General features: G+C 36.2%; 1 protein-coding gene across 5 annotated transcripts; it reads right to left on the bottom strand.

Annotated features, from left to right (window-relative positions):
- Nucleotides 1–38881: 38881 nt before the first annotated feature.
- On the bottom strand, nucleotides 38882–123409 carry KITLG (KIT ligand). 5 transcript variants are annotated; one of them, XM_003927863.2, is made up of 10 exons: nucleotides 123191–123408; nucleotides 89675–89788; nucleotides 79324–79386; nucleotides 64463–64633; nucleotides 62130–62286; nucleotides 61292–61375; nucleotides 52560–52669; nucleotides 51831–51898; nucleotides 50695–50771; nucleotides 38882–43297 (listed from the first exon to the last, which is right to left on the bottom strand). In XM_003927863.2, exons 1-9 carry the CDS (start codon nucleotides 123203–123205, stop codon nucleotides 50732–50734), a joined length of 822 nt encoding a protein of 273 aa, XP_003927912.1. In that variant the 5' UTR covers nucleotides 123206–123408; the 3' UTR covers nucleotides 38882–43297; nucleotides 50695–50731. The 5 variants fall into 5 exon arrangements, with proteins under 5 accessions (XP_003927912.1, XP_074258548.1, XP_074258550.1 ...); XM_074402447.1 differs by having other exon boundaries at nucleotides 61292–61327; XM_074402449.1 differs by lacking the exon at nucleotides 89675–89788 and having other exon boundaries at nucleotides 123191–123409.
- Between the last annotated feature and the right edge of the window lie 20770 nt (nucleotides 123410–144179).

Genomic DNA, 144179 nt, shown 5'->3' with positions numbered 1-144179 from the left:
ATTCTTTTTATTCTCTGCACAGCTTTCCTCGGAAGTGGTTATTGGAGGTCTTTTATTACTCATTGCTTTTATTTTTCTTTTTAAAATTTTAGATTCAGGGGTATATGTACAGGTTTGTTACATGGGTATATTGTGTTATGCTGAGGTTTGAGATGAGGACCCCATTACCCAGGTAGTAAGCATAGTACCCATTAAGTAGTTTTTCAACCCATATTCCTCTCCCACCCTCCCTGCTCTGATAGCCCCCAGTTTCTGTGGTTTCTATCTTTATGTCCTTGTGTTCTCAATCTTTGGCTCCCACTTATAAGTGAGAACATGTAGTATTTGGTTTCCTGTTTTTACTTTTTACTTGTTTAAGATTTTTTTTGTCATTCTGTGACTTTCTTTTTCTCTTTACCACTTTTCCTGCTGCTGATATGAAATATCCTTGTATCCTCTGTGGCAAGTATAGTGCCAGGCATACACTGAGTGTTCTGTAAATTTTTAAATAAACAAACGTATAAAATAGTAGAAAAATCATGATAACCCTGAGGAAACCTGGCTCTTCATTAAACATGCTTAAAGAGGAACCAGGCTGTGTGTACAAATATAAACATAAACATACATACAAAGGAGGATCTCTGAAGCTTTTTATGTGCTCACTATGCATTCATCTGTTCAAAGCCCTTTACATGTATTGTCTCATTTGATCATAACAGTTATTATTATTTTAACAGTGATTGCACATAGTGCTCAGAATGAGTTAGGTACTATTCAGACCACATTACTATGTATTCACAAGAACTCTGCATGGTAGACACTTTTTTTTATCTTAACAGAGACCGGGAAAATAGCTTTTGCATTTATACAGCTAGTGAGTAGGAGAATAAGGACTTGAACTTATGCATTCTGACTCCAGAGTCTATACTCTAAACCACTCACAACATACTGCTTGTCACCCAAGATCTCACAAGTGGAGTTGGTGTTCCATAAAAGACATACTCTCTATCCTACCCCAAGGATCATTCCCTAAAATATCATCCTTTCCAGCTTGCATGGTAAGTGACTAAAATTTTTATTATTCAGTCATAATCTTTACAGAAGGGACTTAAAGAACTGAAAAATAAAACCTTACAAATGTACTATACAGGATACAAATGATATAAAGCTATAATTAATCATTAGCATTTTAGCTTAAAATTTTTTTATCAGATAAACGTAATTGGTCCTTTACTCTTAAGGAAATTGGACATGAGACAGTAAATCGAGTTGGGAGATGTTGGAGAAGATGGAGTTTCAAAATGCAAAAAATGTAGGAAAGAAAAACCAAGTAAGGTGGTTACACGGTAGAATATTTAAAGAAACAGCAAAAAGGAAAGATTTGAAATTTGGACAAATTTAAAAGCCTTTTAATTTGCTACCATCAAAGTACTCTTTACTGTGTGGTTACTTCTCACCTGATTATGACTAATTTGAATATTCATTTTATTTTAGATATTTCACTTTGAGTCCTATCACTGGGACTAGTGATTTCTTTCTTAACTGAAGCTGAATATCTTAAGAATTATTATTAATAAGCAAAATTTAGACAGATTTCTCTTACCTGAAGGAATAATCTCCAATTTTATAATATAATTCTAGTGGGAAATCTGTGTTTAATATAAAATTTTGCTTTAGCAATTACTTTTATTTACATCTTGTTTCAAAACACAGATGTTGAACTAGGTATTCCTGGGTGATAGTCAACCTCTAATTTTTATTTATTGCTTGCCAGCCTTGTAGTTTTTAAGCTTAAAATAAAGAATACTAGGTTTTAGCAATTTTATAGTCATCCCTCACATATGAGACCTCATGTAACATGTTTTATAATGACATACACCTCTTTTATAATAAAATCCATCTTATGAATCTTTCAAGTATTAAATCCCTTTTGATTTCTCAATAGGATAAGGTTCTACATGTATATTATACATGAGTCATCTATTTCTGTTAGCAGTTTACTGATCTCGTAAATTATGAATCTGGGTAAAGCACTACTGAAAATTTAAGTCTTCTTAATTTGGGTGACATATATATTGAGAATGAAAAATTATTCAGCTACCAGTAGCAAATTCCATGTAATTGGAAGAGTGATTTTATTAAGCATTTCTCTAATCCAGTGGATTTTAAAACAATTCATAGTTATTTAAGAGTTTACTTAGACAGTTACCCTCAGGTGGCAGAACTTTCTTTGGGAGGCTCCCTCAGAAAGTAGTCTTGTGTGCTCTTTTCCTTGAGTAAAAATAAATGGCAAGATTAGGCAATGGATGAATACTTTCTAATTGTTCAGTGTTAGGATGCTAGAACTCACACTAATTTCAGATGAATTTCAATTCCATTTTTCAAGACATTATTATAGAAACAGAGCATTTGGAGAAATGTTAACCGGATATCAAATTATGGATCTTCCCATCTGGAAGTGTCATTTGCTAGAGTTCTCAAGAAAAAAGAACCAACAAGATGGATGAACAGATACATAGATCAATGAGAGGGGATTTATTAGGGGAATTGGTTCATGCAGTTATGGAGCCTAAACTTCCACAATAGGCCCTCTGCAAGTTGGCAATCCAGGGATGCTGGTGGCGTGGCATCCAAGTCTGAATGCACTAGAACCGGCAATGCTATAACTCAGTGTGAGGCCAAAGACTGGAGAACCCGAGAACTCAGGAAGAGAGCGGCGTCACGGGTGTCAAGTCCTGAAATCCAAAGGTCAGAGAGCCTTAGGTTCTGATGATGTCCAAGAGCAGAAGGAGAAGGATGTTCCAGCTCCAGGAGACAAAAAGAGAGAAAAATTACACTTCCTCTACCTTTTTTGTTCTATCAGGTCCCTAACTGATTGGATGGTGCCTCCACACATTGAGGGTGAATCTTCCCTACTCACTCCACAGACTCACACACCTGTCTCCTCTGGAAACACCCTCACAGAGACATCCAGAAATAATGCTTCAACATTTCTCTAGGTATTCCTTAATCTAGTCAAACTGACATTTAAAATTAACTGTCACAGGGAAGTCAGGCCAAGATCCCAAAGCTGAGAACAGTAAGTGTGAAGTACTCCCACAGTTTAGGCAAGATGGGCCATTAATAAAGGAAGAGGCAAAAAAAAAAAAAAAAAAAAAAAAAAAAAGTTCTGCTAGTGTTGGTTCAGATTATATCAAAGAATAGTTCAGTAGGAGGTAAGGGATGGGAGCTTAGCTCTGGCTGTTGTAACACATTACAATAAACTGGGTGACTTAAGGAACATTTATTTTTCATGGTTCTGAAGGCTGGAAGTCTGAGGTCAGGGTGCCACCATAGTTACATTCTTGGTAATCGTCCTCTTCCTAGTTGTATTCTTACATGGCCTTTCCCTGGTGTGTGCATGCAGAAAGAGCTCTTTCTTTCTTCTTTTTATAATGACATTCACCTCATCATGGAGGTTCCACCTACGTGACCTCATCTACACCCTTCAAAGATCTCCACTTTTAAATACCATTATATTTAGATTTTTGGCTTCAACATATAAATTTTGAGGTGACACACACATTCAGTCCATAATACAGAATAATCGTTATTTAAAGAAAGAGTTGCCCATATTCTTGGATATTTGAATTTCACTCATTAAGAGAGTCAAAGTAGGCAGAGTTCAAGAGAGCCACTCAAAGCCTTAGCCCATGAACTCTGAAGTTCAGAAAAAACATAGAGACTAGAGCTTGGCTTGCATCTGGAAATGTTGAACAACTGGCAAGTTTTGCCAAAAGCCAAAGGAAGGGGAAGAATTTGAGTAGGAACAAAGTGAGCTTCCATGTACGATGGAGCATAGGTATGTCTTTTTTATGGCCTAAAGGTGACCCATGGTAGGTAGACTGCCATGAGCCCTCTTGACAGGTTTTACCCAGGAAGACCACCTGGATGGCTGACCCCTAGCTTAATAGGATACATTGCCAGTCTGGGGGCTTGAGAGAAATCATATCTTGATAGCTAAATGAACTATCATGAGTGATACAGTATAGTAACTGAACATCTGAGAAAGAAGGTCTCCAAAGGACCCACGGAAACACCCCATAAAAAAAGCATTTGATCGCCTGGCTCACCCAGAAGGTACCAATATCTGATTACATAAGGAGAAAAAAAGAAATTATGCTTTCACATGTGATGGTGTTTTTAAAAGCTGTGGCAGCTTCTGGAGAGGTTACCCAGGAGTGCAGAAGAATAAACCAACAGAGCACCTTTAATGAGGGATGGTAAGAAACAATAAAGTTGACTTCTGCTTGAGCCCTAGTGAGTGCAGCTCAATGAACTAGTTGAAATCGTACAGATTTAAAGGGAAGAGAGCTGGAACCCTGTGATTATCCAAAAATCAGTCTCAGAAACATTGCAATGTTTCTTTTCACAAAGGCCCTCAAGATAAGATAAAGAAAATTAACTTTAAGAAAGCCCCATTGAGTTTTTAAAGCTCAAGTAACATATTCAGCTAGAACATTAGAGCAGAAAAGGGGGAGATAATTTGTGTTGGATATTAACTACAAAGTAGTAGATATCAAATAATCAATATTTCTTACCCTGAATATTGTCTTGAAATAGTCAAGCATGAAACCAAAACATAGGCAATAGAAGTATTTATTTCCTATTGCTGCTATAGCAAATTTAGTGGCTTAAGTAATACAAACATATTATCTCACAGTTCTTTGGGTCAGAAATCCAATGGGCTCATCTGGTTCCTCTGTTCCAATATCACAGGTCCAAAATCAAGGTGTTCGCAGGGACGTGTTCCTCTCTTGAAGCTTGAGGACAGAATCCCCTCTTGCTTATTGAAAGTGTTAGCAGAATTCAGAGCCTTGCAGTTCTGTGACTGAAGCACCTGTTTTCTTCCTCGCTGTCAGCTGAGGATCAATCCCAGCTTTTGAAGGATGTATTTCTTGGCTTGTGACTCCCCTTATTTCAGCTTCAAAGCCAGAAATGGCAGGGCAAGCCCTTCTCATGCTTCAGATCTCTTCTACATCTTCTATTGTGGCATCTCTTTGGCTGCCTTCAGGAAAGGTCTTCTTTTAGACTCAAGTGGTTTGATTGAGCCCACCTAGGTAATCCAGGATAATCTCTCCATCTCAGCATTCACACCCTTAATCACATCTTCAAAGTTCCTTTTGCTGCCACTTGAGGCAACATACACACCAGTTCTAGGGATTAAGGTATGGACATCTTTAAGGTATGGACATCTTTGGGGAGCCATTTTTCTGCCTACCATGGTATTAATGCCTGACAGCCTCTGTTTTCATGATGAAATAGATTAGGTTCTTAGGTGAGAGTGAGGTAGGCAGTGGTGAAATTGAATTGAAAGAAGGAATAACATTCAGATATAGCTATAGGGATTAGTGAAAATAGAAATAAATTGAGAATTAAAAGCAAAAACAAAAACAAAAGTTTCTGTGTTGAGAATAAGAGATTGAGAGAGTGTTAAGGCACTATCTGGCAAACCAAGTATAAATAAGAGTCATGTAATTATTACGCTTGCTAATTTGAGAAAGCATTGGTAATTTAAGATTTTTTTTGTGTGTGTATATATATAGATATATATATGTGCATGCTCATATATGTATATCTACAAACTATTATACCTATAGCTCTTAGATATATAATTATATATGTGTATATGTACATATAGCTCTTAGATATATATTTATAACTCTTTTTGGAAGTTACATGTGGTTAAATAATTTGCATTTGAAATTCTCTTCTTTCTTAAATAACCATATGCGTTAACTTTCAACTAATAAACAAATATCATTGCTGAAGAAGTAATTTGATACTGTTTTTCATTTGATAACCAGAGTATTGATTTTCAGCAGATGAAAAAACTACTAGGGGTTATGGAGAGTGTAAGGTGGGGTAGAAGTCTCATAACCAAGAGGCTTATGAGACTAGCAATAATATATTTAATATATAGTTTAACTTTACATTTTAGAAAAGAAAAAATGCTTATACATTTTGAAATATAGACTAAGAATTAATTGAGGTAAATAAAAAAAAGTTTTAAAAAATATTGAAAACACTGATTTAGAGAAGAATCACTAAATTTAAGTTTTATTTATTCAGCTTAGAAAACATAGGCCTCTGTGTGAAGTCTGTGTCATAAGGCTAGGATGATACTTTCCTGAAGTTTTCTCTGTGTTTGTGTGTGTGTGTGTGTGTGTGCATGTGTGTTTGTGCATGCTCATGTATGTGTATATGTTTGTTTTTGCTCATCGCTTATTGCTTACTGCCTTTATTTTTATTTTTTTTAATTATCGGGAGCCATAGTCTTTCTTTTGTCACCGGATTGTGGTTGGGTTCAATTAATGATTACCTTTGTCCACCCTAACAGATCTCCCTCAATTCAAGTTGCCATAGTATATATAATGTTGGAAGTTTCTTTGATCTCAGTCACTCCAGACCAGTAGTTATGGTTTGGTTTATAATGGCTGACTATGGAAACAAACTAAAAAGAGCTATTGAGTCAATGCTCAATATGGTACAACACTGAGAACTGAACAGGGACCCCGAACATCAAGTGCATGTCTATGGCAAAGAAAAGTAAAAAAAGGTAAAAGTACCTGAAATAGCAATATCATGGGGTATTGAGAAATAATGGCTTTAACAAACAGTTCCCTCTTATTATTCTTCATTAAATACAAACTTGCTGGGCATGGTAGTACATGCCTGTAGTTTCAGCTATTCAGGAGGCTATGGTAGGAGGATTGTTGGAGCCCAGGAGTTCAAGGCTGCAGTGAGCTATGCCTGGGTAACAGAGCAAGACTCTGTGTCTTTAAAAAATTTTTTTAAGTACTGTAAATATATATATAGACTCCCAAGTCTAAATATGCTGAGGAATCCCTAGCCTCTTTGCACCCCACACAAAGACATTACAATCATGGTAGGGGAACAAAATGTAGACTCCCAAGTGCTCCTCTAAACTCCTTTTACTTCCCAGATCATTACTGGAACAGAAGATTAAAATGATCACCTTTCATTCTTTTACACTTATCTCAATATTTCAAATCGAATTTCTAGGTTTGTTTTTTTTAAAATATTTAACAGAGAAGTAGATTCTCCTTCTTCTTCATCTTCTCCTCTTGTTCTCCTTTCCTGGTAAGTTCAGTCCCAAAGCCATTAGTGGGGTTGATCAAGGCAGCATCTCTGCCAGAGTTGGGGTAGCTGCAATGGCCCAACATTGCAGAAGTGGGTGAGGAGGGGTTCCCCGTGGAGGGACAGCCTGGTGCAAGGTGTGGAGCACTAGCAGGCTGAGGAGGGCATCATCCAGAAGGGCAACCCAGAACAGGGTATCAGAATGTGAGCAATTTAAGGTGGTGCCTATAGAGAGTGTGCCTGGACACAAAGTGCCAGAGTTTGCACAGAAGTGTTATGCTCGATGGGAGTGGTCAGTGCCCAGGTGGAGCAAGGAAGGCATCCTCATGGTAAGGCAACTTAATACAGGTATGACAGAACTCTGGTGGGGTAAAGAGGAGGTCCATACATGCAGGTGAGCTGACATGGGGTATTGAAGTCTGTAGAGAGTATGGAGAGTATCTATGCAGGGGATCAGGGGAGGGTGACCTAAAATGTCAGGACTCAGGCAGAGTGAGGGAGTAGCCTTGCAAGAGAGCAGCCTAGCCCAAGCAAGGTGAGGCGAGCAAGGTGAGAAAGGTTCCCCAGTAAGGAATATCAGAGTCCACATGGGTGAAGGGATGTCTGGTACAGGGAATTAGAGCCAAAAAGCAGTGAAGAGTACATCCATGGGGGAGAGAATGACAGCAGTTGCAGGAGATTAGTTACTAAAATACTGGGCAAATAAGTAAATGCATAAAGATAAAAGGAACTATATCTCTCAACTTTGGAAAAGGAAATTCCAAATATGGAAAAAAATAATAAAATAATTAGAAGGTAAAAAGAGTTTTGCCTTGTTAGATTGGAATTAGCGATATCAGTGTGAACTCATGGTTTTTAATCTACATAAATAATGAAGATATATTTGTAGTATATACTATATAGATAGATAGATGTTAATGTGAGTGTGTGTGTGCATGTGTGTGTTAGGAGGGTCCAGGAGTAGCTCTATGTCAAGGACTCCTAGCACCCAGATCTCGATTTCTAAATACGATTCTCCATTGTGTGGCTGATTCCAAGGCTGGGGTAAGGAATCAGCAAAATTATTCTGGAACATCTTTTTTTTTTTTTTTTCGCCAGAAAGAAAGTGCTTATAGAACCATGTTGGTACATTAAAAGGAAAGAGAATCCAATTTGAAGGGCCTCACACCGGCCAAATGAAAGCCAATTTGAACATAAAATAACAATCATGGATTATAAATCTTGAACAAAACAGGAAATGATGAATATATATTCTTTAATGGAAGACAGGATATATAGAGCTGCAAAGTAACTCTCCATAAAATACTTACTAATGACAAAGGGAAAATTAGTAATTTTCCTAATTTTGGAGAACTCTGGCAGGCACCATCTTAACCAAGTGATTAGAGAACATGATTGTACTTGGGACAAACTGAATTGTGCATTATCTGATAGAATGCAATGAGAGGAACACAACCTTTCTGCAATATACTTGCCAAAGATGCATAAGCTGAATATAATAAGGAAACACTGGAGACCCCAAATTTAGGGTTATTCTACAAAACACTCAACCTGCAATCTTCAAAGGTGTCAAGGTCATTAAAGTCAAAGAAAGGCTGAGGAGCTGTTCTAGATTTAGGAGCCTCAGGAGACACAGCACTGAAATGCAAAGTGTGATTCTGAACTGGATTCCCTCTGAAAGGTCCAAGAGAGAATCTAGTGGTACAAGGATAACGCAGCCCTCATAAAATGAGTTAGGGAGGAGTCCCTCTTTTTAACTGTCTTCTGGCTTTCAGTGTTTCTGCAGAGAAATCAGTTATGAGTCTGATGGGCTTCCTTTTGTGGGTAACCTGACCTTTCTCTCTGTCTGCCCTTAACATTTTTTCCTTCATTTCAACCTTTGTGTCTATGACAATTACGTGTCTTGGGTTGCTCTTCTCAAGGAGTATCTTTGTGGTGTTCTCTGTATCTCCTGAATTCGAATGTTGGCCTGTTTTTGTAGGTTGGGGAAGTTCTCCTGGATAATATCCTGAAGAGTGTTTTCCAACTTGGTTCCATTCTTCCCATCACTTTAAGGTACTCCAATCATATGTAGGTTTTGTCGTTTAACATAGTCCCATATTTCTTGGAGGCTTTGTTTTTCTTTTTTCATTCTTTTCTCTCTAATCTTGTTTTCATGCTTTATTTCATTAAGTTGATCTTCAGTCTCTAATATCCTTTCTTCGCTTGATCTTTTCGACTATTGATACTTGTGTATGCTTCATGAAGTTCTCGTGCTGTGTTTTTCAGCTCCATCAGGTCATTTATAGTCTTCTCTAAACTGGTTATTCTAGTTGGCCATTCCTCTAACCTTTTTTTGAGGTTCTTAGCTTTTTTTGCATTGGGTTAGAACGTGCTTCTTTAGCTCAGAGGAGTTTGTTATTACCCACCTTCTGCATCCTACTTTTGTCAATTCATCAAACTTATTTTCTGTCTAGTTTTGTTTCCTTGCTGGCGAGGAATTGTGATCTTTTGGGGAAGAAGAGGTGTTCTGGTTTTTGGAATTTTCAGTCTGTTTGTGCTGGTTTCTCCTCATCTTTATGGATCTGTTTACCCTTGATCTTTGTTGTTGGGGATGTTTGGATGGAGTTTTTGCATGGTTTTCCTTTTTGTTGATATTGATGCTATTGGTTTCTCTTTGTTAGTTTTCCTTCCAACAGTCTTCTCTGCTGCAGGTCTTCTGTAGTTTGCTGGGGTATCTAGATCCTTTTGTCTGGGTATCACCAGCAGAGGCTGCAGAACAGCAAATGTTGCTGCCTACTACTTCCTCTGGAAGCTTCATCCCAGAGGGCCACCTGCCAGATGCCAGCCAGAGCTCTCTTGTATGAGGTGTCTGTCAATCCCTGCTGGGTGGTTTCTCCTTGTCAGGAGGCACGGGGGTCAGGGACCCACTTGAGGAGGCAGTCTGTCCCTTAGCAGAGTTCTAGTGCTTGCTGGGAGATCTGCTCTCTTCAGAGTTGGCAGGCAGGAATGTTTAAGTCTGCTAAAGCTGCATCCACAGCTGCCTCTTCCCCAACATGCTCTGTCCCAGGAAAATGGGAGTTTTATCTATAAGCCCCTGAGTGGGGGCTGCTGCTTTTCTTTCAGAGATCCCCTTCCCAGAGAGGAGAAATCTAGGAGAGCAATCTGGTTACAGCGGCTTTGAAGTGCTGTGGTGGGCTCTGCTCAGTTCAAACTTCCAGGCAGCTTTGTTTATACTGTGAGGAGAAAACCACCTACTCAAGCGTCAGTTATGGTAGACACCCCCCTTCCGACCAAGTTGGAGTATCCCAGGTCAACTTCAGACAGCTGTGCTGGCAACGAGAATTTCAAGCTAGTGAATCTTAGCTTTCTGGGCTCCATGGGGGCTGAGATCTGCTGAGCAAGCCGCTGGCTCCCTAGCTTCAGCCCCCTTTCCAGGGGAGTGAATGGTTCTTTGTCACTAGTGTTCTAGATGCCATGGGGTATGAAGAAAAAACTCCTGCAGCTGGCTCAGTGTCTGCCCAAATGGCCGTCCAGTTTTGTACTTGAAACCCAGGGCCTTGGTGGTGTAGGCACTTGAGGTAATCTCCTGGTCTGAGGGTTGTGAAGATCATGGGAAAAGCATAGTATCTGGGTCAGATACCACCATTTCTCAGGGCATAGTTCCTCATGACTTCCCTTGGCTAGGGGAGGGAGTTCCCTGACCCTCTGCATTTCATGGGTGAGGTGACACCCCACCCTGCTTCAGCTTGCCCTTTATGGTTTGCACCCACTGTCTAACCACTCCCAATGAGATGATCCAGATACCTCAGTTGGAAATGCAGAAATCACCCACCTTCTACATTGATCTCACTGGGAGCTGCAGACTGCAGCTGTTTTTTTTTTTTTAATTGCATTTTAGGTTTGGGGGTACATGTGAAGAACATGCAAGATTGTCGCAAAAGTACACACATGGTAGTGTGATTTGCTGCTTCCTCCCCATCACCTATATCTGGCATTTCTCCCCATGCTCTCTCTCCCCAACTCCCCACCCTCCTGCAGCTGTTCTTATTCAGCCATCTAGCCAGCCACCAGTGTCCAGTAATCAGATTTGCATCTCATTCTGAATCCAGAATTATGTCATCTCAAGATCCTCAACTTAATAATTACATGTACAAAGATTATATTTCCAAATAAGATCACATTCACTGGTGCCAAGAGTTAGGACTTGGGTATACTTTTTGGGACGTCACTATTCAAACCACTGTGAATCCTAAGTATTCAAGAATTATCAAGGTTTCAGGTTGGCAACTTATTCTCAAATGGTTTAGAGGGAAAAAGTTCTTTGTATTAGACTTGCAATTTTTTTTACAAGTTTAAGACCATTTTAAAATTTGAAAAAATAGAAACAAAACAGAAGAATAGCTGTGTTCAATTAGTATAGTGTTTAATAGCACAGAATAGAATAAGACCACCCAGATTTGAGGTCCACTACCTTTTCATTGTGTGAATTTGGGAAAGTCACTTAACCAATTTAAATCTCACTTCCTTTATCAATAATGTGGGAATACAAAAGTGGTATTTGCTTCAAAGGTTTGTAAGAATTAATCAATGCAATAGTTGTAAAGAGCTTAGCAAGGTACTTAGAATTTAGTAACACTTAATAAACATTAACATAATTATCATTATTAACATCATCAATCCATAAAATGTTCTCAGTTTTGTGTTTTGCAATAACTGAAGGTCAGTGATGAGCCTGATAAAATATTCTTGAACTTAGGCCAGTGAGATTTGTTCCTTCTATGCTAGTCAACTAAAACCATACGTTTTTACTTTCTTCTTATGGTTGCAATGAATTGTTTCATGCTTTAAAACATTGCATTTGAACAACCTGGGCAACACAGTAAGACCCTGTCTCTGCCAAAATAAAAATAAAAAATTTAAGTTAGCCAGGCGTAGTGGCATGTGCCTGTAGTTCCAGCCACTTGGAAGGCTGAGGCGGAAGGATCACTTGAACTCAGGAGTCCAAGGCTTTAGTGAGCTGTGATTATGCCACTGCATTCCAGCTTGGCCAACAGAGAGAGAGCCTGTCTCTGAAAAAAATGCGGCATTTGACCTTTAAATGTATTAATATCACCATTCAAAGATCTGGAGATTCTCAAAAGTCCAGCTTTATTATCATGGTTAAGTAAGTATCTCTAATGTTGGTTGTTATATCACTTAGGAGGGCATTCAGCTACAAGTAATATAAGTAAAACCAAAGTGGCTAAAACAAGTAGAGATTCATTTGTATCACGTATGAAGAAGTCAAGAAGTAGACAGCAAAGGCTGTCGAGGTAGTTCACTGATGTCAGTAAGGACCATTCTTAGCATATTAGACTTTGTCCTTCTCTTTAACTGCCTCATACTTGCAACATAGTTACAGTACATTGAAGTTGTATATCTACTCTTTAGGTATGAAAAGAAGAGCAAGAACAGACTAAAAAGTTATACCATGTCTATCTTTTTATTTTTTTAATCAAGAGAAAAACCTTTCCCAAATGCCTCCACCCACCACACCTTTCTTAACTCACCTTGATCAGAACTGGGTCACATGATACTCCACAGATGAGTGGCTTTGGGGATTGGAAAGGAGAGGGATGGTATTACTATAATCCAGATCAGAACTGGGATAGGGTCTACTCTCCCAGTAGGACTTTTCTTAGCATGTTAGCTAAACCTTTCAGGGTTTCTCTGACCAAGAAAGAAGTGAAGGGGAAACATAAGTGTAGGCAATGGATGGCTCCTGTTGTAACTAGCTATGGGGACTTTGCCAATCTTCAGAGATAAAATTCCTCCTTTCAAAAAGAATGTAATATACTTTACCAAAATAAAAAGTTTAAGAAAAATAAACAAAAGATGTAATATATCACTTTAGCACCAGTTCCTTCTGAAAAAAATCAACTAATATACACAAGTAAAATAAGCAATGAGAAGATATACAGAGTATTTTGGTATATAGTTAGCATATTTTTCATATGTGAATGTAAGACAGAAACATATAGATTCCTCTTTTATTGAAAATAGACTAAAAGCTGTTAAGTTAGTTCCAGTTTGGGGTTATAAACTCTTTACTTTGGAAAGAAGTAAAAACTTTTTCATTGCGGGACAGAGATGAAGTCCAAAATCCAATCAAAGGTCCCTAAGGAGAAGTGGAGATCATGTTTCTATTTTCATGATCAAAAAAAGACCTAAAATTAGTAGAATACGTGTCCAAAAATGATTCATCAACATGATCTTAGAGATAATCTAGTCTTGCTTTCTTTTTGCAGATAGGAAAGTACTGAGGCTCAGATAGTGATTAGGCATGTTGCCAGAGATTACATAATTGTTAGGGGAGATGGAACTTGACCTGAGACCTCCTGACCCCAATCTAGTGTGCTTTTATCTGTAACCTTCTGAGACTAAGACAGTCCAACAACCTGAAAAAAGGAATGTGTAATAAGTTATCTTCATTCCCGGTAAAAAGAGAAGAGACAGGAAGTGAGTAAATTCCCTGGAGAGTTTAAACTCCCAGTTTGACAGAACCAGAGCTCAAGGATTTGAATATCATGAATGGAGAGAGAAAATAGCTGTGAATATTTGGTTTTATTTAACCAGCAAGACTTTTAAAACCCTAAAACACACACACATACACACACACACACACACACACACACACACACACACACACACTCTCTCTCTCTCTCGCCTCACCTCTGACACACACACACACACACACACACACACACACACACACTTTCTCTCTCTTGCCTCACCTCTGCCTCTCTCCTCTTCTTGCTTTCTTTCTTCCCATATACATTTATTGAGCATCTGTTTTCTGTCTGGCACAAAGGGGTATAAAATAAGTCCTAACTTTTGTACAAACTAGGTTTTAAAATCTACTTTCAGATTTTGCATATGATCACAGAGAATAAAAATTATGTTTCACAGTCTACTAGGAATAAACTCTCACAATAAGTTCAACATGGTTAGTTTTTCTCCAAAGTTAGAATGATTTTCTAATTCCTTAAAATGGCACTAAATGAAGCAATTGGCTTTGGAGGGCTGTTTGTGATTGTTGATAAATATCTATCTTTAAAATTCAAATCACATTCATTGTTGTGAGACATACAGTGGAACAGATAGAAATCAAGACATCTCATCTCTTACAAGATTAAGAATCTACTTAATGAATTTTTCTAGATTTAAACAACAGCATCCAGTCTCCCATCTCGATTTCTATCTGGCCTATGCTTGTTGAGTAGAATGGTGAGCAGCACTTCTCACACTCTGATTATCACCAGTTTTTAGAATATACATAAGTTAAAGCATATACATTGCAATATCATATAGACAAGTATATATGACTATGAAGATGTAGGATTACTGCCCAATAGCTTGTGAGTTGCCTAAAAGGAACGTCAATTTCCATCTGGATCAGGAAAGGGCAATAAGCAATTCACAAATAAAGGATTGCTTAGAGGTCTACCATGAAAGATAATCATTTATTAGGAGAAGATAACTAACAAGGAGCATCTCCCTCTGTCAAGTGTTATAAATGTCTTATCTCTTTTAACCCTCAAAGGAACAGAATGAAGTAACTTTGTTAACCTTAATGATCAAAAATAGAAATAATTCAGGAACTTCTTAAGATCATGCAGCTGCTAAGTGGTGGAGCCAAGATTTGAACCCAGGTTTGTATGACTCTGAAATTTATGTTCTTGTGATGACCAAATTCTATTTCCTAATAAGACAGCACAGCTAAAGCTACATAAAATTCCCTTTTTATATATAGCCATAGGATAAATCTCTACCTGGTGTCCGGCCAATAATAACTTAGTGAGAGCCTCCTAAGAAACTGGTATGTTTGAGTTTGACGTCTCCTCTGAACATGTCTTCTTATTCTAGCATTTCTGTTGCAGCATTCAGCATCAAATTTCTGGCTCATCTCTTACGAGGTTAAAAATCTATTCAATGAATTTTTTTTTGTTCAGACCTCACTCTTGCCTTCATATTAATTTTCCTTTCATTCTGTGCTTTGTCTCATTTTTATGTGCAATTATTTTAGTTTAGTTTATTGCATTGTCATGAAGTAATTGCTTTAAATCCTATCTATAATAAGTCATGATACAAAGAATTAAATAAAAATCTAAATATAAAATTATGAATAATTAGAACATGAACTTTAAGAATGAGGCATTAACTTAAAATTAATAAACTCATAAACTATGGAAATGTATGTAGTAACATAATTATACATACTAGCTTTTCATTGTTGCTGATATTAACCAAAGCATTTACCTGTTATGTGTAAGAAAAGGGAGAACTATGAAGAAGGAAGATTTTGCCAATAAAGGAATGGGCATTCTTTTTTTTTTTTTTTTTTTTTTTTTGATAACCAGTCACATGTGCTGTTTGTGAGATATTACATAAGGCCTGTAGTTAAAAAGATGAGTAAGACATATTCCCTGTAATCCCAGATACTTGGGAGGCTGAGGCATGGGAATCACTTGAATATGGGAGGCAGAAGTTGTAGTGATTGCACCACTGTACTCCAGCTTGGGCCACAGAGTGATTTCTATCTGAAAAAAAAGACATATTTTCATATTCTATACATATATTTTTTAATCAACTATACATTTTCACAAGTCAAAAATTTTTTAAAAATTAAAACGATATTTTCTAGCATTAGTTATAGAGAATTGCCGTAAAGTGTGATTTGTGCTAGAAAGGAGCCATAGAAAAGACATGCTGAAGTAAGGCAGTGAAATGTCTGAAAGCTGGCCCTCGTGCAGTGGCTCAGGCCCTTATCCCAGCACTTTGGGAAGCCGAGGCAGGTGGATCTCTTGAGGTCAGGAGTTTGAGACCAGCCTGGTCATACTGAAACCTTGTCTCTACTAAAAATACAAAAATTACCTGGGTATGGTGGTGTGCACCTGTAATCCAGCTACTAAGGAGGCTAAGGCAGGAAAATTTCTTGAACCCGGGAGGTGGAGCTTGCATTGAACCGAGAATGTGTCACTGCACTTCAGCTTGGGTGACAGAGTGAGACCTTGTCTCAGAAAAGAAAAAGAAAAGAAAAAAGAAAAGAAAAATGACTGAAAGCTTAACTTGTAAAGTGAGACAGACCTGGATTTGAAGTAAATTCCTCACTCTATTATTTTCTTAGGGCTGCTGTAACAAATTACCATACTGAGTGGCTTGAAAATATAGAAATTTCTTTTCTCATAGTTCTGGAGGCCAGAAATTTGAAATGAAGTTGTCAGCATGGCTGGTTCCTTCTGGAGATTCTGAGGGAGAATGTGTTTCATGCCTGTCTCCTAATTTCTGACAAATTTAGCAATCCTTGACGTTCCTTGGCTTGTGACTGCTTCACTCCAGTCCCTGCTAGAGAAGAGCATTTCAGGAGAAGGGAGGAACAAGATCAAAACCTCTAAAATGAGAATGTACTTGGAATGTTGTAGAAACGTAAAGGAGCTGGAACTGAGTTACTGTAGGAGGACGTGGATGGGGAAGGGTGGGGTGGGCTGTAGGAAATTATATCAGAAGAGTGTCTTGTCATATATGATCATGTCTTCCAATGTTGTGCTTAGTATGATGGAAAGTGATTGGAGAGTTGACAGCAATGGAGTGATTTCACTGGACGTATATTATCCATACATTGCATTTACATTGTCAAGGAAAAACCTATGACTCTAGTGTAGTTCACTATCTATACCATAATACAAATACTTAAATAAGAAATAAGACAGAAAATATGGCCATAGGTTGAAAGTGTCAGGTTAAAAAAAAAGAATCAAAATGAAATAAACTAGAAGACATTTTTAAAAATATGAAGTTAAAGTAGAAAGGAAATAAGAGTTGGAAATCCACTGGGTTAGATCCAATCAGTTAGATTTTGTCTTAAGTTACCATTTAATAAGCACTCACTGTGTGTTTGACAGTATATTTATATAACAGATATGTTTAGTAAAAGAAGAACTATTGGTCCGATTTTACATCTATAATGAATTCATGTAATGAAGAAGTATCATCAGCATTTTAAAGATGATGAAAAAGGCTCAGAAAAGTAAGGAGTTTGCTTTGGGGTTACACAATTATTAAATAGCAGAGCCAATATTTTCATCAAGATTTGTCTGATTCCAAAGTGCATGCTCATGATTACTATGAGTCACCTTACAAATTTATTGTTGTGAAGCATCTTTTTTTTGTGAAGCATGTGTGTAATGCCCTGAAGCTGCCATTTATCCTCGTCCCACTTATCTTACCTAAGTTTCTTGTCTCCCTCATGCAGCTATAGTGCCCAGCACTTTTGCTGCATCTATCATAAAATTTTAATGCCTTCTTTCCTGGTCATCTCTCAGGACAGGGAGCTCAATATCCCCTCACCATCTTTGAAGCTCTTTGGGTAAAACTTGTGATGAGGAAACTAATGCTGCAGAAGAAGCTTGTCTGTATATGGAAGGCTTAGTTCTCACAATGGTAATGTGGTTCTAATATCATTGGGGAATTATTTTATTTCAGGAAGACAGGCCGATCTGAAGATGGAGGAAAGAGGAGGGGAGGGAAGGGGAGGAAAGGAGAGGGAAGGAGAGGAGAGGCAAGGCAAAGTGAGAACAGACCCAGTTACTACAAAACCCAAGTTCATTTTAGAACAATCCTTTCTCAGTTTTAGTCCACATATACTCTGGCCAGTTTCAATCATTTCCCTCCTAGCTGTTACCTGTCAGTCCAGTCTGTCATCATTGACTCATCTTTCAGATTCTTTTTTCACCACGAATGTTGATGTTCTCTCCCCCTGCCCTTCCTTTTCATAATTTTTCTATAACTCTAATTAATTTCTATGTTGACGACACATTCAATGCTCCAGGTCCATTTCCTTGATCTGCTTTACAGTAATAACCTTCACCTCCAACCCACTCATATAGCTATCTACACATCTAATGTCTTCAACCCAGGGATTTCTCTCTTGAACTGTCCTCTCTTCCCATCTCTTCTACTCCCTCAATTTTAATGTTTGTTTTTGTTCTTATTGTGACATTTTCTATTCTCCAATTTATGTATTCTTAGTTTCAAGTATACTATAGTCTCAGCATCATTTTCTGCTTATCACAGCCCCTTTCAACAAGCAGGTATGACCTTGTGCATTGATGCTATAAGCATGTTCCAAGTGACCACTTGGTTGACAGCATAAATCAATCTGCTTCAACTTCTCCAAATTTCTGAATTTGTTATTCATTTTCACTTTTTTTTTTTCATTTCACTAGTCTCAGGGTTGAGTCACAGCACTAAATTTAGGGTTATAACCTTATTTTTTCTTTCTGGATAATAGACTATGTTTTTCCTTAGTCTGTGCTATCTATAGACATCTGGATAAATATCCTTCCTGTAATTGTTCCATCCTGAATCCTATCCTTGCTACAGCACTTATAGGTTAAAATATTACTAATTGTACCCACCCCCACAGGTAACATCTAGATAGTTACCTATCCAGGCAGAATCCCAGGGCTCATGATATCAAGTATGTACTCACCAACCTCCTTCCTTCTCTTAGTCTTTGACTGCTTAGTGGAAAGTATACTCCATTTAATCCATAAATCTGATTTGCATTATTAAATCCCTACTGATTTGTGTTCTCTAATCCCACTTCAAAATTTCAAAATACTGTGAGAGAAAGTTGAATAATTATGTTGGTTGAGAGCCATTAAAAAATTTACGTTTTCCAAGCTCAATGAGATAAGCAATTCTTTTTATCATTCTCACTCAGTTCTAACATATTCATGCACATGAATGTTCCTTGTAGCACTGTTTACAATAGCGAAGACTTGGAACCAACCCAAATGCCCATCAATGATAGACTGGACAAAGAAAATGTGGCACATATACACCATGGAATACTATGCAGCCATAAAAAATGATGAGTTCGTGTCCTTTTTAGGGACATGGATGAACCTGAAAACCATCATTCTCAGCAAACTGACACAAGAACAGAAAATCAAACACTGCATCTTCTCACTCATAGGTGGGTGTTGAACAATGAGAACACATGGACACAGGGAGGCGAACATCACACACTCGGGTCTGTGGCAGGGGAGCTAGGGGAGGAAAAACAGGGAGTAGGGATTTGGGGAGGGATAACATGGGGAGAAATGCCAGATATAGGTGATGGGGAGGAAGGCAGCAAAGCACATTGCCATGTATGTACCTATGCAAAAATCCTGCATGTTCTTCACATGTACCCCCAAACCTAAAATGCAATAAAATATATTAAAAATAAATAAATAAAAAAAAACAGTGAAAAGAATTAATGGTTCTTCTCAAGCCCTTGATTCTTAAAAAAAAAAAAGAGAGATAATCTACTTTATATATAACCTACAGTTTGTATCTATTGTAAGAATACCATCAGTAGCTATTATTTCCAACATGTTATTCCTTCATCATCTTTCTCTCTTCTGCATTAAGGTTCTTTGGCAGGGGTAACACAAATAAACTTTTCCTCCTTTGAAAAATGGAATTTTTCAGGTTATTGTGAGATCATGGTAGCAACAAGAAGCCTAGAGAGGTGGACTTGGAAATTTGTGAGAATCAAGGAAGCCCCAGAGGGAATTAGAAAATAGTCTCTTTGATGACAAAAATAGCTTAGTATTGCGGGCCTGATTTCTTTAATGAATACAGTTATTTCTGGTCTCTTGTCATTCTGCTCTCTGGAAAGAGAGCATCTAAGTGACGTATGTTGTATACCAGAAGTTGCTTCTCAGCTGAGTGGAAGCAGGGCCTCCAATTATCCATCAAGCTGTAACTGATGAAGAGGCAATACTTCCCCAAAAGGTAATTGAGAAGGAAAAATGAATATTACAAAATCAAAACACAACAAAATTCCACCATACTTCCTGTCTCTGAAGAATAATTGGTTCTACTCTTTCTCAATTTTCACACAGGTTTCTAGGTTCATCTCTCATTAGACTTTTTTATAACCTTCCTTTGCAGTATACTCCTTCTGATAGTGAATCTTCTTTTTATCAAGTTAAAAACCATAATCTCTCTTCAGGCCTCTGAATTAGAAGTCTCAGAGTCATCATTGACTTTCTTATCTATCATCCATAGCTATTTCACTGATTTTAAAGTTTTGTCGATATTATGCAAAAAATGTCTCTTCAATTAAGCTCCTTTCTCTTTGCCTCAGTTCAAGCTGTCCTGGACAATTTCAAGAACATTCTAGATGATTTTCTTTTCCTTGAAACTTTCCTAATCTAGTTTTTGATATTACTCCAGAATTATTTTTCAAATTGTCAAAATACCAAAGAAGCAAACAATAATCTTATCATGTTACTTACTTGCTTGCTTGAAAAGACTGTATATGGGAAGTTGTGCATAGGTTATATGCAAATACTACATTATTTTATATAAAGAATTTTAGCATCTATGGATTTTGGTATTGGTGAGGCTGGGTCCTAGAACCAATCCCCTATGGATCCTGAGGGACTACTGTATATATGCACTATATACTAACACACACACACACACACACACACACACACACACACACTGACTGATATAGTTTATATTCAAGCCCTCATATGATTTACATTCTAGAAGGCAACACCGAAATTAAACATCAACAAAAAATTATAATGTGGGGGATATAAAGTGTTATGGAGATAAAGAAATCTTGGAAAGGGGGATAAGGAATGCTGAGGTGAGGTTGCAATGTAAAATTGGTAGAGAAGTTCTCACTAAGAAGACAGAATTTTGAGCAAACATTTCAAAGGTAGGGAAGCAGGTGGAAATCTAGGCGGAAAATAAGTTAGGAGTGTAGTTAATAGTGTTCAATAATGGTGTGTCATTGAGAAACAAGTACACTAGTGTGAAGGAACAGGGAGATGAGAGAGAAAGAGTGATAGCAGAGGAGAGCAAATTTAAAAAGAGGGGTCATGCCAGGCATGGTGGTGTCAACCAGTGGTCCTAGCTATTTGGGAGGCTGAGATGGGAGGATATCTTGAGACCAGGAGTTCTAAACTGTAGCAAGCCATAATCATGCCACTGCACTCCAGTTTGGAGATATACATATATATGATGCAGTGGCGTGATTATGGCTTGCTATACTTTAGAGATATATATTTCCAAACTGGAGTGCAGTGGTGTGATTAAGACTTGTTGCAGTTTAGAACTCCTGGTTTGATTTTGAGATACATGTATATCTCAAAATCAAATGCACACACACACACACGTGTGTATATATATATATATATATATATATATACGTGTGTGTATATGTATGTATACATATGTGTGTATATATATACATATATATGTGTATGTATGTGTGTGTGTGTGTGTGTGTATATATATATATATATATATATATATATATATATATATATATATAATGTCAATTAAAATAAAGGCCAGATTATCTAGGACTTTGTAAGCCACTGACTCTGAATAAAGAATTTGGTCAGAGAACTGACAAGATCTGACTTCTCTTTTTAAAGGCTCACTCTGGTTGCTGGGCTGAGCATAGACTTTGGGGGAACTCTTATTACACTATACAGTTATTAGTTTTTTATTTATTTCTAGCATCTCTCCATCTTTAAGGACAAATCCTGCAATTTTGTTTATGTTAATGTGCTTGCAGTTGTTTGGGAGACTTACTAAGTAATCATGTATTTGTTGAATTAATTCCATTTCTTTATCAGGCATAAAAGAAATATATGTATTAAATGCAATTAGAAACTATTAAGTTTAATTGCACAGACAACCAAAACTAAATTGATAAAGAAAGTAGACTGTAGAAGGGGAAAAAGAGAAGAAAGTTAAATAAACTCATATATAGTTAAATAAAGAATATAGTTTTAAAATAAAGAATGAAATACAATATTGTTCCTAGAGTTCAAAAATGAATTAGGACCTAAAAGAGTACAGAATTCTAGCATAATAACAGTATAAATTAAGCAAATAAAATGATGCCAGCTTGCCAACTATACTGTAATGCAGTGTGTCTCCACTAAAATTAAATATGCTACAACTCTCTGGAAAATTGGCCATTTTTCAAATGACTGTGTCAAATAGCAGTGTAGACAAATCATCAAATAAGTATCCCACAGTTAAATAAATGAGTATCCTGAATCTAACTCAAATTATGTGTTTGGATTATGTATGTTACTTCCAAATACAAATTTGTGACTTCATTGATTTTTCAGACAATTCATAGTTTTCACTGAACTTACTCTTTTGCACCAATTGTTTGGCGCATCTGAAAAGCTGTATTCATAAGTTTAGCTAGAAAATATTTATAAGCCCTATGGTGCCAGGCATTGGCAAATGTCCTCCCCTGGACATGTACTCAAGGGAACAAGCCACACAACTGCTTCCCTCCCACATAATCCCTATGGTTCACTGAAGTTGGATGACCTTCCTGGGAACTCTTTACTGTGGCCTCTATGGGTGCCAAAAGCCCAAGAAAGCTTGCTGAGTTGTTCTCATTCAAATACTGCACTTGCTGGGTTCTTATTCAGGCCTCTTTAGACACACTTCCTTCTTGCTCAGCAAAACAGCTAATTGGCACAGAAAATATCCTAGCTTTGTCCATTTTCTATAGAATTTGAAAATGCTTCTACCTGACTGCTGACAGAATTATATTTTCAATGGTATGAATACCCCAGACATTTCAATAACAATTTTGGGAACAAAATAATACATATAATACAGTTGGTTGGTCTTAAACAGCCTTATGCCTAAGTATAAGCGATCACAAGCAAAAATCCTCCAAAATTAGGGGCTAAGAACTGAGCGTTTGGGATATAATCATTTACATTTGACAAAGGCTGCACATAGTGCCTTTCTGTTTCTGTGATTTTTACCTTAATTGGTTCATTTTCACTATTATACATTTAATCTGTTTGCCACTAGTAATAAATAAGCAGGGCTGTTGCGATTGGTTTCCGAGAATTATTTTTCCATCAGGTCAAGAAAGCATGTTGCAATGTCAGGATTAAAGAAAATTCTCCTTGTATTTTGTTGGCCAAGAGCCCAAGTCTTATATATGTCTTTGTGGGGGTGCTGTGGGGAGACACTTTAATTCATATTTTTAGGTCTTGTCTCCTTCCCACAGACTTGTGTGGAGGAAAAAGAGAGATATAATTATTTGTGAGAACACTTGGATCAGGTGTCAAAATTATTGAAAACCTTTTAAGCCATGATTAATATTTTGAATGTTTATTTATGCCCACTTCCCAAGAGCTACGTTAAATTATCTGCATATGTATGTAGGTATATAACTTCTTTGAATTCCTGGAGATGTAAAAAGGTTTTCTTGAGTCTTCAGAAGATAGAGGATAATGATGCTCTTTAGCTGTGATATTTTATGCTGGTCAGATATATTGATATATATTGCATTCAGATATATCATTAAAAACAGGAGATTATTAGTAATTTGCTTTTTATTTCTCATTGCATGTTGTTAGATTTTGGGCTATTCACTGACAAGATTGTAATTCATGACATCACTGTCCTTGTGTTTAAAAGATCATGCCAACACAGTGACTAACCAGGTAGATAGTTATGTACAGAAAAAATCCAGTCATTGGTATTCATTTCTGTACTCCATGTATAAGACATTCATTTATGCGGTCTTGTTTTCAATGCTAGAAGTTATTTGATTCAGCGAAATTCTGTGTGTGCACAATATGCCCGGAACTGTGGTATAAATACTTGAAAGAACAACAAAAAAAAGTCTCCTAGAGAACTTTTGTTTAGATCCTGTTTGAATTTTGATTCCTAATTCTTGCCAAGTTGTTTGTTGGAATTAACTTTTAAAGAATAGTTTCCAAGGGTAATAGTTTATTCTCTCCCCAACTCCCCCAATTAGAGACCCATTAATTTGTGAAGCAAAACTAAAAACAATTTTCAAGACCACAGGGAGTCAAATGGATTGGTGCTTGAGAAGGAAAAAAAAAATGCCAGATAAAACACAATTGACAGTTCTAGAAATAAACCCAAAATACACATAGGAATTTAGTGTGTGGAAGATCTGTTATTTCATGTCAGTGGGGAAAGATCAATTAGTTAACAGGCAGTGTTGAGATAGCTGGCTAGTCATTTGGATGAAGAGGAAGCTAGATCTGTATTTTAAAGCCCAAATAAATTCCTGGTAAAGCAATGATTTAAAATAATAATAACAGTAATAATAATAAAAGGAACCATAAAATTAGAAAAAAATTATTAAAAATGAGCAAGGTATTTTTTAAATATTTATCACATAGGAAATATAAAAAAAGAAATGGCACAATTGACTATAAAAATATTTTTAAATTCCATACAGAAAAATTATGCAAAGTACAGCAGAAAAGTTTACATAGCAAAAATTACCAGAAAAAATCAAAAGAAAAAAAGAAAAATTAGAAAAAAATTTGATGAACATATGATAAGCAAAAGCAATAATTTTCTAGATATACGAAAACATTCATAGACCTGTAAAAAAGATAAGAGCTGGAAGAAAAACTGGCAAAAATGTAAAATGAAGAGTTCACAGAAAAAGAGACATAAATACTCAATAATCATTGATTTCACAAATATACACTGAAAATGTACATATTCCAGGATTATTGAAGGTGCTTAGCATATATCAGAGAACAAAACAGATACAATGTATCTGAATGTATGAACATTCTGTTATTGGAGTGATGGTGGAGAAGACAATAAATAATGTACCTAATAAGGAACTAATTACATGATATGTTAGAACCGTGGTTCCTAAACTGTGTGCCAAAGCACCCTGGGATGTTACAGCAAAATTATAGGTTCACTGCAGGTTGTTTGCATTTTTAAAGGAAATGTAGTACTATGGTCTGAATGTTGATGTCATCCCAAAACCTAGGTTGGAGTTTAATCTGCAATGTGATAGCAGTAAGAGGTGCAATCTTTTGGGAAGTGATAAAGTCGTAAGTGCCCTGCCCTTAAGAATGGGATTAGTGTTGTTATAAAAGCAAGTGAGGAGAGTGTCTCTGTCTTCTTCCCTACTTCTGCCATGTGAGGACAGAGTGAGAAGACATCACCTACAAGCAATGGGCCTTTAACAGACACCAATGTGGCCAGAATGTGGATCTTGGACATTTGAGCCTCCAGAACAATGAGCAATAGATTTATTTTGTTTACAAATTACTCAGTCTAAGCTATTTTGTTACAGCAGTAGGGACATACTAAGTCACAAAGCAGTATCTGTCAGACAATACACATATTACTAGCTGCAAAATCTCACATTTTCAACATTAGATTATACTAAATTTCTTTCAGTGACATCATGTCTTTTCAAAACCAGCTTTTTGGTAATTGTGACAACAAGCAAGTAACTGTACAAAAAGCAATGTGCATTGCGAGGTGAGTGTGGTGTTGCCCATTATGATTCCCAGCATTGATAAGCCGTTTAGGGTTCAAAACGCATACACATTCCATTCATAAGTAATTGTTATATTCAAATAACATATAAATATCATTTTCTTTCAATTTATGCATATTATTTTTTCAAATAACAATTTGTTAGTACATAAATACATATTGTTTGAACCTATTTAATAAATAAAATTATTAGATGTTACTTTTGGCCAGAGGTTCTGTGAAAAATTATTGAAGGCATCATGAATTGATGAGCTGGGAACCTCTGTGTCAGAGGGGAATAAATGCTACCAAAATAAGAGTGGAACACATTAAATTGGTCTGTGAATGCTGAGGGTAGGAATAGGGTGGGTTGCTATTTTTAATAGGGTGTATAGGTTGTGTTTCACTGAGAAAGTGACATTAAGCAAAGCCTGGAAGAGATTGGAGAGTAAAACATGTAGATACCTGAAGGGAGAATGTTCCAAGCAGAGGGCACAGCCAGTGCAAGAGCTCCAAAATGAGAGTATGTTTCAAACATCCAATGAGGCCAGTGTTGTTGGAACATAGTTGATATGGTTTGGCTCTGTGTCCCCACCCAAATCTCACCTTGAATTGTAATTCTCATAATCCCCATATGTCAAGGGCAAGGCCAGGTGGTGGTAATTGGATCATGGGGGCAGTTCCCCCATGCTGTTCTCATGCTAGTGAGTTCTCATTAGATCTGTTGATTTTATGAGCATCTGGCATTTCCTCTGCTTGTAATCACTCCATCCTGCTGCCCTACCTATACAGAAGGTGCCTGCTTCTCCTTTGCCTTTGCCATGATTGCAAGTTTTCCTGAGGCCCTCCAAGCAATAAGGAACTGAGCTCATTAAATCACTTTTCTTTATAAATTACCCAGTCTCAGGTATTGCTATACAGCACTGTGAGGATGGACTAATACAGCAATGATTCAAAAGGAAAGTGAGAGGAAGTAAAGCCAAGCGGGGGCCAGGGGGAAGCCACACATAGGCTAGTAAATAACTCTGGGTTTTGCTCTATGAGAAATACAGAATCATGGCATTTCAAAATCAGCTTTTTAATGTACATAAATTCCAAAATAAAGAAATATTTTTTGTTGAAAAACACACTTATATTTGAATTTTCTGATATTTCAATAAACTTTACACCATGCAGAGTTGAAATATGTAAAATTCGAGCTACTATTGTATATGTTTCCAAATTTATATATATTTTAGAATAATTAAATATATCTATTGTCTTAGAAAACAACTTTCTAAGTTAGAAGTGGGCCATTTAATGACATTGTTGCCTAAGATATAAAGTGATCATACAGAATATAACAGGCCATAAACAAATGCTTTACTTGCCACTCCATTTTCCCCTACAGAAAAAACCTTTCTAGTGACTTAGCATAGTAATACCGAATCTTAAATTTAAAAATAAATGTATGTATAGAATAGAGGGAAGTACTTTTATTTTACAGTAATTTTCACCATCAAACATCTAAAGAAGTATACATAGTAAGTGAATTTTTTTAAAACAGTGATCCTTAAGGTTACATTTTCTGAAAGTTTTTAGAGGGATGTTATACTAACATATTTTAAAATATTTTAAATGACAAGTATTTTATATTATATGAATATTCTCAATTACATATATGATTTCCTTTTGCCTGAGATTTAAATCCTATAGTCTTAGTTACTCCACATATATACTATAACTTGAGTTCATTGGAAGTAGGGTACTTATAGACAAATAAGTATTAAAGTTACTGTTTATATCCTGAACAGAGCAATATACCATCAGATATAGTTAAGTCACAGCACAAATATTATTTGTGTAAATATTATTCTGTTGAATAATTTTTAATGTAGCAAACGATACTAGTAATCGAACATTTTTCAGTTAATAGTAGAGGAGCTGGGTGGAGCAGGATGGCCAAATAGAAACCTTCACCTATCATCCCCTCTTCAGGAAAACCAAATTTGACAACTATCTACACAAAAAAGCACCTTCCTAAGAAACAAAACCAGGTGAGCAATCATAGTATCTGGTTTTAACTTCATACCGCCGAAAGACACATTAAAGAGGGTAGGAAATTTAGTCTTGAATTGCCAACACCATCCTTCTCCCATTTTCTGCTAGCAGCCGTATGGCATGGATAATCTAAGTGCTTGCGGGAGGGAAAACGCAGTGCCTATGCGACTGTGCGTTGAATTCAGGGTTACCTTGTTAGAGCAGAAAGCAAAACTAACCTGCTTGAACTCACCAGATGCCTTCCCACAGAAGGATCGTTTAGACCAACTCTAGCTAGAGGGGAATAACCCATCCCAGTGGTCAGAACTTGAGTTCCAGCAAGCCTCCCCATCATGGGCTAAAGTGTTCTGGGGTCCTAAGTAAAATTGAAAAGCAATCTTAGCCACAAGGACTACAATTCTTAGGCAAGTCCTAGTGCTGTGCTGGGCTCCAAGCCAGTGGGCATAGGGGACACATGACCTACTGAGACATCAGTTGGGGTGGCTAAGGGAGTGTTTGCGCCACCCCTCCCTCAACCCCAGGTAGTGCAGCTCACAGCAACAGAAGTAATTCCTTCTGCTGGAGGAGAGGAGAAAGAAAAGTAAAGAGGACTTTGTCTTACATCTTAAATACTAATGTAGTCACAGTAGGATAGGGCACCAGGCAGCATCATCAGGCCCCCATTTCAGACCTTAGGTCTCAGATGACATTTCTAGACCCACCTTAGGCCACATAGGAACCCACTGTCTTGAAGGAAAGAACCCATTTTAGACGGGTTTCATTGCCTACTGACTAAATAGACTTTAGTCCCTGAATAAACAGTGGTGATACCCAGGTAGTCTGCTGTGGGCCTTGGGTAAGACTCTGAGATATGCTGACTTCAGGTGAGATCCAGTATGTTCCCTGGGGTGGTGGCTATGGTTAGGAGACTCCTTCTGCTTGAAAATAGCAGAAGGAAAAGAAAAGGGAACTTTGTATCTTGCACATGAGGTACAAGCTTGGTCACAGTAGGGTAGAACACCAGTTGGCTCTTGGGAATCCAATTTTAATCTTTGGCTTTTGAATGGCATTTCTGGACCCACTCTGGGCCAGAGGGGACCGCGTGACACTGAAAGGTGAGTTTCAGGCCTGGCAGCATTTATCACAAGCTGACTGAAGAGCCCTTGGGACTTAGGTGAACACGGCAGTAGTCTGGCAGTACTTCTCATGGGTCTTTGGTGGTTGTGGCTATGGGAAGAGGGTCCTCTGTCTGTGGAAAAGGGAGGAAAAAGTGAGAAGGACTCTGCCTTGATTTAAGTGCCAGCTTAGCTTCAGTAGTACAGAGCACCAGGTAGATTTCTAAGGTTTTTGACTCGAGTCCCTGTCTCCTGAACAGCATCTCTGGATATACCTGGTGCCTCAGAAAACTCATTGTCCTGAAGGAAAGGACACAAGCCTAGCTGGCCTCATTACCTGCTGATTGTAGAACCCTAGCACCTTGAATAAACATAGGCAGTAGCCAGATAGTGGTTACAGGGGACCTTGGGCAAGACTCAGTGTTGTACTGGATTCAGGTATGACCCAGTACAGTCTCAGTGGTGGTGATCACTGAATTGCCTGTGTAATCCCACCCACAGCTCTGGGTGGCTCAGCACAGAGAGAAATAGACTACATTTGTTTTGGGGAAAGTGAAGAAAGTGAGAGTTTCTGCCTGGCAATTCAGATAATTCCATATTTTATCCAAGACCACAAAGACAATACCTTTACAAAGCTGTAAACATCACAGCATTACTAGGTTTGTGGTAATTAGGGGTGTCCCCTAATGCAGATACACCCTCTATCACAACACCCAAGTTCCTTTGAATACCTGGAAAGCCTTCCCAAGAGAGACAAGTACAAACAAGCCCACACTTTTTTTTTGTAATTCATTATTATTATTATTTTTTTTTTTGAGGAGTCTCATTCTGTTGCCCAGGCTGGAGTGCAGTGGCACGATCTCAGCTCACTGCAAACTCTGCCTCCTGGGTTCAAGCGACTCTCCTTCCTCAGCCTCCCAAGTAGCTGGGACTACACGCACATGCCACCATGCCCAGCTAATTTTTGTATTTTTAGTAGAGATGGAGTTTCACCATGTCGGACTTAATCTGCACTATAGAACAAATATACCTAATAGATATTTACAGAAAATTTTATCCATTGGCTATAGAATACATATTTTTCTTAGCACATGGATCATTCTCAAGAATATATCATATGTTAACTCACAAAGCAAGTCTCAAAATATTTTTTAAAAATTGAAATAATATCAAGCATCTTCTCTGGCCACACTGGAATATAACTACAAATCAATAACAAGAGGAATTTTGGAAACTATACAAGCACATGGAAATTAAACAATGTGCTCCTGAATGATCAATAAAGAAATAAAGAAAGAAATAAAAAAATTCATTGAAATAAATAATAATGGAAACACAACGTACCAAAACCTATGGGATACAGCAAAAGCAGCACTAAGAGGAAATTTTGTAGCTGTAAGTGCTTGTATCAAAAAAGAAGAAAAACTTCAAATAAATAATCTAACAATGTATCTCAAAGAATTGAAAAAGAAGAGCAAATTAAACACAAAATTACTAGAAGAAAAGAAATAATAAAAGAGCAGAAATAAATGAAATTGAAATGACCAAAAAATACAAAAGATTATTGAAATGAATAGTGGGGTTTTTTGAAGAGATAAGCAAAATTGGCAAACCTTTAGCCAGATTAAAAAAAAATGGAGAAGATCCAAATAAATAAAATCATAGATGGAAAAGGAGACATTACAACTAATATCACAGAAATTCAAAGGATCGTTAATGACTACTGTGAACAGCTATATGCCAAAAATTGACAAATCTGGAAGAAAGGGATAAATTTCTAGATACAGCCTACCAGGACTGAGCCATGAAGAAATCCAAAACCTGAATGGACAAATAACATGTAGCAAGATTGAAGCTGTAATAAAAAAAAATTTCCCAGCAAGAGAAGCCTCGGACCTGATTATTTCATTGCTGAATTCTACCAAACATTTAAAGAAGAAGTAATACCAATCCTATTCAAACTATCTTGAAAAATAGAGGAGGAGGGAATAATTCCAAACTCATTCTACAAGCCTGGTATCACCCCTTTACCAAAACTAGACAAGGCACGCACACAAAAAGAAAACTACAGACCAATATCCCTGATGAATAATGATGCAAAAATCCTCAACAAAATCTTGCAAACTGAACTTATCAACACATTAAAAAGATCGTTCATCATGACCAAATGGGATTTACCCCAGTGATGCAAGGATGTTTCAACATACACAAATCAATCAGTGTGATACATTGTATCAACAGAATGAAGGATAAAAGCCATATAATATTTCAATTGATGCAGGAAAATTCATTTTCTAAAATTCAACATCTTTTCATAATAAAACCCTCAAAAAACTGGGTTTAAATGGAACATATTTCAACATAAGAAAAGCCATATATGACAGACTCATAGCTAGTATTATACTAAATGAGGAAAAACTGAAAGCCTTTCTTCTAAGATATAGAACACGACAAGGATGCCCACTGTCACCACTGTTATTCAGCAGTACTAGAATTCCTTGAGCAATCAGACAAAAGATATATATAAAGGGCATCCAAATTGGAAGGGAGTAAGTCAAATTATCCTTGTTTGCTAATGATATGATATTATATTTGGAAAATTCTAAAGACTCCACAAGATAACTATTAGAACTAATAAACAAAGTCAATAACACTGCAGGACACAAAATCAATATAAAAAAGTCAATAGTATTTCTATAGGTCAATAGTGAACAATCTAAAAAAGAAATAAAAACAGTAATCCCATTTACAGTAGCTAAAAATAAAAACCCTAAAGAAGTGAAAGATCTCTACAATGAAAACTATAAAAAACAGTGATGCAAGAACTTTAAGACACACATACAAAATAGAAAGATATTCTGGCCAGGCATGGTGGCTCATGCCTGTAATACCAGCACTTTAGGAGGCCGAGCAGGCAGATCACGAAGTCAGGAGATTAAGACCATCCTGGCCAACATGGTGAAACCCTGTCTCTACCAAAATACAAAAAAAAAAAAAAAAAAAAAAAAAAAATTAGGCATGGAGATGCATGCCTGTAGCCCCAGGTACTTGGGAGGCTGAGGCAGGGGAATTGTTTGAACCCGAGAAGCAAGGGTGGCAGTGAGCCGAGATCGTGCCACTGCACTCCAGCCCAGGCAAGACTCCGTCTCAAAAAAAAAAAAAAAAGTATTTCATGTTATGAATTGGAAGAATCACTATTGTTAAAATGTTCATACTATCTGAATCTACAGATTCAATGCAATCCCTATGAAAATACCAATGATATTCTCCACGGAAATAGAAAAAGAGAATCCTAAAACTTATATGGAACCACAAAAGACCCAGAATAGCCAAACCTGTCCTAAGCAAAAAGGACAAAACTGAAGTAATCACACTACCTGTGTTCAAATTAAACTACAGAGCTATAGTAACCAACAGCATGGTACTGGCATAAAAACAGACACATAGACCAATGGAACAGAATATAGAACCAAGAAACAAATCCATACATCTGTAGTGAACTAATTTTCAACCAAGGAAGAGCATACATTGGGGAAAGGACAGTGTGTCTAATAAATGGTGCTGGGAAAATGACATCTATATGCAGAACAATGAAACTAGACTCCTGTCTCTTATAATATACAAAGATCAAATCAAAATGGACTAAAGACAAATCTAAGACCTCAAACTATGAAACTGCTGAAAGATATTGGAGAAACCTTCCAAGATATTGGAGTGGGTAAATATTTCTTGAGTAATACCCCACAAGCATAGGCAACCAAAGCAAAAATGAACAAGTGGGATCACATCAAGTTATAAAACTTTTGCACAGCAAAGGAAACAATCAACAAAGTGAAGAGACAACCCACAGAATAGGAGAAAATATTTGAAAACTACTTTTCTGGCAAGAGATTGAAAAACAGAATATATAAGGAGCTCAACAACTCAATAGGAAAAAAATCTAATAATTTGATTTAAAATTGGGCAAAAGATCTGAATGGACATTTCTTAAAAGAGGACATACAAATGGCAAACAGGCATATGGAAAGGTGCTCAACATCATCAATCATCAGAGAACCGCAAATCAAAACTATAGTGATAAATCTATCATCTCCCCCCGGTTAAAATGGCTTACATCCAAAAGGCAGGAAATAACAAATGCTGGCAAGGTTGTGCAAAAAGGGAACCCTTGTACACTGTTGGTGGGAATGTAACTTAATAAAATAGTCTAGAAATTCCACTGCTAGGTATGTACCAAAAGAAAGCAAAGCAGTATATCGAAAAGATACCTGCACTCTCATGTTTATTACAGCACTATTTGCAATAGTCAAGATTTTATAATCCATTTTAGTGGATCTGGTTTTTTTGGGGGGACTCAAAACTGGTACATTTAGTGAGTTCCTTAAGATAGGTAATTTAGAAATTATGAATACAGAAGTAGGTAGGAAAATAAATATTTTAAGAAGGAAAGATATCACAAAAACTATGAGTTATAAAAAGTTGACAAATACTATGATAATTTAAAAAATAATATTTTATTAGTTAACTGCCAGACATATCCATTATTTTCTATAACAATTATTTTCTCCTTTGTGGTTGCATACATTTTTATCACTTCTTCACATGGAAATATGTTTTATAGAAATAATTTAGTATTCCTACCACTATCATCCTACCATCATAGCTATGATTGATCAATTTTATTTGTTTACTATTGGTAATGTAGAAAGTTTCTTTCATCTTTACAGCTCATTTTGGCAATATCATGTAAATTTGTAGAACTGTCAAATTTGAGAAAACCTCCATAAGGTTTTTTTCTCATATATGAGCTGTAAGATTTGATGACATTTTACATTTTCTTTTGTTGTGATTAATTTTAAATGTTTAAAAATTCATTAACCAGTTTATGTCTGATTCTCTTGTTGTGAAGATGTATTGTGTTTTAAATTATTTTCATCAATGCTGTATTTTTTCAGCAAAAAATTATTTGCCATTGTGATCCACTTTCTTTATTAATTTGATTGTAAAGCAATCTAAGAGCCTATTTATAACGCCTATTAGAAAGTTATCTTTTTCTGTTAACAAATTACTGCTTTTGATGTGATACTTTTTTGTTACAGTTTGCTTCTCAATGTTATGATAATTTTTTCTCAATTATTTATATTGATTTTTGTTTCATATTTATTTTGTATTTAAATATTGTTAGTTTTTTAATAAAATAAATACAAAGATGACAGAAAGATATCCTTTATATTCATTTTATATGTTTGAATCAGGAGTGCATAATTTCCCCTTTGTTTTTATAAAACATTTTAAAGCATCTTTTAAAATTGGAGTTAAATGTACATAAATTTTACCAACTTTTTACTTCTCATCTGTTGGAGCTTTTTGTTTTAAGTCTTTAAAAATATAATTCTAGCCTAGGTGACACTGAGATCCTGTCTCTAAAAAAATAAGAAATACAGATAAAAACATATTTTAGAAGTATTTAAAATATTGTTAATTATGTTGCAAGATCTTATAATAGGAGAGCATTTCACTACACAAAACTCTTAAAAATCCAAGTTTGCATGTGTTTAAAATACTCCATCAACAAGAAAAACTTGAAAAGAAAACATAATACGTGCAAAATACCAAGGTAATCAACTTCAGGTACTGTGGAGACTGCTTTTTCTCTGTGAGATTAGGGAATGAATCAATCAAGATATACACTCTGTTCTTACATTAAAAAAATACCTGCAGCTGTTCTGTGAAAAACAGGAGAATGAAAAGACAAACCATAGACTAGAATAAAATATGTGTAAAACACATATCTAACAATGAACTTGTATAAAAATATATAAAGAACTCTTAAAACCCAGTAATAAGTAAAAGAACAACCCAATTTAAAAATGGACAAAAGACTTGGACAGAAATCTCATCAAACAAAATATGCAGATGGCAAATAAGCATATGAAAAGATGCTCAACATCATTTGTCATTAGGGACTTGCAAATAGAAACAATAATGATATAACATTATCCTCCTATTAGAATGCTAAAATCCAAAAAACTGACAATAGCAATTGCTAGCCACGATGAAGGACAGCAGGAACTCTCACTTATAGCTGCTGGAAATGCAAAATAGTACGGTCACTTGGCAAGACAGTTTGGCAGTTTCTTATCAATCTAAACATAGTCTTATATAATCTGGCAGTGGTGCTCCTAGGTATTTATCCAAATGAGTTGAAAACATATTCACACAAAGGTTGCACACTAATGTTTACAGTAACTTTATTAATAATCATCAAAAAGTGGAAGCAACCAAGATGTCTTTTCTTTTAGATGAATTGATAAACTGTGATACATCCTTACAATGAAATATTATTCATTGACAAAAAGAAATGAGCTGTCATGGCACAAACTACATAGATGAATCTTAAATGCATGTTGTTAAATGACAGAAGCCAGCCTGAAAAGGCTTAGACTGTAGAATTTTAATTATATGACATTCTGTAAAAGGTAAAAGACAATGAAAACATCAGTGGTTTCTGGAAGTTCAGGGACAGGGAGAATCACTGAATACATGAAGAACAAGGGATTTTTAAAAAGGATGTTTAAATAATTATGTATGAGAATGTAATGGTAGATACATGATATGCATTTGTCAAAATATGTATGTGAGGTCACATGTTTTACACTTCCAGTGTACTCTCAGAAGCCTAAAATATGTGACATATGTATTTTCTAGCTTTATAACTATAGCAGTTTTGTTAAATTCTATTGTGTTTCTTCATTATCAACAACCAAAAATAGGTTTTTCATGGTTTATTTATAATTGTATACTCTACATTACTTTTTTCCTGACAAGAGAAAATTTCTGTTTTGGTCAAGCATTAATGAAATCTGAGTTTCTGCTTAGCATTTTACTCATCAGGGGCCTGCTATGATTGTGAGAATTTTCCACAATGAGCTGCTGGCTCCATTCATTTCAAACCTGTTTCTCCTCCATCACACACATACTTTTGGTGCCAGGTTAGGACATGTTCACATCAGGATACAGCCATTGGCCACACACCTTTGGGGCATGATGCCCTGGTAAGCTGGTGCCATGGTCAGTAGGAGTGTTGCTGAAAGCCATTCCCACACCAGAACAGCTACCGATAAATGGAAGTCACTGCAAATTTTACAAAAACGTATGATGATGTGAATACATTCCTAGACCCCCTCCTGGGACTTACAAATTACCTGGATAGGTGAGAGTTTCTGAAGTGTAAGCTTCAGAAAATCAGCCTCTAGCTTCTAGGAGTCTTTGAAAGTTATCAAAGTTACCTTTTTTTTTTGTTGTTCTTTTCTATATTCAAAGTGCCATAGCAGTCAAGATAATAAGCTAAGAGTGAGACTCAGAACAAGGTGAGTGTTTTGGAAGAGAAAATAGGGTAAGAAATAGTCTGTTTTGAGAATAGAAAAGCAAACTGACAAGGGAAATAGAGTGTCTGCTTAAAGTTCGTGGGAAAAAAAAAAAAAATTACAGAAAGACCAGTAGACCTGAAGGTGCATTGTGCTCTAGCCATGTTAGCCATGCAAGTATAGACAAAGAGTGAGTAGAGAATTGGATTTCAGCCGGGCTGTGGTTTACCAAACAAATGTTAGAAGGTGAGAGGGTCCAAGGGTGAAGAAGGTGTATGCAGGAGGGCAATGATAATGCTGCACCACAGATTTTCATAACTGCTTAGGAAGGAAAGAGAGGGCATCTGAGGTTGACAGTAGTAATAAAATGGTAAAATCAATAGCTTGACAGGCCCAGTGAGTTAAAAGATTGTTAGAATTGGGGTATATGAGGGAGTAAACTGGAAAGATACTAAGTTGTGCTAAGAGATGGAATGAATGCAATTGACATACAAATGGGTTGCAGTTATTGAGAGCAGCAAGGTGTATTAGGAAGACCATGAGACCGACTGGTTACAATATTGTTGAAGGCAAGTTTCCTAAGAGAACAGAAGTTCAATAACCTGAAAGTTCAGGATGTTTAAAGGCCTATTTATGGCTTTATTAAAATCCTCAAGAATTAAAATAATAATATTATACAAATGAGTCCAATAACAGTGATCCATCCAGGTGCTAAACCCATCAAGAAGCCAGGTGGGTCTAAGGATAAGAAAACAACAACCAAGAAGCTTCAGAGAGGAGCAGGGAACTCACCTCCAGACCCAGTAACAGCTGTAGGGGGAGTACAGCCAACAATTGAGAGTGCTGATGAGGCTGATATGCCCTTGAAAGAGACCTTCATTTTAATTCTGAGTTAGATGATTTAAAAAAAGTTCTGATAATGTGTTAGATTTTACTGAGTTCTGAAATTCCAAAGGGCACACATTATATTACAATTATAATGCCTATCTACAATTTCCTGGTTATTATGCTGCAGTGGGTAAAGATTTATCTAGGCTGATGTAGTGTTCCACATTTCTTCTAATAAATGAAAGAGGTAAGGTTAGAGACTAGTATTGCACGTACATGTATGTACAGTTTGTACATGCAAACAAATTCTAGAAGTTAATGAGGAATAATTAGCAGTGCTTACGTCTGGGAGAACTAACTTTAATGTTTAAGGGGGAGTTTTAACTGTATTTTATACCCTCCTCTAGTGCAATACTCCAGTGTATAGTGTGAGAGAATTGATATGTAAACACTTGTTGGCTCTTTGGTATTAAGGAATTGTTAGTTACTTTTCTTAGGTATACCAAGGGTATCAAGGTTAAGCTTTCTAAAAGTTAACAATTAGAGATACACACAGAAGTATTTGCAGATCACATACATTTAAGTACTTTCCTGAAAATGATATGAAACGGAAAGTGGATAAGGCATATATACAGGGAGTTTAGATAGAATAAGATTATTCAGGAGTTGAGTAAGGTCGAAGCAGGTTATGGTTATATGAGTTTGTTACAGTATCTTGTCTACTTTTATGTATATTTCAAATTGTTCATAATAAAAAGTCTTAAAAAATAAATTCTCAGTGTGATAGGTGATAGCTATTTAGATCGCATTTTGTTTTAATTCCACTAATTATCATTTGCATGAAATTTGAGGAATGCAGTTTTATTAGTATTTATGTGCCCAATCTTCATGTTGTTCATGGCTTAAAGGCAAAAACAATGAGCAATCCCCCTGCCCCCCCTCCCCAAAAATGATGAGATGGCTCACGTAGAGCTTTGTAGGTCATGTTGAAGAGTTTGGGTTTTATCTCAAAAATAATGAGAAGCCGTCAAAGTGTTTTAGCCAGAAACCAACCAATCAACCAACCAACCAAGCAACCAGATGTCTCGATATTATTCACTATAATGTGATAAACTGGTTAAAAAATGGTGAAAGTAGAATAATGTGATCAGTTAGGAGGCTATGGTAGTCATCTGGACATATACTGGTTGAAGCTGGCAATATAATGGGTGAACAGAGAAGGGAAAAATCAGCAAATTCTGAAAAGAAATGGTGGGTGAATAAGTGTGGTGTCATATAGCAAAGGGAATGTGGTCAACAGTCAAATAGCAACCAGTGGTTAAGCAGGATGATTATTCCCTAAATCACAGAAGCGATAGTAAGTCTTGATCTTGTCATTCTTCATTCTTCTCAGAAACAAGCAATGGTGTCGACTTCTCAGGGACCCTAAAAATTGTGTCTGAACTCCTGTTGTTATGTAGAAGGATCTGGTCTTATCTCTCCGTATGTCTTTTTATATGGTGTATGCTAAGGACACATTTGTTTGATTTCGTAAAATAAGCTTAGAAATTTTATGACTTCTTCTGATAGAAAATGCTGCTTTGACTAGGCATAATTCTCAATATAAAAATTTGTCTCATCCTTCTAAATATTAGCCCAAATATCAACTCCTTGATGGTCCTCCTTATTCCTTATCCATTTCTCCTTCCTGCCTGCCTTAAGCACTTTACCTGGACCTTTGTTTTGCATGTAGGTAGTTACTTCAGGGACTATACATATTATAGTGCTTTCCTATATCTATAGCTTTGTCTATTTCTTGTATCTATAGTGATTATAGTGCTTTTCTGTATGTCTATTGCATATCTATTCCCCAACCAAGTTATAAACCTCTTGAAAGCAAATGTCCTGTTAATTCATCTTTATTTTCCTTGATGACTTTAGTGATCAATAAATATTTATTGAATTTAAATGATTTCTTATCCCCTTGTGTCCATATTTCAACAAAATCAAAGTTTCCATAGAAAATTTTGACTGTAGCTTAATAAATGCTCAACCATGTTGTACACATGTTTGATAACCTTAAGACAGAAACGATAGGGCAAATTTACGAGAGTGCATAAAATTCTTTATTTAGAACAATAAAGTATATGTATATATAATGTAATTTCAAATTCAAACCTGTATAAAAAAGGGTTGGGACATACACCTATTTTAAAAAGTACACATACAGTATATACACATACACATCACATTTTACAACCTTTTTTATTTAATTAAATTTCAGTCATAATAAAACTATTTAGAATAGTGTTGACATACATTTATATTATTATAGGCAAACTCCAATCTATGGCTGAACTAAGGATATATCTGTGCATCCATCTAAATTAATACTTCTCAAGTCCATTGTTTTAAAAAATTGGTGGCAAGTGGACACTATAATCACATATTAATCCTTAGCATATAGGACAATAGAATATTTTGATTGGAAAATTATATTTACTGAGTCTTGTAGCTCAGAAATCACGTATTGGAAAACGGTGTGGTTTTTAGTTTAAACAATTATTATCTTAATTTTATTGTTAAAAACCTCATAAGGATGTAGTTAGAGATGGCAGTTATAAATAAATTTACAATGCTTAGCAAACATTTCAGGATCACAAATATCCATTTTAGCATGGATCATTTATTTAAAAAAAAAAACCTTTTTGTGAAATGAAAGTACCATTAGTTTATTTTTACAAACAAAAACATTTCAAGACTAGTTTAATGGAAAGCAGCAACACTATGAACTGTGTGATCAAATTCCACAAATGAACTAATTAGAGTTTCAATATGAATGGTTTTATTTTAAAGCCAATTTCAAAATAATACTGTTTCAAAGGTAAGCTGGCTTACTTTAGAATTCTTATCCCACTTTCAAATTTTAAAGTGTAATTAATGAATTACCCCTTTATAAATTGGTTCCAAAATACCTTTCGGCATTAAAAAACTTCATGAGCATTTTACGTTTTCTGCTGTTAGTTTTCAATAAAATGAGAAGATTTAAATGCTCACTTTGGTGCATTTCCAAATGCTACATACATCTTATAGTTTCTCATCCTGACTAATATGACTAAAATGTACTACTGGTTTTCATTCTTGGGAAGTGATCCAAAATGTTTATTTAAGCAAAGGAAAAAGCCATCTCTTGTGTAAATGGTGATCCAATTCACCCTACTTGAGACTGAATTTCACCTTACTAAAATGGACACTATTTACATTAGAAACAAGAACAGCAATGACTTTTTATGGTCAAGATACTTATTCACAGAGTCCAGTGTTGGGATATTTTGTATGGGTTAGTTTGAATTCTATTTTATCTTGTCAGTCATATTGCAATAGGACTCACCCCTAAGGCGTGATCTCTGAGTTTATCATATAGATAAATAAAAAATTGAGATTCAAAGAGGAGAGGTGAGTTACCGCATCAGCTAATGACAGAGTGGAGGCTCTGGAGGATCTTTTGCAACATCCATCCCACCACGCCAAAATGCCTTTTTGAAGAATATAGTTTAAAAATATACAGAATGCCTAAAAGCCCCAAACTGGAATTACATTTTGAAGCGAAAAGTTGGCTGCAGTAAAACATTTTTAAATATCCATGATTTCTGAATGAATTTTTCTATTTATTTATAACTTCAGTTGAATTAGAGTAGCAAAATGTGGGCCAAAGTTTCTCCAAAGTACTTAAAAGCTCAATGAAATGTATTTAATTCTTACTAAAAGCAAATACTTCATTAGGTTTGCATAATTTTTCATAATTTTCATTTTTTCACATAATTTGTAAGAGAATAGGCTACTTGTACTATTATTGTATTGAAAAAAATCAATTTGTCTCTGACTCATTAAAATGTGGCAGTGTGGTAAGCACATTAAATTACAATACAATATCCAGGAACACTTCATTATCACTGGGCAGGCACCATTTATCATAAAGCCATTTTTTAAATAGACTTGGTTTCTATCAAGGAGGTGCAAAGCTTTCAGTATCATTAAGAATCTACAGACTTCTGAGATCATTTTAAAAGATAATTTTGAAACATTGTAAGATGGAACTATCGGACACATGGTACCAACTGAAAAGGCGATTTTATGGTTTACTATCTCAGCGGTGAGTTTTCCATGATTTATGAAGAAGGATATTCAGAACACATCTGGGATAAAAAAAAGCAAAGATAAATATATATTTTATCTCAAAGCAGAAATGACACAGTTAATGTCCAAGCAGCTAGCATCCAAAATAATGTTCATCATTTTTCTATTGTTCATGCATTTTATTAAACTTTAGTGTTTTAAAAATTGGCAATCCATGTAACTTTCAATGGGCCAATACGTTTAATAGGCAGAACACATCTCCCCTCTCCTACCATGTCAGATTTAATAATTTTCTGAATTTATTTATTTAATTCTATTGATTCAGACCATGTCCTTGAGTGTCAAAACCCAGCTACAAGGTTTGAGGACAAAGGTACATTTATTATACTCTCAAGCACACTAAGCAGCATTTTCATATGCTCAAGCAAACTGAAACCATTGGTTAAATAAATCAAACTACTAGACTGAGAAGTATCTACTATTCTCAATCTACACACAACCTATACACATAACTCATATTAATCTATATCTGTTTTCCTGAAAACAGTTCAGTGCCACACACTGAGACATGACCTATCAGCAATTAAATTGATGTCTGGTTTTATTACTAATCAAGTGTACCATGGGATATTTGAGGGCCTGAACACCATTATAAAGTTTCTCAAAGCACCTGGGTTATGTCTTAGAGAAATTTTTCGTATTTAAGGAACCACAGCATGTTAGAGAAGAAAGGGACTGTAGGAATCATCTGGGCTCTTTGGTACAGAAAAGAGCAAAGGCCACTTACTGGAGTTGTATCAGGATTAGCTTTGAACATAAGCTAAAATCCAAATATATTAGAAATTCTTGGATTTTTGAAATGAAAGGAAAGCTAGCAATTAGTTTTTCATGCCCTTTTGTATCAGTACATTGAAAACTGTCATCTTATGGGTGTAGAACATGGCAATAATGTTATCATAAAGGTTAAGTTAGAATGGAAGGCTTTGGATTCCTTTATGTGTACATTCAAGACATGTTAAAAGGACCTTCATCAAAGTAAACCATAAGAAATCATTCTTTGACTTTAGTCAGATGTTTTCTTGACTATAAAAAAATTGGCAAGGGATAGTCACATAATGTCTTACAAGTTCTAGTTTAAAAGCACAATGTCCATCTTGGGAATTCCTGCCAAATTCACTCTTAATATGACAAACACTGTCACACATTTTAAATAGCAAACTGACATGCATAACTACATAAAGCTTTCTTTTAATTTTTAATTCATAAACCTTAATGAATATAGAGTGCCTGATTTTAAATAAATGGATCCTTTAAACAGATAATAGTGATTATGCTATAAATAACTAAAGTTTCCTGATTCTTTGCGTTCCAAGTAACCTAGTTTTCAACACCCATATTAACATGTGGGTGTGGTTTTCTAACCTTAGATACTAAATATCATAATTTATTTTTATTCTCTCCCAGGGTAGAAATTGAAAATGGGACTATCTTGCATTCAGCATTTTCTCCTAAGTCCCTTTACATAGCTCTGTAATAGTTGTAGGATATAAACATGTCATAACATATTTTGCAAACACAATTTATACACTCTATAGTGGTCAAGGGAAAAGGCAGACCTTTCCAGGGGTGCCAGTGTCCTCCTCAGCAGACTGTTCTGCTGTTCGGTGTTCTTAACTTCTTCCTGCAATGACTCTTTTGCAGAGTCTCCCCTCTGCCAATGCGTAATTCAGTACTGGCTCCCTGCATGGATGGAACCAGGCAACCGTTTACATGTGTTTGGCGGGATATGGGTGAGCATGGTTTACATCAGGAAGAGATCAAAATCAGACCCATATAACTAATCAGCAACTATAAACTGACATTTTGCCAACTCCAATCACAGTTCCCACTGCTTTCTACACTGTACAGTGGCTGATGCTACTGAGTTTTACACATTTTTTTTTCCAGATCCCTTTGAGAAAAATTGTTACCGCTACTATCCAGGCTGAAATCTATTTGCAGAGACCAGGATAACTACAGGCTGCAGTTTGTAGCTGAAGAATAAAGCTAGGTGTTTTTTCAGCATTTAGACATTTCTGGAGCCATGCAAATGGTGCATGCAGTCTGAGACACGTGCTTTTCTTCCAACATCAGCTGCAAGTTCTAAATGAGACCCAAGTCCCGCAGGTCCTTAAAATAGAGTCCTGCTCCATGCAAGTTCTTCTTTATAGATGATTAATTCAGTGCCAGTTTCACAGTAAAACATTCTGTTCCAATTTCTCAATCATCCATATAAAGTCATGGGTAGCAAGAACAGATAAAGATGTGGGCTGTCACTCCAGACAGAATATGAATTTGTTTAAAGCTGCTTCATTTATGAAGCAAACATGAACTGTTACCAGCCTAGAAAGGAAAAGAAGAGAGATTATGGTATATCTGCCTTCTGCCTTTTTTCAAAATCTCAGTAGCTGAAATTGTATATGATCACAGAAAGAGTAACAGCTTTACAATGTATGCTTCACTTACATAGCATAAAAGAACTTGATAAATGTTTTCTTACATGTAGTGATCAGTCATTTTCTATGATCTCCTTGGTAACACATTATCTGAAACAATCTTATGTATTGTTATCTATGTTTTCCCATTAAAATGTAAGCTCCGTGAGGGCAGGGAGCTTCTCTATCTCTTTTATTGTTGTACCTCCACTCTTATAACAATGCCTGGCACTTAATAGACACTCAATAAATATTTCACTCTTTGACTTCCATACCTTCTGAGATTCTACCAATGATCTCAGTTTGTGATAAGATAATTATCAAAATAGCTTTGAGTTTCTCTAGCAAGGCTATAAAATGTAGTAGACAGGCATGAAGGGAGAAGGATTGATGAACAAGGAAGTGTCTGGAGAGTGGAGACTAGAGAAGTGGAGATAGATAGAGTAGCATGAAAGAGATCCATAGGACAGGTGGATAAGCTGGTCAATGGCCACCAACAAGTAGTAGCCTCACATGGACACTGAGCTGCTCTAGAATCTCGACTGTCTAGTTAGGTTCTAGCAATCATTTCTCCCAGCTGAGGAAATAGCAGCAGAAATACTACCAGCCAAAAAAAGAAAGACTGAGATCCTGGCACAACATCCCAACAAAGCCTCTGGGGAAGGTTCACTTGGCCTCAGCACAGCCTGTTGTACTTGTTGAAGCATGAAAGCCATTTTTAGTTCTTTAGTACTCTTTTAAACTACTGAGCTTTCAAATGTTTCAGCTTTCCAGTAAAGTGTTTGTAATTCCTTTTCTACTTTTAAAAAATATAGTTGGGGAGGGATAACATGGGAGAAATGCCAGATATAGGTGATGGGGAGGAGGGCAGCAAACCACATTGCTATGTATATACCTATGCAACAATCCTGCATGTTCTTCACATGTACCCCAAAACCTAAAACACAATAAAATATACATATTAAAATATATAAATAGATAGTATCATCATCCCATCTTCAATCAGTCTCTAAACAAATGTGTTTGCATTTCTCTTCTTTTCTGCTCAATCTCTTTTATGACTTTTGTCCGTGTTTATCAACCCAGCATCACAAATCACTGTTTGTAAAGTATTGAGATCATTACACAGATTAGCCATAAAATTCCATAGTGTGAGTGATAAAAATTACAATATTTTTCTAGTCTCTCTAAATGTCATATATTAAAAAGTGTCTTATATAACAATTTACCAGAGAAGTCTAGAAGCTAGACAACCTGTATTTAGGAAATCAGAATTAAATCTATAACAAAAATTAAGAGATATTAAAATAAAACTTCAAAAATCCAAAATATATAGAAGATATTTTAAAAGCATGGTTAGAAAGCAAAAGGGAATCACAAAAAGCAAAATAATATATTTTGTAGAGGTATGAATAACTTGAAATACAAAGCTTAATGTAGGATGAATTAAATTACATTTAATTCAATGTAGGATGGGCGTGATGGTTCACGCCTGTAATCCCAGCAGTTTACGAGGCTGAGGTAGGTGAATCACCTGAGGTCAGGAGTTCAAGACCAGCTTGGCCAACATGGTGAAACCCTGTCTCTACTAAAAATCCAAAAATTAGTTGGGCACGGTGGTGCACACCTGTAATCCCAGTTACTTGGGAGGCTGAGGCACAAGATTGCTTCAACCCAGGAGGCGGAGGTTGCAGTGAGTTGAGATCATACCACTGCACTCCAGCCTGGGCTACAGACCAAGACTCTGTCTCAAAACGAGAGAGGGGAGAGAGAAAGAAAGGGAGAGAGGGGGAGAGGGGGAGAGGGAGAGGAAGAGAGAGAGGAAGAGAGAGGAAGAGAGAGAGAGAGAGAGAGAGAGAGAGAAATTAGAGAGAGAGAGAGAAAATTAAATGTAGAGAAGCAAGATTGAAAATCTATTTTTGATTCTGCCTTCTATCCCTGGGTCACTTAGCAAAGAAAATAAACTTAAAGACTGACACCTGTTTTCCCATGGAACAAAACTACAATTTTTATAATGATACCCAGGATTCTTGAAAGAACCCACATGAAATAAGAAGAGTAAATATCATTGACTCTCATTACATATGAAAAATCAAGTTTATAAAGACATGCAATGACAGAAACTCATCTAGTATTCTATGTCAAAGAGTGAAGGCTTGAACCCAAGCCAAATCCCTTCTAATCCTCTGATTTACAATGTATCTACAGACACAAAACTCCTAAAGCTTTGGAAAGTCTTAGGAAATATCTGGTAAAGAATCACACATCTTGCTATTTATTTGGTAAGCTACCACTCCCAAGCCTTGGGGCCTAAATTTCCAAGCTTGACTTGAGCTTGGCCTTTATTTCAATTCTAAGATTTATTTTCTTCTCTCTTAGCTCAGATATACAGGAAATTTTATTTGTGTTTCTTTAGTGAACCTCTCCATAATCAAACGCATTCTATTTACTATCAACCACACTGGGCCTTTTCTGTGACTAAGCAATTTTTCTTTCAAGGTCTCAAAATAAGATTCTTTGCAGATGACTCTCAAATGGCAAATCTATTCTTTCCAGGCCTGACTGTTACCTAAGGTTCCAGTCTAACATATTTGGCCACTGATCAGTTTCAAAAATATTTACCGACAACTACTTCTGATTTCCCATTTCCCATTAATGCCACTGCACTCTGCTAAGTCCCATCATCTCCAGATCGTTCTTGAGTTCTGCCTGTGATGCCAAGCCTCATGCCCCATTAGTAACCAGGATTTGTTGATTGTTTTATTGCAATGCCTTCAAATGGTCTATGCTTTCTTATTTCCTGGCCCTGATGGTAACTCAGTTGTCATTTTCTCTCACATCTTATTTGAAGACTGGCCTTGTAAGTGGACTTCCTTTCTCTAGTTAACCACTCCTGTACATCTCTGGCCATACTGACACCCAGTTAGTTTTTCCACATCTCTGCTAAGATTGTTACCCACATCTTTCCTACACCGTTTTCTCCCAATAGTTCCTTATGTGACACAAGGCATGTAAGCCCCATTCGTGGAATTCAAACCCTTTTTCAAACTGATGTTCACCCATTCTTCTCAGCATTTTAATTCTTTATATATGACTTCCACTGGAGTCCAACTGTCCAAACTAACCCATGAACATAGTTTCTACTTTAGGACCTTCCTGACTTAGTTTATGCCATGTGCTCAGTACAGATGCCATCTCCATCACTTACAAAGTGAAGCCTTTCTCCTATTGTTAGTGATTTCTCTCTCCTTTCAAAAACAGGCAGTTGTATTTGGGTGTGCCCAATTCTAAGATGCCATCCATGCCAGTATCTAAAACTGATGAATTCACATCTTGTACAACCATATGCAGGGGCCTGGACTTTGATCAAACTAACCTTGTAAACTTTTAGTTTACTTTTAAAAATGGGTTGTTATATATATGTCTGATTTCCTTTTGTAGGCTATTAATAATTTGAGGCCACAACAAGGTTTTATTAAGCATTTCATCCATTGACTCACCTACTAGAGTTTGTTGGAATCACATTTGTGGGAAGAGTAAAGAGCAAAAGTTTCCCATAATGTATTAACATAAATAAAACTTTTAATGTAACGTATCTGTTTTATTTGTTTCTCTTAATTTTTGCTATACACAATCAAATATGAAGAAGTTTTTTGTAGGATGCTACTGTGGATACTTGCCATAAGCTAAGTGACGGAGTAGATTTTTAACTTTTCACATAGCTTTTCTCATACATGGTGTCAAATAAACACAACTTCAGTTAAGTTTTCATATTTTTTTTTTTTTGAGACCAGGTCTTGCTCTGTCACCCAGGTTGGAGTGCAGTGCTGTGATCATGGCTTACTGCAGCCTCAACCTCTTGGGCTCAGTCAGTCCTCCTGCCTCAGCCTCCTCAGTAGTTGGGACCACAGGTGCACACCACTATGCCCAGCCAATTTTTAAATTATCTGTAGAGATGGGGTCTCCCTATGTTGCTGTGTTGCTCAGGCTGGTCTCAAACTCCTGAGCTCAAGTGATCCTCCCAGCTCAGCCCTACAAAGTACTGGGATTACAGGTATCAGCCACCACTCTTGGCCTATTTTTTCCTATGTGCAACTTTTGTTGTTGTTTCTAGTTCATTACATTCCTTCCACATTTGTTCTTTGTATTTAAGATATTAAACCTTCTTTCTTTTCATTTTCCAATTATAAGGTATTTCCTTCAGAGAACTAGCCCATATGTTCTCTATTCTAGTGTTCTAATATTTGCCATGATTTAATTTGTTTTAGTTAGTGAAACTTCCCTTTCAGGGAGAAATCCTTGCCATAAACTTAAGTCATTTCTTGTATTTTCCCCTACCTTGTTAACAAAGAAAATAATTGAAATCCATATCTATTTTTTAAATGTATAATTGCAACTCCACATTTTATTTCTATCTTGGTATTTTTTTTTCTACAGTTATTCTTATTTTTTAGAAGATTTTCTCTCCTACCCCATCATAGTTTGTTCTCCCAAACCTTCCCTCTACTATACCCTTACCTAGGATAGTAATAGACTTAAGACTTCCTTTGAGAGTTTTCCACCTCTGCTAGTATGAGGCGAAATGTAGGGCTTTACTTCATTTAATGGGTAGTCAATAGATGATTAAAAATGATATATACAGATTTTTACTTTGAGGTTTTCAGATTATTGATGATGAGCTGGCTCTTTTCTCCCTCTTTCCTACTTTTCCCTCAGCATTTGAATTCTTTTGTACTCATACACACATCCAAGTTCATTTCCGTTTTCATCTCTATAAATTTTATTCTCATATTATTGTAATTTTCTGAGATATTCATCTTGAATAAATGATTAATTTATTTGACAAATAGTTATTCATCATTTATATATGCATAGTGTAAGTGACACTGTTTAGTGGAGCTCCAAAATTACATTAAGAAAAAATAAAATCCTGCCCTCTAAGAACTTAAACAGTTTTGAAAAGAGCACAAAGTGTTCATTTAAGTGACTGTGATGTCCTGCCAAGGGCCATATGAAATCTATTTAGAGGGCTACAAATAGAGATTAGTTTCATTTGAGAAGTCAGCTTTTTGTAGATACTAGTATGTGACCTGAGCCTTGGAGGAGGTTTGCAGAGATGATGAGTAAGGTACTGTACGAAGGAGAATTAGTCATGTTTTTTATTCGTTCTGCCATCTATTTCTCATCGACTACTCATTAAGTATGCTGGGGTTTTTTTTCTGAACAATTCTGGCTTCATTAACCTGGCCTATGTGATTTATTTTATACATGAGTAAATAATTCATACCTTAAGAAAAAGAATTTATTACTTAATTTCCCATATGATCATATTCCCTCTTGATATGCATACCTTGCTGTCCCATTAATCCAAACCAGCAAATTAAACACACATATTCACACACAAAGTAAAAACAAACCCTACTTTAGAAGAACAACCTTCTTTGCCATTTGCTTAAACTTTCATTTAGGGCTGAGTCACTCACTCAGTCTCTCATTCGACAAACATTTATAAAGAGCCAACAATGCATAGGCAACAAGTTAGGTGTTGAGGGCACAGCAAGAAACAGAAAGACCCAGATCTTGTCCTGGAATGCTAACTGACTATTCGACACATGCACAAGTTGTTTGACTATGGTTGCTTTAAAATACCATCTTTTTTCCTCCTAAACCAGTGGCCTGAGTTTCCTCATCCTAATCTACTCCCAAATGTCATGGGACAAATACCACAATTAAAACCACATGATTAAAGACCTGTGTGCCAAAACATGATCCTAGCAATGCAATCCAAAACCAAACAACAGACGGCATTACTTGAGCATTTGAGCACTTAAGACTCAATTAACCAAGAATAGGGGGGAAAAAAGTGAAGCTCATTTTGTGATTGAAAGGCAGAGAAATGAATAACTAGGAAAAAGCATGATTTCAGCTTGGGAAATACTGCTCCAGAAAATAAAATGGTCAAGCAAAGGGTCTATCCATTTACATTATTGGACAGGAAGAATGAACCTAGAAAGAAGTGGGAATGGGTAGCAGAAAAAAGAGGGTGCTATTCATGCTTTGGACATGTTTATCAAGAGTATGATTGAAGGTAAAAGTGACAGTGTATAGAATAATAGTATTAAAGTGTTAGAGAAATGTGCGACGTAATTTTGTTATCTTGAGTTGTTAAAAGAATGTTGTTATATAACAATAAAAGTAAGCTCATTCAGGAGGCAAGACACTTTATGACTCAGCTCCATTGAAGAAGATCCAGTCCAGAGATAAGTCTCTGAACCTGGGATAGGAGTTAAAGCTGGAAGGGCAGTGACCTTCAGGGTAAAAGAAGAACTCATCACAGATTATCTACGTAATAAAGAGGAGAGTAAATAATCCTTTGACAAGGGGGGGGTGCACAGAAGAATTGAGGAATTAGAAAGAGAAAAGAATACTCTCAGTGGCATGAGAATATTCACATGTCACTGTGGTGAATGCACTCAGCATTCCATGACAGTAACAAAAATAACAGCCAGTTAGAAGCAAAAATGAGGGAGAGCATGAATCAATACTGATCAAATTAATGCAGCTCTGGGTGTTCCCGCAACAGTATCTATATATAGCAAGGGAGCAGACCATGTAGGCAGGACAGGAGATGCTGATAACCAGTAGCTTCTAGCCATGTCTTACTCTCCTTTCTCCCAAAATCCCTCCACAGAACCACACAATCATAGTCAGTATCTGCCATGTGTTTATGCTCAGGAATCCTGGACTCTGAACTATCATAAAGCATAATTATTACTAGTCATGTGGAAGGTGGCAATTGATCTTGAAAATCTTCCTCTCCTGACTGTAAGATATTTTGATGTTTTCTCTTTTTCTTTAAAATGGCAGGGAAACATTCTGGCTTTCTCTTGTTTCAGCATCTAACACATGGAATACTGTCATGTTATGCTGGTCACACCTAAATAAAATTGATTCTATATATTTTTATTCTATCACTACTATTTTAGCCCGAATTTGCTATATTATCCTTGTCTAATTAATTTTTCTGGTCTCAAAAACAGTCCAAGTAAACTTATAACTGTTAATTTTTTGTGTATCTCCCATACAAGATGAATCCGCTAGAAAGGACAAACACTGCTTACCTTTCAAAACTTGAGAAAAGGCAATGAATTAGATGTGCACATTGCAATTACGTAACGACTTCAGCCAACATACTCTCATCTGCTAGATATAGAAGACTTACTAATGAAGTTTGTTTCTAAATTCTGGCATCTCAGTTACTGTATAGTTCTTGCTAAATATTTCAGCTTGAATTTAAAAACTTACCAATGTACGAAAGTAACAGTGTTGATACAAGCCACAATTACACTTCTTGAAATTCTCTCTCTTTCTCTTGCAACATACTGAAAAACAAAAAGAAAAAAATGCTTATTTTCTCTTGATCAGTGATTCTGAGGTACACAATGATCTAGGCATTGTAAAAGGCAGCTTTTCTGTAAATACAGTTGTAAAAGATTGCAAAATTGAATGGGAAATTTACCTTCTTATTACTACAGGGAACGGAGAAGACCTCATTTGTCTCAAGGTGGTCTTTCCAAGTAGTTAAAAATTTCTCGATATATATGTATATACACATACCAAACATACTTATATGCATATTATATGTGTCTGGGTACACATATAGGCATGACATGAGAGAAAGCAACACGCCAAATGAAAATTAAAATCAAAGTTAAGGGAAAAAATGAATGCTGGGCAGTATTGGGTAAGGTGAAAGAGTAATGAGAGCCAGCTACAGTGAATGGAAAATCATCCTACAACAAAGCTTGTATTTGGCTTTAGAGAAAACAACGAGTATGTTGAGAAAAGTTACAGTCTCTGAAAGGCAGAGTAAAATAAGAGATATATTAGATATGCAAGAGAAAACCACTCATGTATTTTTAATAAGAAGTGACACTATGAACCAGGGTTTACAGAAGAGTTTGTCTAAAGGTTGAGTTTAGAAGTGCTAGAGAAAAGATCGGTGGCAGCAACTCATGAGATCATAAAGATGTCAGTGATGATAATGCTTACTATCAAAAGAACTAAGCTTAGGAAGAGGCTCCGAGAGCTGAATCAGTATGTTTTGATAAAAGTGTGGAAAAGAAAGAATGTGAGCAAATGTGCCTCCAGAGCTCCATAACTAGGAGTCTGAGAAGATTCTGCCACCTTACTAAAATAAGAAAGGAGAGCTAACTCCTTTCATATGCTAAGAAGGGTCATGAAGAAAATTATTTGACGATATTCTACAGGTAAATGGAGATGCAGGATTGCAGAGAGAGTGAGAGGTCAGAGTTGGAACTCACTGGTTAGGAGCTACTGTCATGAGTGAAGGACTTCTTAAAGACATTATGAGCATGTGCACAGTGTGTGAAATGGCAATGCAATGCTTGCTTAGGCACACATTTAGCAAAATATAATACCTTATCTCGTTATCCTCTTCATTAATTTGTATATTTTCAACTGTCCTTGTAAGACTTGGTTGTCTCTTCTGGAAAAAGAAGAAAGTTACATGTTGTAAAATGATTAATTAATGGTCTAATATTTAAGAGGTAAGTGGTCTCCACTTTTATCTTTTATGTCAATAACTCCAATAACAATTTTTTTAGCATGTAGTATGTTAAATATTTTTGTAATAAAGGATTGTGAAAGCTGCATGTATTATCACCTCAACATTTTTAGGATGCTTGGGGCTAAAGAGTAATAAGGAAACTGACATTTAAACAGTAATCAGACTCAAAAGAAATTTCAAGAAGGTGAATCACAATGATTTTTGTGCATTTTAAAATTTTAGACAGGCTTCAATAAGAAGAGAACAAAGGAGTAGAAATCTAAAATAGCAGATAATACAAATGACACTTTTTTTTGTCTTTTATGTGCATCATATGATTTTTGGCAGATCTTCCTTTTCATATTTAGTTCAGGCTATTAACATCACTTCCTAATTCTTAAGTGTGAATTATCAGCTAGAGGGATTGTCTCCAGACATAATGAGAAATAGGGAAACTTTCTAAAATTTAAATTTTGTTTAGATTATAAGCAAAGGTAGAATTTACTGTTTTCTTAAAGGATCATTTCTTGAGAAAAAAATTGTTAATAATTTATGTAAACATAGTAAGTTTAAAAAACAAAAAAGGAATAGCAACACTTACCTTCCAGTATAAGGCTCCAAAAGCAAAGCCAATTATAAGAGAAAAGAGTGCTGGCAATGCCATGGCTGCCCAGTGTAGGCTGGAGTCTCCAGGAGGATTTTTGGCCTTCCCTATAATTTAAAGAACATGGTGATGAATACAGCATATCCATCCTAAAAGTTCTGCTGTTATGCTGTGGTTGTTTTTAACTGTATCCATAACATATTCTGGACCTATACTGGTTTAAAGTATTCAAAAGATTGATTTTTCTGCTGAATATTGCTTTTCCAAGGCAATGTAAGTCCATGTAGTCTCCAAGAGATGAATGCATTACAAAAAGAAAGAAATCACAGAGGCAGAAAGAGCTCTGGCTTGGGTAATGCTGACACATATAGAACTAAGGCTTGATATATTTCTGGGGGGAAAATGATTTATACTATCAAGCTAATCTTTCTCCCATGCCTTCATCTTCTAAAGTCTTTTTGCTTTCTCACTCTTGACAGCTTGCTCAGAAATTTTAAATATGACATTTTACAACCTAGATCAAGATCTGTATGCATTCAGCTATGTTTGGACTGTTGAAAATATTAAATAATTGTATGTGCACTATGGTTATGGTATTTTTAGGTATCTCATGCTTAGAATCATGGCTGTTTCCTCATTCATATCTTCAATATACATTTAATGAGTGCCAGTGTGCAACAGACTAAGCGTTTGAACTTTTAATGTTGGAAAGCTTAAGACTAACACTAAGGGGAATGGTTGAGGGCACCATTGTTGCCCCGTACTAAGTCTAAATAAGAAACTTAATGAAAGAGAACCCATATGGAATTGGCTTGAGACACCTTTCTTGATCCTGCCTGGCTCTTCCATGAGAAGCAAAATGATTCACAAACTTGATCTGAGTGTGGTAGCTCACACATGTAATCCTAGCACTTTGGGAGGCCTAGGTAGGTAGATCACCTGAGATCCAGAGTTCAAGAGCAGCCTGGCCAACATGGTGAAATCCCGACTCCACTAAAAATACAAAAATTAGCTGGGTATAATGGCCCACACCTGTAATCCCAGCTACTCCAGAGGCCGAGGCTGGAGAATTGCATAAACCCAGGAGGTGGAGATCATAGTGAGCTGAGATCACGTCACTGCACTCCAGCCTGGGGAACAGAGCAAGACTCTGTCTTAAAAAAAAATGCAGAATGATTCATGAATTAAATAAACAAAACACATCTCCCACAAGGGTCTCTTCCTCCCGACATGAAACTTATTTTGACAGTTTTTTCTATGTATCTATACCTATTTAACATACAAAGTACCTAGAGTATCTAATATAAAATAACTGATCTACTATGTATATATCAGCATCTTACAGGGAGAAATTAATTCATAAATTTAACCTGGTAAGTCAGAAACAGATTTTATCTACATGGTAAGGACGGAAACTGTCCATTCCTCTATCATATGTGAACTGAGAGCAGAAAATTCCCTCATCCTATGATTGCTGTGTTTCCAAGGAGACTCTAATGATGGGATATATGCATGTGTGCTCACTGTGTATGTGTGTGTGTGTGTGTGTGTGTGTGTGTGTGTGTGTGTGTATTTATGTGTATGTGTGTGTTGTGGGAGGAGACAGTGAGAGATGGACAGTAAGGGGCTGGTGATCCCCAGATAGGGAGTTGTCAGAAGTAGGGTTGTCCATTCACATAACCATGAATTTCCTCCTTAGGATTCCTCCTCCTGGCCCACCCCACATCCTGTAGCCCCACAGGAAATGTGTTTCAGCATCTCAAGTTGGAGCTCAATGTGAATTTTCTCACCAAAATAAATCTGAATTATAAAATGGCATTTGGTATAATTGAAGTACTATCATTACAATAACAGAGCTATTTTTAAAGATTACATAAGATTATGTGGACTAGTTTGGGATCTATAAAAGTGTTCTCTATATGAAATAGATTCAGGATTACAAACAATTCCTACCATTTCAGGAATGTTAATACAACTATTTATAAATAAATCATTTGGCTGTTTGTGGTTCTCTTTGAACCACCTTGACTGCTGTGGCCCCCATTATCTGTTGGGATTTCTGGTATGTAATTATGATAGATTTACTAGGTGACCTCCTTGAGAGGCCCTAACCAATGTACACAGAGAGAAAAAAGAAATAAGTTAAGATTTTTGTCCCTAAAACCCAATGGAAAACTCTTAATTAGCTAGGAAGATGCCATGGAGAACTCCATTATCTATATTGGATCAGCCAGATGCCCTGGGATCAAGGTAGCCAAACACCGTGTTCTTCCTGTTCTATCCAAAGACCAAACCTAAGTCTTGAAATCCACCACTCAGACCAGAGGAAAGACCAAACTCACAAGCAAAAAGCAGCTTACTAAAGAGTGAGATATTCTGAAATTTGCTACCTAAAACCTTTCCTAGGCAGAAGGATAACATCTAAGGAAGGGGCTTCAAACAAAGCTGTGTGGGAGACCTCACCAAGGAAAGTTGAGACTTGTTCTCTTAGAGTGCTGTGATTTTTTAACCATGTTGACAGTTCCATTCCTAAGACTATGAGCCAATACAAAATCCAGGAATCTGACTAAGACACAGCAGCAATCATCCTACAGGAGAGAGAAGGGAAGAGAAACAGCAAAGACTGGGGAGGTGGAGGAGGGGCTTAAGGGAAGGGCCCATAGGTTACTGAGCTTCACCTCCTATAGAGGTCAATGTTACCTCACTTTTTAAATTTCACTTGTTCATGCATAGGGCTTAAGAACCAGGCCTTTGGTCCATCAGGGATACTACTGCCCCTCTTGCAGGCAGACAAAAAGAACTTTGTCAGAAGAGATTTGCTTATACCTCCAGGGGACGACTTTCAATACTTTCTACTGCAGCTATCCAGTAGGAATCAGTGACCTTTGAACTGTATGCCCAAATGGAGGGTATTTGGGAATAAAGCTTAAACTGACAACAAAGTTTTGATTTTATGCGAAGATTGCCTGCAGAGAACTTGTATGGAGAGGAAGCTCATCTGGACAGGATTTGTGTAATCCCAAATTCCTGGCTTATTGTCATGTTAATTATATCTTCTTATTACCAAAACTATTCACTGTCCAGAAATCTTGGAAACTGGCTTGTCTCATTTGCCTAATAATAACCAACATCTGTAGAAATATAGAACACAAAGAACTGTGCTGTAATTTTCCTGAACTTCTTTTTAGAGTGAGCATGTTTTGGAGCACAATGCCTGTGACATGGTTATCTTGGTTCTTATGAAACAAGCAAATGGGTATTCCTCCTTGATTCAGATTCAGGGCTCACTAAAGGTTCAACTTGATTACTAATCCACAGTCTTATTGCATCTCATTATTCTAGTACTTAATGATGAACTCTTACAAGACATCAGGTATGTCTCCAAGCACATGTGTACTAACTCACTTAAAACTCACAGAAACTCTGTGAAGGAGGTATTATTATCTTCCATTTGATGCAAGAGTCAACAGAGTTTAACTTTCCTGGGATATGAGTCCAGGAAGGTTGAATCAAGACTATCTCTAGAAGATGTGTAAGGTAATGTCAAAGTTACCTTTCTTTATAATTTAGATACCATCTCCCAGGATCTCAAACTTAAACATCTTTTAAACATTCTCTTTGTTTATCATAAAAGCTATTACTGTTATGCTATAAATGTAATTCCCTTTGGATAACTAGTAGGTTTTTATATTATCCCACTATCCCATGACTCTTCCTTATACACTCACATCTCTATAGTAACTTTTCATATGCCCCAATCCTCTGACTGACATGGGCAGCTTTTGCGTTATCCCTGAAAACGCATGATTTCTTCAAATTTCCCTGACCCCTTCTCCCAAAAAACAGTCTTACCCCCTTTGTGCTACAACTAAAAACATTTGCATAATTCTATTTTGATACATATTATATACTGTACTATGAGTATTTTATTTACATCTTACAATGTGAGCACCACAAAATCTTGCCTTGTGCATAGGTATCTAAGTGGCATATTCATGAGTGACATCACCTAGCTAAAAGTTGCTGACAATGCGAGACTCAAAATTTTTTAAAAAGGAAGAAAAAAGAATGAACAAAATAAAGAGCTGTCTATTCATCTTACAATTTAAAAATAATCTAAGATTCAGAGGCATGGAATTCAATAGGCATTTTATATTTAGTTTGTGTTTTAAAATCAGTAAAAAAGACTTGTTTACAAACATGATAGTAGCAGACTAGCCTTTCCAACCTAAGTATTTATAATTCTGGACAAATTATGAAGTAATTCTTTTCAGAAATTAGCCAACAGCAGCACAAATGTGCAATTCACGAGACAGGGAAACCACACTAAGTGAGGCTCATGTTTGCCCTGGCTTTCTGGCTTTCAGCTCTCCTGTCTGGGGTGCACTTTCAGATTGAAGTGTGGAAGATGGAGTCCAAGCAAGAATCAATGGTCTCACTAAGATAGTCAAGGATTGAAGTTCAGCGCTGCTGATGTGGGGCTGGAGTTTCTAGATCTAGGTTAGTTGGAAGAAGGAAGCTGTGCAGAGAAGGAGCATCAGAAATCTCTAGATGAATCCCCTTAAGTTATTGGTCTACTAATAGACTGTATATGTACCAGTAAAGAAGTCACAAAACGTGACCAAAAAATAAAAATAAATCACCAAAAACCAAACTCATAGGAACCTATAATCTTAATAGAGACCCCAGCAGTCACAGAACAATGGGGGACAAAGTTGTTATGACAAGTATTATTGGAGAGATTTTCTGAGCACTTTAGAGATATCTCAGATATTCCATGCCTTAGGAATAAGGCTAACTTTCCCTCATACCCAAGAAAGTTTAAATACAAGGCTAGGAGAAAAGATAAACCTCATCTGCCAGTATTCGAACCTCCTACCAAAACACAATGCAATAGCCTCTAAAGAAATGCTATAGAATTGGCAAGATAGTCAACAGCATAGAATTCATAATATCCAGCACATATTAAAAATCACTAACTATTTAAAAGGAAATATGACCTCTAATCAGGGAGGAAAATGTCAAAAGACACCAACTCTGAGATGACCTATGTATTGAAATTAATAGACAAGAACTTTACAGCAGTTATAATTATGTTTAAGGGATAAAAAAGAAAAATTTGTCATAGTAAATATGCAGATGGAAAATCTCAGCAGAGAAATATAAAATACATTTAAAAATTAATTGGACATTCTAAAACACAAAATATAAATTTAAAAATAAAATAATTCATTGGATGAAAAATCAGCAGATCAGAGATGGTAGAAGAAAAGGTCAGTTAACTTGAAAGCAGACAAGTAGAAATTACTCAAGAACAGAGAGAAAAAAGGATAAATAAATGAGAAAAAAATTCTGTGACCTGTGATACACTAGCAAACTGGTAACATATATGTGATTATTATCTCAGAATGAGAGAAGAGAGAAAATGGAGAAAAAAAATTTGAAAAAAATTATGGTTAATTTTTCCCCAAATTTGAGGGAAAACAAACTTACAGATACAGAATGCTTGACAAATCTTAAGAAAGATAAATACAAAGAAAATCGCCCACAGGCATATTCTAGTCAAACTGTTAAAAAAAAATTGTTTTTGAAAGAAAGTAGATGAAGAAATGACCCAGTACATACGAATGATGGCTACTTTTTTTTTTTTTTTGGAGAAACAGTAACTGTAGGAATACAATAGTGTAATATTTTTAAAAGACTAAAATTAAAAAAAAATCCTGTTTACCCAGACTTCAATATCTAGTAAAAAGTACCTGCTACATGGAAGACAAAACAAAGACATTTTCCAATTAAAAAGGAAAAAGAATTTGTTGTCAGCAGATCTGTACTATAAGAGATGCTAAAGAATGTTTTTCAGGCTGAAGGAAATTAATTAATACCAAATGGAAACTTGGATTTACAAAAGGGAATGAAGGGCACAGGAAATAATAAATATGCAGGTTAATATAAAAGACAGTATATTTTTTTCTTCTCTTACTTTAAAATACATATTTAAAGCAATAATTTGAACTATATTGTGTATTGTAGACTGTATTGTGAAATTTATAACTGATGTAGGTATGTTAATAAATGTCAAAGGTGACCCAAAGATGGGTATGGTTAAGTAAAACTATCCTGTGTCAAGGTTCTTGGTTTTTTTTTTTTTTGAGATGGAGTTTCGCTCTTGTTACCCAGGCTGGAGTACAATGGCACAATCTCGGCTCACCACAACCTCCGCCTCCTGGGTTCAGGCAATTCTCCTGCCTCAGCCTTCTGAGTAGCTGGGATTACAGGCACGTACCACCATGCCCAGCTAATTTTTTGTATTTTTAGGAGAGATGGGGTTTCACCATGTTGACCAGGATGGTCTCGATCTCTTGACCTTGTGATCCATCCGCCTTGGCCTCCCAAAGTGCTGGGATTACAGGCGTGAGCCACTGCGCCTGGCAAGGTTCTTGTATTTCTATCTCAAGTGCTACAGTAGTGACTCTAAGTAGAGTATTACAAGTTAAGGTGTATACTTTAATTTCCAAAATAACCGCAAAGTAATGCAAAGAGGTGCTGTTGAAAAGCCAACAGTAATTAAAATTAAACACTAGAAAAAAAAATTAGCCCAAAAAAGCACTAGAAAGAAGGAACAAAAGATCAATACACAAATGGGACAGATAAAAAACAAGTAGGAAAATGGTGGATTAAAATCCAACTATACCAATGATTTATTGCATAGAAATAGATGAAATACTCTAACAGAGATACACTAAATAAAATAGGGAAGCCCAAGTGTATGTTGTCTACTAGAGATGTACTTTAAAAATAAAGACAATAGACTGAAAATAAAGGAAAGCCAAACATATGCCATGAAAATAGCAAGCATAAAAAAGTTTTTCTCTACTAATATCTACAAAATACACTTCAAGACAAACAGCACCACCAGAGATAATAAGGGATATTTCAGTAAGATTAAAAGATCAATTAAACAGGAAAGTTATAACAATAATAAATGTATAAGCCCATAATAATAAAGCTTCAAAATATATGAAGCAAAAAACCCAAAACCAAAAAGAAAATCAGACAAATCCACAATCGAAAGTAAATATTTTCAATTTCCTTTCTCAATAAATTAATAAAAATTAGACAAGAAGCTTAAGGAAAGGAAGATATAAACAACACTATCAACCACTTTGGCCAAATTTGAGTGCTGCACTCAATAGTTAAATAATATGCATAAGACAGTTTCAGTACATTTCAGAAAATTTCAGTACATTTCAAAAAATTATATTCTGACAATAACAAAATTAATTCATAAACCAGTAACAATAAAATATATAAGAAAACCACAAAATTTTTGAGAATTCACTTCTATATTATCCATGACTCAAAGAAGAAATCACAATTAACAAATATTTAGAAAAAATAATAAAATCACAAGATAAAAATGTGTGAGGTGCAACTAAAGCAGTGCATATAAGAAAATTTATACCTTTAAGTGCTTGTAATTAGCAAAAATGGTTTCAAATCAGTGATCTAATTTTTCTACTTTGAAAGGCTAGAAAAAGTGGAGTAAATCAAACCCAAAGCAAACAGAAGAAAGGAAATAATAAAGATTAGAAATTAATAAAATGTAAGCAGAGAATTTAAGAAACCAAAACTTGCTTCTTTGAAAATGTTAATAAAATTCATAGTTAGTAAGAAAACCCCTAATTGACTACCACACATATAGGGCCCTAGTCTCTTTTTGAAACTCTTTAGAGATGATATGCTATGTAATTTAGAATTTTATATCTTAGATGATTCTGTCCTGCAAATAATGTGTAATAAATACTATCCCCAGTGAGTTCTGGGTAGCATCCAGTAATCAAATGCTTTCATATTTCCTTAGTAAAATATATAAATACTCACTTTTTGAAAGATAATTAAAGACTATCAATAGCCTCATCTCAGTTCAGGCCAGGTTTTGGTGGCAAAAAATTCCAAAATAAATAAAAGGTATTTTAGAGGGTTTTTTTTTTTTTTAAAAAAAAGATTCTGAATTGTAACAAGCTATTATGAATTACTAATAAAGTGCTTACTTTTTTCAGATGTAGGTCTTCTAAGTCCCTGAACAAAAGACAGTGCCCCATTTGTAAGTCTTAAGGGATGACTTTTTTAGCTAAGATCACAAGATAAGTTTTTTTTCTTCCTGCACCTTCCATGAGGCTAGAGAGTATTTAGTAAATACAATAACCTTTATAATGACCTTTGCCTGAATTTTAAAAGAAAACTGAGTTCTTGGCGAAAGAGGACAGAAATTTCAGAAAACATAAGCATATTATCCTCAAACATATAATTCTGTAGTAAATGCACAACAGTAAATACTGCTATACACAAAACTGCAAATATTTTTGGAATTTTATACAACCAGCATTTGTACACTTAATTTTAAATTTCCATTTTTGTCAGACACATTCCGCACAGAATATATTTTAATGCTTCAACAAAAAGCATAAATCATATTTCTAAAATTAATTGTATGTCTTATTTAAAATAATCTTAGCGGAAAATTTATCGGCCTATTTCTCTAAACATTATCTCCAGCTCTAGGGAAATTTAATTCTACAAACTTAAGTCTCAGGAAGACCATAAAGGAATAACAGTAACAGAACAGTATCAATAGTAATAAGTGTAGAAGTTTCCTTGAAAGCCCATGCAATACTCCTATAGGTGCTAATTGGAGCCATGCATGCATTAAATCAGATATATGTACTTACTATTACTGCTACTGCTGTCATTCCTAAGGGAGCTGGCTGCAACAGAGGGTAACATAAATGGTTTTGTGACACTGACTCTGGAATCTAAATAGAAAGCAATAATGTGTCAGTGTTATATGGTGATTTGTATGACTTACAGAGTCCCTGAAAGGTGAAGTGCAATACCAGATTACTTGCCAGGTCAGCTTCCCAAATCCAGGGTATTCAGATCCTATTTATTTCATACTGGGTCCTGCTATTCTATTTTAATAAGAAATTCACCATTGTCACCTTGTAAAATAAATATTTATTGAATAAATATGTTAATACATGCAAATAATGACACATTGATGGTAATTTCTCATTAAAAAAAGAAAGCAATGAATCCAGGTTTGTATTATAAGGATCCAATGAAGGGGAAAAAACAGTCTCAATACAGAGTAACTGGGGAGGATCAGAATTTATGACTTAAAGTTAGATTAAGAAAAAAATTTGAGAAGGAACATTAAGTAGACTGGAGGTACAGAATAATATAATTGCTAGCAAATGTTAGATGAGAAAAGGCATGAATGGCCATCTCATATATTGTTTACTCATAAACAACTTCTAATTTGAAACTGATGAATATTGTTTTGGCTTGGAAACCAACAAATGTACAATTATTAGTTTCTTCTGTGTATTATATTCTAGAGGTTTTTTTTTTAATGTTCTGAATCGTAATTGCTATTGATATTTGCTTTTTTATTAGACATACAGGCATGTATCTTGCTACAATTAAACACAGAGGTAGATTCTTACTACATAGGGAAGATTTAAGTTTGCTGTTTACATTTGACCTGGAAATGCATATATGTCTTACCTTTCTCAGGACTTAATGTTGAAGAAGCCACACAATCACTAGTTTCAGATGCCACTACAAAGTCCTTGAAGGCATCAATAGATCTATTAAAAATTCTAAAGAATTCTTCAGGAGTAAAGAGCCTGGGTTCTGGGCTCTTGTATGGTTTTTTAAGATCCTAGAAGAAAAATAATAGGATTACATTTTTCAAATAGTCTAGATTTAACTGAAGTCAAGATAATGGACTATATATATGTCCCTCAAAGATTCAAGTATTTGGACTCTTAAAACTAGCACTTTTAGATGGCTGTTTTAATGTATGTAATTCAAATTGGTAAATGTAAGGTAGTGGGATCACAAGTTGAGTCTGGGGCAGTGAACACAATGTCATGACAAAACAATAACCTTAACAACAAATTGAAAACATTTTTCGTTAGAGGTGCTCATTAAAAACATGAGGGTTTATTTTAGAAAGACCCCTCCATTACAAGAACTTCCAGTTTTTAGGGAAAAAAAAAAAGATCTCTCCATAATGCATGCTCTAATATCCAAAAATTAGAAAGTCAGATGATACTAAATGTTGGCAAGGAAACTCTCACATACTAATCAGATAATGTAAATTGGTACATTTGATATTATCCAGTGAAGTTAGACAGATGCCCATCCTGCGACTCAGAAATTCTATTCTCAGGTAAATACCCTGGTGAAGCTATTGCACATATATATATCATCAGACATACAAAAAAGTTTTTTTGCAGCAATAGCTGTATCACTTATGTCAATCAAAAGACAGTGGCTTAATAACTAGTAATATATTGAATGAGTGGAGATTATTCAGCAGAAGGTTAATGATAGCTATATGCATTAATGTGGATACATCTTCTAAATCTAAAGCTGAGTAAAAGAGGCAAATCCCAAAATAATAAAAGTAGTATAATTAATTGATATAAAATTAATATAAAATTCCCAAAAGTAAATCAAAGCTATATTATAGGGATACATAATGGATTATAAAGAAAAGCAAGTAACCAAAATAAACATCTATCTGTTACTTACTAGGCACTATTCTAACTGCTTCATAGATATATTCTCAGTCTCCAGAACAACTGAGAAATATCATCAATAATCTCCTGGGTTCCCACCAAAGTGCCATACTTACTTCGTAAATGGACATTCTGTGTTGTTTGCAGTGTTCTTCCCAACATCACCATTTACCTTAAGGCTTTAATGCATAGGTTATTTACTTTGTGACACCTTGTGTGATATACTCTACTTTTTGTAACCTCTACCTCTTTCGAATGCCATCAGCATTCTATATGCAGTAGTAATATGAAAGAGTGGTTAACACTACATTCTGACTTTGGAAATTATAAACTGAAACAACAGAAAGATTAAAGGTAGTGACTGGATTATTAGGATGGCAAAAATTATAAGACTGGAGAGCACAAATAGGATTAAAGTTGAGTCTTGAAGAATAGCCAGAATTTAGAAGGGACACAGGAAAAAGCATTTAGGTATTAAGGTACAGAATTCTGTTTAAAATTTTGGATTTAAACTTATAGAAGTCTCCTAAGCTAATCACTGGCCATTTTAACTGTATACCAAATCAGATCGCTTAAGCAAGATTCTGCTATAAACAAAGTGTGATGAAAAAAATGCCAAAATGTATTAATACTTATTTTACTAGGTATGGTGTTAAAGTACTCATCATACATCATTTAATGGCAACCCTACTAGAGGAATTCTGGCATTGTCTCCATTTTAAAGATAAAGTGAGGCACAAAGAAGTTATGTTTACAAAATTCATTAGTGACAGAAGCAGAATTTAAACTCCAACATCTCACTCTTATTTTCTGGAGTACATTGCCTATTCCATATGTCATGCCTTATCCTGAAGTTGGTGATGACCAGTTATTCAATGAATTTGAGGAGCCAAAATGTATTTCTTTGCTGTGACCTATGGGGTAATTACATTATGGATAAAAGGATGGGGGTATGTTTATGACAATTTTCCATTTAAATGAACATTTATAACTTAACAGGAAGATTTTCAGGACTTTACTTATGGAAAATAAAGAAAAAGGCAGGGCTTATTTTGCATTGTAATGTAAATAAGTTGTATTATTACATTAGAAGACAATATTTAAGTCTGAATGCATACTTCAGTATTGCAGTATAACTACAAATACTTATTTCCTTTGGTCATCTTCTGCAATCTTAGAATATTTTTAAATTTGAAGTTCTTCCAATCAAAATCTCATAAATAAATGTGCCCCATTTTCCCCAACAGCAACAAGAAGCATGGGTTTTTAGAGAAGGATAATGAAAAACAATCCCAATGAACCCAAAGTTACCTTAGATGAGTTTTCTTTCACGCACTCCACAAGGTCATCCACTATGTTCACAAGTTTGTCTATGATAGAATAATTACTCAAGCCTTCAGAAATATTTGAAAACTTGTCCAGAAGATCAGTCAAGCTGCTTGACAACTGTACTACCATCTCGCTTATCCAGCAATGACTTGGCTGCAAGATATGAAATGGAGACAAAACAGCTATTTTAATAAGCACCATAAAATTCGCGCCGTGAAACTCGGATACTCTTCAAAGCTATCAACACGTTTTAGTCACTGGTTGCTGGAAAAAGGATCTCCTTTGAACAAGCCAGTTCTTGAGTCTCAGATACATAGTCTGTTTCAAAATTCACAGATGCACACAGACCAGAGGAAAAATATTGATGGTAGAAATTTTGCTCTTCCATGGAAGAAAATTAAGCCAGGACAGAGCCAGGTCTTACCTTTGACAAAGTTAAGATATTAATAGAATTTAATTCTATTGAAGAATTGTAATTATTTAGTCACTATGTTCTCAAAAAAGCTTTAGATGCAGAGGGAATCACAAAATATTACTGTGAGAGAGAATCCTAGCCCTTAAGGAACTTCTAGTCTTTGGTGGACTAGAATATAAAACAATTGCTTAATAATAGCTTCTGTTTTTAAAGTGCTTGGTAGATTTCAAGGCTTCTAGACAGATAAATTCATGTGAGTGTTTTATAAAACAGCCCTAGGAGGAATGTAGTCTGAAAGAGAAGAACCACTTTTGGTAGTGGCAGTACCAGCTACATTATTTGTGGAATGTAAAGCAAAATGAAAATGTATTTGTTGTTCAAAATCTTGTCCAAAAACTATTAAGAACTTCAAGATTGTTATGGTAGAGCATTAAACCAAGCATAAGGCCCAGCCCATGAATCCAGTTCTACCCACTGGTTAGAAGCTCAAGCCTTTGAGTCAAGCATAACTAGGTTCAATTCTCACTGAAAGACTCCAAGCCAGCTACGTAAATTCACTGAATCTCACTTTATCTGTCTATAGAATGGGAATAATGGCACCTCCCATGAAGGGAAGTTGTGAGGTGATAATGTAGATAATTTGAATATAAGTTGCATGAGGGCAGCAATTTTTTTTTTTTTAATGTCGCTCTTTGTCATGTCCCCAATGCCTAGAACAGTGTCTGGTAAATGAGAGTTGCTCAGAAACAATTTACTGAATGTATGTGCAAGAGAATTGAAAAAAATGAATGAATGGGAAAAAATATTTTGCATCAAGGGTCAGCACATTCTTTCTGCAAAGGGCCAAGTATTAACTGTTTTAGGCTTTACATGCCAAGAAGTAAAATAAAGGATATTATGTAGGTACATTTTAACAAGACAAAGCACATTTCCACAAAATTTTTATTATAAATTTTAAAATGTGATAATTCAGTATAGTTTATTTTGCACAATAATTGGATATACTATAATCTTTTGCAATATAGATTTACTAATGAGAAGAATGGAATCCTTTATTTGGGTTAACACTTTGCTTAGTTGGGGTTCAAAGTCAGCATTCTTTGTCAGCAAATAGATTGCAAAGGTTCATCAGATTGCAAAGGTTCAATCTTAGCTGGCTGGCCTTAAAAAAATTTGGCCCTCAGGGTATAGTTTGCTAAGCCTTGCTCTAAATAACTGTGTATCAAGATAGGTATAGATTATTAAGGAAAAAGTTCTTAGTATATTAAATGAATTTTAGTATTTTTATTTTTATTTATTTTTTATTACTATTTTGAGACAGAGTCACACCTGTCGCCCAGGCTGGAGTGCTGTGCCATGATCTTGGCTCACTGTAACTTCTGCATCCTGAGTTCAAGCAATTCTCTTGCCTCAGCTTCTCGAGTAGCTCGGATTACAGGCACCTGCCACCACACCTGTCTAATTTTTGTGTTTTTAGTAGAGATAGGGTTTTACCATGTTGGCCAGGCTGGTCTTAAACTCCTGATCTCAAATAATCCGCCCGCCTCGGCTTCCCAAGGTGCTGGGATTACAGGCATGAGCCACCGTGCCCAGCCAGATTGTTAAAGTTAATATTACATTACTTAAAATATTGAAATTGGAGGAGGGGGGCTATTGTAGCAGGAGGAGGAGAGACTCTTGTTATAGGAGGAGGGACTCTTGGAACAGGAGGAGGAAGTTGTAAGTTTGCATACTTTATATAATTTTAGTGTGTTATCTTTTTTCTCTTATAAAGATCTTTTAAGTGGAAACTGATGTATTTTGAACTCTGCTAAAATGCTGCAGTGGCAAAAATAAGATTATTATTTGTAATAGCTAACATTGAATTAGCACATTAAAAACATAAATAATTAATACAACTTGTAACAAAAATATTGTACTCAGAGTAACTGATGGAATGTAAAATAAATTCAACTACCAAGCTTTATTTCTCTACTTACCAGCAGAATATCTCTGTGGAAAAAGTATTTTATTTATTTATTTATACTAATTTTTTACAGAGACAGGCTCGCTCTCTGAGTCCCAGGCTATAGTGCAGTGGTGCAATCATGGCTCACTGCAATGCTGAATTCCTGGGCCCAAGTGATCTTCCCACTTCAGCCTCCCAAGTAGCTAGCACTACAAGGCACATGCTACCACGTCTGGCTAATTTTTAATTTCTTTTTATATAAGTGGGGTCCTGCTTTGTTGCCCAGGCTGCTCTTTAACTCCTGGCTACAAGCAATCCTCCCTCCTCAACATTCCAAAGTGCTGGGATTACAGACACGAGCCACTGCATCTGCCTCAAATCATGTATTTATTCTAAACTATAGAAGTGGCCACTTTATATTCATTTAATAGAACACTTTTTCTTAATCTAATACAGCCAAAAAGGAAACAGGTGTATCTGCAGATAGGTAAGCCCCAATTCCTGGAACCACAAAACCGTCATTCAAAACTTTTAGGATTTTTGGCTCTGGCTTCAGATAAGAAAGATAAACAAATTTCAACATGGGAATTTAGTTCAAGTGGCCATTTCAACTCATCATAACCAAGTTCTCAAAGAATATGTGTTTCCAAAGTATGTGCAGAATAGAGTCTTTGTTTTGTTAAATCAATGCTTATTTCAAGCACATGCAAGTTCCTACTTGCATCATTATCAGGTCTCTTTCAAAGCTGTCAGTCTTTCCTCGGATACTGAATTGCTCTGCAAGTTTCTTTCCTTTTACACAGTGATAATTCCTTATAGACAGTAAGCCCTATCAACAATAAACAGAATTCCTAAGATGCAGAACACAGCATGCACTGTAAATGCTATTTGAATAGTATTTATGTGATAGAGTAGCCTTCACCAATTCATTCCGCTGAAATTGTGCAAATTTTTCTAACAATGAAATTCCAGGTATTGATCTCTTAGGACTCTGTTTCCTCACTCTATGAATATACTTGCCTTGGATCTCTGGCAAGTAAGAATCAAAATCAAATGCCCTTGTTTTGAATTAAGACATTCCTTTTGTTTCTGTGGTAGTTGTCTTATATGAATGGGTACTTTGTTCATTTTGCTCTCTTTGTGATTAAAGTAGAAAAGATTTTGTCAATTTGTTGCTTAGTTTTAAGCTGAGGAATTCTGGGGTGCTTACTGCCACTTCTGTTGACCACTATTTTCAACTGAACTCTATGTTTACATTTTATATTCTAGTTCCTATTTAGCCATTACCCTACCTCTTCCCATTTTCACACACCTAAATCAACAGTCTAAACAATCAACTCTTTCCAGTAAAATTTCCAACCTCAATCCTGTGCTTTCTTACAGTTTAACCATGTAAATTCCACAATATAATCCTACTCTAATGTTTGGCATTTTAAAGTCATGAACAATTTGTTAATAGTTGATATAAACTACATGCCTACATAGGTGAAAAATTGTGTATTTCTAAAATCCTTGCAATCATGTTTCATTCATTTTTTATTCTTGCTTGTGCTATTATTTATGTGGAAAAGGCTGAAACATATATTCAGAGTTCAATGTTTTCAGTAATTTGTTTAACCAGCCATGTATTAGTGTTTAAAGATTCTTGGGTTTATTAAGAAAAACAATGGTAAACAAATAATATTAAATGCCAGTCAGTTTTGACTTGCCTGCTTGTAAGAGAGGAAACTAGTTTTGACTGGAATGTCTAGCAGTTTTGTAATTTTTAATTAAATATCAGCAATGATTTGCAAGGAAAATAAAACACAATGAACTAAGTATTTCATTTGTGAGGTGACAGTAGGTCTTTCTGTTTTTCAATTCCTCCAAGATTATGATTATAAAATGAATGACTAAATGTTGTCAAATTTACAAATGTATTTTTCCTTTGCCTTAATAAATGACATTATCACTGCTTCTTATTTTTCAGAGACATTTTAAATGTAAATAGTTTTATATAAATATTACCTCAATGGCATTAATTAGAAGAAAGTAAGATATAATGCTCTCTCTTTCACTAGAAGATGTGAAGGATTAAGAAAATTGACAGTCATATAGGATGTCAGAGGTGACACAAATAATATCTTTTAAATTCCTTAAGTGTATTAGGTGAATGAGTCTCTCTTAAAGAATTCCTGAAGTGCATGTACAGTATTTTCATGTTTTATTCACCTATATGTGTAGTTTCCAAAAGAAGAAATATATATATCCTGCTTTGGATGTAAAAACTTTTTTCTTGACTCCATTCTCTCAATTTCATACCTTCTTTCTTGACAGCTGCTCTCTTATGTTTTCTTGGTTAATTATAGCAGCTCTAGCTAGGACTACTAAAAATGTGTGCTTTCTATTCCTGCATACTTATAACATGTATTATTCTAGAATCCAAACTGACTCAATGATATTGAAGCAATATCCTTGGACTGTTGGTATGTCACTACCACTGAAAATTAGGTTAAAAATTGTGAACTTCCTTAGAAATTTTAAAGTACCATGAACACCAAATCCATGATCTCACTAAATGATTAAATAAAATATGTAATTAAAGATGAATAAAATTAAAAATATTCTAAAAACAACTAGGAATATGACTATTTCCAAGGACTAACAACAGAAATATATGCATATTCTAAGACTAAGCATAAATTTTTTAAAAAAGATAATATATGAATTCCACAAAATATGTGACATGGCAATCTCTGTAGTTCCAGAACCAGTAAATTTGAGAAACTAGCTAAAATAAACCATGTGCTTTAAAATCATCCTGGGGACTTGCTAATTCTGGCATGCTTTCTTCTCTCCATCTCCTGCCTCATTCAAGAAACTGTGCTGGTTTGTTAGGTGAAATAATTTGACACATTATTCCACCTTGGATTGGTATTAGATGCTCAGACAGTCTTTTTTTTTTTTTTTTTCCTTGAGATGGAGTTTTGCTCTTGTCGCTCAGGCTGGAGTGCAATGGCGGGATCTCAGCTCACCGGAACCTCTACCTTCCGAGTTCAAGCAATTCTCCTGCCTCAGCCTCCCAAGTAGCTGGGATTACAAGCACCTGACACCACGCCTGGCTAACTTTTTGTATTTTTAGTAGGAATGGGGTTTCACTGTGCTGGACAGGCTGATCTTGAACTCCTGACCTCAGGTGATCCACCCACCTTGGCCTCCTAAAGTGCTGGGATTACAGGCGTGAGCCACATGCCCAGCCCACAGATAGTCTTTAAGAGCAATCGTGGTAAGATTTATGGAATAAGAAGCTGTAAGTAGATAAAGCATACTATAACACTTCTTCATTAATGCACTTTACACTACTTTCCATTCAGTAGCTATTCACAGAGAGATCTCTGTGTGCTTGCTTTTAGGGCCTAAAGTTAGTATTTACCCAGTGAGAGCATTCTTTTCACAGGGGTCAGTGAAATATTAGAGATTCTCAGAGAGGAAAGCCCTGGCTCATAAACTATGAGGTTTCTGAAGAATATTCCTAAGAAGTATTCACCCAGCCTTCCAGTCTGATTAATCTAATTACCCACATTACTGCCTAGTTTGTTTTTGTTTTACTTTCTTTAATTTGTGTCAAACCTCAGTCTTGCTGGAATTAGAGGTATGCATGCCTAAGGCACAAAGCATGCCTTTCTGCTTGTGCTTTCAGCATCTACCTCTGGGATGAACAATCAAACTCTTGAGCCCTGTCATAAGATTCATCATATTTCAGACCTAAAAGGAATACTGAGGACCAGTCTCATCAATTTCATGAGTGAGAAAACTAAGGCCTAGAGCAGTGAAGTGTCTTGTTCCCGGTTACACAACAAATTTACACAGAAACATGAGAAACCCAGGACTCTCGAGCACTCATTTTGTTCTAGTAGCCACAAGGATAGTGAAAGCACATAAAACTGAAGTGTTTTCTCTGCCAAATTCATTATGACTCAAGTGGTCTCAGATCTGGACCAGACACATGACTCTTAGGTTCAATTAAGGTATTTCTTGGGAACAGAAACAGTTCATTCTGTTTCATTTTAATCTAGAGTCATACCAATGAAAGTAAGTTTCTCTGAGGAATCATGACAATTGCCATTTGTGGACTGTATTTACTACTCTTTTGGTTTTTATCCTTGTGGCTAGAAAGCTGACATTCTACTCTCAAACATTCCATTGGCAGGCAAATTTAAAACTTTCCTATAAAAACACTTTGCAAAATATTGCATGTTCATGTTGCCCGTGTAGTCTCTGAAATCTTAACTTCTTTTTGGATGAGTTGGGTTTTGTAATGATTTGTTTTAGTCCTCTCTCTGAATGATTAATTTGAGTCTTCAGTGTTCACTTTAGGTATCTAACTTTCCATTTCTTGTTTGAATTAAAGTGATGTCGAAACCTCAATCTGGTTAAGATGGTAGTCAACCAAAGCACTATAAATATGTGTTGTTTCCCAGGGCAGACCTATAAATGGCCCCTAGGCAAGACTTAAAATAGAACAGAGAAGGAGCAGCAGCGGGGTTTGGGGAGTGAGGGTAGCAGTGATGAACTAGAGGCCCAGTTTTTAGTCCCAACTCTGTCAACTCATTTTGTGATTTCAGGCACATCATGTAATCTATTCGGGGCTTCAGTTTCTCCAGCTGTAAAGTAAAGGGGCCTATCTAATCGGTGCTAGCCAATATGGGAATCCCACTATACATCTGCAGTTCCTCTCACTCAAAATGCATTGAATGTGACTGCAGAACTAAAATTTCAATTTTACTTAACTACAATTTCTTTACATTGAAAAGTCAATAATTTACATCATTTAGAGACTAGAAAACTTTTAAGTATGTTTGGAAAAAAACAGAAATGTGACTATCTTTTCAATGGTAAATTTTATAAAATATCTGAATATGGAGTAACTATTTGTAATGAAAATTTAGTGTATGAACAGAAATATGTTGTAGGTGTAAAACACATTGGATTTTCAATCATATGAAAATATAAAACATTCCATTAATAATTTTTATATTGATTTTTAGAGTGAAATGACAATATTTTGGATACATGGAACTAAATAAATTTCCTTATCCTTATTTTCAGCTGCTCATTTTCACTTTTTTTTTAAGTGGGTCTACCAGACAATTAAGATTATGAATGTGGCTTCCATTGTATTTCTATCAGACAATAATTGCCTAGATAATCTGAACAACATCTTAATATAATCACTTATTATGAAGACAGGCCCCTGTACTGTAGTAGAGTACAAAAGAGCTACTTCAAATAGCATTTAATATCATATTTTATTCATTCAAGTAATACTTTATGTGTATTCCTTTTAAATAAATCCTTTCTATGATGTAGGAGTAGAGCCTCAGAATTCATGCTTACAAACAGGGAACTTACCCTGTAGCCACAGTTGATTGGATGATGATAGACACCTGACTTGGACGGGCCAATCAGAAAGTTCCTCCCCAAAATGGGCATTGATAATTAGAAACCAATAATTAGTCTCTGAGTAGGGCTGAAATTGAAATATGTAAATCTGGCAGCTCTTGGGCAGTTACATTCTACCAAGTGATTGGAACAAAGGAAAAAAATCTGCACAAATAGAATGAGGCAGAGAAACAAAGATTCTGAGATGGAGAAAGAAAAACTGATAGTTTCCAATCCTGGTTCCAGTCCTTTCATGAGGGCTGTTGCATCTAGGCACTTGGGTGGGATGCTATTCTTTGGTGTCCTTATAATAATGGGACTTACTATTAATAAGACCCACAAGAGTCTAAACTAATATGATGGGCCCCTTCAAGACTTGGAAGTATAGCATTTTTGCCAAGAGTTAAATGTTTATTCATAACTATTTTTTGAGGAGCGACAATATACATTGGCTTGTCTAAAGAATGGTGAGGAAATACACAGGAGTAAAAGATCTCAACCTTGTTCTGTAGATAGTCAAAATATAGTAAAAAGAGAAAACAAAATAATAAAGATGGTATCTGACAATCATATGCACACTACATCTCACATTTTTTGTATCTTAATTATTTCTCACAATAATACTTTGAGACAAATATATAACACTTAAAATATTAAGCTCTATGTAAGCAATATATGATCATGTACCCAAAATGAATAGCTTCTGACAAATTCCATAGAAGTCGCAAGATGATAAACTAAAAGATAAGGTCCACATAGCAGGTGCAGTGTTAGTGTTGCTGACCACCATGTCCCAGGCATCAAGCAAAATACTCACAGAGTAGAATGTGATGCCAGCTTCACCTGATCAAATGATACAGGGGAGAGAAAGTATGGTCTGAAAGAGCAGAAAATGACCTTGTGTGAAAGAGGAATCTTAAACTGACCTTGGAGGAGATGACCACTAAGATGGGTTCGGCTCTAAGATATTGCATGATTCTGTGAGTAGAATTTGGATACATGGATGGGAGAAGAAAGGGCATCCTTTGAGAATAGACGCAGTGATTTTAGGAGGCAGTGATGCATGTAGCTGAGGTGGCAAGTTTTTGTTGGGGAATAATGGGTATTCAGATGAGTTAGTTAGGGTAGGGTAGGGTAGGATTATGGAGAGTCATGAACATCAGGTTCAAGAATTTGGCTCTCAGCCTTTAGTAAATGGGAACAATAAGCAGGTTCTTGAATACAAAAATGACTCAAAGCAGGAGAACAGAGGGCTTAAAGAAGCTGTGATTCTTCAAAATTGCATAATACAATTCTTACACCTAAAATCTTTCAGAAAATGTACAAATATCTAAAAGAAGATAATAATGTTGCAGTGCAGATACTGTGTGATGAGTTACAGGCACTCACTTCATCATGACCTTGTGAACTATACTTCATTCAAATCTGTGCCTTAAGGAAATTACAAATGATTATATGCGATGGAACTTTTCTTCTTCCTTTTCTTCACTTCCTTTCAACAAATATTAATTAGATGCCTATAAGCATCCATGAGGCACTCAGAATCTAATGCAGATCAAAAGAGTATAGTTTCTACTTCCATGAAGTTTACAGGTTAGTGGAAGATTATCCATTAAATCATCCCACAAATACGTACAAAACTGCTACTCTGAAGAGTGCTATAAAAAGAGTTCCCAACAGAACAATTTCGTTTCATCAAAAATCTAAACTCAAATCTAAAAGAGTCAGGTGTTACTTAGACAGAAGAACCAATCAGTATTCCAGGTACAGAGAAAGTCAAGTAAAGAAATGTGGCAGCAAGAAACACGTAATGATGAGGGACCAAAAAAGGATTTGGAAAGCTGCCAGATCACTGTAGTCTTGGAGGCCTTGTTGAAGCAGCTCCTTTTGCTGTTTCCAAAGAGCAATGAAAAGCCATTCAATTAATATAAAGAGGAAGGAATGAAGTAATCAGATGTATTTCTTTTTAAATCACTCTGTTTATTCAGGAAGAGTCAAAACATCAATAATAAATCCTGAGGTATCAAAGAAAATGGAAAGAGCCCAGAGGTAACAGCACCAGGCAAAAGAAGGTGAGAATAGCCAGTAGGTCAAATTGTGCATGCCTGAGGAAGGGTATTGAAGAAGGAAAAAGGCTGGAAGGCTTATTTTTAGAGTATTATCATATGCTGCCAATCACATCCACATTTAGCTGTGCCTTTAAAAGTCTTAATGAAAAACTGACAATGATCACAAAGACTGGTTCAGGTAAGTATCATCAGTAGATGCTAAATATGCGGGAGAAACTTTGATAAGGAGAAGCCTTGCTTACAGGGTCTTAAAGTGTCTCTCCCAAAATTGTGAATGAGTAAAGATACATAAATAGCTGAACACCTTAACCAGATGATCAAAACAAACAGCACCATGAGAAGATGGACTCTGTGTGCCTCTGGATGTGGTAACCTGAGCAGACATCATCACTTACGTAGCATTGTCACTTGAAATGCATAAGCTCAACAGAAGCATTAAGAAACATCAATCAATGTTGCAAAGAGAAACACTTTTCTTAAAGGGCAAGACTGTCTCATTCAAAAATATCAGAACCATAAAGACAAAGAAAGCCCGAGAAACTCTTAAAGGAGACTAGAGAGACATGATGTAGTATAGCTTCCTATTGCTGCTATAACAAAGTACTATAAACTTGGTGGCTTAAGGCAGCACAAATTTATTATTTTACAGTTCTGGAGGTCAGAAGTTTAAAATAGGTCTTAATAGGCTATTATCAGGGTGTTCATTAGGGATGTGTTTCTTTTGGATGCTCTAAAAGAAATCTTTTCCAGCTTCCAGAGGCCATGTACATTCCTTGGCTTGTGAATCTCTCTTCCATCTTTGAAGCCGGCAGTGTAATATTTTCAAATCTCCCTCTCTGGCTCTGACACTCCTACCTCCCTTTTATAAGGACTCATGCAAATTAGAGTGGGCCCATCCAGATAATCCAAAATAAATTTCCCATCTAAAAATCCTTAATTTAATTACATCTGCAAAGTCCTTTTTGCCATGTTAGGTCATATATTCCCAGAATAAGGTATATTTGGGAGTCATTATTCACATGGTATCAAAATGCAACTTATGATCCTAGATTAGATCTTATACTGGAGGAAAAAAAATGCAAAAAAAAAAAGATTAAATTGAAATACAGACCTAGATTAAAGAATTATAATTATTATAAAATTTATTGAAGTTGCAAATGCACTGTGTTTAGGTAAAAAACTATCCTTTACTTAGAAAATACACCTGACATATTTAAGAATAAAGGGCCATGATGTATACAACTTATTCAAGAAGTTCAACATAATAAAACCCACATGCATACATAGAAAGCAAGCAACTGATAAAGCAAATGAGGCAGAATGTTAAAAATAGGTGAATCTGGATTAAAGGGAACATGGGTGTTCTTTAAATATTCTTGCAACTTTTTTTGTAAATTTAAAATTATTTGCAAATAAAAAATTTAAAGAAATCTAATGAATATATACTTTAAAAGTTGCAGAAGGAATAAGGTCTAGTGTTTGGTAGCAAAATAGGTGACTACAGTTAATAAAAATGTACATTTCAAAATAACTAAAAGGGTGGAACTGGAATATTCCTAACACAAAGAAATGATACAGTTTAGGTGATAAATACTCCAGTTACTCTGATTTGATCAATATATACTGCATGCTTATATCAAAATATCATGTATATCCCATAAATATATATACAACTCTTATGTATCCATAATAGGTAAAAATTTAAAAAATTAAATTAATGAAGAGTTTTTAACTCAAATGTCACAAGCAACTCAGTTTATGTAATACTATGGAAGTTAAAATGAATGAATACAGCAGCAATACAGCAATGTCATTTTTATTCATTCTACAATAACATTTCTAATAAATGTAAAGAACCAGAAACATTTAGGTATTTTTTAATGTTAGGAAGTTAAAGGAAATTTTAACAGTCTGCCAATATAATAGTTTCAAAGAGTTTAAAATAGCATTGGTGATTATCGTTAGATTTAAACAGTAAGTGGTTGATCATACCCTGCTATTTGTGAGACAGAATCTGCTAGGTAATTTTCTAAGAAGGACCTTGGAAAAGTGAACTCCCTTTTCCAGGAGAATTTAGCTGTTTTTAAAAAGAAAGAAATAAAAATAAAAATAAAGTGTACTCTATTCTAGAGCTTTCTTCTGCCCAGTGCCTGCAGGCAGAATTTTATTGCTTTGGCCCCAGAGAATCTTTTTGGCACCCAATCCCACTCCACCCTCTATTGTTTAAAGACAAAAGATAAGGCAGCTGGGACTCTGACCACTGGCAAATAATCAGAGGCCTCCCCACTGGGAAACTCCTCTGGTCTTGGCAGAAACCAACATTTCAACATGAAGGTAAAACAAAGGGTGAGACCCCGGTTCTGCCCAATGCTCTAAGCATGGCCTTATTTTTCTTGTCCACGGTGGTGGCCAAGAAGAACAGTTTCTGCAATTGTGCCAGGACAGCATGCCAGAATCAAATAATAGTAGACTTTTCTCAATTACAGAAACAAGCACAAAATATGTGGCAGTGAATCAGCTTTATTTTCACAAGCTTGGCTGTTGCTATCACCAGTCAACATTGAAATCTATGATTTAGCATAGGCTATGATTATACCAGCACAAAATATTCTATTTAGTTGTTTTCAGTTTAACACTTGTTTTTCAAAGAGCAGCAGGATTTCTTTGAGTGCTTGGCAATCACAATCCTAAATGCTGCTGCAGTCAGGAAGGATCTGGGATGGGTCTTTATTACCTAGAGGCTTCCCTTCAAACACTTTCCCTAAGTATTGTAATTATTTCGATCCTCACCTTCTGTAACCCAGGGTTAAGAGTCTGATGACTTGGGGGTTTCTTTTTAAGACTCTTGTCACTTTCTAGTTGTATAACCTTGGGCAAAATACTTTTGAGCTGTAAATCTCAAAAGATCATTTGTAAAATAGGAATCATAATAGCTATTTTACCTTCCTCAGAGTTTTTCTAATCAGCCAAGAAAATTAATATGTGAAATAATTTTGCAAATGGAAATGTGTTAGTTACAAAAAGGCCACATAATTCCCCTGCCTGCCTTCCCAATTATTAAACTTTTCGAACCTAAGATCATTGCCTAATTGATGTATGTTTGTTTCTTAAAGTGTTTGGCAAAGTGCTGGCTCCTGGTTAGTTTTTCCTAATTAAATACTTGCTGACTAAGTAACCAAACAATATAATTAATTAACTTTCAGGCTGCTAATAATTTTCCATTTTTATTTCCAGAGAACTCCCCCAACTCAATAGGAGAGACATTGAGCTAGGCTTGAGGATAATTGTTTCAACATGAAGATACATGTTCTAAGGATTTCTAAAAAATCTTTAGGTCATTCATGCTAAAATGCTTACTAATTAAAAAAAAAAAGTGGCTTTGGCATTCTTCTTGAAATGACAGCCTTGTAGTCTTTGAAATGCATTTTAAGCATAAGCACATAGTGATGTGCTTAAATTAGTAACAGTTTTGATGGACGATTCACAAAAATTGGTCAAAACCTAAAACAATTTGCACAAAGTAGATGTTTACTAAGTTTTGGTATATTATGGAAAGATGAGAGTTGTATAGAAGAGAGTCTGGCAAAGTACTGGCTTTATAGTTTTAAATTGATTCAACACACTCAAATGGTTTTAAATTTACTCAAGACACACAATACAGTAGTTGGAATAAGCCAACATAAAACAACATGTCAAAGCATGTTGAAAGATGCAAGTGAACTTCGAAGTATAAAAGCTTGATATAAAATTATTAAATATGCGAAAAACTGAATGTCTTATGTATGGGTGCATACATTGCAGGAAACATTTAAGAGAATGCTCCTTCTGCTGTACAGAACTCCAGGGAATACTGTCCACATTACAAGCTCTGAAAGCACACATTGGAATGAAAAAGTCCAGCTCAGAATAACTGTTACCACTAAGAGACAAAGTGGGGATTAATGAAGCTAGGGAAGGCACATACACAGGGGATTAGTTACACGTGTAATGTTTCATTATTAAAAAAATATTTAAAGCAAATATTGCACAATGGTTAAGGTTTGATAAGCTTTGTGATGGGTATACAGATATTACATTATTTTCTATGCTTGAAATATTTTTTATGTATGAATTCTGATACTATGTAATGAGAAAAATAATTAAATTTTCTTGGTTTCAGCAATAGAGTAGTATTTATAATAGTAAACACACTTGTCATAAGGTTCTAAGAATCTATTGCACTGCTAGTAAATTTAGAGACGAATTATTTGTGTTCTCAAATTAAACACGTGAGAGAAGTTATCTATGAAAAGAATTTATATAAACTTATAATACTCAAGCCCTTTTTTGGGGGATGCTTAAGGAAAATAAGAAATCTGTGACTAGGTCTAAAGAAGATAATTGCATTTACTCTGGGAGTACAGATGGCCCTCTGTATCCATATATTCAACCAACTGAAGATGGAAAATATTCAAACAGTAAGAAAACATAAAACAAAATTTAAAAGCAGAGTATAACAATGATTTATGTAATATACGTATTATATTAGGTATTAGAATAAATTTAGAACTCATTTAAAGCATACAGGAGTTCCCGTGTACCTTCCATGGTGAAAAATAAAAATTTAAAAATAAAGTATACAGAAAAACGTGCATAGGTTATATGCAAATACTGTGCCATTTCATAGAAAGGACTTGAGGATCTTAGGATTTTGATATCCTGATGGAGGACTGAGTGGGGAGGAGGGAGGGTTGGAAGGTGTCCTGGAACCAATCCGCTAAGGATACTGAAGAATAACTATACAGGTCTACAGTGCTGAAATGATCACTGATTAACAGTTTCTTAAGAGGGGGGGAAAAAAAACCCTTGCAAGTCAAATTCCAAAGATAACTTCTTCAAATCCTGATGATAAGCAAGCTGCTGAATAGTAACTAATATAGTATCTCAATATGAATGATCCAATTTCTTCTGTGAGCTACTAAAATGAAACTCAGAAATGTAGTTTACATACCAAAACATCCATCCCGGGGACATATTTGAGGGTTATCATATAGTCTTTCGGAAGATTTGCCACCTACAGAGACAAAAGAAAAAAAAAAAAAAAGAAAGAAAGAAAGAAAGAAAAAGAATTTCATAAGAAAATGCTTACACATCAATTAATAATATTTGTAGTGGTTTGGAAAAAAACATACAAAACTGTTGTGCTTTTTAAAGTTACCAATGGATTTCAATATTTACATGTATATTAATCTTTAATCCTTGATTTCCCTCTGTAATAAAAGGCACTCTTCAAAATAGAGAGTGACAATACAAATCTTTTGGTCTCCAAATTCAGTTATGGCTGGCTAGGTATAACCTACTGAGTTTTGTAAACATGATCTGAATTTCAGCTTCCATCTGTGATTTTGGAATTTCCATCCAGGACTATTTTCCTACTTGTTCCTCCATAGAATTAATCATAAAGTATATGCTTTTTATGTCAATGGTTCTCAAAGTGTGGACCTCAAAGTGATGTGACAGCAATAGGGAACCTGTTAGAAATAAAAATTCTCAGGGCATACCAGACCTCCTGAATCTTCTTAGTCCTCCAGGTTATTCTGATGTGCACCCAAATCTGAGAACTACTATTATATGTTGAACCTAAAAAATGATCAGTGAAACTTCAGAAGAACAATGCTACTTATGAGATACAAATGCTTTACAACAAATAATTTAGAAAGATTCAGTTTGTGATGTAACCTAATTCTCTTAATTTGAGAAGTCTCACATATTTGCCTAGGTTGTTTTCAAGGCTATAAACAACATCTGACTGACATCAGTCATTCTAGCATAAGTGAATAAGCAATATATTTGGGATGAAGGAATCTGGGACAAATCTAAACTCTGTATGTTGGTTGCTCACCTTTATAAAATGAAAATCAAGATACCTATGTCAAATGGTCACTTAGAATTAAGAGAGTTGAATATGCCAAACACTCAATCCATGTTCTTTACTGAGAGCTATATTGGCAACTGACTTTGGAGGCATATAATTCTGATAAATTACAGAGTTCTAGGTTCTCTTCCTTCCTACACACTGCACTAACTTTGCTGCCCCCACCCTTCTCTTATATCATCATTAAAATACCCAGATGAGTAATTTAGCCAACAATTGACTTAGCCCATCGGGTATTAAGATAACATACATAAAAAAGTGGTTTTGCACCATTGCATCTTCAAGGGTCTATCTTTCTTTGTAGACTTATTTTTTCCTTCATTTTGTCTCTACAAACTTTATTTTCCTTACAAAAAGCTAAGATCACATGCATGTTTGCTGGACTAGGTCATCTTGTACAAGTTTACCATAACATCATATGTATGATTCTTCTTGGTCTTGTCAATAGCTTCTAGAATCTGAGAACAATTTATTGATAAATGAATTTAGGCCTGGGCATAAGTAGTCAGATGGGCGCTAAGGTAGTAACTGATCCCATGGTGCTTACTACTATCCTACTTCCAGTAACACACCCACACTCATTTTAGCTCTGAAATGAGGCACGTGGTATGGTTCCTCTCCCCTGGGTTTACATAATCAGATCCCTCTGACATATTATCTCTATTTAACAGGTGAAGAAACTGAGGCTCAAAGAGGTCAAGTACCTTGACTAAGGTCACACAGCCATCACATGTTAAATCTGAGCTAGAACCCAGGTCCCTCAAGAGCAGAGCCTCCTTTGTCTCTTATTTTCATACTCTAAACTCTCTGGGCACTTGTTCTCAGTACTCCCACTTGTGAATCTTCACCATCAACCCTCTTAATGCCATCCTAAATAAAATGTTAGAATCATTGCTGCTTTGTTGTTGTTTGTTTCTTTTTTGAGACAGGGTCTCACTCTGTCACCCAGACCGGAATGTAGTAGTGCGGTCTTGGCTCACTGCAACCTCCACCTCCTGGACTTGAGGAATCTTCCCATGTATCAGCCTCTGGGACTACAGGCATGCACATGGCTAATTTTTGTATTTTTAGCAGAGACAGGGTTTCGGCACGTTGGCCAGGCTGGTCTCAAATTCCTGGCCTCAAGTGATCTGCCTGCCTTGGCCTCCCAAAATGCTGGGATTACAGGCGTGAGCCACTGCATCCATTCCATTGCTGCTTATTCATTGAAAACACATCTGAGTTGCCAGACATGATGGCATTTTTTTCATTTATTTTAGGAGTTAACTCCCTTACTATTTACACTTAACTTTCTTCCTCTCAAAATTTTCACCAGGCTTCCATAATTTCTCGTCTCTTCTTAATCTTCATTCTCATTTTTGAAAAGCAAAAGGGTCTAGTCATTTTATGTAAACCCTAGTGACAAAGACACAGCAGACCTTTTGCAGGTGTGAAATCAACAACTAAGCAGCAATATTCTATCTCATTTCGAATAAACCAGGTAAGTTAAAGGCATTTCAGATAGAAAAATACAGCAAGAAGTGGCAGGTATTCTGAACACAAGCTGCTTGACAATACAGCCCTTTCTTAAGCATAATTTACATTATTTTAAAAATACAAGAATTAGGTTAGTATTTAGAAAGTGTGGGATCTGAGTATATGTCTAAAAAGTAAAGAAAGTGTAAAGAGCATGCTGACCAATTCCATTTCATGAATAATTTATATACAACTGTTGGTTCAAAGAATCCTTATAGAAGTTCCCTGAAAAAAAAAACACTGAAATCTGCACTCTACCGCTGGCAGTGAGGCAGTGAATAATAATAAAGTAATCTTTTCATTAAGCTGATTTACTGATATTTAATTTCTGGTGAGACTGAAAAATAATACTGTTGTTGAAACGTGCTTTATAATTTACAACAAGTTTTCATATACAGTCTCTACCACAAGCCCATGAAAGATCTTATTAAGCTTATTTTACAAATGAGGTCATGGAAACTCTGAGAGGTTAACTGATATCCCCAAGGTCACAGGCATTAGAAGTAAATGGTACAGGTAGGATGCAAACCCTGGCTTTACGTGCTGGGGCTCAGCACACCTACCCACAGTGCAGTCTCCCTGTTATTACTTTCTTGGTTTCCATTGGTTTCTTTCTAATTACATTGGGAAGCGAACTTAGAAAGTCAAGTTGTAGATATTTGTGGTCACTTAATAAATTATTGTATTAATATTACTTTCTAAGTATTATACAGGTTGAGCACCTCTAATCCAAAATCTAAAATAAAGCTGCACACATACAAACCATGTGATCTTTGACAAAGTCAACAAACATAAGCAATGGGGAAGGACTTTCTTTTCAATAAATGGTGCTGGGATAACTGGCTAGCTATATGCTAACGAATGGAACTAGACTTCTACTATTCACCATATACAAAAATTAACTTAAAATTAATTAAAGATTTAAACATAAGGCCGTAAACTGTAAAAGTCCTAGAAGAAAACTTAGCAAACACCATTCTGGACATTGGCCTTAGGGAAGAATTTATGACTAAGTCCTCAAAAGCAATTCTGACAGAAATGAAAACTGACAGTTGGGACCTAATTAAACTAAAGAGCTTCTACCCACCAAAATAAACTATTAAAAGAGAAAACTGACAACCTACAGAATGGGGGAAAATATTCATTAGCTATGCATCCAACAAAGATCCAGAACCTATAAGGAACTTAATTCAACAAGCAAAAAATAACCCTATTAAAAAGTACACAAAAGACATAGACATTTCTCAAAAGAAGATATGTCAGGGCTCAAGAAACATATGAAAAATTGCTCAGCATCACTAATCAACAGAGAAATGCAAATCAAAACCACAATAAGACATCATCTCACACTGGTTAGAATGGCTATCATTAAAAAGTCAAACAACAGCATATGCTGGTGAGGCTGCAGAGAAAAAGGAATGCATATACACAGTTCAGCCACTGTGGAAAGTTCTAAGAACTCAAAACTACCATGCAACCCAGCAATCCCATTACTGGGTATATATCCAAAAGAATCTTTCTCCCAAATAGACCCATGCATTTGTATGTTCATCACAGTACTATTCACAATGGAAAGACATGGAATCAACCTACATTCCTATCATATGTGTAACATGGGAATCATGTAGAATTTAGCTAATGGATTTATAAGGATTAAATAACTCATATAAAATTCTAAGTGCTTAGTGAGCCATTGTATGTGAATGAGTATGAATTTCTATTAATACTAAATGCAAGGGAGTGAGGTATTCTAGATAGGGTAAGGGTCCTTTGCAAAGGAAAAGAAATAGGAAAGCTCATGGTATGTTAAGGGAAACCAGGTAAGAGGTAAGAAATATTCCAGGAAAACTGCATTTGAGAGGGACCCTCCAAATGTTGAGCTAAGGAGGTCCAATGGGAGGTGGTGAGGTACAGGAGGAACAGCTCTACCACCACAACTCTACAGCGAGTCACTTCTGCATAGACACATAGCATCACCTCTGTGGAACTTCTATTCCTTGTCTGTAAAATAAAGAGGGCAAAATAGATAATTTCTAAAAATTCAGTCTTGTTTGACTTACTTATATAAGTGGTGATGCAACACGGAACATGTTTCAGCAGAGAAGGGACACGATAGTAAATTTAGCATGATTAGTATGGTAAGACAGTTTGAAGCAAAGAGAAAGCAGAGACAGGCAAAGGATTAGAAGACTACTAGGAATGTGCTGAATATACATTAAATATTTATATGTAAACTGGAAACTAGTAAAGCAGGAACCAGGTCTAGAGTCCAGAATGGTATTCCCTGTTCGTAGGGCTAAATGAATAAGTAACCAAAGCTACACATTTTAAAAACAAATTTATTCTACAGAAAGAAATTCAGAGGAAAAAAAAATTAATTGAAGGAAAATTTTACTAAAGGCCAGATCATTCTAATGAGCTTTGTTTTGGAGTGCAAGGATGTCAATACTATGCCAGATTGTAAAATTAACTGCAAAAACAAGTTACTAGATGATGAGCTAACTTTGCTAGATGTGCTCCATTTACTGTCTTACTTGGATGTCCTAAGGACTGACCATGTCCAGTGACAATGGAAAAACAACCACAGGAGAACAGCATTCGGAAATGCTGGAGACTTGGCCCAGAAAAAGTCTTTGCAAGCCAAACTGGCACTGGCTGCATACCACACCTTGCAGGTATTTGGACTCAGAAGAAAAGTAACTCAAAGTCAGAACACTTAACTTCCTCACTGATCTAAAAACCTTTGGATCCCGCAATTCAAGTGTCAATGAGGTCCGTAAATCTCATGAGATCAGTGGTCACTTGGACATCTTTGCAAGACCCTAACTTGTCTCGGCTGTCTCTCCCAAGTCCAAGGCAGGAATCAAAATTCAGTAGTGATCTATGACTCCCTTGTCACTTTTATAAAATGCTGTGCATATGTCAAATTTTCTAGGGAAAGAGTCCATGACTTTCATATCTAGCAAAGTTTAATACTCATGGCTGTAAGGGAAAAAAAGCTCTACACTTCTATCTAAATGTCATAGTTCACTCATGTACAGTAGCTTACTATAATGTTAGTTGTTCAGCCTTCAGAAATAACACCCCCGCAAAAAAAGCTTTTTACTTTTTTCTCCTAAAAAATTATCTCCCACTAATTTTGACTAAATCTAACCAACCAAGTGTATTACCTATAGTTTTCAAATGTATCTGGATTTTTTTAAATGGTAACTCAATTAGTGATTTTAAAAAATTGGCAGGGCACAGTGGTTCATGTCTGTAATCCTACTGCTTTAAGAAGCCAAGGTGAGAGGGTCACTTGAAGCCAGGAGTTTGAGACCAACCTTGGCAACAAAGTGAGAGCCCATCTCAAGGAAAAAAAAAAAAATTAAAAATTAGTCTGGTGTGGTAGCAACTACTTGGGAATCTCAACTACTAGAAAGGCTGAGGCAGGAAGATCACTTGAGCCCGGGAGTTTGAGGCTGCAGTGAACCATGATTACACCACTGTACCCCAGACTAGGTGATAGGCACCCTGTCTCAAAAAAAAAAAAAAAATTAAGATGACAACATCAGGATTCTTTTCAAGGTCATCTTTCATTAGTAAAGAATATCTAAACAAAGATAACCATTTTTTTCCTTTCAAATAGAAAAGATTAAAAATGACAATATTTAGAGACTGTATTTCATAGACATACTTTATGACAATCATTCCAATTAAGTAGTACTAACTGAGCTTCTACAATATGATAGCTTCTTAATCACAATAAGATAAGGTTACTACTATTCGGGAAATAAAATTCAGTAGGTTATAATTATAATTCATACTCAGCTATCTCCCAAGGGAAGATGATCAGGTTACTAAATATCACTAGATCTCAGCTTCCTAACCAGTATATTGGGGCTAAAAATAGGAAACTAATAAGGTATGAAAACTAAGTAGACAATCCATACAAAGTGTTTCTGTAGGGGGTCTAGGTACTCATAACTATTGCTTTAAAAATCTAAGGAGCAGTCTGTGCACAGTGGCTTACACCTGTAATCCTAGAACTTTAGGAGGCAGAGGTGGGAGGGTCGCTTGAAGCCAGGAGTTTGAGACCAGACTGTGCAACATAATGAGACCCACATCTCTACAAAAGAAAAAAAAATTAGAATTCAAAGATCAGAAGACATATTATCCAAGTAGTTTATTCTATAAAGGAAGAACAATGCTTTCCTAACAGTAAGATTGATACACTTGATAAACAATATAACAATCTAGAGAGTTTTAATAAATATAATTTCTAATGTTCCTTTTTTTAAAAATACAGAAAGTTCTAAATTTAGTTTTAAATAGAGAAAGAATTTTCTATTGACCACAGGAGCAGAAATTGAAATGCTAAATATTGCAACGTAATAAAATAAAATTTAAAAACTACTTCTTTTTCAAACTATTATTTTTCAAAGGTCAAACAAAATTATGGGAAACCTTCACTTTTAAATAAATGATATACATGAGTCATTTGAAGAAAAGCTTAGAATTCATCCAGAAACGGGGATATTCAGAGACTCCAGTTCTTCACTTTAATGCAGTGGTAATTCCACTTGAGGAACATACTATTTGAAGAGGAAAAACAATCAGAATTAATCAAAACTGTCTATTTAAAATGTGAAAATTTGTTATGTGAGGATTTTTTTTATCTCTCATTATGTTAATCTCCATGAATCATGTATAAATATAGCCAATTTGAAATAAATGCCTACCACAAGACCAGGGAAACAATAGATTCCTTTGTTCCAATCCTATCTTACTAATTTGTAGACTGACCTTGAAAAGACAGAGTAATTTCACCTTTACAGGATGGGGATGAGACCTTAAAAAACATTTTGAGGAAGACAAATCATTACCCAACAAAAAGTTAAAGATGAAAACTTTGTTCTCTTTATCAACAAAATCATATTGCGTTAAATTGCCTCAAATGAAGAAACAACATCATCACAAAGAGAAGAGCATGGAGAAGACACAGAGAAAACTAATTTGAACTCTTTCAATATTTGGATTACCTTCTTATATGAACACTTACAACTACTAAAAGCTGCAACTTAACTGTCCCATAGATATAAATTATAAAAGCTTGATTCATCCTCTTTCCAGATTACTTGACCCTTTCTTTAGGTAAGTCTGAGTTTGCCATTTAAAACAAGTCTTGCAACATTTTTTAGAAGCAAAGCAAAATGTTCTGTAAATAGATCAACTATTATGCTTAGTAAACATGCCAGAAGCATTTCGAATGAAAACCATGGGGACTGTAGGGGTAGTACAACGTGTTCAAGAAGATATTTTTTTTTAAAAATTGACACTAAAGTCATAAATCATGTGCTTCTGTGACATGAGACTCACCTCAAGCAAATAAACATAAAATGTGTGGGCACAGTGTAAGTTGCCACGTAATGCAAAGACGGAACTGGTAGCGGTTGCAAAGGAATGATTTCCATTGAAGGAGTAACTGTGAGCACAGGCAAAAACGTACTGTCAAGCCACTTTCTTTTCCCTAACATAAAATGTAGCAAAGTTACTTCTGCAAAGCAAATTCCTCTCATCCTATATAACCTCCTTTAGTACACTCATTATTGAGTAATTCCAAGAGGTGCAACCTGAAAAAATATCATTATGGAATGATATTTCCATATGTCTCTGATGTAGTAGTTCTTACCCTCTTTGGGGTCACAGATTTCTTGGAGAAGTGATGTAAGCTACACACTCTCCTCAGAAATGAACATAAGGCATATGAAGGCAGCACAATTCTGAGCTTCATGTGTAAGCATTTGAAGTTTATCAGTCCTAGATTAAGAACTATTGATCACGTCCATGTTCCTTATTTGAAAAATCAGGAAATTGAATGCCAGGCAGACTCAGTGATTTGTCCAAGGCCACACCCAAGCAATAGTGGAACTGGTATTAAAACAACCCAGTATTCCTGACTTCCATCAAGATGCTCTGCCCCACCATTCTTTAGAGAAAGGCTGTGATTATCTACATCCATAAATCTCAACAGTCACTCATGTTGCTGTTAGAATAAATGAAATGAATAAGTTAGGATAGAAACACTCCACTTTTTTTCAGACATTAAAAGACACACAATAAGCAATTTTCTACATAAATAACTTTTATGTAGGTGCTAACTGGAAATATTAGGGTTCTTACACCCCATCTCCACAAGTTGAGATTCAGTATTTCTGCAGTGATGCCCTTAGAGTTGAACTTTAAATAAGTCCCTAAGAGACTGTGATCTGCTGGTTCTAAAGTAGTGACCTACTTTAAACAAATTTTGAAGATTTGTATTAGTCTGGCATTCTTATAAATCTGTACAACACAAGTGATAACTAGTCATAATAGGAATTGAGATTTAAAAAGAGTCAAGACATTTTGGTTTCTAAACTTTGACAAAAGAGACCATCTAGAGCAATGGCTCTTAAACCTCCTTTCAGAAATTTGTTTAAAATATAAGTATTTGGACCCTTTCCTCAGACTTATCAAAGCAGTTTCTCAGTGTATGCCAAGGTACCTCTCATTTTAATCAGCATAACGTGATAGTGATGCTCACTGAAGTAGGGCACATCATTTCTTCTTCACTCATCCAGCAAAAATTTAATGAACACCTTCCACTAATATGTACAAAATTTAGATTTTAAACACATACTGTCCTTTTAGTATTGTTTCTTGTATCACAAGCTAACAAGTGACTCAAGGAAAAAACCATGATCTGTTTTTAAACAGTATGATTTTAAAAATACTCCCCTCTCACCCCCATCCCTATACACATATCTATCAGGGTATACAGCAGGCAACTGTTGCTTGACTTTGCTCACAGTTCCCTCAAGTAAGATGCATCCTCTGCTACTACATGGAAGAATGCTTTTAAACATGAACTCTGAGTCCTAAGGAATTTGTATAAATTGTGTCTGTGTGTTTCTAATTCTGTACTCAGGCTAAGCTAGCAAGACTTCAACCATGGCCTTAAACTTCTGTTTTGAAGTTCTATTATAAACCCCAAATAAAACATATACACCAGGAAATATATATCAAGAGGAAGGAAGATAGAGCCCCTTCTAATCCTTATCCTTTTATCTCAACAAATAAACTTTTCATTCTTTTCGCCATATCACAACCCTCATTTCTTACCTATTCTCAAATCACTTCGATTCTCTAGTCAGTATTTAAATAACCAGGAAATTTAAAATTGCTTCTCAAACTTTGTTTATCCTGAAATCACACATGGTTCAAACAAGCATGTAAGATCTCCTCTAGATCATGAGGGCTGGGAATGATGCATTCCAGATGTGTTATGCCCTCTGTGTCTTGATCTTGAAAGAAAGCATCTGGAGAAGCATAGCATGGAGCTGGCAGTGACTTAGGGACAGCAATGCCAATGGCTTTTGCTGAGGGAAGAGTTCAATGTGACAAACCAGGGAGATGAGTCCCTTCAGCATGTGGGCAATGAATCACCTCTGTTTGTTCCCCGAAGGAGCAAACACCCATTGACATGTGACAGGGTCTTCATGCTGACAGAAAGGGGGAATAACCATTTCAGATCTCCTTTCGTTAGGCTTTTTCGAGAAGAGTAGGAAGGCATGTGAAGGGGAAATAGAACACACTGGGGAATCCACTGGAGAGATTATGGGGAACAAGCTGGGAAAAGCCCATCAGCACACAGTGAACTCTCCAAGGTCCTTCACTGCCTATGAAGGAGAGGGAGACCAGCAAAGAAGTCACTGCAGTGGTGTGCATGGCCTTAAATATCTCCCTACCTGTTTTCTATAAACCCTTTAGAGTAACCCAGTGATTCCTTTCTTCACCTTAGGAAAATAGTACTTTGGGGCAAGAAAAATCTAAATCTTTGATCAACAAGCACAGGAAAAACAGCCACATTCACTGTAAAGCATTCCTTACTTACCAATTTAGTGACGTCTTTTACATTATTAGTCACACGATTCCTGCAGACCCCTTCAGTTTTGACGAAAGGATTAAATAGGAACAGTTGAAGATAAATGCAAGTGACAATCCAAGTCTAAATGAAAACAGAAAAATTGCTTGGTGATCATCAGTTAAAATCTGTAACCATTAAAACTTTTAACATCTAATGCCTTGTTGCACAAAAGGCCAATCTTAATATATGTATTAATATATGTCTTTAATATGTATATTAAAGTTACTGGCTAAAATGAAATGAAATGCTATGCATTCAAGCTATGCTCATCAAAGTTTTAAAAAGCTTTTGGTAAAATCTGTTTTGAATTATTCCCTCAATGACAATATTGTGAACCTTTGTCAAAAACTTTCTACAACCAGTTTCCCATGGCAATTAGGAATAAACTTGTAGCAGCATGTTAAAGACTGAGCACTTAGGGTGTCTTCTAAAACTAGAGAATGCATAAAATTTATACCTCATGGCACCAAAGGAAACCTTCTATTTCTGCTTTAAATGTAGACTGCTTGGCAATTAGCAGCATAATCCCTGAGCACTGCTTTAATCTAATAATCTACAATATAGTACATTAAGTTAAAGTGAGAGAGATGCGTATTTTTAGATCTAAGACAGAATGTCACTTAATTTGTGAGACATCAAACGAATTAATATTTTGAAACACAGCTTTTTAGCCACTTAAGGAAAATAGTTCCTTAGCCAATAGGAAGGCGGTCTGAACCCTAGTAGAAAGTAATCTGTCTTCTCTCTCTCTCAGACACACATAACCTACACATCAGCTTGAAAATAACATTTTCTATCATGTATTATAGTTGTTTTTATGCATGACTTATTTTTCCTTATTACACTGTATTTAAAATTTCAAGAACTTGTACATCTGATTTATTTTTGTAGTATCTTCATAACACATAACACAGTGCCTTGCACATAAAAAACCCTTAATAAATATTTGCTGGGTGAATCAGTGGTCAAGGTAAAAATATATTCCGATGTTCAAATTCAATAACCATTTGTTGAATATATATTATGAGACAGCAATGGTGCCAGTCACTAAGGTAACACAGATGATGAAGATGCCCTTGAAACTCAGAGGCAGGTAAATAAATAACACCCACATCTTGTGATAAACACTTTGGGAACAGAGAGAAGGAAGGAATTCATCAATTAACCTTAAGGGGGAGAACCAGTTGCAGGAAGACAGTGCCAAGAAAAGCCAGAGAGGAAATGTGACTCTGGCCAGATTTAGGAGAACAAGGAGGATTTGTAAGGTCTGAAAAGATGAGTGTTCCAGGAAAAATAAACCGTATGACAAACCATGTAGATATGAAGATATCTTAAAATATGTGAGAATTCTTTTATGAGCTACCATTCTTCTGTAAAATCTTTAAATTACACAAGAGTCCAGATGCACATGGCTAGAAATCTTCCATATTTACATAGCTAGCCATATTTAAAAGGAACTGGATTATTATTTTCAATTAATAGCTGCATACTGACTAGATATAACAGTATAACAAATGATTATCACTCTGAAATTTCTAAAACTACAACGCTAATTATGTGGATATAGTGGTTTGTATTCAAAATTAAAACCCTTTTATTCCCTTACCACCATGGTCTATTTTAGCAGTAATCCTACATAATTCTATTTAAGGCTACTTTGAGCACTGTGACATCACATGCTTCATAGTATCACCTTTCTTAGACCACAGTGAAGACTAAGTTGTATAAATCATTTCTGTTTGAGGAGTCCTCTCTTTGGACAGACAACCCCTACATGTAGAATCTCCCCTAACAACACAGTCTTCTTTCACATGTGTAAATACAATTTATTAAATGTAGCTTTCTTTTATATTGTCATTGCTAAGACATAACCTCCCTTGAAATGTATTTCTCTAAGGCTCTCTTTTCTGATGTGATTTGGGAACTTTCTCTAAGGATCTCTGTAATGGACCAATCTTACGAAGGACCATAATCATATTCTTGGCTCAAAGAAATGTAACAGCAGAAATTCTGTTACTGGTCTTCACGATGCCTTAAGCCTGACATTGAATAAATACTAAAGAAACATTTGTTCACTCATTCATCTAACAAGTATTTATTGAGCATGTGGTGTATACCAGGCATTGTTCTAGGTACTAGGCCTACATAGTGAACAAAAAGACAAAAAAAATTCCTGCACTTATAAGGCTTAATCAACAAACATAAGTAACCAGGTTATACAGTATGTCAAAGGGTGTTGAAAGCTATGGAAAAAAAGATCAGAGCAAGGTAAAGGGGATTAGGATCATAATGTCTAGTCTGCCTTACTGGCAGCAGTGATCTTGGGTTCAGATTGACAGTCATAGTCATGAGTCATAGGAGGCTTTGCCCAGTGCTAAGCGTACTATTGAGCTTTAAACAATATTAAGTAATGAAAGAATACATATAGCACCTGCAGAACAGGCTCCCAGGTAGGCAGGACCATTCCTTCTACTTATGCCTTGTTAGTTGAGCATTTTTTTAGGGATGTGGCATGAACTTCTACTCATCTTCTAGAACAGCACCCCCACCAGTACCGGTCTCAAAAATAAAGTATTAATACATATCAGTGCATAATATGTGCTTGTAATAAAGCACACATCAGTGCCTGCTACTTAGTAACTTCAGCTGGATTCTCTTAGAGGAAGTATAGATGTACACCTAAAAGTTTCTTGAGTTCTTATTGCAAGAAGGCTTATAGTTAGGGTGAAGTCTCCAGGTATCTGAGTCTAGAGAAGAGCCACAAAACTAACCGTACTCTTTTCTTTTCAAAGATTGCAGTATGTGCGGAAACAACTTGAAATTTTTAACAGGGTAATAGTGATAAATGTCTCATTGAGAACACAAAATTTCACCAAAGATTGAACAGAGCTAAGGCAGTGATCCACACAGACATCTGTGGGAAGAGTACTGCATACAGAGAGGAGAGCTGGTGCCAAGGTTCTAAGGTGTATTTAAGCATCTGTTAGTTAAGACATAGCAAGAGCAAATTAGGGAGCAGTAGAGGATGATGATGTCAGTGAGACAATAGAGAGGCCAGATTATGTAGGGCATTTGACTTTTACTGTGAATAAAATAGGATTAATTGAAAGATTTTGAGCATAGGAGGGATATGAACATACTTCAGAATAAAAATAAATAAATTCATTAATTAAATAAGATTAGTCTAATTGCTGTAATAAAAATAGACTTTAGAGTGACAACAGGTAGAAAATGAAACAGACAAGTTGGAAGGTTGTTGCTGTAATCCAGTCAAGAAAGGGTTATAGTAATACACTGACTGAAAATGGTTAGATTCTGAAGGCTGTATCAGGAGAATTTCCTGAAAGAATATGATTTGAGAGAAAGCATCGAAGGCGACTATGAGGACTTTGGTCTGAACAACTAATTGGAAAGATGATGTTGCCATCAACTGATATGGGGAAGGCGGTGGGTAGAGAAGGTTTGGGGGCATATCAAGAATTAGGTTTTGAGTATGTTAAGTTTAAGATGTTTTTGAGATATTCCAGTGATGATGTGAGGTCAAGATACTTAAATCTAGACTTAGGAGGGAAGTTTGGGCTGCAGATATAAATATGATAGCCTTCCATATATAAGTAGGAAGTTAAGCAAAAGAGTGGATGAGATCACCAAGGGAGTGAGTAAAAGTATAAAAATGAACAAAGGACTGAGCATGCTATAGTGCTGTAACCTTAAGGGATCTGGCAGAAGAGTTTGAACCCACAAAAGAGTCCAAGAGAGCAAAGCAAAAAGATCATGGAAGGAAGTGAGGTTTTTTTAAAAGTACTTAAAGGAAAATAGTGTCAAACTATGTCAAATGCTGGTTATAGGTCTAGTAAGACAAGGACTGAGAACTGACCTGAAGGTTGGCAACATGAAGGTCATTGGTGATATTAACAAGAGCAGTTTTATTAAAGTGGTATGGGAAAAAGCCAGTCTAGGGTGAGTTTAAGAAAGCAAGAGATGAGACTAACCAGAAACAGTTAGTATAAATAGCTCTTTTGAGCAGTTTTCCTTCAAAGGAGAGCAACTGGATAAACAAACACATAAATAAATAAAACCCAGATGGGGTAGTAGCTAGCAAGAAACTGGGGGTGAAGAAAGGCTTATTTGTAAGAAGGTTAAAGTACCAGAATGTGTATATGCCTGTGAGGATGATCCAGTAAGAGGAAGCAATTGGCAATATAGGTCGGAAGAGAGGGAACTGCTTGGACAACAGCACTGAGCAGGAAAGAAGGGGTGAGACTTAGTTCTCAAGTAGAAACTGTGGCTTTATATAGGAGTACAGATAGTTGAATGCAATCAGGCAGGGTGCTGGAATGAGAATGCAGATACTGGTGGTGTCTTGAGAACAATTCCATGAATAAAGCTAAAAGTTATTGAACATTTACTATATACCAAACATCTTGTCTAATAACAAAAAAAATTAACTTTCATATATCCTAATTTTAAAGATGAAGGAGTTAAGGTACAGAGAGCTTTGGTGACTTCTGAGTGGTGAAATCAGTAAGCCCAGGTCTGTCCAATTCTAACTCCTGTCCTTTTAGCTACCCTACATTGTCCCAGAACTCCCAAAAATCTGTTAGATCATTTGTGAAAACTGTGATGCAATGGCAGATCTCTAAAACTTTAATAATTTTGCAAATATCAAGCATATGGAGACAAGTCTGTTCCATCTCGCATGCCACAGCTGAATATTCTACATTATTCAAATCATCATAATTTTTAATATATGTCCTTTGATAGTTTCTTAAAATATGTCAACACAGACTGCTATAATAATTGAAAAATGATTTCATCAGGGCAACATAATTTTTTTGCATCAGTTAAATTCAAATATCTTACAAAGATATGATTTTTCTCATTTTATAAAAATCTATGGGTCAAGGCTAAAATTAAATCTCTATGTTAGCTTATTAACATTCAAATATCTCTGTAAAACCTCTATTTCTTTATTTTAAAGCTATTATAAATAAATTCATGTTGTAATTTAATTTTGCATATACTTTGCTACCATTAAAAATACCCACCTTTTATAAAATTAAAGAATTCATTCTGGCATAGATAACTATTAGGACAGAGGGGTAATCAAGTTAGAAATATTGAGAATTTTGCAAAGCATAATGACACCTCCTTCATCAGTATACTCAGAAGAGAGGTAAAATGCAGAGCTTACTTCTTTATATAAAAAGAAATTTTTCAGTATTAATTATTCTACACAGAAGTCTTTCTAATATTGTTCACACACTTTGATTACTTACACAGTGAATTGAAATATTAAATGTTGCTTTTCCTTGATGGTTCAGGTTTATCAAATACAAGGAAGACTTGCAAAGCATCTCAGTTATGTAGTATAACTTCCCTTCTCCAAGTGGTTCCAAATTACTATACTTGCTTGTGTAACTTTTTAAAATTTATTTTCGGTTTCATTAGTTTGTTCCTTAGTTTTTCTGTTTTCCCCAGATTGTCAGGTCATTACTTGCAACATATTTTTACTGCTAACATGCCTATTTCTAGTCTCCTGTACTCTTGATGATGAGCACAACACATGTCCCATATGGGAGCTTACAGCAGGAAATAAAATGGCCCCAAAGATGTCCATGTCCTAATTCTTGAAACTTGTGACTGTATCACCGCATATAGCAAAATGGACTTTCCAGACATGATTAGATTAAGAACTAGAGATAAAGAGACTATTGTAGACTCTCTGGGTCCAGTCTAATCCCCATGGTCCTTAAAAATGGAGACTATTTTCCAGCTCTGGTCAGAGAGAGGTGCAATGATGGAAGAAGGGTCAGGGAAATGTAACATGACAAACAGTCAACACATCCTTGCTGGCATTGAAAATAGAGGGAAGGGACCAAGAGTCTAGGAATGTAGGCAGCTTCTATATGTTGGAAAAGAGAAAGAAATAGGTTCTTCCCTAGAACCTTTGGAAAGCAATGCAGTCCAACTAATACTTTGATTTGAGTGAGCCATATTTTGAACATTTGATCTTCAAAATTATAATATAATAACTTTGTATTCTATTAAGTCACTAATTTTTTGTTTTTGAGATGGAGTCTCTCTGTGTTGCCCAGCCTGGAGTGCAGTGGTGTGACTGCAGCTTACTGCAACCTTGGCCTCCCAGGTTCAAGCGATTCTCCTGCCCCAGCCTCCTGAGTAGCCAGGATTACATGCACCTGCCACCACTGCCAGTTTTTATTATTTGTTTGTTTTTGTTTTTGTATTTTTGATAGAGACGGGGTTTCACCAAGTTGGCCAGGCTGGTGGTCTTGAATTCCTGACCTCAGGTAATCCACCTGCTTCAGCATCCCAAAGTGCTGGGATTACAGGCGTGAGCCAGTGCACCTGGCCAGTCACTAAATTCTTGGTGATTCGTTACAGCAGCCGTAGAAAAATAAAACACAGCTCAATTGGAATACTTTTGGAATGAATAAATGAACGAATTATGTAGTGTAGTGATGGCCAAGCTATTCCAGATGAGGAAAGTGAACTGCCGCTGCCAGAATTCTGGGTCCCCACCCTTTATTTTAAGTGGAGCAGCCCAACCTTTTTCTGTCTTATTTGTTCATGCCTCTGAGTAAGATTCTGTTTAAACAAAGGTTTCCAAGGGCAAGAAGAAAAAAAAATTTAAAAACACATGCTTTTGGAAACCATGGGCAGAACATGGATCCAGAAAATCTCTTAGTCCTTTACCATGTGACTTCAAACAAGTCAGCTAGTCCCACTCATCCATTTATCAGCCTATAAAATGAGAGTAGAAATAATTTTTGCCTTACCCACCTCTTGAGCTAGTAGTGAGAATCAAATGAGAAACGATTCAAATTCTGGGTGCTGTGCAATTATTTGTTGTGTGGTTTGTGGGCTTTGCATTGGCTAGGAAACCAGGGAGACAAGTGCTTCAAAAATGTTTGAGTAAAACACTCTGAGAAAAGACTTTATAGAGTAATCTTCATGAACAAAGAGTGTGACCTTTAGCACATGGATATTTTGACACTGACTTTGAGCTCACACACCTTTTTCAATTTATTTCTTAGTTCTCAATTTTGTTTAGAGTAGCTTCAGTTAATAGACAATTGACTTCCAATTAAATGAGGTGTTCCAACATACCAAGAATATACTTATCTTTGTCTTCTCTTCCACTTCCTCCAACTTCTGGAAACTCCAAAGGTACAGGGTGCCTAAAAGTGTGGGCATGTGCACATCCGCTCACACACACCCTAATGGAGATATACTCCTGAAGCAAAATGTCCCCGGGTTTGTGACTTCTGCTCTAAAATGTATCTTTTCAGTTTGGGTAATCATCTGGTTGTTTTTTCTGTAGCATTCTCTGCAGCTGCATATGAGATTTTTCTTTGGATACTTTGTTTTATCATTGTACAACTTTTCTCTCTAGGTCAAGCTCATTGTGCAATAACTCTCATTTAGGGATAACCTTTCATTGCACAGACACATATTGTGGTTGGTAGCTCTCAATTTTTTTTTTTAACATGCATCGAAAGTGTCTCCCATGTACTCCCCACAACACACAAAATTTCAATAACCCTTTCATTGCTAAATGTTGCCTTCAAATTATTTAGATGATTAGAAAAAAAAAGAAAAAAAAAAACTAATGAGAAATCTGTGTGCACTGTTACAACCAACACATGCTGTAGAAACAGTTCTGGTAGATGGAAGTAAGACTGACTAAAATGTATACTAACATCAGTGACAGATGTGGCAGGTCCTTTTCTAGGAGCAGGTTTTAACAGTAGCAGATAGTACTAGAAACGTACTTTAAAGAAAGGCGTTGGGAGGAATCTACAAGAAGATGAGACTGAAGACCTCAGAGGCAAAGGTCTTGCTTAATTTTCATTTTTATTGAGAACCAACCTCAGCAGACTCCAGTGGCCTATTCAATTCACCCAGTAACCAATCCCTCCCGAACACAGAGCTTTCCTTACAGTAAAAGACCACATGCCAGGAAAGGGAGCTACAAAACCCCACTGAAACAGACGATAGACTTAATCTGACATGTGTTGCAACATGTAAGTCACACTGCAGATTCTTTTCCTTCAGTAGACATTAAAATGCATGCAGCCTAAGAACATCAGGAGAACATATGCTGTTCAAGAAACCAGAAGATACCAATCTTCTAAACTTGGAAAAACAAAAAAATAAAATACAAAAAAACAAAAAACCTCTTTTTTCTCTATGAATATGAGAAGCGATTTTAAAATATGCATTGCCAGGGTCCACATTATAGACTTCACAAAGTCGAAAAGATAGTCAAGTGTTTGTGTAGCTCATTTTCTTTATGCACAGACCTACGAAATGGTATTACAGCTACCCTGAACAAAACAGCAGCTGCTGCCAAAAACAACATTCATCTTCTCTTTAATCTCACATGCCAGCTATTGAAGCAGGCAGTTCCCTTGTAGCCCAAATGTATTTTGGAAGAGAGCCAATTGGCTCAACTACCCAAAGACAGGAAAGCAAGTTACCAAGATACAGGTATGGTAATTAGTACTGAGTTCAGGTCTTCTTAAAAACAATCTATGTAAACCAACAACAGGATCCTCATTTGGTGAATAACCGTTCAGTTCGATATGACTTCTTTTTTCAGATATTTTTAATTGCTTAAAAGTTTACTATTAAGCATTATAAGGAAAACACCTAATCACCTTACACAGACTAAAATTCTTCTATAAGCACTGTTCAGTAATCTCAAAGGGACAAATGAAACAGTTAGTAGGTTTGTTAGTTTTTGAAACTTAACAGCTATCAATAAAGCAGATGTTATCAGCGTAACTAATTGCAACGCAGACCAACTTGGAGTCCAAATTGGTGGGTGCTAAAATCTTGTAAAGATACTCTTCTAACCTTTCTTCCATAAATCTTTTTATGAAGAAGTAAAATATGTTTTAAAATATGACTGATCACTAAAATATATAATGAATATGCTCTTATAACAAAAAACTGAACATCCTAGAAAGAAATTGATTAATATAAAAAGGCAGACAATGTAATGTAATAAGGAAATGTAATAGGGGAATTTAAAGATTTCAGGCTATTTGATGTATGGGAAAAATTGGGGGAAAATCACCCTTTAATAATCAGTCTTATCCTATGTGTAAATGTTACTTAAAGGGGAAATAACTAAAAACATATTGACTCCTAAGAGCTTTCATAGGACAAGCATTTTGCAGATGTTATTTCCTATAATGCTCCCATCAACCAGTTAGATGTTATTACCTTATTCTGCAGGTGAGCAAAACACAAGTCAGAGAGATTAGGTAACTTCCTTAGGGCCACTTAGCTATTAAATTCCTGGATTGGGTATAAACCAAGACCTACACTATCTATCTGGAAAGAAAAATACTGGGTCAGTTAGATAATAGAACTGACTTCATTTATATTTAATGAACTACTAAATATTACTTTTAAAGGCCATGTTGCAGAAGGCATATAAGTCTATTTAACTCAATCACTTTCTAATTGAAACTACGTGTCAAGTTATTACTAGGTTGAATAAACAAGTTACGCAGGTAAATCAAGTTAGCTATAGCTTTAGGCAAAATTTTCATAGCTAGAGGGAGGGGAGAAACCCCAAAAATAAAGCAATAAGTTGTTTTTTCTTACAGAAACAAAATTGGATGCTTTCAGACTTCTAGTAATATTATCCCAGGAGCCACTAATTCATTTAACAAACAGGTATGGAGTATCTAATAAGTACATAAGCAAAGGACAGAAAGACTATGGTCATTGGCCTCAGGAAGCTCAGGCTACTAGAGAACACAGCATAGTGGTGAGAGTCAGAGAGAAAAGGCCCAGCCCCTCCCTCAACTGCCCCTGCCCCAAGTACAGATAAACGTGACTTGGGGAGGGGGACATTTGAGGGAGAGGCTCAGAGAAAGTTTCTGGGAAGAGAAGCTTCTCCAAAGGTGATCAGGTGGCAGCCAACTCAAAGACAGTGAGGGAGAAGACCCCTGACAGAGGAAGTAGCAGGTGCCACAGAAGTGTGGAAACATGGCATGTTCGTAGAATTCTGTAGTTTTTTTCCTCCCTTGGAAAATTAGTTTCAAAGAACAAGAAAAAAAAAAAAAATGCAAGGCTAGAAAGATAAGTAGAGGCCTTCTTAATTTTGTTAATTGATTTGGATTTTATTTTAAAAGCACTGGGGAAGACTCGGAATGATTTTAAGCAGGGGAGTGTGAAGATCTGATTTATTGTTAAAAGGTTTATCAGGCATCAGAATGAAGAATGGACTAGGGGAGGGAGGGCAACAAGCCTGGGGACATGAGGCCATTAGGAGGTCACTGAAGTCATCCAAAGTCGAGATCATGAGGGCCTCAACTAGGGCAGTGGCAGTGAGAATGAAGAGAAATGAACACATTCAACAGGATATGGAAGTAGAATGGAAGATCTTAGTGACTGATGAAAAGAGGGTGGGGTCAAAAGGGGAAAGGGCACAAATGACTTTCAGGTTCCAGTTTGGATGACTGGGTAAAAAGTGATGCTATTTGCTAATCCAGATATGTAGGAAGAGAAGTGGCAGCAGGAGTCAGGGAGTTATCATCAAAATCCTTAGCGAATACTATCATACAAGGAGGACATTCTATAGTGAACCATCTGTGTAGGAGATGAGAGAATGACAAGCCAAATACATGAGAAGGAAATCAGTAGATTGTGGACTGCTGCAGCCAAAGGGCGGGGAGGGAACCAAAGGGAGAGTACAATGAATAAAACAGGCACTAAAAGATGTCAATATGATGTTACTAAAGAGTACTTAATGGAGCTGACTTTGACGAGGACAGTTGCCATGGAGGTGATGAAACTAAAAGTCAACCGCAGTGGATGAACTATAGGAGTGAATGAGTATGAGGAAATTTCAAGGGTATTTTACTACAGGTTGCCAAAAAAGAAGAGAGTGAGTGATAGCTGAAAGGACTAGAAAGTTCACTTTGGTCTTGGTAGAAGGGAACAGACAGCTCTGAAAAAGTGGGGCTAAAATAATAAACTAAGGACTTCTCTTTTTTAAATGGCCTAGGAATAGGGAACAACTCACCTGAGGTTAACAAAGCCAGGTGAGCTCAGAAGTTTTGACCCTGTGTAAAAATCCCTGATAAAGACTGGTACTTCAGGCAAGAATACAGGGCCTGAGTGTTCAGGTTTTTACTGTTACTGATTTTAATAAAGATGTACATCATAGAATAAGCATTTGTGACAGCAGTATAGACTATTTAATTAGTAACAATGGATTAAAAAGTAGATAATTAGCTATTCATAAATAAAGCTCTTTAGCAGAGGAGAAAAAAAAAATCCCTACACAGTATAATCCACTCCATTTTAAGGAGATGTGAGCTAATGACTAATTCTAATGTCTATGAGGATAATGATGTGTAACAGACTGAACTAGACTAGAAAACTGAAGGGTACCAATTTAATTCTGAACTTTCATGTCTGGAAAGCTAAAAACTCCATTTCTCAGATGCTCTTTAAGTTAGCTAGATTTATGTATCTACTGCCCATGATTTACAATAAGTGTATATTTTCAAAGAAATAAGACAAACACCCACCCCTCAACACTGGCCAAAGTATAGAAACATAATTTTAAAAATTCATGGGAGTTCTGAAATTCACATTTTCAGCACTCCATGGACACTGGCACTGTTCACTCTTATGCCAACTGGCTGCTCTTAAAATTGAACTACCCTGATATATAAGAATCTGAGGGTTGTAGCTCTCCAAAAACAGCTACAGAAACCTAAATCATAATTTGTACTCTTTCAAATACGTGACTTGCCTCTGAAAGTGAGATCTCATGTAAATCAAAAATTATGTAATTATTTAAAATCTCTAAAATATTTTGAACTCCTGACAATTTAGTGATGTGAAATAAGCGTAGGCTTCAGTTGCCATCTAATCCCAAGTGCTCAATCTGAGACTGAATGCCTGAATTTCCTAGAACCTTTTGTGGTTTTTCCCCTATGGATGTAATTAATGTGCTCTGATATATTTCCAGATCTGCTACTGAAAGTCTGACAAGTTTAGTCTCACAGGACCTTTTAATAATAATAATAATAATAATAATAATAATTATTATTATTATTATTATAAAAATCTGAGGAAGCAACTCAGAAAATTTCCAACAGTTTTCTTTTTTTCTCCCCAACCTGGATTTTTTACTACATTAGAATAAACTAAACCTTTTTACTCTACTTTAACTGCTTCCAAATGTCATCAAAATGAGTAGAGCTAGAGGCATGAACTCAAAGAACGTTCACAGTTTTGATTGTTTTTTCCATCACATCAGATGACAAGCTTGATTGGCAAAGGTCACAAATGAGCTTTTCCAATTATGCAATGTGTGCTGGACATACCAACTGCCCTTTTAGTGGAATGGAATACATTGTTGAAATATTCGTTTTTTCACTGAAGGTGTTCCAACTGAAACCAAGGGAGTCAACTGTGCTATGTTTAGATAGAAATGTAATCATCTGGGGTGTTTACTTAAAATGCAGATTCCTAAATGTCAGAGGAAATCCAAATTTCTGCGGGTGCATCTCAGGAAAGCACATTTTTTAATAAGCCTCTATGTGATTATTATGTACTTTATAAAGTCTGAGACATAATATTTTAGATATTTCATGAGTGCTATATTGTTAAGGAAAACAAAACAAAAATGTCCTAAAAGGTATACAAGGCTATATTTGATTGAACGGCTACATACTAGATGCTCTTGATTTAGAGTAACTTGAGGGAGTGAGGGATAAAAGACTACAAATTGAGTGTAGTCTATACTGTTTGGGTGACAGTTGCCCCAAAATCTCACAAATCACCACTAAAGAACTTACTCATGTAACCAAATACCCTCTATTTCCCAGTAACCTATGGAAAAAAAAGATAAGAAAAATTAAGTGTATTGACTGCGGAGAATATTGTTGATTGGCTCTTTCAACTGCCATTCCAACATTCTGATAGCATATCCCTCTTAACAATCACGGCTGGAAAGCTATTTCTCAGACGCCCTTTAAGTTAGCTAGGGCTCTAGTTGGGACTTCAGTTCTGCCAATTAGGCATGGTTGCAAGAACTGATATGGGGAGAAAATACTTGAGGAAATAGGCTGGCTGCTGGGCATGCATTTTGTTAGCTTAGTTGGTACTTCAGGCAGCAAGACCCTGCAGTCAGCAGCAGTAACAGCTTTCTGTGCTGGCTGCAACAAATTTACAGACTACAGTGGACTTAAGTTCTGAGTGCTAGGAGTGTTCTGGAAGCTCAGCTTGCCGTCTACTCCTCCCGCCCTTCCAAAGGTTCTGCAGGCCATCAAATGCACTTTGATGTATATTCCAGGTTTTACCTAGGTAGAGTGGATTATATTGTCCACAGTTAAATCCTAAGCAAAACAAGGTGAAAAAGCCAAGTAATTAAGCATTTATTTTTCCTAAGGATGGTCAAAACTTTTCTTAGAAATTTCTCACTAGTATTTCACAATTCAAGTTTTAAAATAAGGATTGTTTTAAATTTTTTAAAAGGCCAATTTTTGATGGGCAATGCGTGAGCATTTAATACAATTCTACCACCTGAAACAGCAAAGCATTTACATTTGGCATGCCTGGAACAAGTTCCTCTGGTAACAATAAACTTCAGTTGCAGATTCATTGACATGCCTGAGACATGTTTCTCTGGTAACAGTACTCTACAACTGCAGGTTCAATGATATGCCCAGGACTTGTTCTTCTAATAACAATATATGTCAACTGCTTATAAAGGTGTGATGTTTAAAAGCAGAAGAACATTATCAAAGTAAGACATGAATTCAAATCCTGGTTCTGTCACTTAGGTGTTACAATCCAGAGCAAATTACGTAACCTATCTGAGACTAGATGATTTAGCAGTTTTGAAAAGATTACATAAGACAATGTTATGTAAAGCACTCACAAGCCGATTAGAAGATGTAGGAGATCATTACATGACTATTAATGCTCGAATTATTATTTTGCTAATTACAGCTAATAATTAGTTAATTATAGCTAGTTTAGTTAGTACAGTTAAACCATGGTTAATGCTATAGTTACAGTTTTACCTTTATTAATCCCTTAAATATTGAGTTCTAAAAGCTGTACTAACAGTAAATGACTATACATTCATTCACAGTACAATCTGTTTTTTAAAAATGTATTTTATTTTTAATTGCACATAATAACAGTAGACAATCTCATGGGTGCTCTATCCCACCATGGATTAAAGATCAGCACAGGAAAGTGAAATTATGAGGTTGTGATACTGCCCCCGAGCTTGGATTTGGATCTGCCCTTCCAAGCAGGAAGGCTCTTTTCTACCTAGTATAAAAGTGAGGCAAAAATTGTTTGGGCAATTTGGGCAATAGATGAATGTTACCTAAATAGAGAATTTCAAAAGTCAATGTTAGCTTCACTAATATATCCAAAACAGCTTTAGAAAACAGTGTCTTTACTCTTGCATAGAGAAATGGTATAGAGTAAGGGGCTGAAAAACATCAACCTTAGAATCAGACTGCCCATATTTTAATGTCTATTTTGGCACAATCCTTGTGGTCTTTGTAAAGTTATTTAATTATTCGGGGCCTCAGTTTCCTCATGTGTAAATGGGCAAAAAAATAGAACTGACTTTATAGGCTTGCTGAGGATTAAATATAGTTATGTAAGTAAAGCATTTAGTATAGTACCTATCAAATAACATATCCTTATAAATATTTGCTATGGGTGTTATCTTGCTGTCGAGAACAAGCATCCCTAGTAACAGCATGCCCAAACTTGAAGAATAATGATTTAAACCAAAAATCTGGGCACCATCCTTAATTTTTCCCAGTCCCCTATTTCCACATCTGGTCTGTCACATCCTATCCTATTTTTATTTTCTACCAACAAAACAAATCTCAAAACTCATTTCTCTCCATTTCATCTGGTACAACTTTAGCTTGTGCTAAGATCTTAGCACACTCTTACTGGAAGATTATAGGGATCCTCTAAATAGCCTTCTTTGCTTTCAGACTTGTTACTCACAGTAGTATGTTCTTCTGGGAATATATAAAACATGATCACTACCTGCTTAAAATCTCCCAATGCCTTCCCATTACATTTACAATAAGACTTGAACTCCTAATCAAGGCCTTACAGAGCTCTTTGGAACACAGACTTGTCCAACTCCACGTTTATGTCTTAGTAAGCCCTATCTTCCCACCATGCTCTAGACACACTGGCCTCCTTCATCTTCCTGAAATACCTGGAAGGTAATTCCTACCTCAAGCCCTTTGTACTTGTCTGCTGCAAGCTTTCTCCTTTTTGGACTTTGCCAATGGCAAGTTCCTCTCACCATTCGGGACTCAGTTTAGGTATCACCTTCTCAGAGAAGCCTTCCCAGGTAACTTGTCTTAAGGAGCTCCTCATATCACATCACATCACAGTTTTATTTTCCTTTAGGCACTTTTCATTCTCAGAAATTATCTTGATAATCCAGTGAGCTGAATCTTATCATCTGTTCCTCCCAACAAGAATATAAATGGTATAAGAATGAGGATTGTATGCCTGGCAAGGTGGCTGACACTTATAATCCCAGCACTTTGGGAGGCCGAGGCAGGCAGATCACCTGAAGTCGGAGTTCGAGACCAGTCTGACCAACAAGGAGAAACCCTGTCTCTACTAAAAATATAAAACTAGCCAGGTGTGGTGGTGCATGCCTATAATCCCAGGTACTTGGGAGGCTAAGGCAAGAGAATTACTTGAACCTGGGAAGCAGAGGTTGCAATGAGCCAAGATCATGCCATTGCCCTCCGGCCTGGGCAACAAGAGTGAAACTTCATCTCAAAAACAAAAAAGAGAAAGGATTATATATTCTATCCATCATTCTTACGTTTCTCAAAGTACATAATCCTCCTTATTTGTGGATTGCAGGCATTGCTAACTGCTACTAAGTTGCTCATAAAAGTGCTCCTTCAATAAAATTCTCTTTTATATGGTACAGAGCAAGGTAGTGGCATTATCTAAATTGTGTGACTAGAGAATAAACCCATGTACATACAATGGGGCAGAGATGAAGGCTGGATAATGTACAATTCAATCCTCAGCAGGTGGTTTCATATTTACGCAGTGGAATTGCAACATCACCAGTTTTGCTTATTATCTGTCTCTTGCACTTGACTGAGAGCACGATAAGGTGCCATATGGACTTTCAGTCCCTCCCTGTTTTGTCAGAGTGACTAAGGCAATGCGGGTATGAAGAAGCCCCTCGTAAATAGATTTAGAAAGAATGAGTGAAGGATAAACATGAGCGCTTTGTTCATCAGTTGGATGTAAGCCATTGCCATTCTTTTCACTCTTAGGGTCAATAACTGCTAAATTCAAACAGTGACAATTAGCTAACTGCTTCTCAGTTTGAACTTTTAACCATTTTCTTTGTGCCTATAATACTTCTGTAGGTCCATGTAAATGGAAAACTAAGCTATAAAACCAGGGGTAGACTGTAAGCTCCAGGAAGGGCAGGGACAGCGTAACTGTTTTGCTTACTACTGCATCTCGGGCCTCTAGTACAATTCCTTGATTGTAGTAAATGCTAAACAGACAATTTTAATGAATGAACAACCATTGAAAAATGCCTTTCTGGTAGATGTGGCCCAAAATCAAATTGCCGACCTGGCTATAAAATCCCCAAAGCTCCCTTTCTGAAAAACTATGAAAGTATAAAGTGGAGTTATTTTCCGTTATTGACTCAAAAGAGGCTTCTTAAAAAGGAAAAACACTAAAAATATCCCACAGACCTGAAATGTAGACATTGTCCTGCAGTAAGTTCACTGGCAGTCTCTGAGTAGTCAACAATTCCATATTCCTTTATTTAGAATTTATTATAATACACAACTATAAATTCTTCCTATTTCCCCAATGAGTTGCAATCCATCAACATTTCTAAAGCATCCATTCATAAAAATTATTCATGGTGATTATGCATTCAAAATGCATGCAAAGAATAAGATTTCACTTGGGGCAGACATACCCAGAAGTGTGGATTAAGCTTTTAAATGCTAAAATCTTGTCTCTTCCCAAAGTATTGGTTGACTCTTAACTATCTGTCATCTTTCCTAAAGCAGGCAAAACAATGCTCATAAAACTGACTTCATTTTCAGACCCATTCCTACTTTGATCAAAACAAAACCAGCTACCTCTTCTTCAGGGTCACACTGGCATAGTGTTGACGTTCCGCTATCATGCAACTTGTTTGCAAGAAAAAGAAAGTCCCATGAGCTACTCATGAGCTGGTTCAGTGACACTTCACCTCCAAAGTAGGCTCCATCATCACATTTTCATGCTAATAATTATGACTAAGTGGCAAGACCTTTTATTCCAATTGTTTACCATGAGATCCATGGAATTACGCTTAGCATTCTCTCTAATACTATTATGATATAGGAGGAGACTCTAAATTCATTAAGAAAGGAAGATGTGGCCATATCTAGTGGCTCATGCCTGTAATTCCAGCACTTTGGGAGACCAAGGTGGGCAGATCACCTAAGGTCAGGAGTTCAAGACCAGCCTGGCCAACATAGTAAAACCTCATCTCTACTAAAAATACAAAAAAATTAGCTGGGCGTGTGGTAGGCACCTGTAATCCCAGCTACTAGGGAGGCTGAAGCAGGAGAATTGCTTGAACTCGGGAGGTGGAGGTTGCAGTGAGCTGAGATCATGCAATTGCACTGCAGCCTGGGCAACAAGAACAAAACTCCATCTAAAAAAAAAAAAAAAAAAAAAAAAAAGAATAGAAAGGAAGATGTAGAAGGTGATGAATTTTTACAATGTATCAGGATAGAAGTACTGGCATCACACTTATTGTTGCCATTATCGCTATTTTAAAAGGTTCTGAGTTAACAATTTTCTTGGTAAACATAATTGTGCATTCTGAAATTCATCCTCATGGTAGACTTGGGAAGATTATTTTGCTTTCAAGTTTGAAACAAAAGAAGAATACAGAAAATGTACCTTAAGGCCCCAAGTCTCAACTCTTAATAATGCTGGGAGAATAAAGAAAGGAACTTTCTTCTTTGGGCAGGAAAGAGGGAGAGTGGATAACTATTTCAAGATAATCCTTTGAGCTTCTTTTCAAAGCAGCTGCTTTGCTAAGGAATCAGAAGGGGATGGAGGAACAAATGTAAACAGGGAAACTGTTTGGATAGCAAAGAAATTTTTCTCGCCATATGGGAGAGAATAGGGATCTACTTCCTCAGGAAATGAAGAGAGGGCCTCATGAACAGTATACTCACTGAATGAAATTTAAGATGTACTTCAGCTGCTGTATGTTTTAAGTGCCAAATCTGCACAAGCCATTTTGTACAACTACTTCATTGCTCAATATTTGTGTGTTATCTTCTCTTATTTATAGTCTTTTTGGAACTTTTCTTTGCAAATTAAGGCAGAAGGTAGACTTTGTTCTTTGTGGTATAATTATATAAAACTGGAAACATTTTATTGGTTCAAGAAATGTTAACTTTTCAGATCTACACCCAAACCAAGAAGCTTATCTGATTTAAAAAAAAAAAAAATGGAACACAGACCATGCTCCAAGTTTGCATCATCTTAAACACTTTAGAATTTTCAAAATGTGGCATCAAAGAGTATCCCCAAAATGATATTTTTTTAAAGTACCCACAATCTCTGTAACATTACTTTAGAGCACTGTAGTATAAAGCAGTAGCATTACTGCCTTTGGTCACTAAGATGATGGCTTCTAACCACATATGAAATTTGAAACTATCACTTTTTGTTAATCCTTCTTCAACTTCTTCCTCCACACTTTATCTCTGATCTTATGTATTGAAACATTATTTTTGCTAAAGTCCTTAACCATATCTTTCTTAAATACATAAATATTCTAATGGAATCATCTAAACCCTCTCATATGGTCCTATTTCTGTCTTTCAACCCTTTTAGACAAAGACTATACACCTCAATATCCGAAACTACACAACATCCTTTACTTGTCTGTTGCATTGGCTACCTATTAACCAGAACAAATTATTAACAGAATTTTAAAGGAAGCATCTTGAGTGTGGGTGAGCTGGGAAGGAAGAATCAATTTACTATATTTGTAATGGTCTCATGAATTATTATGTATCAAAAAATCTCTAGGTGAGAAAAAATGACAACAGTACTAATACCAAGCAACAAATTAAGAACAAACAGATCAGGTTTTTGACTGAGAGTGTTATAAGATGCTGAGCAATTTGCTTAACCTCTGTGAGCTCACATTCCTCTTTAATCAAATGGAATAATCACACTACCATCACTCTCATAGATGGGGAGAATCAGGAGACATAAAGTATGTAACACATTTAGCTCAGGACCTGGCACAGAGAATAAGCATTGGAAATCAACATTTTTCCTCTTCATTATCATCAACAGTATTCTGCCCTAAAATCCTTTCTGGTTCTTAATTCTTCTATGTATCTGGCATCAGTGAGTTTTAACTGGCCCTTGTCATTCAGCCTATTGTGTTATTTCCTTAAGAATGGCAAGCCATTGCTTCACCCTCTCCTTCATTATTATTATTTTTAAAATTCATTATCTCCATTCTCTTCTACTAACCCAAGTGGCTCATTTATCATTTCTCTTTCTGAAGAAAATTATGTTTGAACAATGTATGTATGTTTATACAGGGCAGTGTTACATGCACAGTTTCACGTGTCCGTTACTGACATCAAAGCAGAATAGTAATGTTCTAAAGTTCCTCCTGGCTTCCAAGTCACCCTCCTTGGTGCCAACTCATGTGTCAACTAAGGTCAGCAAGCACAATATTGTCACATGGCTGGATCCATTCTTAGAATACTGATCAGTGGATGTTGTTCCTCAAAGAGATATCTGGCATTAAATTCATAGTGTAGTTCAGAAAACCTTTATCAATATTTTGGCACTGTGCCACAGCTAGGGATACCAGTACTAGGCAACTTAGCTAGGTAAGTAACAAAATAACTTCAATGTAATGTGGTAAGTGATATGATTTTTTTTTTAAAAAAATGCTATAGGAGCTCGGAGTAAGATCACTGAACACAGTAGGGAGTAGGACTGGGAAAGAAGACCAAACGAAAGTCAGGGAGGACTTCCTGGAAGAGAGACCATCAAAGCTACCCAAATGAGGGGCTGTCAGGACCTTGGAGACCAAGTGCAGCAATATAGGTATGTCACTGTACATAGTTAGGTGACACTAGAATGAAACTTACTACTCAGGGAGTGGTAGAGATAAGCAACAGCCAAACCACAGAGGCCCTTGTATAGCGTACTGAGGGTTTGGACTTTATCCTGAGGGTAAAGTCACTAGAGGATTTTAGCCAGAGTAATTACACAGTTAGACTTCTGTTAATAACTATATTGTGTACATTAGATATAATCTTTAAAATTATAGGATCTACCCTCACATTTTGATGGATAACAAAATGGACATCCTCAAAGCCACACAGCAATGTAGTCCCCCATGCCTGAATTTAGGACATGGATCTCCTGTACTTTCAGCAAGTTCTTATTTTGACTTTCCTGTATTATGCCCCAAATGCAAGGATACAGATCTTCAGGAAAAGGTACAAAAAGAATTCTTTTAAAATCTACCTCTGTTCCTAAGGAATTTACAAAAATAACACATGTCAATGTTTCTACTACATTCTCCTTATACTCCTTTGGACCTTAAAAGCATGGACATATAAATATATATTTTATATATATGTATATATATATGTTTTTCTTTTTCAATATCTAAAAGAGATTTTTGCATTTTAGTCTTGGTTCAAACTATTGTGTTAGATCCCACTCTGAACTGAACCAGAATTACTTCTCACATTTCTGGCTTGGTAAATTAATCACTGTGGTATCCACAATCCAAGATTGCATCAAGAAATCTCCCAAAAACCTTTGAAAACAAGCTTTATATTATAAAAGAGTTAGAAAACAGGAGCTGTTTTCTCTCTTTCATAAGTGTTTTGAACAAATCAGCACTCCATCGAAAGGAACATAACAGTTTAATGTTCCATCAAAGAATGGAATGCTTGTTTACCTGAAGTAATGGACTGATAAAAGTAACTTGCGTCTGTCTTGATTGATACAAAACTTTCTCAAAAGATGAATCTGGACAACCAAGCTCTTAAACAAAGAAGAATCACTAACAAGAAAATAAAGCCTGAATTCATAATGGAAACATTTCCAAACTGTTGATTCTATACAGTTATTAAATTCAACACATGCAAAAAAAAAAATAAAGTAAAATAAAATAAAGTAAAAACAAACAAACAACAAACAACCTTCAAATGCAAGAATGCATTTGATTTTAAAGGAGCTAACATTTACCTAGGTTTTCTGGTACCTGTCCTGGTGCCATTCTTATGTATTAGCTCATTTAGTCCTCAAAACCACCTTAGGAGTTAGGCTCTATTGTAAACCTCATTTTACAAGTGAGAAATTCAGAATGTAATCAGAAGAATCAAGTGACTCAATGTCATACAGTTTGAAGAGATGATTCTAGATTTATGAGTTTGCAAAGTTATTCAAGATCATACTATACAAAAAGTAATATGAGGCTCATTTTATAAGACATTAATAAACTAAAGTTTAAGTATTTGGAAAGTTTAATCTTTTTATCGCTCAAGGGTGAGAACAATAATACAACACTAGGCCTCGAAGTATGTAGAGCTCTGCTCAATTAATTACTCTCTTGAGTTTCACAACTTGTGAGGTCGCCAGCATGCGTCAGCACCCTTACAGACACAGAGCAGACAGTCTAATACATACTCATGTGTCTGCTGGCATAATCCATTCCCTAAAGCTTACAGATACAGTTTACTGAGCATCACTTATGGGTCAGACAATTTCCATATATTATCTCATTTATTTTTTTATTTATAGAATTTTTTGTAGAGACAAGGTCTCACTTTGTTGCCCAGGCTGTTCTCGAACTCCTGGGTTCAAGCAATACTCCTGCCTCCGCCTCCCAAAGTGTTTGGATTACAGGCATAAACCACCATGCCCAGACTATCTTATTTAATTCTAGTCTCCTTCCAACTATGCGCTATTACCCCTACTACCCCATTAAACAAATGAGGATATTGATGCCTAGTCAAAGGAAGTAAATGTCATGCTGTAATCCTAATAGTAGAGCTAAGATTTAAACTCCAAATCCCATGCTCACTCCAGTTAGCACAAGGCCAATAAGTCAAACACTTTGCACAAATATAATTTAGTGCTTAAAAGTAGAGCAGGAAAATGTGTTAATTCTGAAAAAATATTGTTTTCTATAGTACAATTATTGGGGTGATTGTGATTTGTGATTAAAAACTAGGCATATAACATCATTTCCGGGTTTAAAAAGGAAGGAAGGGAAAGAACAAGGAAAGAAGGGAGAAAAAAAAGAGTGAGGAATAGAAGGAAGTTGCAAAGTATTATTTTTCCATTTTATAGAAGGTTAAGAAAAGGTTAAGCAAAGATAAATAAATTGTCTGAGAGCCCATGTCAAGCTAGAGTCAAGAGGCAGAGGTAAAAATCTATGTGCTTTTGACACAAAACCATGTTCTTTCCATTTTCCTTTGACAAGTGGCTATATTTCTATAGATGCTGAAAATGACTTCACTCATATAGGGAAAAGTAGGAAATCACTCACTGATTCAAAATGAGGATGACCCATGTTCTGTCCTCCTAATTCCAACTAAAGCAAAGAGCTTGGGAATGTAGGCTATGAATCCAGATCTGGTTCATAAGCCAGCCCCACCACTATATTGGTGCTGTGCTCTTGGGCACATGATAGAAAGAAGTAACTTTGCTCTAGGTAAACTCTTTCATGATTATAGTTAGAGACATTTCCTTTCTTCAGTTTTTGTTTTTTTAAAAAAGGAATAAAAATTACATTGCTCAGTACAAAAGTGAATTTGAAGCTGGAGTTATTTGAATAAATTGCTTCAACTTTCCCTTTCACTCTGGTAGTGGAGACTTTGCAATTAATGTCACTTTCTTTAAGAAAGGAGTCATCACTGTTGATAAGCATTACATTGCCATTTGTTTAATGCCAATAGCAATAATAAATGTTTATTTAGTATTTTCTTGGTGTCTGGCACTGGACTAAGTGCTTTTTTGTGGATTATTTCATTTTCTCCTTATAACCACTTATGATAAATGTACCATTGCTCATTCTATTTGGCAGATGGGGAAACTGAGGCTCAGAGGTTTTTGTTCTTAGGCAACCAAAGCAGACCATCTGACTGCAGAGTCTAGTTAAGCACATCTCTGTTCTGATGTCTCCCTTACCTGTGTTGAGATGATGTCAGGACTTTTTAGCCAACACTTTCATCTGTACCTAACTTCTACTGAGCAAGTTACAAGGTAATGCTACTGCTAAGGATGCGCTGACAGTCATGTTTTTAAAAACTAAAGATACTAATGCAGAAATTTTTTTTGTTACTATTAATGCAGTTGGATTGATTAGAAATTAACAAAACAAAGGCCGCAATATAAATGGCTGGTAGCTTAAAAAACCCAGACATAAGCATAAAAACATTATTATCAAATAGTTTTCTAATATGATCCCAGACATTTAAAATAATCTTCCAAAACGGCATGTAAAGAGGGCCGGAGCAAATTGCTAAAATTATTTTCGGAAGTGTCTTTCTATTTTGAAGAAGTTATTTTGAAACACAATTTTAAAATATTTTTAAATATGACGTCTGCCAGCAAAGTACTACTTTATTTGAAAGACAGAAAGCTTTCTGGCAATGCAGTAATTCTTAATTCCATAAAGTCAGCTGACATCTTTAGAGTTTACAATGAGCCTCCCTCACAACAGTCAGATGAGTCAGTCAAGGGGTTTCCATTTGACAGCTGGGAAGATGGGTGGGAGAGGCTGGTAAGGAAGCCCAGGCTCCCTGACTTGTGGGAGTGTTGCTCTTCTACAACCATTAACACTTCTGGTAAGTACTGAGGAGTGTGGGGTCAGAAGCAACCCATCACTCAACCAGAGGACATAGCTTTGCCTGCTCTCAGCCTTTCTGCTGTAAGATTAAAATGCATCTTCATCTCTACACACAAATTTGAAAAAACAAAAAACAAAGGAGTTCAAGCCTTACAGGTTCTACGTGCATGCATTGTCTATATTGGTGTATTATATTGCAGTGATGAGAAGGAATCTGGCCTTTAGATTTAAATAGGGTTGGCTTCAAATCCAACCTCTTCCACTTACTTGTACTTTTTAGATTCTAATCTCGGGCAGGTTTTCTTAATCTCACTGAATGTCAAGGTTTTCTTTTTCTTTGTTAAAAAAATGATGCCAATAATAATATGTACTTCACAACATCTTGCTACAATCGAATGAGATACACTCGTGCAGTTTGTGGCATGGTGCTTCACTCATGGGGAGTATTCCCATATATTAACTTCTTAATTTGTCTTATTTCCTTATCCAGTAAGCTGTTCTTTCGCTTCTTTAACAGCTTGTCTTTGTCCTACTTTGTATAGCTATTTCCTTTCAACAGAAAGGGAAGAAAAGTAAAGGAGATAAAATTGGGAAAATTTTAAAAATTTTGCTAAGGCTGTTTATGAGTATTAAATAAGATAGATAATGTATAAATAAAAGAGCTAAGCTATTCGTCTCTAATGACTGGTTTTAGTTTTTTTATTTATGAAAGCCCTATAGCCAAAGCCAGGAATTACTAACACTGAAGTTATTACTTACAGCATACAGATTTGTATAATGTTCTGTGATATACTATTCTTTTGGAGAAGGAAATCATGCTCTATTAAGTGCCACTTACTGTGATGTTAGACAGTCTATCTCTTTTAATTAGCACATCAATACTACTAGGTGGCGACTTCTGTGCCCATTTTAAATATTGAGAAAGTGAAGTTCAAAGAGAAAAACCTTCTGGGGTCAGTAAATGTCAGAACCAATGCATTTCATCTATACCCATTCAAACCTTTGCTATTCTCTCACATCGTCTCCAATTTCACCAAGTAAATGACGTTATACACTCACTGAAAATTAATGCTATAAATAGTGAACAAAGTAGCCTTGCCAGTCATCAACCAAATACATCTGTGTGTGTAATAGACCTAGCACAATTGTTAAAATTTTGCCATTCAAAAAAAAGGCTTATAAAAAAATGTATCAATACCTAACAACCTGAATTAGGTCTTCATTCATTTCACAACGTTCCAAATGTACTTACTTAGCAGCTGGCAGGAGCCACTCTTTGAGGCAACTGCAATCATGAAATTTTTGTTGTCCAAATTCTATTACTGAAGGCTGTTTTGAATATCTGAGTTGCATTTGTTTTTGATTCAATGTTCATGTAACCAGAATGTGTATCTTTGGGGTATTAAATCAGCCATATTAAGGCACTGTGGTTAATGCCAGCTGAATCTCTTTTGCAATAAACACCTGGGATTGGCAGGAGAAAAATCTTGTCTTAGTTTTCTTATCTGTGAAATGGGATTTTAAAAAATAACTACCTCTCAGAGGAAAAGTTCTATGAATTAATTAATCTTGAAACTGTTTATCAGGATGGTTTGATTTTATAATACAATGGTAGAAGCTATTTAAAATGGCTACACATTTAAATGACAAACACGACACATATTACAGTAAACTTCATCTCTTCAAGTTGAATTAGTATGTGTGACATTTGTACAGAAGTGCAAACAGTAAATGGTCAAATCAGTCTTGGATTTAAAAGTCTAATTATTTTAAAATATAAATAAATAAATGCAAGGGCTTACAACAGGTCCTTACATTGTGAGCATTATATAAAAAATTGCTAGTATTATTAGAAGCTACTTCTAATTTTAAATTAAAGTTCTCTACAGTCAAATGTGTGTGTGTGTGTGTGTGTTTGTGTGTGTATGTATGAAATACAGCAAGCTTAATAAATGCCCGTATATATTTTTTCCTTAAAAACCCAACTTTCAAATAAAAAGAAGAAGTATATTATTTTTAAAATATTATTAAAGCATAGAGTACTGTGGCTTCAGTACATTACAAACAGGAACTAAAGTTTTAAAAACACTTTTCTGGGCAAGGGCTAAGAATAAATATGTATATATAATTTGTTACAAAGATAGTAGAAGAATTACATAAGCCTTATTTTGTAGTTCTGTGCTTTTCTACATAGAATTTATGTTATGCGAATATTAAAAATACTATGCTAGTAACTTCCTTTGCATTTTTCATGCATGTTGCCTAATCCCTTTATTATCTCCTCATTTTGTTTAGTTCCCATTTTGGACCACCTGGAAGTAGGAAGCACCAGCCATTCTCTTGTACTGTGATAATGTCTTTCAAACAGCAGAATGACATATGTGTTAAGGTCAGCCCTCTGACTAACAGAGCACATCAAAGATTTCTGAGTAGGGCCCACGGAATGCAGCAGTTTTCGAAAGTTGCCAGAAATCCAAACTAAAGCAATCACAGAGCTTTCGGTTGTTCATCAAAAAAGGAAATCCCTAATGTGTTTACTATTTCAGAAGCATTAAATTGTACATTTAAAAAGAACCATAAATAATGATGTATGACTGCCGAGGTCTGTTTTGCAGTCCTTGGGCTTTCTAGATCACGTTAGAAACTATTTTATACGAAAACATCTCTACCCTCTTTTCTCCCCACTCCTCCATCTAAAGTTCTGTAATGAATATAAATTTTAACAGCCAGCACATCCATATGGATAACCATCCCAGGGGGGTGGCAAGGCCTTTATAACAAAGCACACTTTCTCTGTCACACTCTGCTTGGAAGCCAAGGAATCTGTGTGTTTTCCCAAGGCAGTTGTTTGGGAGGGCACTGAGAAAGGAACTCCAAGTAAACAGTAGAAAACTCAGCACCACCGTAGGGCCTACGAGGTTCCTTTGCAATAAACCATCACTATTCAGTTGTATTCCTTAGAGGCAGCCTGGTTCACTGCCACTCAAATACACACATTTAGGTGAAACAAACCAGTAATGAGTTGCGATTCAGCCCTGGAGCTGAGTAAAGACACTGAAACAGAAAGGTCCTCTTCTTTAGGGATTTTATGTCAAGGAGAAAAAAAGGGAAAAGTTCTAAGCACTCACAGGGCTTATGTTCAGAAGATGAACTTCTGCTTCTGAAAAGGCAACACGGTATGGGCATATGAGACAAACACAACGCCCCCCCTCCAAGCTGTGCTCTTTCCTCCGAGGTTTGCACAGGATCACGATTATGCAGTGGGGTATCCTTTCTGCAAAGGTGAACAAGGCTTGCTTTTTTAAGTGAGCACTGAGTTTGCTGTGGTCCTTTCTTGTCCTTTTACATGGTCACTCTAAGCAAACGCATTCTTTGTGAGCAACAGACAAATTTTTGAGCTGCTGCCTGTGTACCTGGAATACAGAAAGGCTACCTAATTGACTTGCTTTCATCCAGTTCACCCACCCATTTTCTTTCTAATCGGCAGCACTGAAGAGCCCCAGGGCAACAGCTAGAGGCGCAAAGTCAAGTGCTGAATTTCTGCATCCAGATAACCCAATGATAGCCATTGCTACCTTTTTTTTTCCGCTAGACTACTGCCTCAATTCTAAACTTGTTTCTCATGGGTAGCTCACTAGACTTTGCCAGTGCTTAGAGAAGATCCCTTCTTGGTTTTCTTTCTCCATTTCAGCTCCATGCACACAGGTACTGGAGGTTAAAGGGACAGAAAGACAGGCAAATACAAGGAAGTATTACCTTTTGTTAGCTTATCTCCTCAGTCAGCTAACTTTGCCTTAGAGTTCTTTTTCATAGAATTAAAACATTGAGAAGAAATTAAAGAGCCTCTTTAACTATAGATTTTGCTAAAAAAGGAAAGTGTAAATATCATTCTCTTTATACAGAAATATCAAGTAGTAGGTGAAATGGATAAAAGTAGAACAGTCTAAATTTAAATCTCCTTCAGTTATCCCCTTTGGCTTATTCATAATCATAAAACAATGGTTATAATGTATATTCACGCTGAAGCAATGGCTACATAAATCTGAGAACTGAAGGAAGCTTAAATGCCATCTGGTTCAAATCTCTATTTTACTAGTGCTTTAGAAACAGAGAATTTTAGAACCAGAAGACACTTAGAAATCACCTAGTCTCACTCATTTTACAGTTGAGCAAACTAAGATCTGGAGTTCAAATAATTTCCCAAAGTCCTACTACTTAGTTATAGGTTAATAAAAGAAATCAGCCTCCTGATACCCAAACCCAAGTGGCAGCCTAGAAACAAAGTAAAATGTAGCCAAAGGACAAAGACAGGTACATAAAGAACAGTCTTCCTTTAAATGACACATGTTATGATTTTAAAGAAAGAGCCATGAGCCCCAACTATGAGAAAATCACTCCCCCACCTCTTTTTTCTGTAGAGAAAGAAATAGGTAGAAATGGGGTGATGACAATTCTCTTCAACTCCCAGCCCCTGTAAACAGTTTTTAGTATACTCATAATTAAGTGAAAAGGCGAACACATCTTGCTGCATCTATACATCAGAAAGGCTACAGTCAATGGTTTCTATGAAACAGAGCCTATACAAAACAACCCCGAAGGCAGCATATATTATAAAACATCTTGGTGTTCCCTCAATTTGTTTTGTAAATTGTTCTGGTTATATACGTGACTAAGACCAAGAACAGTGTCTAAGACCAAGAACAGTCTCCTGCAGTTGCTCATGATTTATGTGGTAGAAAGAGAAAAAGATCATTCCTCAGAGATTTATATCTAAATGCCTTGCCCTAATTTACAAAAGGGAACATTAAGGTAATCCAGAAAAGAAAAAAATAAAAGTCTCAAACTTGCATAATGAAAAAAAAAAGTCACTGCACGTTGCCTGGTAAAGACAACAAAGACACCCCACAGAAATGAATGCATGGCCTCACTCAGAAAAGCAAGTGCAAGAACATTACAGATGGGAAACTGACCAAGTCTCTTTAGTCCAAAATAGAATAAAATAAAACAAAATAATTCCTTAGAATCATACAAGGAGAACTTAGAAAGCAAATGTGGAAATATGAAACTGAGTCAGCAATAGTGATATTTCCATTTATATTATCTATTTTAATTATCTAATTCATTTGTACTTTAAAATAAAAACCTTAAAGAACTTAGCATCTTTTGTGCCCACATATCAACTTCGTTTTCACATATTCCTGGATTAATGTGTGTGAATTATAGTCTATAAACAGGTATCAGCCTATCATGGGAGTCACCAAATCGACAGATGTAGATTTGGGAAAACTTGGTTTCTGTGCTTAGTTCATTAGGCATCATTTACCTGCAGTAAGTCAGTTTTTCTCTGACTTGTAAAGCAGGCCAGCAGGCACTCTCTTCTCAAGAACAATAAATTCAAACTGTACATATAGTAAAGACACATATAAAATTTCATTTAGCCCTTAAAACCACCATGCGAGAAAAATCTCTATAACTTTTATAATCATCATACAGATTATAAACACGGAAATCCCAAGAAGTTTAACAAACATTTGCCTAAGATCATTTGTCTCATGACTAGTAAAACAGGAATTAGAATTTAAGTCTTCAGAAGCTAGAGCCTAGAATCTTTCCACCAACCATATTTTAGGTGTTCCTCAGATACCTATGGAAAGTGAAGGCCACATGTAGTGGGATTTGCCAATCCATGTAAGAAACCTCTAATACCCAGACTTGCTATTTCAGTGATAATTTTTTTCTTTTTTTTTCTTTTTTTTTTTTTTTCTGAGACGGAGTTTCGCTCTTGTTACCCAGGCTGGAGTGCAATGGCGCGATCTCGGCTCACCGCAACCTCCGCCTCCTGGGTTCAGGCAATTCTCCTGCCTCAGCCTCCTGAGTAGCTGGGATTACAGGCATGCGCCACCATGCCCAGCTAATTTTTTGTATGTTTAGTAGAGACGGGGTTTCACCATGTTGATCAGGATGGTCTCGATCTCTCGACCTTGTGATCCACCCGCCTCGGCCTCCCAAAGTGCTGGGATTACAGGCTTGAGCCACCGCGCCCGGCCTCAGTGATAAATTTTTATATGATTTATGGTGATGGAAACATTTCAGTCACCCATTATTAAAGAACAAATGTAACCCACAATTTACTATCTTCAAATCAGTGGTTAGACATAAATAAGATTTAGCAATTTTAATTGGTTTGGCCCAGACTTTCAGATTTCCATATGGTTATTTTCCTTGTTTTATGTTAAATGTAATCAACTTAGCACTTGGGTTTTAAAATCTTGGCAGAATGTATCAATTAAAAGCTACATAAATTAGAATTATTCAATGCATACATTCCAAATTGAGTGATCTTAAGGACAAGATTTAAAAAATGCTCTTTTCATAAATATGTTAATTTTCTTCTACAAAGTAAACTTGCATCGTCACCCACATGACAAACTTCATATAGATATAAAAGAGATATTTTCTTTGGAGTAGTGAAAATTAACATTCTTTTTGCTTCGCCTCTGAGAGTTAGTATGCCTAAAATGGATTTTTTTACATTGTTTGCAAGGTGAATCTTTCTTATCTCAGTATTTCTGAAACTGACAGCAGTTATGATATTTCTCACAAACCATCCCCAAACTAAAATGTAAGCACAATATTGATAAATGTAACACCAGGCACATTAAGCTAATGGTGCTCTTAATGAAATTTTAATCAGTGTTGCAAAATATGGTACCTTGATTGATATTTAATATGATATATCAGAATATTATGTTTAAAAAATAGTTATACATTGAAACAGATGTTCTAAGCCCAAGCCACAGTTACCTCTAGAAACTATAAAACCACACAATCTGAATACAATACAATCAAACAGAAATATGAAAAACTCAAAAGACATTCATTTCTGTAAAATGGTGATTAAATTTATTGTCACAAAATTGCTCCACATGGCTGTTGCCTGTGTCATTATATTCGAAATAGTGAAGTGTACCACATGTGCTAAATGAATGAATCATTCATCAAACCCCAAGTGGTTGTTGATGGAATTTTCACACTTACTTAGCTTGACTGAAAGGCCAGAATACCTGGAGTCCCCATGATTCTTGGAGAGCTGTGTGATTCAAATTAAAACCCATTTAAAAATATTATTATTAAGTTCTTTTTTTACATATGAGATAGTAGGGGAGTATAGAACCAGTAGCTTTATAATAGAACCATGATATTGATGCCATGTTTATAAATGACTATTTAAACTACTAAATATTAATAGATATTCTTCCCTGGTGAGAATAACATTAGATTCAGAACAATCGATCCTACTGCTTACTGTCCAATTTGCATAGGCTACTTTCCATCCATGCAGCATTGCTGCACAGAAAATTTTTATTTTTATTTTCTTTGTAATTTTTGAATTAGATAATTTAACAATATGAAAGAGGATCTAATTCCCCTCCTCTGTTTCCACAGATTATCTTCTTGATTTTGGGCTATTTCTAGTGTCCTCTTTTTCGGTGACTGTGGAATTGCTAGAAGTATTCTTAAAAGAAAACCTTGAAGGTTATTAGATCCTGGGCAGTGAATGCCTTCATTCAACAAGGGCACTGCCCTCCTTTGCCTGCAAGCCGTTTAACATCAGCAAGTTCCCCCAAAGGGCCTGCACTTTAACTTGTGTGATGTGTGACCGAACAGGTCACATATCTAAAATACTTAGCTTTCTCAAATGTCTCTGGTCGGCAGCACTGAGTCACTAATGCCACAGCCACAATGTTTCAGACTAGATTGACCTCTTTCTAGTTTTCAATGGAATTATTCCATGTAATCCGATTTACACAGCCATTTAATCAAAGCGAGAAAGGAGATTACAGAGCTCACATTCGTTTTGCAAAGCAAGGGTGCAAGGATAATCAATCCTACTGCTTCTCAAAGTGACTTGATAGTACATCACCTCCTGCCCCACCCCCACTTTGGAGTGTTGGACATTAACCTTGTCAGTCTCTTGCGTTCTGATTTGAGTAGGAAGATTTAGGCTCTTTTCTTGAACTAGAAGGTAGCAGCTTCTTCCCACAGATCTCACCACTACCATTCATGTGAGCAGATGCTACTATTTTTATAAGTCTCTACCCTTCTTATAATTCCGCAGAAAGCTTGTCTAAATTAAGAGATTACAATGAAACTTTTCTTTTGTTGCAGGTATCTTTAATATTTGCATTTCAACAGCACACTGTGGTGATTCCAGGTGTGGTGCTCAATGCTTTGCCTGAAAGCTAACCTGCTTGCCAGAGAGGCGAGAGGCACGCCGCTTCTTTTCTCTTGGAGAGTGCTCTGGAGACTATGCAAGCCTCTTTTAGCCAGGCAATGTCCTTTTCCCCTGCCTCTTACCAGCACAGGTACAAGGGGCTAGAGTCTTGCAACTTTCTTCCTAATGGGTACATTTGCAGGCCTAGAAATCTGTTTAAAATATAATGCTAACCAGGTCATTTGATAAAGGATTTTGAGCACATTGATGCCTTCATTCTAAACCGGCGATTTATACAAACACCCCGATTTCCTTTTCCCCCACCTCTTCCATCCCTTGTACACATTTCAGGAATTGCAATCTCCGACAGAACCTCAGGGGTGGTGAAAGGGCAACCCTTACCCAACCCGCGGTAGATAACACATAATTTCTAAGGGGTAGGAGTGAGAGGAGGTAAGAATCAACAATGGTGAAGAGAACCGTGGATAGGGGCACCGTGGCGGCCAGGGGGAAAAATTTTAATTGTCTCTCTGGGCAGTGCTTTACCCACAGTGCTTCATGTATAATGCCGAATTTAGCAGCACTAGGAATTATCTCAGTAACTATCATTTAGAGGTGTCTATTTCATAAAAAGCCTTTATCTCTGCTGAAATGGAAAAAGGTGCATGCATTGTGGAGGTACTGGGGCTCTCTAGAGCCCACATAATGCCGCAAACTAGGCAGACACCGCCGAGAGCCAAGTTTCCCGGGCAGGCCAGGCAGGTTCCCGCCCCGCCGAGAGCTGCGGCTTAGGATCTCCGCGTTGGCTTCGCTCCTGCAACTGCACCCGCGTCCGCGCCGCGCTCGGTGCCGGCGCCCACCTCGGGGCTACACAAATAAATCAGAGTGCGAGAGCCAGCGAGGGTGGCGCGTGGGGAGCTGTTTCATAATCTCCCGGAATGCACGGGAAAACCTCCTATGCAAAGGCATGCCTTCCCGTGTTAACTTAAAATTCCTTGAAGCAAAAGCCAACCGATCCTTCTACCAGACGGGAATTGCAGTTTCCGACTGACAGCTCCAAACTTCACTGCTGAGGCTCCAAACTTGACACCGGCTCCCTCTCAGCACTCCCCCTCCTTTTCTCCCTGGCTCACCCGGCTCGGGATCGCACACCACGCCGGCCTCCCCCGCACTCTCTTGGTTCACCCGGCAGGCACAGCCCTGCACGCCCCAGCTGCAGGTCCCAGGACGCGCCCGCTTCCCAGGGGCACCGGGCGCGATTTTTCTTGGAAAGCCCGCGAGCTCCTGGGCGCGCCCTACTCACTTGTGTCTTCTTCATAAGGAAAGGCAGCGCTGCGATCCAGCACGAGCAGTGGTGTGGCGACTCCGTTTAGCTGTTCTGGAGCTCCAGCATACTGCACGAGCAGCGGCTGCAGATAGTCCACGCATTGGGTAGCCCGAGCGCAGCGCCCTCTCCACTGTCCGTGCTTCCTGCGGCGCTTCTAGTCTTGGCGCGAGGCGGCGAGCGAGCCCGGCTGCCGAGCCACCGGCGCTTTTATACAGTTCCCTCCCGCCAGCTCCGGACACGCCTCTTTCCCTTCCGGAGCCCCGGGTAGGCGAGAAGCTGGCAAAGGCGAGGAGGGAAGAATCGGGAGGACAGCCAGACGCTGTAAATGACCCAGAAGTTGGGCAGATGAGGCCAACCGCGTCCCCTCGCCTGGGGGTCCCGGACCTGCACCGGCTGGAGGCCGCGAAGGCGGGGATGCAGAGGGCGAAGCTTGGCACCCGGCAGCTGCTGCTCGAGACGAGTCCCAGCTCAGCCTCCCGGACCCGCCGGGGCTCACTTGGCACCCTCGGGGCCAAAATAAATACCTCTCGCGCAGGAGAGGGCTCGGAGCTACCTCTTTATAAAGAGTCAATGAGGGAGAGGAGTCTGGGAGGTTCGGAGCAAAGAATTCACCCGGCCTGCCTTAAGGAAATAAAGTTTAATTGCGACCTGTAGTTAGGCTATTGTCCTATCCCCCTTATTTTTTTAAACAATTACTTTAGTGAGTGAATATTTAATAATTTCAAAAATTGTTGACTCAAGTATTGCAAGGGGAGATCCTTCTTTCGGAATGGTTTGTTACTGTGTCTTTAGAAATTAAGATTGAAAGAGAAGTGATAGATTATTAAACTGCAGGTCACCAAAATAGCAAGGTTTTGAAAGTTGTACTTTTTTGAACGGAAAGATAATGCAACCACGATAATAGCTAATACTATTATGTGATTCACTTATTCATAGGATGCCAGACTAAGAACTACACATAGATTATCTCATTCAATTCTTTCATCAAATCTATTAATATAGATCTTATTATTTTATTCCCATTTTATGGACAATGAAATACAAGCTTAGGTTAATTTTCCTGACCAACCATGTCTAGTAAATGGCAGAGCTCTAATTTAAGTCTAGAGTCCCAGATGTACAGTCTTAAAAAAAAATACTTTAAGCAAATATTTTATTGATTCTCCAAAATGTGTCTATTTTTGTTTGTATAACTGGAGAATATTGCAAAGCATTTCATTATTTTTTAAAAGAAAATATTAGCTGAACATTAACATCAGTAATCTTTAGAAGAAAGAATAATGTATGAATTTAGGAATTAGTTATTTTAATAATAGAGTAGGATTCCAAATTTGCCTTAATTAATTCAGGTGCGTTTGTTAAACATGAATATGCCAAACCTATAACCAGGGCAAGGCTTATCCATTTCACTCCAGATGTGCTGACCTCTGTGATTTCCCCAAATGTGGGAAATTCGACTGCATAATTTAGTGGACGACTGCGTTCTCACTTTCTCATGTTAGAAAAAATATGTATAGATAACACATTAATCATGATTCCAGGTTGATAGTTGCTTAGAAAGATTTTTATACATCAGGTACTCTTACTCAGAATTAGTACAAATATATCAAACATCAAATATCAAAATTAGCTGCTTAATTTGGATACTGGAGGCAAAACAAATGATTGTTTTCTTTTTCTTTAAGGTTTATTTTTATTTTTTATTTTTCAGGCAGAGTCTCACTCTGTCTCCCAGAATGGAGTGAAGTGGCACAATCTCAGACCACTGCAAACTCTGCCTCCCGGGTTGCTGGGATTACAGGCACCTACCCCCAGGCCCAGGTAATTTTTTGTATTTTTTTTTTTAATAGAGACGGGATTTCACCATGTTGGCCAGTCTGGTCTTGAACTCCTGGCCTCAGGTGATTCGCCCACCTCGGTTTCCCAAAGTATTGGGATTGCAAGCGTGACCCACCATGCCTGACCTCTTTAAGGCTTTTTTGAAGTCAAGCATTTTATTTTTTTCTCCAGCTTTATTAAGGTGTATTTGACAATAATAGTATCTATTTACCATGTACAATATGGTATTCTGCTTATGTATACATTGTGAAGTTATTAAAACAGGCTAAATAACATACCCGTCACCTCACATACATTTTTGGGAGATGAGAATTTTTAACATCTACTCTTTGCTGTTTTGAAGTTCCTCCGTATATTTGGGGGATTGATTCCTGGACCTTTCAGGTATACCAAAATCTACATATATTCAAGTCTCACAGTCAAACCTGCACAACGTGAAGACACAAAAAATCAGCCCTGCTTATCCATGGATTTTACATCTCTAGCATACTGTATTTTCTATCCGAGTTTGAAAAAAAAATGCATATAAATAGACCCACACAGTTCAAACCTGTGTCGTTCAAGGGTCGACTATATACAGTACATTATTATTAACTGTAATTATCATGCTATACAATAAATCTCCAGAACTTATTCATCCTAACTAAAACTTTGTACCCTTTAACCACCATTTTCCCCCCAATAAAAAATATTTAGTGTCAATTTAAACTCACTTTAATGTATAACACTAAGTAAATAACAAGTAATACTAAAGGAGGACAGATAGGACAAAAATAATCAAAATGGTATGAGAATTACTGAAACCTGGAAATTATAGATCTAACCATATGGATTTTATGAGACCAATAGGAAGAAATGGCCTAATTAGTTGGACCAGGTTTAAAGAAACCAGGCAGTGTTCTTAACAGAAATTCAGTTCAATTTCTTTTCATTCAACTCAAAAATACGTGCTATATTCATCTCCTACAATACATTCTCACTCTTCCTCCCTCCTTCCATTCTTTCCCCTGTCAGTTCTGTCTCCTCCTCCCACCTCCACCATTCCCTGGTTCTAGCTTCATTAATATTACTGACTTTCTCATCAATAACTGTACCTTTTATTTTGCTCATACTACTGCATTGCAGCTTTGTTGTGTGACAATGTTACTTGAAATTAAATCAAGAGAATGCCAAAACAGATATCCAAGGGATTAGAAAGAGCTAATATGCAAATAAAAGATTTTAAGTAGGCTTATGTGGAAGTCAGAAATGGGTCAGAATAACTGAGATCTCTCCTTAAGACTGGCTTTTGATAGGAGATGCAGGCCAGCATTCAGTTGCTTGGCAGAAGAAAAACTGAACAAGAGACAGGGCTATGTCCCAAGGGGACAGAAGGCATGGGGAATGTTTTCTTATGGAAATAGCAAGCTACCATTATACAGCTTAGGGAGTTCAACATTTAACACACTGGGTAGAAAGTTATTCTATAATTATCTAATTTTTACTTGCATACTTTCAATAATATTGGTCAGTCATGCTATTATTGATTAATTCAATTTTGAAAAGCTTTTTTCCTGAGCTTTATCATGTTTGGTGTTGGTAAGAGGCAGGTTTAATTTCAGCAAATAAGTCTTACAAATCTTGCTTTGTACATGTGAAGTATCTCTTGTTCATTCACTATTTTGTGGATATCTTCTTTTAGACACACATACTGTTTTCAATTTTTTTTAACTACTCTCACAAACTGAAACTTACTGTCTGACCAAGTCAGATCAGAGTCAGGCCATCTATATCTGTCTTTGACTGGAGGAAGAGGGAAAGAAGAAGAATGACTCTTTGATCATGAAACTTCCTCTGCTGAAAGCTCTTTGGTGGCTTGCCATTGCTTTTGGAATAAAGAAGTTAGCACCTTAGCAAAGCCTTCAAGGCCTCCAGGATCTGGCCTCTCCCTTCCTCTTTAAGGTCAACTCATTATGCTCCCCTTTTTCCAGGGCCAAGGCCCTTCTGTCCTCATAATTCTCACCTCAGAACATTTGCATATACCCTTCCTTCTGCCTCTCTTTGGACCACTTTGTTTCATCCTATCTTTGGGCCTAGTAAGTATGTACTCATCACTTAGATATCAACTCAGTATTTCCTATATTGCCTTCCTCAAGGATGCTTTCCTGATCTCTTTACTTGTCAGTTCTTCTCTTATTATAAAGTCAAGCATGAATTACCTATTATTTACAAAATAACTTCAGTTTTATATTTGTTTGACTATTTGGTTAAAGTCACTATGAATGTCCTTGCTCATTATTTTATTTTCAATATTTATCACAGTGAAAAGAACAGAGCGAATCTTTTAAATATTAGTCAGCTAGGTTGCTGTTGCCACATATAAGCCAGAAATTGGTCTAAGCCCTTAGTTTATACTATGTCAATAACTTTTTATCACAATCATGTAAGGAAGGGAATTTTTAACTTTTCTACTTGATAAATAAGGAAACTGAGGATCAGTTAAGTACAGTGATTTGCTCAAGATCCCTCAATTGGTAAGTGGGAAGACCATGAACTAACCTGGACATTTGAACTGTGGTTAGGATTTTTTTTTTCTTAATTTGCTTAGCACACTTTCCTGTCACTCTTCTTCCATTCTTAGCACTCACTTTTACTTAGGTTCAGAGTATTCCATATCTTTCACGGGAGACTATCATTTATATGGCTCTGTTTTCCCACCTCCTCCCTCCACTATAGGAGATAGGCTTAGTACCCCGATCTGGCTAGTCCTGATTGGTTGAAGAATGGGTACATCACATGAGATGGGCCAATCAGAATCCACTGTGGGATTTTCTGCTAGAGCCAATGGGGAACACTATCTCTTCCCTTCTCTTTAGAGTTTCCAAACTACATGAATGTAAAGTTGTCTTTGCCTATGTGAAGATGTATCATTTTACCAGCCTTGAAATGATGAAATTCATAAGTTCACAGAGGATTCTTTGAATAATATAATTTTTCTAGTATTCAGAAAACAACAACAAACTTATTTGTCTAGTTCAGGGTTTTTCTTGATTATGTAATAAGGATTAGCAGTATTGCCAAGGATAGTGTATTAGTCCATTTGCATTACTATAAAGGAATGCCTAAGACTGGATAATTTTTAAAGAAAAGAGGTTTAATTTGTTCACAGTTCTACAGGATGTACAGGAAGCATGGTCTTGGCATATCCTTCTGGTGAGGCCTCAGGAAGCTTACAATCCTGGAGGAAGGTAAAGAGGAAACAGCTGTGTCAGATGGCAGGAGCAAGTGCAACAGAGTGAATGGGGGGAAAAGTCTCAGACTTTTAAACAACCAGATCTTTCATGAATTAACTGAGCAAGAACTCAGTCATTACCAAAGGCATGGTGCTAAACCATTCATAAAGGGTCCACTCCCATGATCCAGTCACCTCCCATCAGGCCCCACCTCCAACAATGGGAATTATATTTCAACATGAGATTTGGAGGGAGATTATGAGAAACCATATCATTCTGCTTTTGGCCACCCAAATGCCATGTCCCTCTCTCATTTCAAATTGCAATCATGCTTTCACAATAGTACCCCCAAGTCTTAACTCATAAGTTCCAAATCCCACGTCCAAAGTCTCATCTGAAGATGAATTCCTTCTGCTTATCAGCCTGTAAGACAAGAAATAAGTAATTTACTTCCAAGACACAATAATAGTACAGGCATTGGGCATATGTTCCCATTCCAACAGGGAGAAATTGGCCAAAAGAAAGGAGTTACAGGCCCAATGCAAGTTTGAAACCCAGCAGGGCAGTAATTCCATCTGAAAGCTCCAAAATGATCTTCTTTGACTCCATGACCCAATCCAGGGAACACTGGTGCAAGGTCTCCCAAGGTCTTGGGCAGTTCCATCTCTGTAGCATTGTGGGTGCAACCCCTGTGGCATGCTGTCATGGGTTGGAGTTGAGTGCCTGAGGCTTTTCGGGTTCAGAATGCAAGCTACTTTTAGATCTACCATTCTTGCATCTGGAAGATGGTGGCTCCTTTCCCAGAGCTCCGCTAGGCAATGAACTAGTGAGGAATCTGTTTAGGTTCTTGGATAATAATATATCTTAGAAATCCTACATTTTCACTCTGTACTGCCCTACTAGAGGCTTCCTGTGAGAGCTCCACCCTTGCAGCAGGCTTCTGTCTGGGCACCCAGGCTTTCTTGCATGTTCTCTGAAATCTAGGAGGGGGCTGCCAAGCCTCCTTCACTTTTGCATTCCATGCAGCTGCAGGCTTAACACCACATGGAAGCGACCAAGGCTTACAGTGGCTTATGGTCTCAAAAGCAGTATCTGGGGCCCTTTGAGCTGAGTCCAGAGCCAGAGCAACTAGGATGTGGGGAGCAGTGACCTGAGGCTGCATAGGGTAGTGGGCCCTTGGCTTGACCTGAAAATTCACTTGTCCTTCTTAGGATTCTGGGCTTGTGATGGGAGGCACTGCTTCAGAGGCTTCTAAAATGCCTTTGAGGCCTTTTTCTCATTAACTTGGATATTAACTGTTGGCTCCTTTTTAGTTATGCTAATTTCTCTAGCAAGTAGCCATTCCAAAGTCTGCTTGTATTGTCACCTGAAAATGACTTTTCCTGTTCTATCATATGGACAGGCTGCAAATTTTCCAAATTTTTTTAGCTCTGCTTCCCTTTCAAATGTAAGTTCCAACTTTAAGTTCTTTCTTTGCTCCTGCATCTGAGTGTAGATTGTTAGAAGCAGCCAGGCCATATCTTAATTACTTGCTGCTTAGACATTTCTTCTACCATATATTGTTAAGTCATCACGCTTTAGTTCAAAAGTATACAGATCTCTAGGGCATGAACACAATGCAGCCAAATTTTTTGATAGAGCATAACACGAGTGACCTTCCTTCCAGTTGCCAATAATTTCTTCATTTCCATCTAAGCCCTCTTCAGCCTGGCCTTCACTATTCATATTTCTACCAGTGTTTTGGTCACAACAATTTAACCATTCTCTAAGAAGTTCCACATTTTCCCTTATCTTCCAGTCTTCTTCTGAGTCCTCCAAATTCTTCTAGCCTCTGCCTGTTACCAGTTCCAAAGCTGCTTCCACATTTTCAAGTATCTTTATAGCAAAATCCCACTCCCTAGTACTAATTTTCTGTGTTAGTTTGTGTTACTGTAAAGGAGTGCCTGATACTAGGTAACTTATATAAATAAAAAGAGGTGTAATTGGCTCAGAATTCTGCAGAATGTACAGAAAGTATAGTACTGAAATCTGCTTCTGGTGAGGCCCCAGGAAGCTTGCAATCATGGTGAAAGGTTAAGGGGAGCAGATGTATCAGACAGCAAGAGTGAGAGCAACCCAGGAAGTAGAAGGAGGTCCCAGAGTTTTAAACAAACAGATCTTGCATGAACTAATTGAGCAAGAACTCACTCATCACCAAGGAGATGGTGCTAAACCATTCATGAAGGATCCACCCAGATGATCCAATCACCTCCCACCAGACCCCACCTCCAACACTGGGAATCATAATTCAACATGAGTTTATAAGGTACAGGCATTCAAACCATAGCAGATAGTAAATACTTACATTGTTGGTGGTTGGCTTTTTCCCCCTTTATACTATGCCTAAAAACTAATCGTACAATCAATTTAAAAGTCAACAGTAAATAATTACATTCCTGAAAAATATTGAGCTTGTATAATAACATATATTATAAATTTTTATTTTTACCCCTCTTGTGAAGCTCTAGAAATATTCATATTAACTCAGAATGTTCTATTTCATCTTATCAATAAACATTTATCACATAGTAAATGGAATTTGTTTGACAAAAAATTAAAAAATGCATGAGTGTCCCTGGATATAATTATGATATGGATAAGTAATTATATTTCATACCTATCAAATAGTCAAGAAGCAAGCTCAGCTGTTCACTGCTTGTAACAAGAAGTTGTTACAAGTTGTCCAGTGGTAGGAAAATTACTTTATTCCAGGGCTTGCAGTGAGGAAATGGCCAAGGATAGTGCCTTACAGAAACCATTTCAAACTTTAGGCTGGGGAGGAGGGCTTAAAAAGGGAACTTGGAATGGGACGTATGCTGGAGTGGGGCTGGGTACAAGGTCTGTGTGTCTGGTTCCAGTGGCTGTCTCGAGTTGTGGTTCGTCTAGGGCGCAGGCTGGTATCATCTTAACAATGGTGGGGTTGTTGACTAACTACCTTGAGGTAATCTCAGAAATTTTGTGTTTGGGAATTCATACCTTGTCTGTCTCAAAATTAGCTTCTGGAACTTCTAAGTAAGCACAGCTTCTAAGTGTACATGGTGTAAGTTTAACAAGTATACAGTTAGAGAAATGTTCATAATATTAAGGAAGTGTGTGGTGAGAGAGGAACATAGCATTCCAAAGAACACTTCAAGGTTATAATTTAAGACTAAGGAATAAAAAAAAGAAGGTTTCTGCAGTTTGTTTCAAGGTTACATGTAGTGACTTGGGGAAAGGAGAAAAAGAAAGAAGAAAATGACAATTCTCAAAAGAAGAGATACAAATTGCCAACAAACATATGAAAAATGTTCAACATCGGCCGGGCACTGTGGCTCACACCTGTAATCCCAGCACTATGGGAAGCCGAGGAGGGCAGATCATGAGGTCAGGAGTTCAAGACCAGCCTGACCAAACATGGTGAAACCTCATCTCTACTAAAATACAAAATTTAGCTGAGCATGGTGGTGTGCACCTGTAATCCCAGCTACTCAGGAGGCTGAGGCAGGAGAATTGCTTGAACCCAGGAGGCGAAGGTTGCAGTGAGCCAAGATCATGCCATTGTACTCCAGCCTGGGTGACAGAGTGAGACTCTATCTCAAAAAAAAGAAAAAGAAAAGGAAAAAGGAAAATGCTCAACATCACTAATTAAATGGAAATGAAAATTAAAGCCACAATGATATACCACCTTACTCCTGCAAGATTTACCAGAGTTAAAAAAATCAAAACATAATAGACGTTGGTGCGGATGTCATGAACAGGTTACACTACACTGCTGGTAGAAATGTAAAGTAGTACAACCACTATGGAAAACAGTATGGTGATTCCTTAAAGAACCAAGGGTAGAATTTCCATTTGATCCAGCAATCTCACTACTTGATATCTACCCAGAGGACACTTGCATATACATGTTTATAGCAGCACAATTAGCAATTGCAAAAATATGGAACCAGCCTATTTTTCGGGGGACTTGGAGGCAGGAGTGGGAGAGGGTGAGAGATAAAAGACTACAACATTGGGCACAGTGTACACTGCTCAGGTGACAGGTGCACCAAAATCTCAGAAATTACCATCAAAGAGCTTATCCATGTAACCAAAACCACCTTTCACCCCGAAACTATTGAAATTAAAAAGGAAAAAGGAAAGAAATTTTCTAATGTATTTTGAAGCTAAAGTGCTCTTACAGTATTGGTGATCATGATCCAATGACCCAATGATCCATAAGGAAACGAGATTATCAAGAACATCTGAAGGAATAAACTTATTTACACATTCTAGTAGCAACTTGAGGGAAAATAAATCCAGGAGATTTTAGAGATAGTATTTCCTGGTATATTTCAAAAGTACAAATTGAGCTGTGCAGAGAAAACTCCAATTATTTATTCCTTAATCCCCTTGCTTGGAAAATATTTTTTAATACTTCCAGATGATACAATTTCCTTCAAAGCACATGATTAATAATTAAATAATAACTGATTTTCTCTAAATTATTATATTATTTAATAATTTCCTCTCAAACATATTATTCTTTTCTATTGTCACTGCCCTACTTCAGAGTCTCTAGAATCTCACCTAAACTATTTACCAATGATCTTCCTATTCTTGGTCTTTTATTACTACAGTCCATTTTAACATTGCTGCCAAAGTTACAGCTGCACATGTAAAAATCTGATCATGTCACTTTTCTGTCTGTGATAGTATTTTTACCCTTGGTACCTAGAGAATAAAATCTAGGGCTCCTTACAATTTGGCCACAATAGTTATAGTTCTCTAAGCTCATCTGTTATGTTACCCACCTCCTTCCAAATAGCCATATTGAACTTTTCAACATTTTCTCTTTAACATCTTTGTTCCTCTGCCCACATTGTTCCTTTAGCATGGAGTAGCTTTTCCTCCATTTCTGCCTGAAATCTCCTTTTCATGAATCAAAGCCTGGTTCAAATATCACTTTCTCTGTGAAGCAGAGTGGTTGCTCATTCCTTACAATCTTAGGTTTACTGTTAATGGGAAAATTAATTTGTAGTACATAAGCCTCTACTAAGTGAAAGAGAGGCTCTTGCTCAAAATATGCTGAGTGAAAGAAAAGCACAAGTTATAGAAATTTGATGGGAACATTCTAGCGAGAGAATACACATATAGGACTTGATAAAAATTTACTATGCTTTTTTTTTTATAACTAAAATTTTTATTAACATAAAGTTTTGTGACTCAAAATTTAGAAACTAGTGAAAATTTAGAGATTTTTAGGAACTGTGAGTTTGTGAATTATTTTATGAACACAGGTTTTAAAACTAGAAGAAAATTTTGCTAAAGTATAGTTTACACAATTAATCTGCAGATGATGAAACTGAGGTTACAGATGGTCTAAATTATGAAAAAATGAGGAATAGAACCCACATCTTCAGACCTGACTTATGCAACACCTTCTGGTTAGCCAGGAAGCAGTAGTTCCATGGAATCAAGATCAAAGAGTAAATAATCTAGTGTTGTTTACAATAAAGAGTGACTTATTGTTAATTAGGCAATAGTTTTAAGATTATTCAGAGAGGAATTTCTAAAGAAGAAGAAAAGGTGGAATTGATTTTCTAAATGATATGTATTTCTACAAATATACTTTTTTTATATTCTGTATTCCCAGAATACAGGACACTGTTGAATGCATACATTTTAGATGCTCAAATATAACGCAATGCCACAATTTTAATATATTTTACCACAGGTCTCTCTTCTTCATAACCACTTAAATATATATTATATAATTCTACATTTAGGCCTCATTTTAGTTTATGATATTTTCTATATCTCAAAACTTTTATTTGTACTAGATAAATTAATTTAGGTTGATGTTTATGGCAGCAATATTATTCTTTTCAGTTATTTGATTTTTAAAAAGATTCATAACTTCAACTGTGGCAATGTTGTTTTTCATATTCTACTTTTGAAACATGTGTCCTCTAGTGAATCATTTAAATAAGAAATTCCTAGAGCATGGCTTATTTCTTAATTGACAAGTTTATTTTGCCTTACTCTTGAAACGGCAAAGTTAATAAAAGGTGTAGGTATATAGATAAAAGAAATGTTTTGGAATGCCCTGTCACAAGATGCAATACAACTCCCATGGCGTCTTTTCCTATGGAAACTATTAACAGGGAATACTGAGAAGCTAGCAAACATTTGGGACTTTCTTCTTTCTGCCTTTTTTGTGGGATTGGGGTGGATAAGGAATGAATTTAACATTAAGGCAACTAGGGAACAGATAACTTTTACCATTGTGGATTCCACAGTCTGAAATAGGCATTGTAATATTTCTTTTCTTTTTTTGTGTGTGGATGTGCAACTTAGATAAGTTGTAGATTTTTTATGTCTCCTTTCAACGTCATCAGGCCACTTATCAAGTTTGCATAAAATACATTTGTTAACAATGTACCTCATTGTCTGAGTTTTCTCTCAGCTGGAAACTGTTTGCAATGACCTTATCTTTACAGGTTATAGGGATCTTAACCAGTTTTCCATCTATTTTCCAGAGGCCTTGAGGATAGAGATGGCTTTTGGAATTTAGAGATTCAAACTTAGACTGGTTAGTAAGCCCCAGACATTGCCATCATTGGCCACATACACTACCCGCCCTCACCTACCTGTTTTTTTCTTTATTTTGGTTGGCAAATGCCAGACACTAGCTTTCTTATTCTGAAAATTATAGCCAAGGTGAAACGTAGATTAAATAAGATGGTCATTGTTTTAACCTGTGATTTTTAAAATATATTTTCTTTATCATTTATTAAAAAATGCATTCTTAAATCGGATTGATTAATATCACTCCTAAGAATGCTGTTACTTGTTTTGGTTTTGGTTTTTGGTAAACTCACTGTGAATAATATGGTGCTTATTATTATCATTATTTAGAGAAAGGGAAATAAGATGATCAAATCCATCTAGCAGGTGGGTATAATTACCCTGTTTTGCAGACGAGGAAACTAAGTCACGAGGTAATTAAGTGACTATTCTCTAGGTCACAGAGCTAGAAGGTGGCCAATTTTTGATTCAACTGGTGTTTGAGTGACTCTAAAAACCCATTCTTTTAACCGTGATATTTTACTCTATCCCTTAATAATTCTTTGTTGTTAAATAGAAAAATTTATGGGCTAGGAATTGAGTTAAACATTTCTGATAATACAGTATAGTATTTACACTGCAGAGTTTCCTTATGTAGTCAAAAGGTGAAAAAGTAACTTGTCTCATCCTAGGGCATGCTGGGTAGCTACCAGGACTACAGGATAATTAGACAGCTTCCAAAGCAGTACTCACAGCGTGGAAAATGTCCTTAAGGACTTTGATTCAAATGACTGATTTCATGAAAATGTAGGGCTGCAAAAGTGGAACAAGGTTCTTTTATGTAGAGAAAAGGAAATAGGCTAGCACTAGACCTTTTCGTTGCAAACATTGGAAGCTGAAGATTATCTGTACTGATTTTCCCCCTAATCTCTGTTACTGGGTTTCTGGTTACCGACCTTAGTATAGCTTGTACAATATCATCTCTGTAACCTTTGTGTTGGTTTATCTTGATCAACTATTGGTGCAAAGTGAGAAGCTGCATTTCATCTGGTTTCCAATGGTGTTAACTAGAAAAGAGAAACTAAAAAGTTAGCGTTGAGCAGAAATAGGTAGTGAAGATATTAAAGCACCAACAGTTAACCTGAAAAAGATATTTGAAGAAAGAAGGATTCCTGGAGAGAAGGTTCACTAAAAAATCGCCTACACTGTAGGACATTGTGAACAAAGAGAGTTGGCTAAAATCTGGATTATTTGCAACGGTACAAAGTTTTTATATTTGAACTTCAATGAAAAGGATTTTTTTTTTTAGTCAATTTATCCTTACACTGAAACTGTCTTCTTAAATCTAATGCATCAAAGATCTGGCATTGTTAAGGAAGAAATCCTTGAACTCTAAGCAATATAAGCAGAGCTAGGAAGAAAAAAAAAGATAATGCTACATAAATCTTCCTCTCTGGAATAAATAAATAAATAAAGCCAGTGTGACTTTATGAGATGAGTTAAATCAGATAGATGAATAGAGAAAGAGCTTTCTAGCCAAGGAGGGAGGAGAAAGTGAACAAGGAAGTTGTAAAACACAGTATGATTATTTTACAATGGTTTATTAAATGAAAGGAAGTAGCACTTTGCTTATCCAACATAGATCATTTTACACTGTGCCCTAGTAGACAAAACATCAGCTTTGTGACCACAGACCTCAGTTTAAGGCCTGGCTCTACCACTTTCTGCCTGGAAAATTTATGGCAGCTTCTTAACTCCCAGTACTTGCCTCACAGTAGTATTGGGGTTCGTGTGTGACAGTAACCTTCTGTTTGACTTTGGGAAACGTAACCCCTAAGCCTCAGAGGCTTCATCTCTTAAATAGGAATAATAATGCTTTGTGGCTTCATTCTAGAACTTTTTACTTCACATGGGGACAAAACATACAGAACTAATGTTCCTAGTAGTTTTTGTTCTCTCAAATGAGGATAATAATGACTACCTAGTAGCGGCATTTTGAAGATTAAGCGTTAATGTATTTAAGGTTCCTAATTCTTAACCAGACAATAAGTGCTATATAATAAGCATGCAGTAAATATTAGAGCTACATTATTAAATTCAGGCAAGAGCTATTGGTGGCATTCACTTACTCAGTACTTACTTTTATAGAGAAAAATATATGCCACAGCAGACAACATGTAGCAATATCATCTCATATCTGAATTGTGTTTGTGATTTTTCAAAGCATAGTCACATTCTAACAGAGAAGGGCATACATACATTATAATTCTCACCTTCTAGAAAAGAAGAATGAGATTCAAAGAACTTTAGTGATATTAACCAGGGATGATGTAATTTTAAATAGGGAAGTCAGGGCTGGAGTCAATTCCTGAATCTGGTCCTAGTGATCTTCCCATTACACCATGGTTTTTTTGCTGTTCTATAGGTCTGGCATACTTTTCTAGAAATCCTTTGTTAGAGTAAACTATAAGAAGAAGAAATATGCAATCAAATGGACTTTTCTCTTATGAATCTGTGATGCATTGTTATCTTGAGTTTATTGTTTCAGTTTTTTGAATGTAAAAAAAGATAAATTGTAACATTCAGAGAGGAACAGAGAGAACACACTTGTGCTAAATTGAGTGGACTCGTGCCACTATCAGTTTTGAGCTTTGAACTGATTTCAGACCCATGAAAGTTGAAAGTTAGGAAAATGCTTTGCTTTTTTCACAGAAAGACTGAAATTTTAAAAAATTACAAATCAAATTTATCCATTCTAAGTAATTACAGAAAGATAAATATTTTGATCAACAAAACAAATTGGAATAGCAACAAAATTACTAAATTTTCCATGAAACATGTCTATTTATAATAGAGTTATTTGTTACTGACTCTATATTGTTTCAGAGTGTTGGAATTATAGAATCAAGCCTGAACTGACTTTGATTCTTCAATATAGTTTATTTTACCTACCCAGTTAAATACCTTAATTTTGATAATTTTTTTTCTTTGCAATATCAAAATACATTTAGAAAGTAACAGAAATTTACAGCATTGTGTAAATATAATATTTATCTATTTTAGTTCAGTCCAGCTGAATTTAACCTACACTATCATTAAGAGTGTACACTACCAGGTATGATGATTTAACTACAGTCTCTGCCTTTGGAATCCAATGTCTGAGCTTTATGGCAATAAGAGCTTATAGTTGCTAACATTCATTGACCTCTTGCTATGTATAAGCTACTCTGCCAAGAATTTTGTACATGTTTTCTAATTTAATCCCATTGTCTAAGTTTTTAGAGACAGCGTTTTATTAGCCCAATTTGTAGATGAGGGAACAGTGGCTTAGAATAATAATTTATCCTGAGATACTCACTTCATAAATGGTTTAATCTATTTGATATCGTTTGCTGTGTCTCCATCCAAATCTCAACTTGAATTGTATCTCCCATAATTCCCACATGTTGTAAGAAGGATCCTAGGGGAGGTAATTGAATCATGGGGTTAATCTTTCCCATGCTATTCTTGTGATAGTGAATAAGTTTCACAAGATCTGATGGGTTTTCAGGGGTTTCCACTTCTGTTTCCTTGTTTTTTTTTCTCGCTGCTGCCATGTGAGAAGCACATCTCAACTCCCACCATGATTCTGAGGCCTCCCCAGCCATGTAGAACTGTTAAGTTCAATTAAACCTCTTTTTCTTCCCAGGCTCAGGTATGTGTTTATCAGCAGCATGAAGATGGACTAATACACTATTCTTAATTGATATGCCAACACAAATATAGAGGCACATAGCAACATACATACACCAAATACAAACAAAATTTCTTGCAGCTTTCAGTAAGCACAAGTACACTTTTTCTTCTTCAATGGGAACAAAGGTGTTGTAATTTTTGTTTCTCCCTACAGGTTATGCTTAAACATTGATTATGTGATAGTAGCATCATCATTGTACAGATCAGGCAATGCAGTAATAATCATAGAGGGGTACAAAAGTCCACCACAGCTATTAACTCAAATCTCAAATGCTCTAACCCTGACCCTATAGCCTTGATATTTCTTAAAAGAAGATAATAACCGAAATTATATTTAAACTTTAGGTTGACTTAAAGGTCTTTAATCATTTTTAATGATTTAAGATCATTAAAGATCTTTAAGTCAATTGTAAGTTTACTAAAGATAATAAAACTTCTCATCTTAAGTCTATCTTGTGCTTTTCCTAGGTAACTGAAATAATAAAAAAATGCTTGGAATATACTCAGAACTGTATTTCATAGCAGGATCACATGCACACAAGGCCAAAAGACCTTAGACAGGAGTGTATGAAGGGCACAAATGTAGACGTGTAACAGAGAAATTAGTAAAGACATAAATACTCTAAACAGAATAGACTTTCCCCTCTTTTATTTAAATTTTTGAGAGAAATTTTTGATAGAATATTTAGAAAAATATTAGAGATACATAATTTCATTCATTTTGTTTGTTTGGTTTTTGGTGTTTTTTGAGACAGTCTTTCTCTGTCGCCCAGGCTGGAGTGCAATGGCGTGATCATGGCTCACTGCAAACTCCACATCCTGGGCTCAAAGGATTCTCATGCCTCAGCCTCCCAAGAAGCTGGGACTACAGGTATGCACCACCACGCCTGGCTAATTTTTTATTTCTTTGTAGAGATGGGATTTCACCATATTGCCCAGGCTGGTCTCAAACTCCTGGACTCAAACGATCTGTATGCCTCTGCCTCCCAAAGTGCTGGGATTATAGGTGGAAGCCACCATGCTATGCTCATTCATGCATTTAAATAGTAGATGGAGTGATCGTATTCGAACTTTGCTAGGACTTCTATAACAAAGTAACACAAACTAGGTGGCTTAAGTAACAGAAATTTATTTTCTCACATTCTGGAGGATGGAAGCCCAGGATCAAAGTGCCAGCAGGGTGGTTTTTTCTTAGCCCTCTCTCCTTGGTTTGTAGATGGCCATCCTCTTGCTGCCTCATCACACTGTGTCTGTGCGCACCTGGTGGCTCTTCATGTATCTGCATTTCCACTTCTTATAAGGATACCAGTCATACTGGAATAGGGTCTTCCTCCATGACCTCATTTTAACTTATTACCTTTTTTGCCCTATCTCCAAATACAGTGACATTCTGAGGTACTTGTTGTTAGGGTTTAAACATGAATGTGGATGAGGAGACACAATTCAACCTATAGAAGTGACTTTAATTGCAAAGAGTTTAGAGTTCCTTTAAATCTAGAGTCTAGTGCATCTTCTTCAAAATATTCACTCTATATAAATTGATCACAATCTAATTTGCTAATAAAATGCATTTATTTATTAAAAATGACATACCTGAATTAGCTTTGTAGGACAACACACACACACATATGTACATATTTGCGTATATATACATGCATACATACACTAAACATATATGTTAGAGTACTGGAGAGAGAGTGAGACAGCTATGGTTATAGCTACCTGTTATTCACCCACACATTTACAGCCAAAATATAGGTTAATTTATTGACCAATTAGATATGGCCAAATGAATAACCAAAATAGTACATTTTCATCAGGCCAAAATCATTCCTTTTAAAAATTCACTTGACTAAGTTTCTGTTTTAGATTAACCTACAATTTTATTTCTACATTCAACTTTGTTTTGGGAAACATTTAAATAGATTAAAATAAATCATTTGCAGTTGTGCTATGAGTTCAAAGTCATCTCAAGTACATTAATTAAGACCTCCCATCGCTGTGGATTGTATTTTCCAAAAATGGCTACAACAGTATTTCCAGTCTGACAGAGTCTTGTAACTTTCCAGTCAAGAGGTAGTTTATCTTTCTTCTAGCCACAGTTTTTGAAACTTGATGGGCCTTTGTGAATGCTTGAACAAATAGAATGCAGCAGAAGTGACACTAGGGGACTTTGGAGAACATGTCATAAAAAGCAATATAGTCTCTCACTCTCTTTCTTTTTCTTTCTCTCTCATTCTGGAACCCTGAGCAACTATGTAAGAAGCCTGGCTGCCATGATGCAACCATGCTGGAAGGACCACATGGGCATACCATGAAGGTATATAGAAAAATGCTGTAGGACCTTGGCTGTTCCATCTTTCAGCTATTTGAGTCTTCCTAGTTCAAGGGCCAGATATATAAACAAAGAAGACTTTATGGTGACTCCAGCCGTAGTCAACGTCTAAGTGCAACCACATGAGACTTTCAACCAGAAATATGCAGTGGAGCTGCTTCGTGAACTCCTGACCCGTAGAAAGCATGAAAGATGATAAATGATTGCTGTTTTCCTTAAATGTCTGAATGTTTGGTAGCATTTCTCAGTGAAACCATCTGTGTCTAGAATATTCTTTCTGGAAAAGTTTTAAACTCTAAATTCAATTTCATTTTTTTTTGAGATGAAGTCTTACTTTGTCACCCAGACTGGAGAGCAGTGGCACAATCTCAGCTCACTGCAACCTTTGCTTCCCAAGTTCATGCAATTATCCTGCCTCAGCCTCCCAAGTAGCTGGGATTTCAGGCACGTACCAGCATACCTGGCTAATTTTTTGTATTTTTAGTAGAGACAAAGTTTCACCGTGTTGGTTAGGCTAGTCTCAAATTCATGACCTCATGATCTGCCCACCTTGGCCTCCCAAAGTGCTGGGATTACAGGCATGAGCCACTGCACCTGGCCTCTAAATTCAATTTCTTAGTTGAATTTTATGTCTACGTATCTATAGACATATACAAATATCTATATATCTATAAGATAATTCATGTTATCTACATCTTTTAAAATATTCTTTGGGAGTTTGTGTTTTTTTTAGAAACTTGTCCAATTCATCTGATTGTCAAATTTATAGGCATAAGTTTCTTCTCAATATTTCCTTACAAGTCTCTAGATATCTAAAGACTTATAGTGATGTTATCACTCTCATTCCTGATATTAGTAATTAGTGTCTTCTCTTTTCTCTTGGTAGCTCTGGCTAGTGGTTCATTAATTTTACTGATCTTTTCAAAGAATCCAGATTTTGATATTAATGATTTTTTCTACTATTGTTTGTTTTCTTTTTCACTGATGTCTGTTCCTGTCTTTCTACTTCCTTTTTTGGCTTTCTTTGGGTTTAATTAGCTTTTTATATTTTTACTGTTTCTTAAGGTGGAAACTTAGATAATCAATCTGAGATATTTCTTCTTTTCTAATGTGAGCATTCAGTGCTACAATTTATGTTCTAAGTACTGCTTTAACTGCCTCCTATGTATTTTGATATGCTAAATTTTTATATTTATTTACTTCAAAATATTTATTAACTTCCCTTTGACTTCCTTTTCAACATAGGAGATATTAAGAAGTGTGCATTTTGGCCAGCAATATCTGGAAGTTCCTGTTGCCTCGCATCAGTGTTAGCAATATGAAGCATTGACACTTGGTATCGTATTTTTCTTTTAGCCATTCTAATACTTGTCCAATGGCATCTCAATATGATTTTAGTTACATTTCCTAAAAGAGTAACATGATGGTAAATTTTATGTGTCAGCTTCACTAGGCTATACTACCCAGTTACTTGATCAAATGATAATCTTATCATATGACCCAGCAGTGCCACATCTTCATGTTTATTCTAGAGAAATAAAAACTCCTTTTTCCCAGTCACTCTTTATTTCCTTACCCTCTTACTTTTCTTCAAAATCTTTTTATTGTTAATTTAACTATATTAATTATTTACTTACTATTTCTGGTGATGACATATACAGTTCAGAAACTTTTGCTTGTCCCTGGGAATACATTTAGCATTCAGAGGAGTGCAGAGCACATAGTGGATATGGGATCAAATGTATTGCTTTATAGATGAACAGTAACCATGGATATTGTTTGGGAAGAGATAAGGATTAAGAGTGTGTAGGATGAGTAGGGCAAGAATAAATGGCATGTGATGGTAAATGCAGAATGTCTTTGTCTTTACAAAAATGCAATATTGTCTATACTTAGACTGAGATACTGGGATGGAGAGTGGAGGCTGCCCAGACAGAGCTATACTCAGGGAATTCAAGGCCTGCCACAGTCAGTGACTTCCTTTGTTTCCTTGGAGTTCTTTCACTCTAACCTGCATTCTGTTTTTCACAAGTAAATTCACATTTATGTTACCACTTAAAAAAAAACCCAAGACATATAAGTATTTTTGGATAAAATAAGTATATCTGTGAATCGATTGAGCATAAAGATAGCATTTTTAAACTTCCATCAATGTTCTGTTTCTGCCCACTTCTCTTCTATTTTAACAGTTTTTATTGCACATACATACACAGATATAATCAGCTTTATTGAAGCATAATTTATGTATGAAAATTTACCAATTTTAAGGACATGCTTTAGTGAAGTCTGAAAAATATATAATTTAACCACAACCTCCGAACCTGAGTAAAACATTTTTGTTACCCCAGAAAGTTTTATTGTGTCTCTTCCCAGTCAGTCTCCTCCCATAATCCTTGGGACCTGTCAACCATAGTTTTCTATCACTATACCTTTATTTTTTCCAGAATTTCATGTAAATTGACTGATATGATACTGCAAAGTGTTTGTGTTTGGTTTCCTTCACATATGTTTTCAAGATTCATTTAATTTGTTTCACGAATCAATAGCTTACTTCTTTTTATTGCAGCGTAGTTAAATGGACTAAATGTTCATGTTCCCAAAAATTTGTATGTTGAAATTCTAACCCCCAATGTGATGAAATTAGGAGGTGGGAATATTGAAAGGTAATTAATTTGGGGATGGAACCTTATGAATGTAATGAGTACTCTTATAACAGGGATGCCAGAGAGCTCTGTTGCTGTCTTTCAACCACTTGAGGATACAATAAGAAGATGGTAGTCTGCCACTGGGAAGAACACCCTCACTACAGCCTGACTATGCTGACCCCTGATTTTTAACTTTCAGCTTATAGACTAAAATAAATAAATTTCTGTTGTTTATAAGCCACCCAGTCTGTGATAAATTGTTATAGCTACCCAAACTAAGACAGTAATATTCATTATATAAATATGCAACAATTTCCTTATCGATTTACAAGTGGATGGACATTTGAGTTGTTTCCACACATTTTAATACTATGTTTTAAAATACATATTTGCAGTAACCTTATGGTGTATTATGCATTACCCAGATATAAAACATCCATATTAATGAATTTCATCTTCACAATAGACCTATGTAGTATTTACTATTATTATCACTCTTTTGTAGATGAACAAGATTTAGGAAAGTTAAATATTAATAGCTTGCCCAAGATCAAATGGTTAGCACAGTGGAGCATAAAATTGTGCCCAAGTAGTTCCAGATTTCAAGCTTCTTAACCACTCATATATCTTCC

This window comes from Saimiri boliviensis, chromosome 7, assembly GCF_048565385.1.
Source record: "Saimiri boliviensis isolate mSaiBol1 chromosome 7, mSaiBol1.pri, whole genome shotgun sequence".
In the NCBI taxonomy this organism is placed as follows: domain Eukaryota; kingdom Metazoa; phylum Chordata; class Mammalia; order Primates; family Cebidae; genus Saimiri; species Saimiri boliviensis.
Note: the sequence above shows the minus strand (reverse complement) of the source record. Positions and strands in the feature narration are given on the sequence as shown.

Excerpts from the sequence above, each read along its gene's own strand:
- KITLG (XM_003927863.2), bottom strand. Across the intron at positions 62,287-64,462 it reads TGAAAGAAAACTCATCTAAG|GATCTTAAAAAACCATACAA; the intron begins GTAACTTTGGGT and ends TTTTTCTTCTAG. Across the intron at positions 52,670-61,291 it reads TGACAGCAGTAGCAGTAATA|GGAAGGCCAAAAATCCTCCT; the intron begins GTAAGTACATAT and ends TTTAAATTATAG.